The following is a 110,254-nucleotide window of genomic DNA, read 5'->3' on the forward strand; positions in this document are numbered from 1 at the left end:
AGTAAATAAGTACCCCAAGTTGGGAATAACTAAAGGAAAGAAAGGCAGGATTGTGACCAGAGAGTTGCTGGTTCATTCTCTGGACCAGCAGGACAACTCCAGGTGGGGAAAGTAAAAGAGCAGCGTGTCCCCTACTGGAGAGAGTGGAGCTGCTCAGCAGTCAGTGGTTTTACAGCAGCCTCCAAGAATGATTGTGTGTGTCAGTGTGAACAGAACGTTCCCCCTTTAAATACCTTATGAACAATGTGTCAAACATGTTATGTTGGCCCTGAATCATATGTTACATATTGCTTATTTAGAAGCTACAGATCTTTATTCGCACAGTCGAGAACAGGTGTTGTTCTTCTGGCCACTGAGGTTCAAAAATACAAACCGATTGTGTGCTGCAGTGAAAACTGAGTCCCATTTTCTTTTGTACTGTAGGCTACGTGATGATAGTTAGAGTTAATTTCCCAGGAAATGACTCTAAGAAACCATCAAATATATTGCTGTGCAAAATGGAATGGTTTAATTTGGATGTTTAAGTTTGCCAATTTGTCAGGAGGCCTGGGGGAGAAGATGAGAAGTATTTAATTACTATATACTGTTTTATTTTTTTACATTTTTAAAAAAGTTTTCAAGTGATTAAGGAATATTGTTGTTATGAAGATCTGAGGAGATGAATGTGAAAGTTTTCTTTATCTATTTATTTCAACTTTTTTGTAGTATTGTTTAAATGCATGTCGCTTTTATAAATCTGTGGCGTCCTGCAGCTAATATCGGCTGATCCAGTAAAACAATAATAAAAACTTCATTCATTCATTCTGCATGATTTTCTGGTGACACATAAGTCACGCCGTTGATTTCATTTTTTTAAATAATTATGCTAAAATTCCAAAAGTATTGGTTATTAGTCAAAATGAATGAGCCATTCAGTGATTGTCTATGGTGCACTTCAGGTCATTAATCTTGATGTCCCGGACTTAAGTCACAGCTCTCACATATCCATTTTTCTCATTCATGTGGTGTTGGATGTTGAAATTATTTTCCAAAAGTTAACTTCTCAGCTGTCTTCTCTCTCATCCTGTCATCTCAGCGTTTCACCACTTGAGGGTGCAAGAGGACCAATCAGAACATCACATTTTCCTCCTCTCTGTCATATATCACTTCATAGCATGTGGGAGAGAGGGCTGGCAGCTCTTCTTGAAGCTCAGCCGGTGGTCTGATGCTCCTCTGTGGCTAATTACCTCTCTGCCTGAAGTGCTGCATCATCTCTTCCTGCTGTCAGACACACTAACTCAAGGCTGCTAACTGGCAGGTACAGCTGAGTTTCCACAAAATGCTGGACTTACAGCACACACTGCTGCAGTCGCCAGGCAGTCTGGGGATTAGATCAGTGTGGTCACAACACTGTATCAAATTTCATGTTGTGGTTTCATTAATTTGATGCCAAAAAGAAGCAGTACATCACACAGAAGGGGGGAAGGTGTTTTCAGAAAAATTGGAATTGGCACACAGAAAAAGAGAGTTTATTACACTCTGATTTCACATATTAGCAATTAATCCCAGCATGCCAGCACACACTCACACACACACACACACACACACACACACACACACACACACACACACACACACACACAAACACAAACACAAACACACAAACACACACACACACACACACACACACACACACACACACACGCACACACACACACACACACACACACACACACACACACACACACACACACACACACACACACACACACACACACACACACACACACACACACACACACACACACACTGTCAGGTTTAATGTTTGCTGACAGCTGACGTTTACCCCCTTGTTGCTGTATTTCACCTCCTGGGAGAGCTAAAGATGTGTATATCTGTATATCTACACATGAATCAACACCTGAACAAATGGACGCGTTTCTAATGACTTCATTGAGCTGTAACTGCTTCAGAATCAACGGTTGGATTACAGACCAGGCAAAGCAGCTACACATGGGACCAAAAACTATATTTGGCATCACAAATTCACCCAGTTTTACAAAGAATAATGGTTCGTTAGCTGCTTCATTATGCATTTACATCAATTAAAGCAAACAGAAGGGACAAATTGCCTTTATTTTAATCCTCTCCAGAAGATCACAGCTACTGTATGAATCACAATTACAGCTATCATGCTCCTTTTCTTAAAAGTTCAGGTCAGAAGATCATATGTATCTCCAAAATGTAAAATTTCCATAAATTAAATTTATTAGATTAAGATCCCCATCCCATAAAGGAACATGTTCTTTTCAGTTTAAATTAAAATGAAAAGTAAGAAATCAACAAACTTGGAAAATAAAAAAATAAAAAAGTTTTAACATACTTTTATGCATCATCGCATTGTTAGCTTGCACATCAGCTGAATTCTCACGAGAATTGCTGGTTGTCAGGCGAAAATCCATTTTGTTGGGCAATCAATGCCTTTGTTTAGTTTAAAATAACTTTATTAATGTGTTTGTGTTCAGAGCAAAAGTGTCTGCGTCCTGTGAGGAGCTACAGTCGACGAAGACACAAGAGCATGCACCAGAAGCGTTTATACATCGTCTGCCACCTATGTTTTGAAAGTGTCTGCCCTTTCCCTGTCAGTTCCTGGGTCAGCTTAGTAGTGATGTTCCACTTTTTAAAAATCTATTTATGTTCTCGCTTTTGCTTATAAAACTTAGACAACCTGCCTTCTCACGGGGTGCATAGTGTAGGAATTCCTGTTAATAACAATAGTGTGTTTGAGCTCACCATACATAAGGTTTAACAATGGGACCTTATGTGATACCACCTGGGATCTTAACTCAACACAACATCCATGTACCATCAGTGGATGGCACGAGGGGCTTACCCCATCTGTGCAGAGCAGCAGGGGTGCCGGAGCTAGTCCCAGCTGGAGACTGACAGAACCATGTGGCCATGTTGGCACCTCTTCATCAAGGACATGGTGCAGACAGCGTTTGAGGGAGTAGCTGAACAAGGAAATAATGCAGCAAGAATGTTTGCTTACCCCCAAAATGATGTCCATTATTCATTAAACATAAACAATGAAGAAAAGTTTCATCAAAGCATGTGAAGTTGGTCTTTAATAGCCTGTTACTATGGATATAGAAAGTGTAAAAACCACCTAGTACTGTTCACGTCCTGCCCACTAATGACAAAATATTCATGCATTGCATTCACAGAAATACTGACCCTTATTTCTTATGTGTAATTGCTTGTCATAGCTTGCTGAGATTTGTGTGTAAATTATATTCCACACTGCACAGTAGTTATTTCATGTCTTTCATTCTATTCTCAGTGCATGTTATGCCTGTATCTTGGTTGCTTTTCCTTCCACCTTCTGTGGGAAATGAACTACAAACAAACTTCCGGCTCGGATCTTAATCACCTGCTAATATTATACACTATAGAGGTCGCGCTCAGGGGTTGAACTGTGTGGGTGAAATTAGCTTGTGAGTAGCTTGCATGTTCTCCCTGTGCTGGGATAGCTTGGATATATTCTCACAGGTCAGATGAGGTGTTTTTTTCTATACGTGAATACGTCTGTTTAGGTATGTGTTAGCCCTACAAAAGACAACTAGTTCAGAGTGTTTATGTGCTTATGCATGCTGGGATATAGGCTCCTAACCTGACTCCGCCGGATGGATTGATTCTCATAATTCGCATTTGCTCTGATCTGCGAGTAAAATACAATGGAACTCAAGATATCAGGATGGTCATGCGAGGCTAATTGGCTTCTGCCCTTCCAATGGGCCAGAACAGGAAAATATGCTGTATATGGATTAATCAGAACATCCTGTATGGGGTCATCTGTCGCCCGGAGGTTGCTGGTTTAATCCCCAGCTCTTCCTGCTCACATGGCGAGGTGTCTTTGAGCAAGACACTGAACACCAAATTGCTCCGGATGGCCAAGCCAGTGCCTTACAGTTTGTGTGGGGGTTAATAAGAGCCACATTGCAAAGAGCTTTGGCATAAAAATCCACATATCCATTTTATATTAATCCATGTCGTACGTGTTTAATTAAAATGGGGGTTGCGTATTTCATGATATATTTCCTCAGTTGCCTTTTTTTACTGCGTTATTATCCTCAAGCCTGTCTGCACGGTTGACAGAATTACGTTTATGATTTCAGTAGATCTGATTCTAAATCTGTTAGTAACTCTATCCTGTACAGTACCCTTGTGGAAGAATGATTGATGCTGAAAGCTGAAAGTAGAATAGAGGGGTGATTTTGTTACTGCTGTAAGTTTTACCTTGGTTTCCAAGACACCTGAGAAACCACTGTGGTAATAGTGTACATTACCTTCCGCTGGCCTAAGAGCGCAAATCACAAGTTTACAGAGAGTTTTAAGAGAGACTACAAGGTAAATGATTAGACCAAGGTCATTATTTATCAGTGGATACTTTGTGCTGATTAACTTGAGCTATAAATGCAATGGAATGTTGAATTAAACAAAAAAAATATGCCCTTAAAGAAATAGTAGCGCTCTTTGGAATTCCCCCAACTGAGATCAAGAGTTAAATCCTCATATATCAGCACTCAATCCCAAAATACAATGGAAAAAGTGAGTGCATAAGACATAAAACAGATAAATCCAGGACAGGCCTTCTCCGACTGTTCTCCGCTCTCAGAGGATTTTTGCCTGATGGGAGGTTAAAAAAAAAAACAGTCATCTGTAAATCCCCGCTGGAGTGTTACAGACAGGAGATCAGTGCGTCTGGCACAAAGGTGTGCCTCCTTGGGTCTGTATCTCCATTTATCACACAGCAGTGTCCTCACAGAACAAATATATTTTCTCCTTTCCCAAACAGGCTGAGTGGAAGAAAGAATGATAGGACTCTTTGGGAAAAAAAACTACATTAATAATGATCAAAACTGAAAAAAGAAAATAGCTTTTAAGTATCTTGCATGTCAAAGATAAATTTGTTGTGTGATGGGTTTTCATTAACACTTTATCCAAATGTGTGAAATTATGACTTCTGAGTATTATAATATTCAGTTATCTGTTGATATTAAGCTGAGTATTAAATCTGGACATTCAAATAAAAGGAACCTGCTTTTCTCATTTCTGGTTGAATGGCATTACTGATGTCCTCATTGAAATATTTCCAATGTTACAATTCAGTAAATATGTTTGACAGCATTAATCTTAAACCCCAAGCAGAGCTGTTTTAAGTCAATTGTCAAGACACTATAGAAAAGTTCAGTTTCGATTCAGAGCAAGCTTCAAGTCAAGTCACAACTCTCCAAACACACTGCAAGTCTTTCAGGTCTGTGAACGCTGACAATTAACATGAAAAAGCATTTGAACATCTTTCTAAAGCCGTGAGAATAGTGAGAACAAGTCCTTCCTATGCATAGCCTTAATAATGAAATAATCAAGCTGGTTTGGTTTTAATATTTAAGCCAGACAGACCTCAGGCGCTCATTTTTGTGACTCGTCTAGAAGTCCAAGCCTCGCTCATCGAGACCAAAGCTCTGCAGTAAACATCAAAATCTTCTTTTTTTGACACAGTGTAGCATACAGGAAGAAGCCCATCATACCATCTATGAGGCGGAGGTATCAGTTTCTCCATTTACAGCTCTGATAGACCAGAATGCAACATTGCTACTAAACTGATTTGCTATTCTACTGACAAGTTCAAAGTCTTATCTGCAGGTTAGGATGGAAATTGTCAACTGAAGGAGAACATATGTTGAGGGGGAGAGGACACATAAAAATGTTTTAATTTAGCAGTCTGCAATATAATTTGATGATACAGTAGGCTATTTAACAGTGACGCTTTTTCCTGTAATCTCTCACAATGCCCCTGTGTAATGTAAGCTAAAGGTAACACTAGCCCAGAGTTTATAGTGGTGTGTGGGCTGGATACTGTATACGCTCTTCTGAGACCTGTCTGTGAAGCCAATAATGATGTGAATGTGATTACTAAGCCCCTGTGCTTCAGGAACACACTAATGAAGTCTGGTTTGCTGTGCAGCATTAGAGCTGCCCCCACTGGCCCTGTCATGGTTTCCAACAGCGATGGCTGTTTGTTGATTGATTAGTGATGATGTAATTATAACCGTAATAACAATTCCTCAATGTCAATATGGTTATGTAAACAGGTCAGGTTGCAGTGATAGCTGCCTTGAAAGTGTACGATTTTGTGTCTAGATGTGTGGGGATCTGTTTGTGTTTTTTAGTTGCACAGGCTTCAGAGAAGGGTAATCTATATGGACTGCTGAGACAATTCTTTATTCTACCAGTGGTGTTTTCTTTCATGTCACGGTTTTAGTTCTTACTGTCCTTTGATTTAAAAGGAAGGTTGTAGATCTCTCCCTGTTAGTTGGGAAAATGCAGCAACTACCTCTCAAAAAGGCAACAGTGCAAACTAAGATATAAAAGGAAACATTGCACCAGTAAACCTGCCATACTCACTTTTACTTCAGTTGGTGGTTTTCTTAACTAGGAATGTTTGTGTCTTTACTTGCAATCACTTTCCAAAGGCAACATATCACGTGGCTGCACGGTGTTTTCTGTAATCATTTGACTGAAACGTTTACAAAAGTAACAACATAGTGTCTGCCCAACTATCTAAATCAATTATTGTTTTGAATGAAAGCAGGATACCGTACATCACCACTCTTTAAATGTTACAGTAAAGAGAGTTCCTCCCCATCTGGTGTCCCCTATGAGACCCTATTTTGTATGTCAAGAAACTTGCTCAGTGAAGTACATATCTTGTCTCGTCACCACCTTGCTTGCTAGCTATGTTCCGTGTGCACATGTCAAGTTGTTTATGTCTTTCATCCAGCAACTACTAGTCCTTCTACCCGCTGGGAAGCCAAAGAATGAACCACCTGTTGCTTGTGTGAGGAATGTTACACAGAGGCATCATAGCTTCAGCGAGACGTCACTTAACACGACTTTGGGAAGTGAAGTATTTTTAATAACATATTTTCAAAAGAGTTTTATTACAAACCGTGACTTTCTTGACTTGCAAATTAAGATTTTAAATTGACAAACATCATGTGTAATTCCTGGCACAATTCAAATAGAATAAAAAATGATTTGTCTCTTTCGCTGTTGACTATTGTACATTTTTTTTCTTCTCCTTTTTTACTTCACCTTGCTATACTGTTAGATGGGTCACTTTTGCTGCAGACATTATCATAATAGTTTATATATTTTCCTGTATTGTAAATAACTTTGTTATATTAGCTTGTACATGGTGGCCATAAAAACAGCAAGTAGCAGGACACATGCTGCATATCTAGGCCTTTCAGCAACAACTCTACTATGAATAGTTTTTAGGTCCAAGTATTTACAAATATCTTTTAAGATGTGTTCACTCTACCCCGTCCCCCTTAAATATCCAGCTCATACCAGATCCTCTGTAAAAAGTGACACCAAGTGAAGGCAGGCAGCTGTTAACTTTATAGTGTCCTCTTATTGAGGACCATTTCACGACCTCTAGATCACTTTCCCCTCCACTGGGTTTTTATGTCAACTGCAGCACTTTTTTTACAACTGCAAAAAGACATGTGACATGTCCACAACTTTTAAAGCTCATACTTGGCATGCAAGTTCATGGTCGCCTGGCCACAGGACTCGGGACAAGTTATTAATGCTTATTTTAAAGGAAGATAGACTGAAAACATGGTCAAAGTATTTTTTCATATATAACACAGCAACATGATTATTTCCAGTAGAAAGCATTGCATCTCAGGAATCCATGTGGGATGATACACAGTTATATAATGGCCATTCTCACTTCACTTCTTACTAACATCACCTGTCTTGATGGCTAGTTTTTGCATTAGCACTGCAGAAGAGTTTTTGTCCGACTTCCAAACCACTTTAAATGTGAGATTGTATCAATGGTAGATATTTTTAGTAGTTAAATGCGGCCTTTGTCTTAGCCAACAGTTACTTTTCAAAATGTACAGTGCATTATGTGAGAGTTTTAGTTAGGCTGAATTTATACAGTATCTTGGGCGTGGACCTAACTAAGACCTCACTAAGTGGACCCAAACCTGATATGATTTAGTAATAATCACCTTTATAAGATAAAAAGTAAACTTTATATCTATATATATTAATAAAACAACGTAAAACATCAATTTGATGGAGGATACAATTAACTCATAACTCATTTCCATATTGGTCCTCTCCAGTCAAAACCATGATAGCAACACAAACTTCTGTGGATGTGGCATATTAAACTCCTCTCTCGACTTTTCATTTCTTTAAGAGGTAAATCCATTTATGTAATTGTCCCTTTCTCTGCTTTCTCATCCCTCCCTTTTTCAATCAAACGTCTTAATACCTTACCCAGCAAGACAAATACCCAAACAGCATTCACTGCTTACTCCTCAGAGACATTCTAAAGTATATCTTCTCCCAATGTGAGGGGGGATGACGTGTTAAGGTTGAGGGATCACTTACAAACCCTCATTGTTATGACTTGTGATTGGCAGGGACGTCTCCAGAGACAGCTGCAGGAGGGCTAGTGTGTCATCAGCTGGCTGAGCGGCAGACAGGCTCTCTGGCATGTGAAAGATCCAACGACTCAGGAGAATCAGCTGCCTGAGGTCTTCCCTCATGCATGACCACCATACTGTACCGTAAACTACGTCACTCATGTCTGACTGAGAGGATTAAGGGTCATCTGCGATGCCTAATGGATAAGATGAGTATGTTTTACGCACAAACTTTCCTGAGGTCCCTCGATCAATAGAACTAAATGTGAGGACATTTGTTGCATTAACACCCATAAAAAAAGGTCCTGGGCTCATGATCAAATGGCAGGACTTCCATTAATACATGTCCTCTGGCAAACTGTCCGAGGCTGACATTCTGAGTATAATGCTTGTTTGCCATCAAACCCACAACAGCAAGGTTCAAAGACAGGCGAGTCACCTGGCTTTTGTTCAGATTTATGAATGCGAGTGCGTGACTTTTCGAATGCTATATGCATTCAGTGGACCCAGCTGTTGTGGAAGAAATAGCTCAAATGCATAAGCTACATAACTTCTTTAAAATAACATGTCATGTTTCAATGTAATAAATACACACATGAATAAGACAGTTATGAATCTTGATTCCCTTGCTGTACTGACGGTGAAAAGAGGTTATTGATATAGATGCTCTCATAAGAATCTGGATAAGATTGCAAACAAGTGTTCCTTGGTAAAGAGCACATGTAATGTAGCCTGAGAGTTTATCTCATCACTTCCATGACATCCATCCTCAGAAGATTGCAGAAAATAAAATCAAGCTCACCACCTGTTCCTCTGTAAAAATGTCAGTTCAGTATCAGTTACTTTACACTGGCTCATGCACATAAAAAAAACAGTTCACTACACAATCACTTTCATTTGATGCATTGCTTTTAGAACAAGTTTATTTTACTTACTTTGCAACCTGTGCCCAAATTATGTATGATTGATGACTTCTCCCATTAAAAAAGTTTTTACCAACAGGATATTGGACTTTGATAAATGGTCAGATGTCCACCATAAATCATCATTTAGAAAAAAAATGTTCTATGCATACATCACAGCTGCGTTCTGCTAACCCTGTATGGATGTGATATGATTGCTATGATTGTTGTATGCCCTGGCTCAGGTTTGTAAAACATTGACAAAAACATAAGAAGAATGAATGACATAGAACTTTCTTTTATTGTCTAGTTTGATAGTGGGTCATAACGGCAAAAGAACATAACTAAAATACTTTTTTTGGGGCTTAACTATTTGGTATCGGATCAGTGCATAGCGAGTACTCGTCGATCCTGATACCAGCATTTTAGACAGTATCGGAGGCATTTCTGATGTATCTGAATTGGAACAACTCCATTGACAAGGTAGGACAGAAACACAGACACTTTACTTGAATGATCTATGGTCCATAAGGTCAGCAGTTTTTTTTATCCTCACAGACCTAAATAAACCCTTGACCTCACAAAAATTTGGGATTTTACAACCGAATGGCTCAAGCGACTCCAGGTGGGCGGGTGTGACTGAGCTGCCAAGGTCACAAAGCCGGCAGCCAAGTGTTTGGGTCTCACTGTGGACTCTGACCAGTGTATGTTGTGGTCATTTCAGAGGAGGAAACGAATCATCTCAGTAGGGCCTTTGGGGAAGTTTGACCTATATCAGTCATATCTGGATAATAAGAGTGATCAATTTGTCTTTCTTTACACCTCAAGACCTCGGACTCATCTGTTGTTGGATTAACTCTGAAGGCCTTGTTGACAGGAGCACGGCTGCTTCGCCTGGTGTGTGTGTTTATCTGTCTCTCTATCTAACACAATTTAGAACTATCTATGTACAACTCTATTCCTGCCAGTGTCTTGTTCAAGTTGTTGGAAAAAGCAATGCTACTTAGGCTGTACATCATGAGGAATGTTCTAAAGAAAGAAATGGAGATAAAGGGTGAAATGTGACAAAATCCAAGAACCAAGTCAAAATCTCAAAAATCAAAAGTACTAAACAGGTCAAGTAAATGTTCTAAATCTTAATTGGGCTTTAATCAGTGTTGGAGGAAGTACTCAGATCATTTACCTGAGGAAAAGTAGCAATATTCCAACTGCTTCATAGACTGTTGGGTAGGTTAATCGTTAACAATGCCTCATATTTTTGAAACTGATATTTAAAGTAACTAGCTGTTAAATAAATGCAGTGAAGTAAAAGTACAATATCCATTCTGAAATGTGGTAGAGTGGAAGTATTAGGTAGTATAATGTTTAAATAAAGTTAAAGTGTCCATCTATCTATCTATTCATCCAAATATCTATCAATCTATCTATCTATCTATCTATCTATCTATCTATCTATCTATCCATCTATCTGTCCATCCGTCTATGTATCTATCCACCTCTCTTTCTACCTAGCTAGCTATTTATCTTATCTGCATGATACTAACGAGTCAAACCAAATGTGTTAGTCAGCCCTACAGAGGTCATGTACTTACTACAGTATTGACTACATAGAATTTACATATGACCTATCTTCCTGACCTACATGAGATGAATCACTACCAACTGAGGCGTTTTCCGCTGGAAAGTCATAAATATAGGCGCCTTGCAGCACACAGTAGGTAGTCACGAGAAGAAGTGATGGGATGGGTGAGGGATTTGCAGGAAGCAGCTGACAGGTTCCTTTTTTAGACAGTAACAGATATCTGGACGCCTCTTGTGAGAATGTGAAATGGTGAAGACTAATGCTTCTGTCACCACTAATGTTTTGTTCAGAGTAAAATAGATGGGAAAGCCTCAATACAGTAAGCAGCGCAAGACCTCAATCTATTGACCCTCCATGACACATGGTTGCCTGTCCCTGGTCTAAATTCACACCAATGATCCAGTAACTTTTAGGACACTGATGGAGTCTGATCCCCTATAATGTACATGTCAGAAATGTCTTTGGAATGACAGTGGTCAAACAGAAGCTGGAACTAGGGTGTGTGAGAGGAGTCTTGGGTTTCAGGCTTCAGGGATGGTGGGATGAATCACTTGGGGAAGTTCTGCAGGGGTTGGCGTGCTCAGGGGGAGGAGGTTTACTCCTCGGAGCGGTCAAGTACAATGTCATTCTGAGCGGAGAGTTGTGTTTGAGACAGACTGAAGGGAACAGAGTGGAGTGCACTGATAAAGCACAGGAGGCCTGACTGATGCCAAGGTGCTGCTGTGAGGCAGAAGCACAAATCTTGACTGCAGACCCAGAGCAAAACACTGAGATAAAACATGGGGGTGTACGATGAACAAGGGTAAGGTCCATCATCCTGATTAAAAGCCTCTGTGCTGGTACATTAAAGAGATGCAGAGTTAACTTTGAGGCATGTTTCACATCATTTTAATTATCGTCGTTTGTGTAATTGCTGCAATATAATTAGCATTAGAACGAAACAGTGTGAGATGATATTATGACTGTGAGGCGCTAGCACATATTTTTACAGCAATCAATCCTTTTTCAAGTTCATAGTTAATTTTAAATGAGATATTCAAAGTAAGATACTTTTATATTTATGTAAAAAACTTAACTTCTTTTCTTACTGTTTCAGATCAGTTTATATTCTGTATGTATGTATTTATATACATATTTAGTACTTCTCATTGCGCATATACATATCACACATTTATATTATTTAGTATTTTCTGTATGTGTATTTGAGCCCTATACTTTGACTTCTGCACTTTTCATTTTTTGTATGACTTTCTTCCGATACATATTTAATGAGGCTTGTTTGAAGGAGCTTCTCTGTAGCTGTTGTTCATATGAAACTAACGAACTTGAATGACCATTTAAAAAAATGTATAATTGTAAAAATTGTCTTCGAATTTGCTTAATGATAGCATTTGGTGAATTGTTCCTAAGTTGTGACCTTATATTCACTGTGAATTGTCCATGTCTATGTCATCACTGTATGTTTCAGGGCAGCCCTGGGGGAACCGGAGTCCCGCCATATGTTGATCAAACAGAGCAAAGGAGGGTCGCCCCACCGTCGCCTCCCATCACCCTCACTCTCCTTACGCAGACAGCTCAGCAAACTTCCCCCCAAAGACGTCTTCAGTGACATGATGTTTGTGGGTCAGTTGCTGCGAGTGGGGTTTTTAATTTAAAAGAGTACTGAACTTTTTATTTTCAAGTGCAGTTGAAGCAGTTCTAGTTCTGTGCTCTGGATGGAGGAAAAGAAAGGAGCAACAGTATCATGGGAGCAGATAATGACGAGAGGTTTTAAGTAGGCAGGGGAAGTCTGATAAAGATGTCACTTTGCTGCATTATGGCAACTGTACCTATAGGAGCCACAGTTTAGTATGCATGCATTGCCATGACACAGACCTTGATTGAAATGGGTAAAGTATCAAGGGGGCATTTAAAGCAACTTGAACTAAATTGTTTAAAATGAGTTGATGTTTGCTATAAATCGTAGCTGAACAGACCCTAAAGCTGAGGCAGCTAAATGGAATGTTTTCTGTAAAAAAAAAAAAAGTCCTATTTTTCATGTCCATATCTTTTTAAAAGGAGCAGGCAATGCTCATTAAATGAATACATCAGTGTGACCTTCTTACACTCCCTGTATGGATACCATGCTGTCTAGAGAGCACTGTGGCCAACCCTTTTACTGTAATTGCTCCAGTCTATTCAAGAGGCAGGTGCTAAAGAGGATCTTCTATTAATATTTAATGACTAGCCAACATATAATTATCTACCAACTTATTATCTACATAACAGTTAATAATGAAGGTTATTATAGGTTCCACCAAGAGCCTCTAGAACAACAGTACAGTTAATTCTCAGATCCATTTAGGCTGCATAGGCTGGCAGCATGAAACCGTGCATTGGAAAGATGCTATGCAAAGGCCGGTTTACATACTGTATCAATTAATTCATCCTCTAAAGCCTTGGTCATAATGTATGAGAAAGGGAGGGCTAATATGGGCTATTACATTAAAAGAACCATCAAAGGCAAAGCAAAGACCGTTAAAAACCTACTGACAGTTGACCTCAGTAAAACGACTGGAGATACACAAAAATACTCAACAGGTCATTTGAATTAAATGTTATGACCTTTGCGATCAGCAGATCTGGACCCAACTGAAGAAAAAAATATATATTCTGGGAAATTTTGCCAGTCAGCACTCGGATCAACACATCAAATGAAAGAATATATTTGGAAGAATGGTGTTCATCTTTCCAGCAGAAGAATTTGTCACCCATCTGTGCATTTGCCGTCTCATAAATTACTCATCATATTGAGTTCACTTTGGCAAGTTTTCACTTTCCTGGATTACACCTCTTTCTGCCAGAGATCACCATGGCAACCAGACAAAACAGCTCAATACTTTGGAATCCATGCCTACATGTCTTTACTGCTTCTTCTGCATACATAAAGAAATAACATAAGATAAGATACACCTTCATTAATCACCAGCGGGGAATTAGGACGTTGCTGCAGTACAGTACAGACAGCAGAAACTAATACAGTTGAGAATAGATAGTAAGCGTCATAGAATAGAATAAAAATAGAAACTATCTAAACTATACAAGAGTATTTGAAAGATAAAATTATGTGTGAAAATTGTAAGGTGAGTGGTGCTGATAAAGGGACAGTTGGTGTGGTTAAAAAAGTACACTAATACAGCATAATGTGCAGTTAAGTAGTGATATGTATAGAATGATATAATATATAGTATAGCAATATAACATCAAAAGTATAGGTATAGTGCCACAGTATAACATACAGTAGTATATAGTATAACTTGGTATAAGATAAATATATTACAAAACAAGTTAAAAAGTGAGATATCGAAAAAGTAAGATCATCTACTGCAACATTCTCATAAAATCATTACTGCTACGGATTTTTCAAGATGGACATTAGGGACATTTACTGTATATTGTGAGTTAAGGTCATTTTTTTTCTAGGAAAACAGCACCAGATGAAGAAATACATTTATTTCCTTTTAGGGTAGCATCATAAAGAAGAGAAGAAACAACATGTTTTGACAGAGAATTGAGATTAAAATGACAAATGTTTTGTGTTGGCAGTCGGGGGATGGACCAAGGACGACCCATCCTGTTTGGTAGAACAGTTCTGTCCTGAGTTCAACGAGTGGAGAACAGTAGCACGCATGGTCAACAATCGTGGCAGAGTGGCTGTGGGCTCACTGGATGGCATGATCTACGCAGTTGGTGGTGAAGATAACGTCCGATGTTATAGCAGTGCGGAAAGGTGAGAGAGAATCTGAAAATGTCTTTTACTAACAATTTGTGCATAATTGTCTTAATTAGGCAATTATTTCTTATCTCGAAATGTCAAACTTGAAATTCCCTCCCATGGTAATATCCCTTTAAGCTCCTTAAGGCGAAGGATTTCTCACTGTCAGAACCTCATATCATCATTAGAACACATTTGGTTTGTTTTGTCACTGGAATTCCACGTTCCAGTTAAATGCAAACATCCAACAACTGCTGACTTCACAAAAGGCCGAAGCTGAAAGAATTTCTTTTGGTTTCTTGTGTTTTGTGATTTAAGGTTACTCAAACTGACATTTCATTATACTTCACACTGGTTATCACAGTGGGGGAAAGTGAAAGCAAGTTGTAGCTGGGGTGACATTTAAGATACCAGTGGTATCTTAATAAGCAAAAGCTGTCTGGCTGTCTGGGTATTATACGTAGCACTACTCCAAGGTTGATCAGTGGAGGACGAAGACGTATAAATGTAATGTAGGTGTCATGTGGAGATATCAAAGAGCCATTAGTTATTGACTTGTGACCTTGGTGCTGAGTGTTGGCACTGCGAAAAGGTGTGACGGTGAATGTGCTATGGCATGACACCATATAGGGCAAGAGAAGACCAAAGGTTAAGTGAGCATACTGCAGCCTCTGTCCTACTGTTTATATAACATCTGTTAACCAGGAAATGGGTCTCGCTGAGGTTAAACATCTCTTCTTTGAGAGTCTTATAGCTGAGGTCGGTAATTTTCTATGAAGAATGTGTTTTTTATGTTTGCTGAAACTGTTATTGTGAAAAAGTAATGTAGCTCTACCTCCACCTTCTGTTCCTGTCTGCTCCCTATTCCCCCTCTGTCTGAGCCTGACCTACACCAACCACTTAGAACCGAGGAGTCTCTGACACACTGAGGATATAGTGACAGTTTTCAGCAAACATAAAAGAAAATGTTTGTTTTTTTCAAAAGAAAATTACCAACTTCAGCTTTAACCAGCACTATAGAACATAGATGACACAAAAGAAATAGGACAAATTTGTATGGCAAAAAAGACGTGGCTATGACCTGAATGTAACCTGAATGTAAAGGAATATCCACATGTAAAATGTTCCTAGCAACTGATTATTACAGACATGTTCAGTATGTCCTGAACAAAACATATTTTCATATTCCATTTTTTCATCATACCCAAGCCTAATTCCTAATGTTAATCTTAACCCCCAATATCACATGTACAGTATGTAGTTAATCCTCTCCCCTCCCCACCCCATCTAATTTTTCATAGTGAAAATTTGAGTATTAGAAACAAAGTCAGTTCATGGCTCAATCACTCTGAGGATTTGTGCGATCATGGGACTGGGCTGAGGGCCTCCCCCCACCCATGATGCAAAAAACAAGGCCAAAAAGACTTGGCTTCATCAAAAGTATTCCTTTAACTTAAGGTTTGCCATTTAACTATAATCAAATGTAAGCATTTTGATGCTTAAAGCAGTTATTTTGAAGTCAATACTTGGATGGGGAAGAGAAAGATCTGTATTTATTTGTTGTTATTTTCATCATTGAACAGCAGAGGTCAGCATTGAGACAGAAATTAGATGTACCTTTAGACATTGAACCACAAGCCATCTTTTTTTGTGAGCAAGTGGACACCCAGAATCCTCACTCTCTGTATTTTCCTCATCTTTTGATGTTGCCACGCTATTAATCCCTTATAGTGAAAAGAACCTCTCTCACACTCACACATACACATGTACTCTGCTCGCCTGTTACATGTTTCCTTCCATTTCCTCTGCTTCTACTCCTTCTACATCAATTGTAAAGGAGCTGGCTCTGTTCCCACTTCCCACAGACAGCCACTCCTCAACTGAATGCCAGCCAGTTGACCCCATAATCATCCCCAGTTGGCTGCAGACCAGACCTACTCCAGACTGATACACTGTTAATGGCCTGAACCAGTTCGCACTCATTTCGGTCACGAGAATGCATTTTATCTCTGAGGGGTGGTTACAGTGCTGAGATTTTTCTGGGGAATTGTTGACATCCCGCTCTAGCAAAAATATTTGCCAATTAGAAAGATGTGTTGTTTTTTGGGATGTGGGTTTTTCCACTAATGGCCTTAAAAAGAGAGAAAACTTTTTTTAATAGCTTTCCAGTGGAGATGAAACACTGGCAGATGTTTACACAACTTTCCCTTACTGTGAATGTGTTCCTTAAAAGCACATAATTGCGTACACAGAAAACAAAAATATATAAGTTTCTATGAAAGCTTGCGCCTGAGTTGGCTCTGCCGATTGTAATTACCAGCACTTTACTCAACACTTTGACATTACTGCTCCTTTACCCCCACCATGGCAGGTACAACCCAGACACGGACAGCTGGAGTACAGATGTAGCACCCTTGAGCAGCCCCCGCAGCGGAGTGTGTCTGGTGGAGATGGACGGATACCTGTACGCTATTGGAGGACACGATGGCATTGCTGCCATAAATACAGTGGAGAGGTACTGCAGCATAAATGCTACAAAAGGTCAACATCTTACCCTGAAATGAACTGAACCCTCTTAATACCACAAATGGCATTGTGTCCAAGGTATCTCATCAGCGTTAAGTGGGACTATTATTTAATATTTTCCCCATAAAATCTTGCAAAAAACATTTTCTCTCTTTCATTTTTCTTTGTAAGACAAAACTAGGCTGTGTCTTACATATATCCAGAATATTAATAATGATTTTCAATACCTGACATCTCACATTACATGGAAAGCAGTCGGAAGTGGCTGACTCAGAGGAAAGAACAAATATATGATTGAAGTGCAAAAACACGAATCACTGACGGACCATTTCTTAAATTGGTCTTGCTAATCTTTGTTCCCTTGCTCTAGGTATGACCCCAAAATGAACACCTGGAGCAAGCAGGCAGCAATGCTGACCAGACGCACCAGTGCAGTGGCTGCTGTGCTGGGGGGTCACTTGTATGTGATCGGAGGGAGTGATGGGGATGGGGCTCTGAACTCAGGTGAGAGTTGTGGTTACAAATAAAAGACCTCTTTGAAAAATGTCTTAATCTGCAATGATATAAAAACAGAAAATCCATCAAGCCCGCACATTTGAGAGGCTGCCTGGTATTTAAGCTGTGATTAATAACTTAAAGGATTGGATCTCAAAAATGGAAGGGATTATGTTTTTGACTAATTGATTAACTAACTAATGGTTTTGTCATTTTTTTTTAAATTCCCATACGAAAGCTTGATTTAAATTTGAATCACATACACTTATTTTTAACTTATTTTTTGTGTTAAAGAGATCAAAATCCATATCAGTTTAAGTGTATGCTATACTTCACACCTTTACCTTGGCATCAGACAGCCCTTTCCTTTGGCACTACATTTTTTCAACGTATGTGTATTCCTACACATAAGTGCAACTGTGGCGTGCACTACAGTATATTATTATGGAACAAATTACAAGAAAACATAAGTGAGTGATAACAGCCACGATGAAATGCCATTTTCTGTGGAGACAAGACCTTTATGAGAGAGGGCAAACGTCTGTGGAAACTAGAGGATAGCCTGCAAACATATTCTTATAAAGCGGAATAAAGTGGACATTTAAATTGAATTCTTAATTATTTTAGATGCGTGAAATCATTTAGCTGCTGGCCCCATACCCTGTTGCTTAGCTACCTTGTTGGTACTCTTGTCTGCTTCTCAAAACTGGCAGTGTGCTAACCGTCATCTTCTGTAGATAACACACTGACTATCGATTAGTACCTCATAAAACACCACTTAAAAATAGCCAAACTATCCCTTTAATGTGACTTGTTACAAACCATACAAAGTAACACAACTCTAAAAAGAATAATAAATGAAATACTAGGAAATGCTATTAACAAATAGTCAACTGTTATTTGGCCGAGGGCCAAGGCATTCTGTGGAAAGACTTGTTCCCACCACTATTTGAAAAAAGTCTCCGCTTTCTTTGACAGCTTTTTGACGTGTGGCAGGACTTAAGTCACATATATAGCTAGCTTGACCTTATATTCTCTGGAAGTAGCCCACATTCACATTAGCATACACACACACACACACTGGCACGCACACACACTGGCACGCACACACACACACACACACACACACACACACACACACACACACACACACACACACACACACACACACACACACACACACACACACACACACACACACACACACACACACACACACACACACACACACACACACACACACACACACACACACACACACACACACACACACACACATACACACATTCTTAAGCCCCCTGACCTAGCCAAAGATAACAGGGGTTATGTTGTGCTGCCACTTGTCACTATTTCAGTCTGTGAGAAGTGGATGTCTGTAAAATTCCCACAACCTATTTTGGTTCCCATCAATTTCACGGCCCTTGCTAAATGGCAGCAAATTAAATTATTTTTAAGAAAAAATAAATAATAGAAAATATATTCACGTCACGTCTCTAGCAGACATTTTCAGCTCTTTATGTACATCTAAAATTGCTTTAGATAAATGTACCTGACATTTTTGTATATAAATATAAACACTGCTTGCTGTAAGGTAGTGTTACTCATACAATGTGTGTATGCGTATTATATCTTCTCCTCTTATGACTCCTGACATCCTCTAAATGTCCCCCAGTGGAGCGATACAACCCTGTAGATGGTACATGGTCGATATGCGCCCACATGCTGAGTCCCAGGGAGAACGCCGGCTGCGCCGTGTACCTGGGACACATCTACGTGGCTGGGGGCAAAGACGAGCTCAACCTGGAGCTCTGCGCCGCGGAGAGGTTTGACCCAGACACCATGAGGTGGACTCCTGTCAAACGCATGAGGAGCAAGAGGGACAATGTGAGTAATGGATCACGAAGACACATCAGATGTCAGACAAGCCCTCTAATCTAAGGTCCAGTTTATTTGTATAGCCAAATCATAAAAACAGACAAGCTGGAAAGGAAAAACACTGGTTTTTATATCTGGCGTGCTGTGGAGGATTGGCAGTTATAAGGTTCAACATGTTCACCATCTTAGTTTAGCATGTTACCATTTGTCACTGAACACTGAACTAGATGAGGCTGATGGGAATGCCATTAGTTTTCCAAGTATTTGGCTATAAACGCTTTGAACTGTTGATGGCTTCGAAAGAAACATTAAGTTATTACAAGACATCCTGAGGGGTACATGAATGCCTGAACCAAATGTCATGGCAGTTCATTCAAGAGTTGACAAGAAATTTCACTCAAAACTGCAGTGCAAATGTCAATGTCATGGTGGCGGCACAGAGAAAGTCAGGCCATCACCAAATCGTGTCTAGACTTTTCACATAACATGTTGACCTGCTGGTGGCACCACATTAAAGTCAAGGGATCATCAAAAATAATGGCAATCCATACAAAAGCTGTTGATATCTTTTGGTCTGGAAAATAATGGCAGGCCAACTGACTAATATTACTTCCCATGAAGCCAGGCTGCAATCGAGGCTTGCGTATTATGTATGGCAAGATATTTGATGTTCTACAGTATACCGAAAAAATAGTCAAAAGGACATGTCAGATCTGTGTTATTTAAACGTATCTGTTAACGTCATTTTCTCTTGTGTTTTCTCAGATGTCCCTTGTAGTGTTCAATGGTGCCTTGATGGCTGTGGGAGGTTCTGATGGTGTCACCAATCTGAAAACAATAGAAGCTTACTGTCAAGAAACCAACACATGGAGGTAAGAGGAAGACTAATTCCAAGACATCCTTGATGCTGCTAAGGGCTTTGTGCTGTGATACAGTGACCAAGCCAAGAGAACACAATAATGTGCAGCGGAAAACAGGCCTTAAAGGTCCCATATTATGTTAATTTTCAGGTTCATCCTTGTATTTTGGGTTCTACTTAAACATGTTTGCATGCTTTAATGGTCAAAAAACACATTAATTTGCTCATACTGTCTGTCTGCCTATATCTGTATTCACCCCGTTCAGTTTTAGCGCCTGGCTCTTTAAGACGCCCTCAAAAAAAAAACCAGTCTGCTCTGATTGGTCAGTGCTTTCTTCTGCATCTGTGCTCTCAGTCTCTGCACTGTCGTTGCAGCCGGGAAATGAAAGTAACGGCACTGTTGCAGCACTTTTTTACTTTTATGTAGTATAGTTGTGACATCACAACCATACAGTAGTCCTGACTGCTCGCTTAAAGGGAAAGTCCAGCGAAATTGGATCCCACAGTCTTTTTCAGCATGAATTTACATCAATATAGTTCAACAGAACTGAACTTGGTAAACGACTTGTATGAACTGCCTCTCAATATGAACAGAGCCGACTGCTAAGGCTTGTAGCATTGAAAAACATTGTTTTTTTTTAAATAAACTCCAGGTACTATGTTGTTGGTGCTTTGTCATAAATGTAGGGACTGTTAGCATGCTACTGCAGAGGTTTGGTGTTATTTTGAGCAATATAAGGGGTTAAAAAAACCTCTTTTGGATGGTTCAGCGCTCCGCAACGAGCTACTGTGTTAGCCATCTCTGTCTGCTAGCGAATCTCCGGAATTTCTCTGTCAATACTTTCACAGTATTTATAAAGCACTTGGACCTGTTTTGAATTTAAAAAAAACATGGAAATCTGACTTGATACAATATGACATATAAAAATAGTTGACTCTCTCTGTGGGCAAAGTCATTCAAGACAAGACAGGCTAAAAAGTAAAATGATAAATAAGGAAAAATAAAACATGATCGTTATCCCGAGCAATTGCTCCCATTCATCAATATGTAAATGTAACATTGCATTAATTAATGTTACTGATTACAGCTCATCTTGCCATAATACTACAGTCGTCGAATAAATTTCAAGCTTAGGACAAAAATATTTTACATCAAGAAAGTCTGCTGCTTACAGCCAGACAAATAGATTCACTTTGTGATTCATGCGCCAAGCTCATGTAAGACTCCTATATGTTACGCCCTCGGGCAGCTTACTGAATCTGAGTGCTTCAATGTCTGAGTCTGACTGTTTCCCTCTCTATCTGTTTTTAGACACTTTGGAAGCATGAAGAGCAAGCATCCAGGCGGCAGAGTGGCTGTGCTGTGCTGAGACTCAACAATGCTCATATTATATGAACAGGACAGAGGTGTTAGAGAGAAATAGTCTAATGGAAGTACGCCAGGCTCCAGGACACATTATGATATGGTGCAAGTAAGGCAGCATAATGACTGAATAATTGAACAGTTCACTCCGAAATGAGACATCACTGCATTAGTCAAAGCTGGGAGCTGCTGTTACAAAATGACTGCACTCGTTTAATTAAAGCACATTATAGGACCCGAGTTAAAGTTATGGATCTTGTTATGTTTCTAGCTTACAAAAGAGACCTTTTTTAAAGATATGAATCAGCAGCAAATTCATTTCAGGGGGTATTTTCCCCCCTAAAGCAGATGTATTGAATATTTGGATTTGGATTTACTGATTGGATTCGGTACCACCATATTATTGGTCCAGCCATGACCATAATATATTGCAATGTTAAACATGACAAGGTGGTCTGGTGTTTCACAAAACAGCCCAGTACCACTTGTAAATATTTTGATTTGTGTACTGATAAATTATTGATGACAGAGTTGCAGGTATGAGCCAGAGAGATGGAGGTAAACATGGACATATTGCATGTGTTTGGTTAAAGAATGTACAGGATTTGTAAGTGACAAAATACTCAGTCTGGTGTGTATTTGAGTCTGATTAAACCTTGATGTGGATGTTTTGTAGGTGAGAAACTTAGGTGGCTGTCGGAAGTGGAGAAAGTGTACTAAATGTTTTCAAAGTAACATATGACCTGGTAAAATGGCATAAGGATGCAGACTAATTATGTTTTATGTTATGAGGCTTTCTGGTTTTCTCCAGTCATTTTTTTCTTTAAAATGATGTTCATCATGTCACTTTGTTTTGCATGCACATCTGCTTTTGTGAATAGCTGTGATCCTATCATATTTACAGTTACCCCTCAGCACTGACTGTCAACAAATGACTCCATTGCATTTATCAGAATTCAGCTTGTGTAAACATTCACCAACAGGCAGGGGCAAAAACCGAATGGGTTGTAAAATAAGAAAAATAAGCTGGATCAAGTTGTGGAAAAGAAATCTGTGGGAATCAAGATCCTGAGTGAGATAAGCGAGTGAGTGAAATCTGACTGCTGGCATGGGAAAGCATAAGTGGCTGTGTGGGCTTTAAAATGATGACGCTCAGAGCTCTTTCCCCTGGAGAATAATGGGCTGAAATGTGGAGAGGCTGAGCACAAGGAACGCACACAGAGCAACACGGCGATTCCGGAGACACACAAGCCAGCGGTGTCTCCTGCCAGTCCCTGGGCGCACATAACAGAATGAATATTTTTTTCAATTTGAGGGGGACGATTGTGAGGCAAATAGCAGAGGACAGAGCTGGTGCAGGTATGTTTTTTACAGAGGACAAATAGTAGATGTAGCCTAGTAAGAGATTGTGGATTTCTTGAAGTTGCCAAGATGCTGCATTGATGTTGGATATTTTGGAAATGATGATAAAATGAATAAATAACTTATAATGTGGGGACTGTTGTAGTTTAATTCCAATATAATGTTTTTGATAAACGTATATTCAAGTCATTTAAAGCCTTTTTAAGACAGATTCTGCATACTTGTTTTACTGACTAATGTGTACCTGTTATGACATTCACAAGCAGGCTACAGTAAAGTTGCACTTTCCACCTCTTACCACCATATGACTGTGACTGATGGGGACACAGTATACATGGATCAACACTAGCATTTCACACCATTTCACTGCTTACAAAACAGAAGGAGCAGTCTTATTTGTCTAGACTTGTAGCCACAGTCTTGCATCTTAACACAGACTTAATTTAGCAGATGGGATGGGAAAATGCATGACGATGCAAAATTACAGTATCTATTCTTAGGTTTGATTCATTTCACTAAAAGGCTTTTATGATGAGATTCCTGTCAGCATCAAAACATGTAATTTCCCTCAGTGCACACCAAATCATTGCAGAGTTCTCCGGTAGATGGCGAGGGAGCAATATAGGTGACTTGAGCGCCCCCCTGCTGCTCCCTACTGGGGGAGGAAAAGGATGCTGATGCTGACAGGAAAGCATGGAAAGCAGCAGGGAGTCCAGCCCGCATGATGTCCTGTTCACCACTGATACATGATACACGACAGCAACGGAGAAAGCCATAAAAAGCGGTACTTACTGCGATATAATTGCTTGTGAAGCATGAGGAGCTGAAAACGGGTACAAGATTTGCGAGCTAATTAAAAAAGAAGAAGGCAAGTGGAAAAAAATGGGGTTTTAATCGACAGAATAGGACTAAAAATAACAGTTAATCCTCCTTCCGCCGAGGAATGTAGTTCGTCTAGCAAATAAAGTTGTTGCTAAGCGACAGTGAAGTCTTTCGGCACTGGTAGTGGTTTTGGGGGCTCGCGCATTGATATTTAAATTAACTGTCAGGTGTGCGGTAAATTGCAACTGTTTTTAAAACCGTGTCAGCCAATCAGCACTGTGGGTCGGGCCTAGTTTTTCTCTGTAAAACATAAACCGATAGTACTGAAAGCTAGCTTGTCAAGCACCAGTGTTTGCGCTAAGGAGATCTACAGTGGACTGATTTGATTCAACGGAAAGCTAGAAGTAACTCCGTTGGACTCTTGTTGGCCCTTCAGTCGACTTCCCTCCCCCTTTATTATCGTTACCATTTACTAACGATGACAGAGCTTTCGCAGCCGTGGAGCGTTGATGGGAAACATCTTCTGTCACTCAGGCAACGCTGCATGAGCATGAGAGTATGGAGGTTATCTAAACCGAACCTGTGTTTACCATGATGGGACCTCGGTCAGACACGGGAACACAGCCAGGTAAACGAAGTTAGGAAGAGGTCAACCCATGTGTTTTTAGTTTAGTTTACTTCAGCTTAAATGTATCTGTCTATAGTTGTGTTTCTGGGTAATAGCAGTGCCTGACAGCTGTTCTAAAGGGATTTGGTTTGTGTGTAACTCTTTTGTGTACTCTTAACTTAATGTTATGGAAGTTCAATGATGCCACCAAGCTTGTACATTTTCTGTTGTTGTATCTTCTACTTACCTGTTTTGCAGTGGTGCTGAGGTGGAGTTAATTGTGACCTTCCTATTGGTTATCTAGCTTTTTGCTCTGTCACTCTGATAATTATGCTGGACCTAATTGCACATGTTTTTGGTTGGTTGATCAGCAGGAACACCCTTTCCACTTCATCAGGGACATTTTATTTTAGTCTTTCTTTCCTTTAATTGTACATTTTCAATTTATACATTAAGTCTCCTGTGTATTGCACATATTGTACAGTCTGTCCTCTATATTGCACGTTTTGAATCTCTTGTTTTGTATTTCTTTTGCACCATTTAGATTTTAGATTTTTTTATTGTATATATTACTTCTGTACTTTTTTCATCGTGGGTTGGAGATAAACGTAAACGATTCCTTTGTATGCAGAAATTGACAATAAAGCTGACTTTGATTTTGACAAGCATTATATCGAACTCTCATGACCATTTTGTCAGAGAGCAAAAGTGAATATATGTCTGTTTTACACATGAACGTAATTTGTTGTCACTGACAAACGTGTCTTTGGATATGATGACTAGGGTTTTAAAGAAACTGTATTTTTGTAAAACCATTAGAAATATTTCTAACATACTGTCTGTCTTAGGTTATGATATTTTGTATGGTCTCTGCATTGCAACTTCATGTACAGGAAGTGTGTCATCTACCATGGGCCTACTACTGTAATACTTATTTTAAGTAAGACTGCATATTTTTTCAGACCTTAACAGTGAGTGGATCTCCTTATTTATTTAGAGACTGATTTCACCTCTGTCCTGCATGCATTTTTCCTTGCTCCATCTGCTTTCTTTGGTACTTTCTTTCTGCGGTATTCTCTCCATTAAGAGGAGTCAGTCTGATACCGGGAGCAATTCTGTTCCCTATTGTTGTGGTCACTTTGCTTCAACCATTAAGTCATCCCTCAGAGGCTGCAGACTATGCATTTGTGAGGCTTATTTTACTCCCAAGATGGATTTGCAGTCATCAGCTTTTTTTTTTATTTCATCATGTCATTTGGTTCTCTTCAACCTGTTTTCCTAAAGCTTTTAACATATGCAGTGTCCTCCTTTATTTCCTGTTTTCCTCTCTCTAGTCCACTAATTTGTCATCTCTCTGCTCTCTTCTATCCTCTGTCTGCACTTCTGAGGGTCTGTGCTTTCACCGTTAATGAGGGAAACCATGTCACTGGGTGCTATTAGCCCACTTAAGGCAGCCCACGCAGTTTTATGATAACCACACACACACACACACACACACACACTACATAGCTCTGTATTATCCTTTATTGTTCCCTTTGTAGAGGCTTGAGAGGATAAATCAAAGCAATCTCAACAGGATACACCAATACATCATATGATCGGACATTTTAAAACCATCTAGTATGAAATATGATGGAAAATTTATTCACTCAAGAAGAAACACACAGGAATAAGGGCTGCATGATTATGGCTAAAATGATAATATAGATATCATGATTATTTACTACAATTATTTATTGATTTTACGGACAACATATTTTTCTTGCACTTTCACATTTAAATAATAAAACACTGCAGTCATTTCCATAGTATGGTACATTACCGCTAATGTATAAACCCTGGCATTAAAAATAAGAATTAAAATGAGGTTATTCTTCACCTGAATTCAGTTAATCTCTTAGAAGAAAAGTATACAATAGTACCCAAAAGGGACTAGTTATTCCTCTTCTGCTCCAGACATTCGATTGTCGTTTTTTAAGTCTATATTTTAAAAGGGTGATCGTGATTAATATTCAATGTAGTATGAAGCTCATCATATTCGGCCAACATACAACATACATGTTCTTTCCCTGTACTGCTTTGTGTGCAGAAAACTGATTTAACACAACCTTGATGAAGCAATCCCTTCTCACCACGGCTGCACACATTGAAGCCTACACCTGGGTGATTCCAAAAACGCATAGGTAGATAGCTAATTAACCCATCTGCAATGCTTCCACTTTTTACAGAATATACACTGTGAATAATAAAACGCTGTCAATCTGGCATGTGGGACAGTGAACGCATTAATATTAAACTGTACAGTTTGATTGTTGGTGTAATCCTGCTCTTTTTAAAGAGCAGCACATTCTCGAGCTCTTGCTGAACTCTGAGGAGAATAAAGCTGCAACACAGGCAGTGAATGTAATCATGTTACATCCTCGCTAAGTCTGAAAGAGGTGAATTTTTAATAAGTGAGTTTTCCCCCTGTCTAATTTCTCCCTCTCCTTGTCCTTTCTCTCTTCCTCTCCCTCTCTCATTCATCACTAATTTCCCCTACAAGAGGCAGCCATGAACCTTCCACGCCGGTCATCGAGCCCACCACGCCGATCATCGAGCCCACCACGCCGATCATCGAGCCCACCACGCCGATCATCGAGTTCCCATGGTGACAGGTAATTTCCCAAAGCACTTCATTCCCCGATATGTGACATTGAGTGATATTGTGGGAACACATACATACTTGCATGTAGCTAACTGCAACTCTATGCACTAGACACACATGCTCTTATGTGCAGTAAGTTTCTACTTTGATGATGGAAAACTGTCAGTTATTCTGTTTGAATAATACATGCGATTGTATATGTTCATTTTAATATTTTTAATAATACATGAAACATATGAAATAGGGCAGTTACATCAAATCAACTGTTTCAGACTTTTATGCATGCCTTGCTTTGACTCAGAGATTCTGGTTCACGTTGAGCATTTCTTTTACAATGAATTTATTTTAAAGACTCCCCTCCAATCCAATGTTAACATATCTATATGGTTTATTTCTATATGCTATAAGACACATCATGAGGGAAAAGAGCATTAAGTGCCATGGCTGAGCATTTCTGCCTTGAAACTGCGTCACACATCTCATACATCACATACATAAGGGACCAGTCAGCTCGTGGCTAGGGCATGCCACAGTGTATGGATGACAGCGTTGGTGGCTGGGGCTCGTGGCCAGATCCGGAATTTCTTAATGAGGAAGAGGAGAAACATTTTTCCATAGACAGAACAGCTTATGTCTGAGCCCCATATCTTGCATGAGCAGTGTGTGGTGGCCTCGCTGAAACTGCTTGCATGCTCATGTATTCACACATGCAGTTGCTGTTGCAGCGCTGCCTGCCTGTCTACAATGAGTCTTGCCTATGATAATGGCTATAAATAATAGACTGTTTTGTTTCATGATACGTGTCATTTATGTTTGTTTTAGGCAGAAAAGCTTGAGATTCTGTCCACCGAAACAAATGTTGAGTTAAAGTGAAATTCCGGCGTAAAATCCTCCCTGGGTCTTTTTCGGCAAATACACTCATCAAATAAGCCATCAGGACAATTTATTTTGTGCAACATCTACTAATGGAGATATCCGTTAACAGTCTCTAACAGCCAATTGCAGCTAACACTGATTAGCTCGGGGTGGCACAGTGACCGCTTTTTTTAACCACTAATACTGCTCAATATAACACCAAACCTCTGCAGTAGCATGAGAGTCCTTACACATAAAACGAAGCACCAACAACATAGTTAGTGTACCCAGAGTTTATTAAAAGAGTGTTTCGAAAGACTTACCCCAGCAGCTCCTCATGGTAGTCCATTCAAATTGATTACCAAATGCAATCCAAAAGGAAGGAGCCATTGATGCTTCTCTCTGTCTCAACCCATTTTCTCTGTCCGTCCTATATAATAAAGGCTTGCCAAAAAAATAATCTTTAAAAAAAAAGCTGTTTTAATGCGTTCACCGTGCTGCCCTGAGCTAATCAGTGTTAGTCGCATTTGGCTGTTAGCGACTGTAAGCGACTCTCCTGGATATCTCCATTAATAGTTGTTACACAAACTGTCTCGATGGCTTATTTGATTAGTGTATTTGCCGAAAAAGACCCTGGGATGATTTTACGCCGGAATTTTACTTTAACTATAAATATCTTTATTTTTAACGTTTCTGTGAAATATTCTACATACCGTATATACAGTTTGTTGTGTACCAGACGTGTGTCGCGATAGATGTTCCACAGTCTGCCATTACCAGACTATATTTCACAGCACTGTGGAGTATGATCTGGCTGTCTACGCTGGCTTATCTGGCTAATGGTCTAGCTTGTTTGTGTTTCTTTAAACAAATCATACTCATCTTGACAGTTCTAAGCCAACAGTGCCCTTGCAAAATAGATAGCAGAAGAGGCCTGACATCTTGCACATGAGAGGTTGCCACATATCAGGCTTTATCACAGAGCTGCACAACCGGTGATGTATAGAGATGACCCACAATGAAAACACGATCAGTTCAGTTGTTCTCCCTATGTTATCCTCAATGAATGCGTGCCTGTTCACTTGGAATCAGTATTAATGGTGATGAATTAGCCTTTTTTCTATGCTGTCGTTTTAATTGGAATCCGGGGATTTCAGTACAACATATAATTCCCCTGAACATTGATTGTCTTGTTTTCAGTCAGTCTGTTTATACAGTATGCAACCCTGTTACTGCTTGTAGAATTCCCAGAACGTTAAATCCTCTCCCCAGTAATGGACTTTTCCGTCATTGTATTATAACCGCTGTACATACAAACAGTCTCAGGCGTCTTATTGTTGTCTCTAACTTGGAAAAATTTTGCTGAAATGTCACCATTGTAATTTAACAGGTGCTAAAACTGGCATGTTGATGAGCAGGTTTTGCTCTCCTTCTCGTCCCAACAGGCCCTCCACTGAGACCCTTCAGAGGAACAACAGCAGCAACTCTGGCGTTATTCTGGACATCTCGGCTCTTAAGGTGGCAGAAGTGGACACAGAGGTGCCTCCTCTTCCACCTCGCTATCGCTTCAGGGACTTGCTGCTGGGGGACCAGACATTTCAGAATGATGACAGGTAGCATTAAAAACGCTGATTGTACTAGAGTATACGAAAGGCTGCTCAGAGATATTCCTTGCGGGGACTTTGTTTGTGTGTACGTGCATACATCTAATTTATGTTGAAATCTACGTGGATATTTGAAAAACTGCTTTCAACTTTTTGTTATATTTCATGCATTCCAGGAATGTTTTATGAACCCACATCCCTTAGAACTGCCTCATCTGCTTCTACCTGGGTTACTGTTCTTACTACATTTCTCATTATGACTTCTCATGACCCCCAGAGATGTGGCGTGACTTGTATTCAGCTGTTGGTTTTACGTGTAGGTGTCTAGAGCAAAGGAAATAGAAATGGAGTGAGGTCTTTGTAGTGATAAAAGTAGAGTCCTGCAACGCAGATCTTGTGGCTGAATTGCACTGTGGACTAGTTGGAGTACTGAAATATTTTTTTTTTCATCTCTGTGAATTGGCCTGTTTTTATGTCACATTAGTGAAGTTTAGAAAATAAATACAAGGTACAGTACATTACAAGTACTGTAGATTTGGTCTGACTGCTTTAGTAGAAATAAGATTTTAGTTTTAGACTGTGTTTTCCTCAGAGCACGAAATAGCCCGTCCCTTGGTCCTTGACTAGGGCTACAGTCACTTGAGCGCAGCAGTGTTTGGAAATCTCCTAAGTTTTTGATTATTGCTGCAGATGGAGAGGCAGACCAACAGACGCTGAATGCTGCCCTAGAGGGGACGCTGAGTACTGTGGAGCTCTCCATGGTGCTGGACTAAAACTATCTCTCTAAAGCAGGGGTGCCCAATCCTGCTCCTGGAGCAGGCGCTGCCCTGCATGTTTTAGGTTTCTCTCTGCTTAAACACACCTGATTCTAATGATGAGCTTGGGAGGGATCTTTCCCTAATGCAGGGTTTGGAAGCTGTAAAGGTCTTAATCATTTTTCAGTAGATTGTCCTCATTTTTTAAACACAGTGATATGTGGTTTTTACCTGTTGGAGAGAGGTACTTAAAAATAGAGCTAAGCAGGAGTTAGGCCCCTGACAGACAAAGTGCATTTCAGCAGCCTGGGACGGCTTTTTCTAATTGCTTTCAATAAGAGTGAAACGCTTCGCTCGCTGTGTTTTGCGTTGCATAGCCTCGAGTTGAAGAAACGTTAACCAAAAGCGTCTTCAGAAAAAAAGGAAGTGCGGTGCATCTTGTGTTTTCAACCCTGAAAAAGGCTGTTTAATTTTAAGGACCAAAATTTAGCACGGTTCTTTTTTTAAAAAAAATAAAATTGACAATGATAAAGTAAAAAGGCAGTAGTAGCCTAAACTGAAGTGGTCAGTCCACCCCACAAAGACTGAAGTTACCCCTAGTTTAATCTAGCCATGCACATACTCTAGCTGAAGTTTGATTTTCTTAGATATCCACCTCTGAAATGTCCACTTGCCGTCCATCCTGTTATTTTCCTTTACAAACCTGTAGAAATGATTAATCTGTAAGCATAATTCCTGTAACATAGAGAACTGACACTATTGTTACACCCTTCTTCTTGAACCTTGCGTAGTGTCTCACTCAGAGAATCCGGATTACATTAAGGAATAAACATTCTATTTAATTGATTGTGTAGCAGGCCCGGTCTGCAATGGCACTGTGGGGTTATCAGCGGTTGAATCCGACAGACATTGTCTATGTTATCTCTCAGCTCCAGGCTTTTGGTTTTCTGCAGCAGCAGCCATGTCTCAGAAATGAGTCGATTTCCTGCCATTGCTTTTGTGTTTTGCAATTAGCTTATTGATCTGCATCTTGTATGAATGGACAGTGAATATCATCACTTGTGAAATTTCATTTTTAACCAAATGTCAACATGGCATTCAGTTTTTCCACCATCCTCTCTTTCTCTTTACTCTCCCACTGCCTCCAAGGCTCCCCGCAGTATTGCTGTCAGTATGTTTTATATCAATGCAAGGCCTTTTGTGTACATATAACATTTATCTCAGTGACTTAGTATTTGACCATTTCCCCCCACACATTGGTCCGTGTGCCCTACCAAGGGATGCAGAAATATTGGTGTTCTACTACAGATGCTTTTGACTTTGTGTTTCTACCTGCATGCCAGTTTTATAAAATACTGTTGATGTAGCCGTTTGAAGCGAAAGATAAAGTAGCACTAACTCAGTATAGATTAACACTAAATATTATATATATATATATATGTATGTATATGTAATATAATATGTATATAATATAAATACATTCAACATACAGTAACATTGACCTTTTTACAGAATAATAGAAAACACAACCTCTTCCAGTAGGTCTGTGATCTACTGATCACTGGTCAATTGCAATGGGTAATTAGGGTTTGTTGCTGGGCTACCAAGACGTGTGTGTTTGCTGGGTCTTGTCACAGAGCCCTGCAGTAATTCAAAGATCCAGCCAAGACACAATAGCCTTTGTATCTTCAGAAGAAATAACAGCTGTAAACTACAGCTTTTCACACAAACCTCTGCACAATAAAAATACAAAAAAGGAAAATACCATTATTGATAGTGTCTTATGGCACTCTTCTGTAATTGCTAAGCCTGTGAATATTCTCATTTGTCCAGGTCATCGTTATCCCCAAATAAATTTAAGTCAAAAGCAACTGTACTTGGTTGTTTGTCTAGGAGGATGTTTCACCTCTCATCCAAGAGGCTTCATCAGTTCATGTACACATCTGACCAGGCTGGGACTGGTCCAAATGTCTGGTGTGGAGATCCAGTTATCTAACCTCTAGTGAGGGCGTTCACAAGGCCGATGATGTCGCTGGAACTCTTTGTGCTCAAAGTGCCAACAACAGTTGTTGGAGTGACAGTCGTTGGTGGGAAGTTGGTTTCGACTTTGTTAGTGCTGTACTGGGTTATCAAAGGAGTGGGCTTTCTCCTTGAGATGTAAGTGGACAGCGGAGTCCAGGCCTGAGGAGTTAGCTCTCCTGTGTTGGGTCATGCGTTAATGCAGTGGTTGTTTTGTTTCTCCAGTGTAGAGATCTTTGCATTCCTCATTGCATTGAACAGCATAAACCAGATTGCTTTTTTGGGTGTGTGGTGTTCTGTCCTTGGGATGTACTAGTCTCTGTCTGAGTGTGTTACTGGGTTTGAAATACACAGGGATGCAGTGTTTGTTGAAGACCCCAATGTGGAGGCTCCTGACATTCTCTATATTGACGTCACAGTCAAAGAAAGGCAAACTATTGTCCTTGACATATTCTCTGGTGAACTTGATGTTTCTGTCCACTAAGTTTATATGTTTGGTAAAATGTTGCACCTCTTTGGATTTAATTTTAACCCATGTCTCGTCCACATATCTGATCCAATGGCTCGGTGTTATTCCTTTGAAGAAGTTCAAAGCCTCGTCCTCTACCTCCTCCATGTATAGATTTGTCACAAATTGGAATACTGGTGAACCCATGGCACAGCCATTTTTTTGTCTGTAAAATCTTCTTTCAGATGAAACCATGGTAGCCTACGACGTGACTTCCTTGTTCATCTGTATTCCAACTGTAGGTACTTTGGGTTTAATTGGATCAATAGTGACTATCAAATGAAATATTTGATAAGGAAAATTAATAAAGAAAAATTACTAAAAATTAATAACTTCAATTTATTAAAAACGTCACACGGAGAACCAATCAAATATAGTGCCTTGACTCACGTTCAGATTATGAGATTGAGTATTCTCAATAAACTTACCGTTAATCAAGGAAATATTAGTTATCACCAATAATTATCAAAGATAATAATAAAAATGACTCTAGTTAAACCAGAGTTCCTCGGGGCACCACCGTCATAGACGGAGTGATAACTAATATTAAAGTCTCATAAAATACATTAAACTACTAATTAAGGGTTAAACACCGATAAATGTAATAGTTTAATTAGTTGAAGGATTTAAAAAGTTCTTTTCTTAGTAGAAGCTGGCTCATTCATCTTTGTGTAATATTAAATAATCAGACATATGGTAAACACAAACATTTATTAACAAATTAATAAATGCAACAAACAAAACACAATAAACTACCTAAAGCTAACAGCAAACGTATGTTTGTGTGTATGTGTGTGTGTGTGCGTGTGTGTGTGTGTGTGAGAGAGAGAGAGACAAAGAGAAGAGGTGGGGGCTCGAAGAAGGTGTGAACATTCTCTTTGTTACACAAAGGCCGGAAGCCTGATCTCTCAGTTCTTATGACAAAGTTACAATGGTATCTAGTCGTTCATAAAGTCCTATAACATGTAGTAATGCCCAGTTGGTGATTAATTACCAGCCCATGAGATGGGAGATGTTTTGCGTTGCTTGATGCCAGTGGCTGGGTGAAGAAAGGAAGCTCCGTGGTGAAGAGGTTCTTGTCTGATTGTGGCTCTTAGGCAAAAGAGGAAACAGATCGCTCTGTGCTGTGCTCAGTTGAGGATAACCGGTTGGTTAACCTTCGTGGTGATCCCACGCCATAGGCCAGGTCCAGGGCCGAGGGAACAGCTGGAAGCTGGTCTCCTGGAGTTGAGTGATCGCGTAGAGATGGAGAAGAGTAGGAGGATCATCCGGTAGAAAAGATCCAGTAGAAAGATTCAGTAGAAAGAGTCAGTAGAAAGAGAGCGAGAGATGGGGGGCTCCACTTTATATAGGCCCGGATGATGTCATCACCTGGGGGTCAATTCAGCCAATGAACAGTTTGGGTGCCTTGGAGGATTCACACCTGGGTGTGACCTGTTGTGGGGGTGAAGGCATTTTGAGGTCTTTGTTCCAACAGGCTGTGGGCCTACTGTAATCAAACTGACAGTTCGAGTTAAGCCAGAAAATGAACAATCATCTTTGGGCGCCGGTTGCACCTACATATCCCCCCGATGTCCTTGAGACTGCACCCGATGTGCGGTTTTAAGGGCATCTTTCACAGTCCATAGATGTACAGAGTTCATTTGTCAGTTCATTTAGTGTTTGCAACGTTTTGGGCAGTTATTTCACCAACTGGGAATTGGCTAAACACTACTAATATCTCGACTAGGCAAGAACAAAAGCTACAAAACAAAACCTAAACATGACAATGGCACTATACGAAATACATAATAAACATTGTTTCTCAGCTACTCTTCAGGTTAGTGAGAACAGAAGTGTTAGTTATGTAAATGACTTGGGGTGAGATACAGATGAGATGCAGCTGTCAGTTGCATGAGGACAGTTGTATGATTGGTGTGTCAATCCAAGATGTGTCCTAAACTAGTGTTTACCAGTGAGCTTATTACAAAATACAAGGAGTTGATCCAAAAGTATTTGCAAAGTTTGTACAAGGTGTTAAGTCCAATTACAATTTGGGTCTTATTGAGTTTGCTGTGGCTGCTAACAAATCAAGGTTTACCAATTTAACTGTAAGAAAAGTAAGGCTGCTGAGATTGCATTAATCTTACTATCAGTGCAGAAGGACTGTTACCTACAAAACCGAGAGGAGCGGACTCTGGAGCTCTGTTGTTTGAAGTTCTTCTTAACTCGTGGCTCAGGGCTGTAACGCTGCCTGTAGCCGTGTACAGAAAGACACTCAGAGGCGCTGTCACTGTCGGGTTCTGAACTGCGGTCAGAGATGCTGTGGTCATCATCTGAGCAGTGGTTTGGCAGGTCATTATGCTGGGCCAGGATCTCAGAATATGGCCTTCTACAGCTCCTGCTCTGGGCATGACTATCCCGTGGCAGCTGGCGGACATGGCGTTTACGCTCTGCGTCCCTATGCTGTGTTTTGTCCCCCCCTTTCGATCTGTTCTGAGGATGGGGTTCTGAGACAGAAGGTCTGTGTGACCTCACGGTGTTTGAGCTGCTGGAAGCAGATGTTGTTTCCCTTGCTTTGCAATTGACAACAGTTTCCCAAGCCACCTGTGCTATTTTCCTAACCTCGTTAAGAGAGAGGTTATCTTTTCTTGTCTCAAGAATAACGTGTGTACGTATACAAGGATGAAGATTCTGCAAGTACAGGGACTTAAAAGTTGGGTTCTCTTCTAAGCCTGGTGCATTCCTTCCTTGGAAGTATACGTGTCTCAAACGTCTAAAGTAGTCTCTGGGACTCTCTTGACGGGAATGTTTTATTTGACTAGCTGCAACCAAAGAAGCGATTTCGTCTGCAGTAGAAGCAAATTCTTCTGTCAGTGCATGACGGAGCTCATTGTAGTCATTTCTGACTCTGGCAGGTTGAGACTGTATAACTTTGCGGACAGCTTTTGAGCTGGTTTTCCACACAAGTTTAACTTTCTCTCTCTGTGTTGCATTGGGCAGGTCAATTAGATTTTGATCTAATTCCCTAAAATGGTCCTCAATGTTATGATCGCAGTTGTCTGGATCAAACACATCCATATCTTTAGCTAGAAGCTCAAGCTCTTCAAGGCGGGGACGTTGTGAGGTCACCGTTTGTGAAGGCAAGACTATGCTAGCTCTGTCATCACTCTCAAAGTGATGCTGTGAGGAGGTAGAGCAGGACTGAACTTCCTTGGTCTGCTCTGGAGAGGGCGTTAATCTCTCATTGAGGGAGGAATTTGAATTTGAAAAGCCAGAATCAGCAAGGCTGAACGACTTTGGTGGGGCAAGAGCTTCACATCTAAGCTCTAACAATTCCTTTTTGTGGGAGAAGAGCCGTGACTCTGCTGAGTGCAAATCTTCTAAATAACGCAGGACTTTGTGATTTGCTATCTGAACTTCACTAATGAGATTAGCATTTTGAGCTTTAAGGGATTCTATCTCCTTTTCTAATGCTATTTTGCTCTGACAGACAATGTTAATTTGCCGGTGGAAGTTCAGGAGCAAACATCTCACCACAGACCCTTTTGATGTGTCGCTGAGAAGGGAGTCTATTTCTTTCCTGCACTCACTTAAGTTCAATGTGTTAATGAACTCAGGGTAGCCAGGTTTAAGGCTCTGTGCTAGGGAAGAAATGAAATTCTCTACACTTGGGTTCTCCATTGTGTTAAAATGGAAGGTGAGATTAAACTTGTTGTCTAGTACAACAATGCAATTGTTTTGGCTCTGGTGTTGCTTGGCAGACACCTTGTGATGTAAATTGGGTAGTACACTAGCCTAAAACAACAGTTCCTCTGATCTACACTTTGTGGGTAGCTTGCTTCCTGCGCGGGGAGGGGCAACTACAGCACCATGTGGTTCTGGGACCAGAATTTACACTAACTGAGATGCAGGGCAGTCAGTCAGGGAATAATATCTATAAAGTACTACTCAAGCTGAGACACATGGAAGAAACAGCTGGGTATGTAACTTTATTTCACAGGGCTGGTAGCACACTGTGGCTCTATCTATCTCCACTCAGGTTGAAATGCAAGGCAGTTCCAACAGTTCACGCTCTCTGGTTCATAGGGCCGGGGGCACGCTATGAGTTAAGGGGAAGGAGCACTTAATTTAGCAACAATTTCTGACAAGACTCATTAGATTGCATTGAATATGTGATATTCCAATGCTAAACCAAACTTCAATAGCTAGCAGCAATAGCAAAATCTTAAGGGTAACTATCAGGCTTACAGAGGTTATCAATATTCTCAAATCGCTTTAGCTAAATTTGGAGAATTAATCCAATAACACCACCTTGTACTTGTTTGTAAGTACAGCTGGATGTCTACTCCTGTGGAAGACAAGTGGGGTTAAATGGAAAGACTTTTGGAAAATTTTGGACGAAAAATCCAAAAATTGTAAAATGTCCAAAAATATGACGAATATTAATATCACACAATTATGAATTATTGCCAAGCCAACATAACTAACCCTCTCACGGGGCACCAATGTAGGTACTTTGGGTTTAATTGGATCAATAGTGACTATCAAATGAAATATTTGATAAGGAAAATTAATAAAGAAAAATTACTAAAAATTAATAACTTCAATTTATTAAAAACGTCACACGGAGAACCAATCAAATATAGTGCCTTGACTCACGTTCAGATTATGAGATTGAGTATTCTCAATAAACTTACCGTTAATCAAGGAAATATTAGTTATCACCAATAATTATCAAAGATAATAATAAAAATGACTCTAGTTAAACCAGAGTTCCTCGGGGCACCACCGTCATAGACGGAGTGATAACTAATATTAAAGTCTCATAAAATACATTAAACTACTAATTAAGGGTTAAACACCGATAAATGTAATAGTTTAATTAGTTGAAGGATTTAAAAAGTTCTTTTCTTAGTAGAAGCTGGCTCATTCATCTTTGTGTAATATTAAATAATCAGACATATGGTAAACACAAACATTTATTAACAAATTAATAAATGCAACAAACAAAACACAATAAACTACCTAAAGCTAACAGCAAACGTATGTTTGTGTGTATGTGTGTGTGTGTGCGTGTGTGTGTGTGTGTGAGAGAGAGAGAGACAAAGAGAAGAGGTGGGGGCTCGAAGAAGGTGTGAACATTCTCTTTGTTACACAAAGGCCGGAAGCCTGATCTCTCAGTTCTTATGACAAAGTTACAATGGTATCTAGTCGTTCATAAAGTCCTATAACATGTAGTAATGCCCAGTTGGTGATTAATTACCAGCCCATGAGATGGGAGATGTTTTGCGTTGCTTGATGCCAGTGGCTGGGTGAAGAAAGGAAGCTCCGTGGTGAAGAGGTTCTTGTCTGATTGTGGCTCTTAGGCAAAAGAGGAAACAGATCGCTCTGTGCTGTGCTCAGTTGAGGATAACCGGTTGGTTAACCTTCGTGGTGATCCCACGCCATAGGCCAGGTCCAGGGCCGAGGGAACAGCTGGAAGCTGGTCTCCTGGAGTTGAGTGATCGCGTAGAGATGGAGAAGAGTAGGAGGATCATCCGGTAGAAAAGATCCAGTAGAAAGATTCAGTAGAAAGAGTCAGTAGAAAGAGAGCGAGAGATGGGGGGCTCCACTTTATATAGGCCCGGATGATGTCATCACCTGGGGGTCAATTCAGCCAATGAACAGTTTGGGTGCCTTGGAGGATTCACACCTGGGTGTGACCTGTTGTGGGGGTGAAGGCATTTTGAGGTCTTTGTTCCAACAGGCTGTGGGCCTACTGTAATCAAACTGACAGTTCGAGTTAAGCCAGAAAATGAACAATCATCTTTGGGCGCCGGTTGCACCTACACAACCATGGAGGCTTTTGCCACAGTAAGAGAGCGGCTCATACAGGACAATTCCTTACACAATCAAACAAATCTCAAACCAGACTACATTTGCCAACTTCTGGATTTATGCCTGAACACCACATATTTCCAGTTTAATGGCATTAGTGGTTGAGAAAAAAAAGAAAACAACAACAACTTCTTTAGGCCTGGACTCTGCTGTCCACTTACATCTCAAGGAGAACGCCCACTCCTTTTGAGGACAAAAATGTCCACATCCTGGACGGAGAGGACAGATGGTTTGAAAGAGGAGTAAAAGAAGCCATCTATGTAAAAGTAGAGAAACCATCACTAAACATAGGAGGTCTGAGACATCACTTATTTACAATTTACATTGCCACCCTTTCATCCTTTCCTTTCATTCAACAATCTAACATCAAAGAACAACTGTTCACAAAAGCCTCCTGTGGCTCGTTATGACCCAGTACAGCACTAACGAAGTCGAAACCAACTTCCCATCAACGACTGTCACTCCAGCGACTGTTGTTGGCACTTGGAGCACAAAGGTTCCAGTGACATCATCGGCCTTGTGAACGCCCTCACCAGAGATTAGATAACTGGATCTCCACACCAGACATTTGGACCAGTCCCAGCCTGGTCAGATGCGAACACGAACTGATGAAGCCTCTTGGAGGTGAAGGAGAGGTGAAACGTCTCCCTAGACAAACAACCAAGTCCAGTTGCTTTTGACTTAAATTTCTTTGGGGATCTGTAATTGCTAGTTTCCGAGCTCTGGAGTGGAAACGGAAGCAGTGGATGTCACTGGGCTTTGGCGACTCTCTGTTTCTTGGTTGATGATCTATTGCATGCTTATGGTTTGTGATGTTGATTATTTCCTGTGCTGATGCCTTGTGGAGTGTAAAGCCTCAAAACAAATTATCCCCAGAGGCAGAGTCCGTGCCGCCCTCTCTTGCTGCCCTGAAGGCCTATTGCATGACTTTCCTTGCATCTGTCATAGTGGGCTATAAGAGTAAAAGGCAGTGGGTGGAATGACCCCAACAGCAATAACGCTCTAATAACATTGTTAGAGGGGAGTCCTGTTAAGCAGCAACAAGAGCAGCCAGATGCTAAAATAAAAGCAGTTTTACTAGTTATCCATAACAAATATGATTTAAAATTGACTATAAAATCGTGCCCTCTAATACCACTGTCCATTGCATTAAAAAAATACTATACTCTATATATATATATATATACACACACACACACATATATATTACAAATATATATATATATATATATATATATATATATATATATATATATATATATATATATATATATATATATATATATATATAATATTACAAAAAGCCCAAAATATATACATGTCCAATTCCGATGGCTCAGTTAGAATAAAACGGCCAACATTAATATGCATTGCATTTTTATACAAAGAGTGCGGCCACAGCATGGCTTGGAACAGTGCTTTTGCTGACACATCATTGATGTTCTCAGTTGAAATGTTAAAAAAAAGCACAATTGCCTCCAGGAAACATGTCCTATGCAGTGACAGGTGTGTGGCTCGCAGAGCAGCCCCCTCCCTGCAGCACAACAGTGCCAGGCAGCAGCAAACCTAGGCCGTGAGGAGTCAGAAATGCTAATAATGTAGCCAAAGAAGAGCTGCCTTTTACTAAATGCGAGACCGACATCATCGACACAATTATTTATTGTTTAATCAATTGAGGTTATTGCGTGTGTTTTTTTTTTTTCTTTTATTGCTGTTTGCAATTAATAACGTACAGTAATGTGTGAATATCTTACCAATGTGTACGGGGCACTGACAAAAAATGTCACGCTTGAATATATTATTGTGGCACCAAAGACGCAGTAGAAAATTTGGGTCCACCACTGCAGCCAATGTAAAAAAAATAGTCTGGAGCACCTGCCCTCATTGACCATGTTTCTTTGTGTTTTTATGTTTTATAAGTATCTCAATGCGTGTCACTCCATCAGTATTAAGGCAATAATTCCTTCTGTGCTGTTAGAGTCTGTGGTGTGAATGTGGGTGTGCAGCATGATTGTGAGTGCTGGTGGGGATGGAGGGGGGGGGTCTCCCTCCTGAGCTGTCATTATCTCCAGGGTTGGTTGTAAGAGGTCCGTAATTATGGCATGGCTGTGTGGGTGCTCAAGAGAAGCAATCACACTGAAGTCATGAAGTCTGACATGCGACTTGTGTGTTTGAGTATTGTCTGTGCAGGTGTTGGTGTATGTGCTCTGAGTATAGACACACTGCTGTGTGCCCCTGAGTGTCTTATTATACAGTACATCTGAGTGTGTGTGTGTACGTGGATTTATTTCCAGGACTGCGAGCCAGCGCGGGGCAAAGTTAGAAATAGAAACAAGCCACCGAACACTTTTCACAAGCTGACAGGGTTGAAACAGAGCAGGAAGAAAATTGGTTACATCTATCCTTCCTAATGCATGCCTAATTCTGTTTGGGTTTTTCTCATCTAATCAAGACAGGATGCTGATGGGAGTAATGTCGACAGAATGAGGAGTGATAATTGGTCACTGAATCAGCTACTAACACCTCCTCGTGATTCAAATAGTTGTACTTGGAATGGTGGTGACCCAGTACTGACGCATGCTCTGCTGTCGAGCAACAGCTAGTCCCAGACAAGGATCATTCACTCATACTGCCGTGTAAGTGTTTCATCTCTAATATGACAACTTTATAGCGGCACAAAGAGGCCTTGTTTTTAGCTTGGTAATCATCTATTTCTGAGTTGGACTGATTCTGAAACATTTCAGAGTTGTTGATGTTCTGAAGCTACAGGGTTTCCAAAGACATTTTGAGTTAATCAAAAATGTCATGTTTTGTTTTGAGGAGAGGTGTTGCATGTCTTGGAGGCCTCCTTTTTCATAGCTTTTTTTTCTGTCCAAACACATAACAGAACCAAACTCCAACTGGAATATAAAGAGACAACAATTGTACACTGTTACTGGCAGCAGCTGTTTTGTTTGTGCTGATTCCGTGGCAGAAGCAACTGCTGGGATTTGATGCTTGAATGATTTCCATCCGAGTTTAGGAGGCTGATGATAAGATGGAGAACAAAGACAAAGAGGGAGATGAGGAGCAGAAGGAACACAAATTCCCAGAGGAAAGAAAAGCAGAAGATGACAGAGTACATGACCGAAGCAGGAAGAGAAAAGAGGCGGAGTGATGAGTGACACTGATAAGAAGATGGAGATGATGAGGATGATTATGTCCAATAAGTCACGGAGGACTGAATGCTCGCAGGCTTGAAATGCAGGCCCTCATAACAGATCCCTGCTCATTTTAAATATAGAATAATAGTTTGGTTTTGCTGTAGCTTACTTCATGTAAAATGGTGGATACATTGTTTTGAGAGTCACAACCTCCACAAAATGACATTTTTCCTTATCAGAATTTTATTGTTTCAGTCCAATAACGTTTGGAAAGTCAGTAAATTATTTTATACCCATTTAAGTTAACCTAGGGCTAAACCGGAAGTTAACGGTCTCAGTCCGCAAGACCACAGGCGAGTCACAAGCATTTTTCACTTGTCTATCTAACAGATGCAGTCTCTTTTTAATTCATTCATCTGTCTGCACCAATAAATAACCTAATTTTCACTTTAAGTCTATTTTTTTGACAATAGGCATGTAAACCTGACATCCATGGCCAATAGAAAGACTGAATAAATGTGTTGATTTACATTCTGCCACGTGGGTAGTGCAGAGTGTGCTAAGGCAGGAGCCAGAGAGCAGAACAGTTTAATCCCATAGAGTCTATGGCATAGACTCTCTCTTCACTTTTTCCCAGCAGCTGGGAACAAAGACACATGAACACTGAGGAGCTGCAGTGTTTTTAAACAGGCAAACTGTAACCTACACTATAGATATACTGTCAATTTCACTGTCTGCCATTGTCTGCCCTGCTGCTGGATGCTTTGAAATTTTTGGACAGGTCTGATTGGTGTTGGATAAACACTTTCAGCCCGCGAGCGTGAGGTTGACGTGACGGAGTCAAATGAAGGCAATGTCAGACTGAAGATGGAAACAAAATGTAATTGACAGTTCTATCTGATATCAGGCAAATATTGTGCACCATATAATGTCGTAATCATTTAGCATATAGTCTCCCAACATCCTCTCACTAAAAAGTCTAATGTACTTGAACGGCTGAATGTTGTTACTGGTGACGTGCACGGTTCCGCTTAGCAACTAGAGCTCGTAATTTAGACCATAGGTGGCATTAGTCACCACCATCAGCACAGAGTGAGTGGGCGCCAATTGAGGGCCGCTAGACTTGTTTTATCAGCAGCAGGGTGGCCGTGTGTCTGTGACATACTGTCGGTTTGGGAGTTACTGTTGTTATCACGGTGAGGCAGAGGCCCCAAACATGTTGTCCACTCATCTTTTTTGTGACATTGTATGGAGGTAAGTTTCTCTAAGGATTTGTGCAGCCAGTGTACTGGAATGTGAACAAGTAAACAGTGAAAATGAGAGAGAGCTGAGGCAATGCATTCCCGAAAAGCTCAATTTGAACAATTTCTGCTCAGAATTATTCCCCTTATCACAGTTGAGGTATTAGTGAAAGTAGCACAGCATGCTTAATCTGAAAGGAATGAGCCTGCATCTCCCGTGAAGCGTTTTATTAATGTTCATATGAATCCACATCACAGTGGCTGAGCGCACAGTCTCTGAAGGGCGTCTCAAATGAGACGGACAATTAACAGAAGGCTGCAAAGAGAGAATTATTGGAGGTGTGCACAGAGAAAAATATGATGCATGTTCCCTTTCAGAATGTGTTCCTCTTCTGAGCTGTTGTATCTTTGTACTTGGAAATCCCTGGTTTATTTGCCACTTAGCCCCCGTGCTTTATCTTGCCAACTCAATTGCATCGGTGGAGTGGACTTGTCAGACTTCAATAGACAGCTGTAATGAGGTCGTCAGCACACTAGAGGTTTCCAGAGTTGTGGGTGCGTGTTGAGACCTACAGCATAACATAGAGGATTATCCAGGAGTCAGATAACACCCTCCATCAATTCAGAGAAAGGCAATCAAATATGCAATGTCTAAATACTGAAGCTGCATTTGAATTGAAAAACATCTCCTTGGTTTTGAAATTGGTTACACAATTTTTACATTGATTATTATCTGCTTAATTACAAACAAATGATCAAATGAATCTCTCTTATTTGTGATTTTATCTGCCACTTATTTTTGAATGATGTTTGCCTGGCCAAGATTGTAAGGAAAATGTTTCATAATCAGTTCACGGCTGTGATTCACTGATCACAGATCTGCAGCATTGTTTATATTCAGTGACTTTTCTGAGCACTTAGTACAATAAAGTGGGAAAATTATCCTATCAGGTATCGTTATTTATAATACAAGAAGTATTGCATCAAAGTTTAAAATGCTATTATGGTGACAGCCTTACTGTCTGTTTACTGAACACTATCTAGCAATGGAACCTACTTATTTGAATACAAGTCATTCCTGCTTTCAATATACTAATAGAAGCTATAAATACATTGCAATTTAAAATGTACATGTCAGGGAATTTTAAGACATTGATATAGAGTATTACAGTACCGTAGTACATTGAATTCTAGTAAGCTGCAACTGTTGTTGGCTAATTGCTCTTGTACTGTTACAGTAATGTACCTTCTTGTCAATACAAGAATGAGTCAAATAATAAAATGTGTTGGCAGAAAAACATTGAAATTTATCCAAGTGAACATCCCTGATTTGTGAAAGAAATCCTCACCTTACTTTTTTGGACATATTTTATAGCATAGACTCTAAGCTAAATTGAACATGCTTACATGGCTCCTTGTAGTCACGTCTTCTGTTCATCCTAAATTTGTGCACACACAGAGAATATTATCACAAGAAAATAGACTACCTAAACAAATTCCACCTATCCATAATGAGTGGGCCTTACACGTGCATCTCCAAGTCCATTGATCTCAAAGACCGTCTGTTGGCAGCTCGTCACATACAGAGGCTTCTGGCCTGTCAGGTGTGACACTGTGACTATTACTTGTAGGCGGGGAATTACAGGTTAAAAGAAAATTGCAATTAATCGCAATTCATTTATTTTAATCAAGTAATTTCTTTTCGTCAATTAGTCGATACTCGTCTATTTTTAAGGCGCTTTCATGGCGTAGCGACCGCGCTCTCAGTCAAACAAAATTCAACTCAGCTTTTATACAGCTCCTAAGGTCCTGTTTTTATGTAGTGTTCTTTTTTCCAAGCGCTCCGGCTTCTTTGTGCAGACGATTTCAGTTGAAAATATCTGAACTTTTCAGAATAACTCTGGTGTCATTATGAGCACTCCTGTTCAGGGAAATATCACAACAAAGACAGAAAAGCCCATTTGTGGGAGCACACCAATTGTTGCTGGTAAGTGTTAGTTTTTATCACCCTACGGCTAGCCACCAGACAAACATCGATGTCATTGTCATAGAAACAAAACCCACCAGCAGGGCTTCAGCCACTGCCAGAGGCTCTCTACCGCAAACATTCAAACAAACTAAACAACTATTCAAACAGTTGAGGTACAACAATTAATACCGGACATACTTGGTTGTGATTAATAACTACAGAAGTGATTAAAAGTTGTTGCTTCCATCATTTTATACAATTTTGCAACTGTTATATCTACATCTATGTACATGAGCTGACAAATAAAACCTGATTGTCCCATTTTATGCAAATGAGGACGACACCCCTGCTGCATTCTGGCACAGCGTCATGCTGGGAGCGCTTGTTTTATTCATGAAACTGTTGAACATGGCCTGTTTGACTTTAATGTGGCCCGATAAAAAGTGCTTGCATATTTTCATAGAAATTCCAAAGGGAAATGGTAATTGTATCGTAAAACTCCAAAAAGCAGTGTGTGTGTAGGCATATTCTTCAGTATGAGCAAACGCTACACATGTTTCTACACAACCTTAAGTAGTATTTCTTCACAATTCAAAAGGGTCTCTCTCATCTTTTCAGGGCACATAAAGAAGATTGAAAAAAATGATTTAATGGTCCCACAGACAATTTGAAGATTCTTTCTTTTTTCAGTTTACACAAGTGAACATCCCTCCTTCATTTTTGGAAGAGAATATAAGGTTATGACCAGTAAATGGGTAGATGAACCTATTTGCACGAAACAGCCTTTGGCGTTGTGATGTGCGTGTGTAAACTCCTGTGTGTAAACCTGCCAGTGGCATTGGCTAGACTATCTCCTCCTCCCTGGCTATGCTGTGCACAGGCAGACAGCTCGCCCACAGCAGTGCCAGCTCACTGCCTTAATATGTTTTGATAGAGGAAGCATTATCGCAGCTCTCTACGCCCATCTGCAGCTCAGAGTGTGAAGCTGAGGCTAACCCAATGATGATGCAGCATTAGAAGGAGACCTGGTTGCTCTCCAATACTTTCTTGAATTATCTGGCTCATCGACGGCTTTGGTGTGCTCTCACAGGCGAATGTAGCTCACAAATTAAAGTCATAAAGAAAATGTAGCACTTTTGCATGTTCTCGACATCAAACCTATGCAAATTCCATCAATGAGAATTGTAAATAAATTGTTGTTCCCTCTTATGTAATGCATGTTTTATCCAGTAATATGATCGCATATTTAGAGCAATGCCCTCAACTGCATTATTCTACAACTTCAAATGTGACAGCAATGGCACTTTGTCACAGCATGGTGTCTCAGTTTCCGTTTTTTTCTGTTCTCCTTTTATCTCAGTAGCTGGAAGTTACTCATCTTGCAGAATTTGATTCAAGTTAATGTGCCAAAAACTTCTGAGTGGAATGCTATACCCAGTTCTCAGCTAATAGGCTTCGCTGCTGCTTTCTTTCCGTCATTTACATCTCTGCATTTTGCTGTCCTGTCAAAATCCAGCTAAACCTAAAATAATATATGTAAATATCCAGTGTGAATCTGAAACCACTCAGTTGGCTAATCATGTGGAAGTAATTACAGAGCTGTGCTATATTTTAGAAATAAGCTGCATCCTGTAAGCACATGCCCAATAGGCCTATAAAATCATAATAAGGAGCTGGAGATGAGAAATATTAACAGATCTTGAACTGCTATTATATTTTGTATTCATTTCTGGCAAAAAGGAGTATGTATTAACAAGACAACAATATCATACAGATTTTGTTTTCTACGTTTATTTTTTGCATCATCGGAGCATAATTTGTCTTATTTTCCTCTGTTCCCAAACAGAGGAAAATAAGACAAATTATGGTACCAGCAGTTTTTGTGATGTACCTGAAGCATGTAAAGGGGTTGAGCAGCTTGTTCGAGGGTGCCACATTAGTACAACCTCACAGGAGATAAAAACCCAGGGCCATACTGCCATCTGTGTCATTAGATATACTTAGTGTATACAGTACATTACTCAGGCACTGGCCAATCTCTGTGTCCTGTAGTACCGTGTGTTTTTGCCATGCTAATGTTTTCAGATCAAGCTCAATCTGCAGTTCTCTACTTCACCACAGTGTGTCTCTGTGCTCAAATTTTTGCTTCTACACCTGTTTTTTCTACTGATGATCTTGTCAGCATCCTTTTCTCTTGCATGTGTTATCTGTCTTCCTCTGTCCATTCATTTTTATTTAATTTTTTTACTTTTTTGCACTGAAAAGAAACCAGTCCACCAACCCATGCAGGACGAAAACAGAATACTTTTTGCACATGATTAAATTATGCCACATTTCTCATTGTATTGCATTTAATGAACAATGAAAATAGACAGATCAGTTTCTAAGAACTTGATAATAGAGCTGGGCGATATATTAATATTATATCCTGTTACAAGACTGGATAACGTCTTGTTGGTTTTGGATATTATAATATGACCTAGGCCTATATGTTGTATTTTTCCTGGTTTTAAAGGTTGCAGTACAGTAAAGTGATGCCATCGGAAGTTACCAGACCAGTTTGTCATTTGCCTTTACCCATGTACCCACACACTCATAACACCCACATAACTGATGATTATTTATGTATAAATATTTTGTAAAAGCACCAATAGAGAACTAGTGGTTGACCAACATGGGTTTTTCATTGCCGATATTGTGAGAGCAGTGCAGCCAATAAACAATATATAATGCCAACATCATGTTGTTCTTGTGTTTTCATCAAGTAAAATACAACAATTGATTAAGTCAACAATTAGCTAGATGTAAATACGCTGCCATGGTAGCCACGCTGCTGACAGCGGTTGGTCTGTTGGCCCAGATCGTTACTAATGGTTATGCTGCGTTCACTTATAATCTGAGTCAAGCTTGTAGTAAGGGCAAAAGTGTAATAGGAACATGTGTGTGTTTGTGTATGGATTTAAGAGGGTAACATATAGAGGGTGGATTGGAAGTAGAACAGTAAATTTATTTTAATAGAGTTCACAATAGAGCAGGAAACACACATGGTGACCAAGAATGTGACACGATGGAGGGCTGTGAAAGAACAGGTTCACCTGCAATTATCATCTTACCACCAAAGAGGCTGCTCGAAGCAACGTATCCCAAATGTTACAGAGTTAAACTTTAAGAAACCTAAATGAACATTAATTTAACACAGTTATTGTTTGCATTGTCTCTGTTTAGTCTGTGTTCAGTTGTAGGTGATAACTTGAGCAGAGTTTTGAAAAACCTGACAAATGTTGTTTTCAGACAGTTGTGGTGGTGCTACAGGTGTTTTTGTGTAGTGCTCATGTTAGCTGTGGTGTACGGCACCCACACCCATAAAGGAGGCTAAACCCCTGCACCCCCCGCTGTCCAAAAAGTCACTGCCTCCGCCTGTCAACATACAGTCTGTGCTTAGAAGCGTTGTGACAACCGCCACTCGCTCATCTCATAGAAAATTGTATTAAATACATCGACCCACACCTGTGTCTTCTCCTGCTGCATATGTGTTTTGAACATTAACAACTGTATCTACCACCGAGATGCTCCACTGGAACAGTCAGGTTCAAGAAGCTCACTCAATTATTTAGGAAAAAGGGGACTTTTTTTTTTTTTTGCTTTTGGTGGGGGGTTAATCTCCCAAAATGTTCCTATCTCTGGCATTTAATATGCAGCCCTCTCTTCACAGGCCCACCTCTATAAACCCATGGCTACTATCAACAGATAATTGAATGTGTATCCCGAGGGCTGAGCTCAAAATGCCATGTGCAGTGGATGTGGATTGTATTATGTGTTTCCTTAATGCATTACTAATGAGTGTTCATCTCATGTGGCTGTTCCGGCTACATTAGAAATAAACTGCCTCCTCAGTAGGCCTGTAGATGATGGTCATCAAAAGGAGATGAGGAATATGAACCAGATCCGTACAAAGAGCTGCTCTGAATTCATGTCTGGCACACAATGTTCTAAGCTCGCAATTTATACAAACTGAAGGGAGAATTATAAGTCAGATCTCATCCATGCATTGTCTCTTGTCTTGTAAACATGACTCGCCCCTCCTCATAAGTTAAGTACAGGATATATCAGGCACTGCCCATAATTAACAGCGTCACCTAACACTTGAGAGCTGTTGTTCACGATCCAATCTGTTTGACGTTCTTCATGATTTGCATGTTTCATTAAGGTGCTCCAGTTTCTTCCACCTTCCAAAGAGATGCAAGTCAGATGGATTAGAAAATAAATTACCAGGATACAGTACACCATTGCTTGTGTTATGATAAAGAAATGCAAAACCTAATAAACAGATATTAAAAAAAAGAGATTAAATGAGCCATGGCTAATGAATGCTGCCAGTTGAATTGACTGTGTTTGTGATAGTCTGGCAGTCTGTACAGGGTGTTTTCTCACCTTATGCTTAATGTATGCTGTGCAATGCTCCAGCTCTCTTTAACAGTGAATCAGTAAAATCAAATGGACACTTTATTTGGCTTTCTAATGTCAAAAGGTTCCAGCAGAGGAGGTTGAGGCACCTGGACGAAGCGCTCCCATTCTCTGCAGCTTTTACATCTGCCATGTACAGTAGAGAGCCTCAACGCCTTCTCTTTTTGGGTATGGGACAAACTGTGGAGGGTGACACCCTGGGGTCCAAGCTTTGCAGGGAAGCAGTGTGCAACCCTCCAGCAGCTCTGTGAGCAGAGGACTGGAAAGAAAGGCATATAAAGATAGAGGCATTCACAGAATTAATAGAAGGCATTGTTTTTCTTTTAATAATCTTGGCTTGTAAAGTCGTGTTTTGTACTGTGGTGCCTATCCAGCTGTTAAGTCGTGACGTAACACCCTTTTAAAATATGATTTCTGGGTCCAAGCCACTCCAAGCCTTGTATTATGCCGCAGTGCCATGTTCCCTGTTGTTTGAACGGATCTGAGTTTTAAAAAAAAAACAACATAATTGTCATCTTACCTCTTTCTTATCGATTAAAAAGGTGTCTAACTGATGAAAGAGGTAATCGTAATTGTTCACATGTACGTCCGTTGTTGTCTGTGTTGTTTCACCGGAGCGTTTGGACCCAGAAATCGTATTTTGAAACGGTGTTACGTCAGACTGAACAGTCGGATACAGTGACCCAGGCAAAATTAATTTTCCTTGGGGGACAATAAAGAACATCTTTCTGTTTGACGATTCTGTGTTTGCTCTTGTGGCCTGCAGGCTGTAACAAAAAAAAATAAAAACAATAAAATAAAATATTTAAGTCACATTTCCAAACTATCACCTGCATTTAACATGGTGACTTTAACTGATGAAATGTTTGTTTCATTGTGCCTCTGCTTTTGAACTGCTGCAAATTTCATTCACTGTATAGTTCTAAAGTATAGCAGGTTGTTTAGACAACTGGTGCTCATTAAGGGTTTACAAAGAAGGCTGCACCATATGGCTGATGGATAATAATCATAATCATTTCAGTATCTGTGTTCCACAGTATTCCCCATCATTTCAGTTACATGTGAGGAGAGATGTGACATGTTCCTAAAAAAGCCTATTAACTCTCTGGCTTGTTGAAAGTGACTGACGGATACTATAATACAAGCCTCATGTAGGTTGTGCTCCAGGTGTCACGTGTGTTTCCGTGGAAACAGGCATGATCATACCATGGAGTGTTTATTTAGGCCACCTGCTCATTTGTCTGTGGCGTCTGATTATTCTGGTGATTCGTGTGTAGTCAAAACGGAAACAATAAGTTTAGATGCGCTCAGTAATGATTTCTCGGTGGCGAGGAGGGCTTGATTGACCTAATTCGATCTTGATGAATCTAGACCTTAAATGTAAAAATGAAGACCGTGCAGGCGATGCACCGACCACGTTGGGTAAAGACCTGTGCATCAATCGCGGATCCTCACATTTGACCATCTTATTTATGTAACCAGTTAGGGAGGCCGTGGGTTTAAGCCGTGTGGTTGACGTTACATCGTGACGACATGTGAATCTCACAGACGCACGGGGACCTCACATCTCCATCAGGGATGGAGGAGCGCTCGATAACCAGAAGACAAGCTGATGCTCCTCTCACTGTGGCTCAGGAACCCGTGATGCGGCAGGGAGGGAGACGCTCTCCCTCCGCCTTCGTGCAGCATTAGTGAGACGGGGATGCGGTTTTCCAGAGTGTGAACCAATTCTGACACCAGGAGGAGGAAACATATTTGCCGCTCTCTGCTGGAGGTAACGGGAGGCAGAGTGCCATGGCGGGCGCTAAGCTGACACCCTCTCCCTCGGAGATCGACCCAGACGTAAAGACCGAGGCGCAGAAACCCCCAGAGCCCACCTGGGTCAACCCCTCCAGCCCTCTCCGGACCATGGGCTCTTTCGGGAGCGATGCCGGTCAAAGGTAGCCGCCGCAGATCCGCACCAGAGTTTCCGCATGCAGCTCGTTTGCACACATGCAGCATCCGCGAAATAGCATGAGGCTGCGAGCGCATGTTGCATAAAGTCTTCCTATAATAAGTTAGCGCGTGATTATCCTTGGGAAGAAGTTGCGACGTTTACCATTAGCATTAAATCTGTGTAACCCGTTAATTGATATTACCCAGGAATTTGTAATCGTTACGGGTGGTAGGTCCCCCCCTTGGAGTTAAACATAAAGCCATCCAATGCGCCTCATCATGAGTCAGTTTCATGACAGACAGATGAATGATAGCAAACACTTAACCGTCAATCATTTTCCTCTCAGCATCACTGAGCTTGATTTAATAGCTGCATCGTACAGCCTATAGTGATTACACAATTCAGTGGATGCTCCATTCCCATTACACTTTTATGAATCTGGATTTGTTTTTTATTGGGTGGGAAAATCTTATTATGCCTGTGCATCCAAAGTTATTTTTGACATAATGCAACCAGATTGATAGATGAAATAAAAATGCAAACCACAGGAGATGCTGTGGACACATACCTTCAGAAAGACTACATGTGTCTGCATCACAACAGAATCTGCATGCAGGCTTCCTCCATCAGGACACTCTCCTACCATTTGGTAGACAAATTAGATTGTGGTTTGTGTGAGAAGGGCTGAACCAGTAACAGCTGAGGGAGACTATGTTTTTCCCCCCTCTCAGTAAGATTAAAGAACTGCTGCCGTTAAAGCTCAGATGGCACTTTTATCTGTAGGCTATATGAGGCTGGTTTGGCTGAAAACAAGAAATATTGTGCTTGTTTGGCAGTGTTTCAGAGACCACTGCACAGCCAATATGCTGGTGGTGCAGTGTGTTCTGCCTCTCAGTATTTACAGCATTAGAGCTCACATTTTTCTTTTCAATATTTGTTGGAGGGCATTGACATTTTTTTGCTTCTTTTTGTGATCAGAAATGAGGGATCTGTTCACTTAAACATGGAACATTAACAATAATGCATTGGCTGATTACAAAAGCAACATTTATTCTATAGATAAAGTCAGTGTCAAAAAGATAATTTTATGTTTAAATCAAGTACATTTTCACTTAAATCATATCCACAAAGCTCTACTTGGTGGTGTCTCTTTAAATGATGATAAAATCATCGCCCTCCCTCACTATACTTTCTCATCAATAATGGAGACCCATTGAGAAATTTTCAGGGTTGCATGTCCACCACAAATACTCATTAGCACTTTTCAATGTTTGATAGTCAACTGACGCCAAACAATCTTCCAGTAAGCTGAAGCAGACAGAAGCCTCTGCAAAGCTTTCCCCTGGGGAAAATATCTCTTGCGTAGCTGCTATATTTTAGGCGACAGACCCAGAAGGATGTCATGTTGTGTTGCAGAGTTGGCAGTGTTATCCCACACCCAGAGAATGCAGATGGATTGGCCTTAAAGATGTGTCCGGTCTACATACAGTTTGAGATGACTCTGGTTAATGACCATCACTCTATTTATCTTTATTTATGTTTTATAATTACCTTCTTTAGGAAATATATTGTTGTGATGTTAATGGCACAGTCTGAAAGAAATTGTGCGCTCTTACCAATACATGATTTCACCCAATTTGCACTATATCTTTCATCTCCAGCACCTTAGGTAGGAAAAGATGGCACTTCTTAAATGTTTTTCATTCTTCTAAATGTCCTGATGTTTTTAATCATGAATTATCATTACAGCCCGACCAATATGGGCTTTATAAGGCAGGACGACTTCACAGATTACCGATATGGTGCCCTATATGGTAAAAGATCAGAGGGATGCTTTATTAAATTACTTAAATGCTATTCAATAATATTATGATACATTATATATATAAAGTGTATTATGTTTTCAATTAATTCTCAATGAACATTGAAAATATAGAATACATAAAAATAAAATAAATAGCTACATAGTACTATTTGTTAAATATCAGTCAATCGCTGACCATTTAAGTAAAAATTAATATAACGCTATTTCAAAACCAACCAAAGCCTAGTTTTCTGCATTATATGTTTTGTAAAAAAAAAAGACTTTAATATTGATACTGACATTAATTAAAATGATCATGATGAAGCTGACAAAGACAGCAGTATCGAGCATGACTTATGAAAAGTAGAAGAGATTGGCAGCCAGCCGGTTTTTGAGAAGTCGAACAATATTAATGAGTGACTATATTGCAATACTAGGGGTGTCCCGATTAAAACTTTTCATAGTCGAATCTGATTCGTCACGTCTTTCCTATAGTCGACTTATCGTCAAGTCAGTTTTGTTTTGTTTGTTTTGCTCATGAAAAACGCTCTGATCCGGGGTTGGGAGCCATGGACATGAAGTAGACAGCAGCGGGGGCACATGAGTCCAGCGCTGCGGGGGCATATGAGTCCAGCGCTGCGCAGTCACGCGTGTCGGGCAGAGGGTTACTGAGAGATGTGATTTCTGATAGGAGCATCTTATTAAAAGTATTTGTTGTTATAATATAAACGTGTTTTCTTTTCTTTCTTTGACAATAGCTGATGGTATATTTAGAACTGTAGTTTAATTTTCATTTCATTTTCACATTTTGCACGATTTGACAGTCGAATCAGGCTCCTCGGAGCGAATTGCAACACCAGACTCTATGATAAGGGGTTCTTATGAAGTTAACTCTAGTCTCTCTCTTATACACAATATTCTCAAATGGCTGAGGCTATAAAACCTAATGCATCGGTTGGCCAGTTGCCCTGGGCAACCAGAGTTGGACCACTGTCAACCACTTAGAATGGTTAGGCTGCCACTCTTGGCAACACATTCCTGTATCTTAAATAAATAGATTAATGTTTTCCTTTAATGGTCTTCCTGTTGCTTTACTTTACTCTTTCACAAATGACACAACTTTTTCAACATTTCATTTCCCCTGCCCCTGTCTGACCCTTGCTGACTGACAGAATGTTGTCAGGAATCAGATAGCTTTATTGGTTGTGAAATGTGATCAGCGTGGGATTTGTGTCCTGCTGGCTCAAGAATGAAAGGATGTCGAGGGAGCAGTGAGAAAATCAATAATCTGTGCCATTGTGCGACACAGTTTGTAAAGAATGTATCTATTTCTGCATAATTTATAGCACCTGGGCATCCCCTTGACTTTTATCTTTATAGGATTCAGTATTAAATACTGTAGCAGTAAATAGAGTTGATGAGATTTGGAGGATCCAGAACAGAAGGATTGACCATCTTTTAAACACAAGATGTGGTCGCAACAGATAAGCACACGCAGATTTATTTTGGCTTCATCCAGCTTCGCCACCACATTGCATCTCCGTGAAAAATCTGTTTGGAAAATGGGCATTTTGTTAGTTCTGTTTTACTGCCATGAATCTAAATTTCAGAGCTCAACGAAAGCTGTTACTCATATACTGATTAAGGCTACACCAGTATATTATACCGGATGATTTGAGTACTTCACTGGATATAGGCCAGCAGAGTAGCGACTTGATAAAAAGCAGGACTTTTGACTGACTGATATGCAGCATACAGAAGCCTCTGTACCATTTGCTGATGTTTCAGCACTATTGAGCTTCCTGCAGAGCGTACATGTCTGTCAGTCTAAAGAACTTCTGCTTTTTATCAAGTTGTAATCATTTTTGCACTTTCTGTTTTTTATTATGAAGTTGTGTGCAATTGGCAACACCTCCTCAATGTCAAAGCTACCCAGAAGACTTTGATATTTGCCATTCATGTTGTCCACTGTTGGATTGATGCTTGGACGGATTGATGAATTAAATCATTCTTTTTTTTTTAGCTTCCTGTTCATGCATTTTACATTTAATTGACAGTTAAACAGGAAAATCTAGGACACAGAGGGAGATATCATGTAACAAAGGCCCTTTGCAGTATATGGAGCCAAGCTTTAATTGCTCGACAAGGGTTAGACAATAAGCCAGTGGATCAAGCAAGTGTCCATCAGTACTGACGAAAAAGATGCGGAAACTGTAACTTGACTCCATTCAAACTTTACATACATTTCTCTCTTTGTAAGTTGAGCTTCCACAGATTTCATGAAAACCTTTAACTCAGGTTAATTCAAAGTAAATGCAAAGGAAATGACATTGCTTATGGCCACTGTCGTGCCCATATAAAAAGAACATCGATGAGAATAGATAAAATGCATATGCATCTGCGCCTACAGTTAGAGGCACTGATATAATAACTTAACATAGATCAACATTACAGGATAATAAGTTAACATTTAAACACACACACATATATACACCTAGATAAGTTTTACAAAAGTGCGTTAAATGTGCTCATTGTGCTGCCTAACAGCTTGTCGTATAAAAGAGAGAGCATACCGTTTATTGCGTGTCACCGGTGGTCTTAGCCGACCACTGTGAACCATAACCTTGTTACCCAGACAAGTATGGAGAGGGTGACCAGAGTCTTGTATAATCTTAGTTGTCATTTTCTCCAACAATCATAGTATACTCTATCCAACCTAATTGTCAGCCCAGCCGTTTTTTCCTCCCTTTTTATTCAATTTATCAATCCTGTTCTTCTCGGTGACTCCCTCCCCATCCCACAACAATTACAGACGGAGCAAACATTTTCATTACCTCAGAACTCACATTAAAAGCCTGCAACTTCCTCATACAGTACAGGTCTGGACTCAGTTGGACCAACAGTGATGAAATATGGTCAGTCCATGTCAACTTATCATTAAAAACAACACCTAGGTATTTGTACGTGTTTGATCTTTCTACTGTTGCCCCCTTAATTTTACATTTCTTCCATGCAAAGCTGACTTTTGTCTAATTCAGGGTTCACTCTTCCTCCACTCACTCACACCTTTTTGTTTTCCCACTGTTATTATTGGCACTTTTCTCACAGTAACACAGAATAATATGCCATTAAAAAACATGTTTGCATTTTTTCAGTTTTTCACCTGATTACTTTTTTACGTTCTTCGAATTCATCCCTGCTCAATTAAATGCTTGTACATTTTATAATCAATTTATTACACAGGGTGCTAAAGTATTTGTCCTCAGCCCTTTTGTCTTCATGTTTATTTATAGTGCTCTGCTTTCACAGAATAATTATGCTCTCATTTTGATTTGAGTATCCAAGGTTCAATGAGGGGTTTAAATGTGGGCCCTCGGGTAAATTACATGTTGTCTGCCATTATTGTTCATAAGAACAAAGTCTCTCAGCTGTTGACTTGAAAGTTGTAGTTTGAAAATAACGAGTGCTGTGGTTGCTATGGATGTCCCTAAATAAAAAAAAATCTTTAAAACGACATTAGATATCAGGAGGTACATCTAAAAGCATGCAAGGGTTCTTTAATTAAAGCTCTGTGTGTATGTGTGTGTGTGTGTGTGTGTGTGTGTGTGTGTGTGTGTATGTGTGTGTGCGTGTGCACGTCTATGCGTGCGTGCGTGTGCGGCCAAACCATTAATCACACCTATTGGCTTACTTGCCTTGTCCTGCTTCTTCAGTGTGTTAGTTAACAGAAACTCCATTACAGTGCCTGAAGATTGTGACAGTGTGGGATAATGCGAGCGAAGCTACGAATCTCAACGAGTCCGAAGCTACGAGTCCACAGCTGAAGCTAAAGGGGAGCCAAATAAACAAAAAACAGTCAGTTCTAGATGTCTAGAAAAAGCTCACTACAGGGGCTATGCAAAGTACAGAGTAGTGCCAGCATAGACTTTCGTAATCTGAGTTTGTGAGGAAAGCGAGGAACGGTGTCCAGAGGCCAATCCCCATTTTGCAAGGTATTACATTTTGTAGCTTAGCTTCAATATGCTTATTTGTCCAAAGAGATTGTAGCTTAAAGTTTGCATGAATAGAACGATTGCGTGGGCACGTAGTAAGATTCTGTGTAGTTAATTTAATAGATTTGATGTCATCTGAAAAAGACGAACGTTAGCGTGCTTGCTACTCACTGACCCACTGACTGACTGCTGTTTGCAGTGCACAAAGGTCCCTCTATGCACAGGTGTTAAATAACATAGTTGAGTACAGGGAAAGCCAAGTTTTCATAGAAATGTTTGGAGGATAAGGAGTTGGAATTGTGTCTGAGGCCTGTCTCTGGGAATAACTGTGAGGCAAAATACCAAAGAAGTTCACCTGTGGAAAAGACAAAACAGTTCAATTTGGTTGAGCCTATTATTTTAAAAAGACATATTAATTGCGTCAAATGGCTGCGATGATGTCTGAAGGGAGCCTAAATCAAGCCACTAAAATAGACAGAATAGGTAGACATCCATGTTCAAAGTGGCGATAAGGTCTTAAAATGGATGGAATGGATCCATCCCCACATTTCTGGAAATTTTATTGAGAAATGGAAGAAAATGAGATATGTTCAATGCAGAGAAGTAAAAAACACAGATTTGTGGTATTTGTACACAGATGAGGGCAAAAAAGTGGGCAGGAGGTGTCCTGCTATATGAAAAAAAGGATGATGCTGTATCTGCCAAGTCCATTATATTCTATAAAACTTGTACCATGGCATAGGCAAAAAATAAAATCTCATTTTAGATCATGATCCATATTTTTCCAGTCACTTTTACGTCATTCTATTTTTTCCTTTTAAAGTGTGCTCATAGTCATTTCCACACCGGGTCAGGTCACTTTTAAAGCAAGAGTTACTGTAGCTTGTAAAGGGGCGCAAAGTTACAAATGCACTGTCGCTATGGTTACTTGCAGTTTCATATACCTGTAGACGGATTTAGAACTGAGGTTATAAGGTTTTGCCAGACAGAAATAGGTGCTTTCTGTAAGAATGGTATAATAGAGTACATACAGTAGGTGTTGGAGATTTTCTTGTCTACTAGAGTATGCACAAATCAGTACTATAACATAGATTATGGCCAGAATAATTAATCTACAGTAGTAGTATTTTTGTTCTTGTTCTAGGTGATCGTATTACTGCTGTTAGATTTCCTTATTAAAAGTAGGGAAAGGTGTAGCACACACCATATGCATTTCTCTTTCTTCGGCTGAAACGTCATCTTAAAAAAGATTAATTAATATGAAGTTAGAATGTGCTATACTTTCTTAGAGTTTCAAGTCTGCTTACAGTGATCAGCACCTTACTACAACCCTTGGTGGACTTTAGTTTTCTACATATGTTTACCTTCTTAACCAGGTGTTAAGTAACTGGAACTGACTAGTCATATTTTTGGAGAGGAGAACTTGAGCTGTCTCTGGCATGTGAGAAACACTATTGGAACTGTAGTATATGAGGAAGCTCCCTGATGCAGGTAAACAGATTGAAAACTACAAATCCCATTTGCCCTTGAAAGTGCTGCAGAGATGGTGTATGTGTGTAAGGCCCTCCCACTTTACATCAGTCAGTCCTTGAGGCAGTTTTCAGTGAGTGTAAATGAATGCATACTTTGAAAGTGCAGGTCATTTTGTCCTTGTTGTCTCAGTAGCTCAGCTCATACTTGTGATTCCAGATCTGCTGTTAAGAGGTGAGAATCTATTAGCTTCTTTGTTGTATGCATTTTTATCGGGAAAGACATGAAGGGCATCATGATGCTAACTGCATTCATGTTGGGATTCTTTCATTTCTTTGGTTCATGATGAAGAAACTGAAAAGGGAATAGAGTCAGTGTATTGAGCCTATTGGTTGTAAGCTAATGGAGGCACATGGAGTCTCTGTTTGTCTCAGCGTATAGGGCTAAAGCTTTTAGAAGCCAGATAGCATCTTTATTGCTCATTAAAATGTGGTCAAATAGCCACCAAATGGACAGTGAGTTCACAGCAGAGGGATTGATCTTGCTCTTGTGATGTACAGTATCTGTGATAAGCGAAGATTGCTCTTTTACTTCTGAACTCAGTTTATTATTATGAAAACTGTAAATTGAACCAGTTAAATAGCAGGAAAACAAGTGTTTTGCCACATATGTTCATATGTTGCATCAGTGTGTTGGATATCCTTCAATGCAGTTGAATTTTGCTGTTAATAGAAAAATTCTAAAATGCCTGGCAATCCACCTTTTCTAAAACCTCTTTCTCATATGCACTTAATGTCTAAGATTAAGTGGAATTGATTGCATCTTGAATTGAATCTTTCAAGCTTTAAAAAATGTAAAACTCTTAAATGCAATATGATTGATAGCTAAAACCTCCATAGAAATGATTGTCAGTTCATCCATTCGTCACTTACAGACAAGAACCACATGTGAATGACTCGTTTCAGGTAATGATTGTTTTCCTAAGATTTGCTTTTGAACTTCTTTACTTTTATGAACGTAACTATGTACAAAGTTGCAGCTGAATGAACACTGTGGACAATAGTATTTTCTCAAAATCCCACCAGAAGCTATTGCACTGTCGTGAAATCCCACAGCTGACTATTTCATTGGTTCCTGGGGACTGTAATAATTGACTGTGTCCTGTGGTTGAGATGGCAAAAGGTTCTTGATTCATTATTGGAATGGTACAGGTTCTCTCTTGTGCTCTACTACTTCCTGGGTTTAATGGATATCCCATTAGTAGTTTTTAAAAGGCGATGATGACGTGCCTTGTTTTGCGGAAAAACTTTCTAACTGAACAGCCTGAACTACCAGATAATGACCTTATTTACAACAGGGATTCCTTCAGCTTTTCTTCTTTACACTTTTGACCAGCAGACAGGCTTTGATCACTTACAAGCTGCAAAGGAACATCGACCTATATTATATTTTTATCCATCCACTTCTGCTGAAAGTCATATTTTTAGATGTGCTTTGGACTGGACCTTGAAGCATCTTACTCACTCAACTTACAGTATATGTACATGTGTTTTTAAATGGCAAGAACGTTAGAAAATGAATGTGTGCACAGTTAACAAAAAACAACTATACTACACTGTACATAAAATACTACAATTCAATCCTCCTCATTAATTCGTTTCCAAAGGAAGTCGTAGCGATAAAAAAAAAGTAAATTTGTTCTGCATTAAATCATATTTCATCAATATCAATTTAACCTTTGACCCCTTGTCCATGTGTTAGTCATTAAAATCAATGTCTGTGTATGAAAAAGAAGAGTGCAACACTAAGGGAAAGTGATGCACTCTTCTTTTTCTCCGTGTTCAACTCAACTTGACCACAAGTGTGTGTCTCCACTTATCCCCTGTGGTTTGCATTAAGTGTCCCCTCTGTTCTTAAGTCAGCTGAAGCATTGTTTTTGATTAACTTAATGTGAAGTGTTTGCCTTGCATGTGCTCTGTTGAGGATTAACAGGGAAATAAACATTCTTTTTGATTTGCCTCTATCTCATTCATTTGTCGTTTCTTATGAAACTTTATGATAGAAACAGACGACTGGGACATTCATTTTTGTCTCAACAGAAGCACATGGAAAAATTAGCTTTCTTCATTACGAAAATATCACTGTTGTTTGGCGAGTAGCCTGCAGCTAACATTAGCTCATCAGACTGCAGCTGTACTGTCGGAGTAAGAGATGACAGAGAAACCAGCTTCTCTGAAGTCACTGTTGTGGCAACATTTTGCCTTCCCCATGAGTTATGTAAACAAACAACAAACAGTAAAGCACGTGGACTCGGACGGGACTTCACAATGCATTCAGGTGCACCTCGGAGAAACATAAACTGTTGTTGTAAAGTACCCTTCTGCCATCTAGAAGTGACATTTTCCATACCAGCACTGTGTGCAGCATCGTGTATTGTTTTGTTATACCAGTAATGTACTGAAGTTTAAAATTCTGGTATTTATATACAACTTTAATCTGATATCAAGGAACTGACATGGTATCAGATCCTATCTGATCCCATCTTGCTGCACAAACTCTGTTCAGATTCTTCTACGAGGTTATAAAATGGTTCCATTCTGACTCACAAGATGCAAGTGAATGCACATAAATTGCAGTTGCATCCTTAGTGGTATCCTTTCCTTGCTCTTTCCTTCCCTTTCCTGCTTTCTCAACCCCACTCACTCCTAACCTATGCCTATCTGTGTCCATATGTGCTGCGTCCAGGTATCAAGAGGAGTACAGTATGGACTCAACCAATGCCCAGTAAGTCCCTGGCAGCATCATGCTTGCATGGCATGGATTGTGACTGCAATGGTAACTGTACACAGGACTGATTTGCGTTCACCAAAGTACATACGTAGCAGTGTTCAGTTTGGATTTTGCATAGACTGGATGTGGACATAATGCCTTGGAGGTAATATTATCATTAAATGTTATCTGTTAAGGTTGCAATGACTGTTGTAGTAATGGTGTAGAATGCTGAGAAAAAAAACATTCATTTATCGCTACCTTTTCAACAATTGTTGTGGCAAAGACTCAAAGGAAACATTTAGCTCAATGCAGATTTTTGTCACATTCGATCACACCACAATAAATGGTGAAAAGGCAGCTTGTGTGTGTTATTCAGGTGTATTATCCTTCCCTTGACTGAATGTGCACACCCATCTTCACTCTGTCACTAGTGTCAATGTAAGATCTTGGCTTAAAGCATTACAAGCATTGTTAGTGAGGAGAGTCTCCAGACAAACTAGAATCTGCTGGTTATATTGGTGAAATAGGGGATGGGATAGGAAATATCAAATGTATGTGCTGTACTCACTGTGTACTGTGCATGCTGCTGAGTCAATGATCTTACAAAAGTTTATAAGAGTATCAGGACTTTACTTCATCCAAGCAACCGAGATGTGGTGGTAGAAAGGGCAAAGCATGGCCACATCATCGATGACAGTGGAAAGCTATTTTTTTGTTTGTGCACCTAATGATTAAAATTCAGAATGTTTTAGTTAACTATGTGGCTAATGTGTGTTTCATCTTATTGGTGGTCCACTGCTGCCAATTAGGTCTGTGTTACTTGATTTGTTGCCTGAGAAATTGGGAAGGCCCTAGGTGCTCTGGACAAAATGGACCTGCCAGGCTTACAAGTGTGCAAGTGCAATGGGTCTAGCCATCGGGTAGGAACAATAAGGCATCTCTTCCTTTCTCAAAGGACATTTTAAACGTTTGGATTCCGGGCATACAGTGATCTTGGCTGCTAATGAAGCCACAAAATCCCAGTTGTGTATTGAGCTAATGCAAGAAAAACAACAACGGCTGACTGTGATAGGCTGAGACATCTGTTAATCAAGCAAACATGCCCCTCTTGATGTATTCAATACATGTTGGCAGTTCTGCATGTCAGTAGCCGGCCTACAGCAGAGTGTAGTGTTTGCTTGGGCTGTGCTACTTTTGAAAAGTGAATTGTGATCCTGGGGGATGTGCTAAGTCGAGAGCTACAGTTTAAGCATGTGCTGACATGCAAAAATTGCCTTCATCACTCTTATCATGTTTTGTAGTGATCCTATTTGTGGAATTGCAGGCTGACAGAGTATAATGCATTTTGTGCTATCTTGTTAAAGTTCACAGACACTGACAAACACATATTCAGCTAACATTACCCAACCCGAGCACAATATACCTGATATGACATTGAAGTACTTCCTGTGGTTGCAAAAAACAAGTTAAAGCTCTGCTATAACATCACAGGAAATGTCGAGTTTCAGTTTCAGATTGTTCCAGAGCACGTTCATCATTGCACATTATGGAAACCACAATGTCTGTTAATGTATCAGTTCATCAGAATCAAAGAGCAACAGATGCTGTGCATGTTAAGCAACAGCACATTATAAAATCCAGAATTTCATCTTGGAGCTCTCTTAGTAGTAATCGAACCGTCTCAGCTAGTTCCTCTAATAAAGACATTTCCGAGTAGCTACACTCGGTAGCAGGTTTTCTAACAAAATGCTTTCTGGGATGCATTCAGCATCAGAATGGAATATGACCTGTACTATAGTGAAAACTGAAAGGTATCTAAAGATTGATTTATTTCGCTTACAGTGGGAAATAAATGTTGCTTTCATTTCTGAAGGCTTTATTTGACACTACATGACCTTGACCTTGTCTTTTCAAATAGAATGCTATCATTGCTGTCTTCATAGTATTTGTACAGATTTCTTCACTTCTTCTCACTGTCATACCATGTGAAAAGAGAAGAACCATTTTCTCGGCAGTTCATTGAAAAGTACCGTCAATTGAGCAGTTTAGACCATTTCACAGATAAGTGGTGCTCCCTTATGGAGGTTACAAACTAGATCACGATCAAATGTTAAAGTCTCTTTTTGTTTGGCAAACTAGTTGGTCATGTTCCTCTACAGAGAAAGTTGGAATGAATTTTTTTCCTAAAGCATCCGAATAACACAACATTATTCCTATGTAGCATCTTTCTTGTCCGTCTTGTTCATTTTGTTGACATTTTCAGCATAACACGCTGATAAAGGTTTATTTCTGCCTTTGTCAATCGGATATACACAACTTTATCATGCATTTATTGTAATATTTGTAGTTAGTTTCTTAACAAAATCTTTAAATTGACTATTACTGCATTTTAATTTGGTTATGAAACAATTTCCACGTTCAAATGAGAGTTGCTGCCATCATCATTTACTCAAGACCTTTAAATTTGCCACCTTCACCAATGGGAACTGAATGTAACTATTTGACAATTCTGTCTGATATCAGGCAAATATGCTTTGTCATTTTCCAGTACAAGAAAATACCTACTTGGGTTTTAAAGCTTCTTGATTTGATCTAATCTCATTCCATTTCTCAGACAGAGTAAATCTAACTAAATCTTGCTTAGTAAGCAGAACCCAAAGATGCTTTTGTTCTGTCTGACAGCCTCATATGTGCAGGCCTTGAGATCTAAGTACTTTTTACAGTGCTTAATTTGATTTGGATATGGCATAGAAATTCAGATTCTTTCACAGAACTGTCCAACAATCGTGTAGAGTTGGTATGATCGACTTGTGTAGAGCAACAGCATACTCTGGGTATGGACCGTTACTGTCTCTGAGCTTTTGAAGAATGTCTCTTTTCAAATGGATTTGCCTTTCTCGGGCACTGTCTAGTAGTGATCGACCGATACATCAGCCAGCTGATATTATCGGCCTGAAAGTGGAAACACAAATGCCAAATGCATGCTCTGTATGTGTTTTGCTTGAAACTATAGCTAAGCTAGTTTGTGTGTCCAAATGTAAACTTGAATGCCGAATGCCTCGTCTATAAAACTGCTGACATTGTGTCTCTATGTATTTCAAGAACGGGCCCCTGCGGAGAGGCTACGTCCATTTTTTTATGAAGTCTGTGGGTTTCCCGCAGCACTTTTAGGCAGCCACCTAAGCAACACACGCCTGCCACCTTAACTAATGTCTTCATTCCGAACCCTGACCAACGCCAGATATTCCTGTAATTTCACTGTAATGTCAGCTGTTGATATTGACAAGTCGGAATGTCTTAGAAATGGATAAACACGTTTTTTTCCTATACATTTTACACAATAAAAGACCCTTGTTGTTTTATTATTCAAATGCTTTTATTGTGAAGCAGCAAAATCAGGAAACGGGGTTTCACCTGCAGTCACATAACATGTGAACTAAAACAGCCAGTGAAGCTGAACTAGTTATTATTCTTTTTTTTTTAAGATAATTTTTTGCCGTTTTCATGCCTTTAATTGAAAGTGACAGGAAACGGGGAGAGAGAGGGGGTGACATGCAGCAAAGGGCCACAGGTGGGAATCGAACCTGGGCTGCTGCTTTGAGGACTTTAGCCTCACCCCTTTACTTGTTCTACCTCACCTGCTGTTAATATTTGTTAATTATTGTTTATTTGCTACCTCACCTTTTTTAAGTTAAATAAATGGTTTTTGAGGGAGCAAAAGTAGAATCGGCTAAAAATATTGGCTTAAGAAAATCGGCAGTCCGTATTGGCCAAGGCTGATGGAAAAAAAATTGTCCCTATCAGAAACATTTCGGTCGATCCCTACTGTCTAGTGTGTTATCTAACCATTCTTCACCATTCAGTCAACAAGAAGATCAATTTGTTGTTGCACTTCATAAAATGTAGTCATCCATAAAGTGAGCAGCACTCTCTATTAATACTACATATCTCTGCCAGAACTCCTTGACAGACCTTGAAAGACACGTGACAACTGCCTTGAATCAGCATCTTTGACGTGCTGATTCAAGACTAGACTATTATAAATTCTGCTGCTGTGCACTTACACTAGCACTTGGTTTGGAACAAAATGCTTCAGGGTTTTCACGGTCCTTGAACACATCATGTGCACATACAGAATGGCTAGAACACTGCACAAGTCCCATGCTAAAACTGTATACAGCAGCTTACAGAGTGAGTGGAACAGTATCCGTAGAAACAATCTAGTGAGAGGCACTGTCAAATGGTTAGATTAATTATGCCCAGTTATGTCATCACTTCAGTCACAACACATCGCCAGGTAGAGACAAACATGTTGCCACTGTTGGCTAGCTAATGTTCCCTCAGATGCACTGACGCAAATTGGATTGGTTTTTGAAACGAAAAAGTCATGTGGGAGACAACCCTGCACTAGTAAAACCTCCAAAGCATGTGCTGAGGAAACCCTGAATATATTAAAATTGGATTCATAATGACAGGCACTGATGCTGAGATGAAAGCACAGTTAGCTGAATATGGTGAAATCCTGCCAAATAAGGCATTAAAACCATCAAAGCTCCAAAGACACTTAAACACAAAGCAACCTGAATGTGTCATAAATAATTTTTCCTAAGGAAAGGGGACGGGCTTCAGGCAAAACAGAAAGTCATCAAAGCATTAAAAACGTATTCAAAGGCCAGCTAGCTATATGAAAGCTGGCTATATATCTGCTGCTTGTGTAGCCCGTCTCCCTTGCTGTCTTCAGGGAGCAGTAATTATATATGCCTGCTCTTTCAAATTGATCTTCACAGCACACACCCAGTTCCAATTGAGGTGATTAACCTCCCTGTAGCTGATTATAGCAGAAACTGTTACATTTCCCTCTTGAGATTCCTGTATTCAGTATCCATTTAAAAATGTACTTTCACAGTTGCAATAGCCCATGTCTTGCATGAATCACATTCAACCATTTTTACACTGTAATAATAATAAAGCTATTGAACAAGTACCTTCACCATGGGAAGTCTTAGATGCAGCTCGAAGGAACAGCCTTTGAATATTCAGAACCAAGTGTGATATTTTTAGAATCCATGCAGGTTTTATATTGGGCACATGTCTGAGGGTGGAGCATGGGATGTTTTTTATTTTCTATTTAAACCTATATTCAGGCCGTGATTCTGCATTTTCTCTTGTAAACAGTATGTGCGCGGATTTTGTGCCCCAAACCCTGGATCTTATGGTAAACCGTGATACAATGTGCCGTTTAACTCTGACTGGTCAGATAACTGGGCTGATGATTGCTAATACAAGATCTATGGTAAATGATTGTTCCTTTATCAAAGTCACCATCTCAGGTTTGATTTGTTGCAACTTCCTCCCAGAGTTCCCATGATCATTTTAGCCCCAGGTTATGTTGCATTATAGGGCTAACTGATGATATCCTGCTGTTCACCTATGCTTGGCCCTAGCACTCTGACAATTATTCCATATGGCACAGAGCATCTGTTCAACAATATATGTTTTTTTTCCCATCACTAGAATTAATGCAGGCTCTGTTCTTTCAGCCAAATCTTCCGGAGGTCATCAATCTCTTTGATGTTTATGTACTGAGTCTACAAAAAAAATGTCACTGTGTGTTTCATGCAAGGATGCATTTTACATTACATTTTAATCCAATCACTGACGATGGTCATGGTGCACTTTGTGTATTTGTGTGTCACTTTAACACTGTAAGCTTGATCACAGGATGTTTCCACCAGACTCAATCTTTCTGTGTGCCCCTTTAACACCAGCCTCTTTCTCTCAGGTTTGTTCCTCAGCACTGTCATTGTGATCATTTACTTGTTACGCTGTCACATATTCTGAATGGCTGTTATATGCTTACGGCTCTACATACCATGTACAGGTGTTAGTTAAGGAGGTTGTTACTATGTGCAAACATCCCTGGCTTACTGTATGCTTTGCCTGCCATCTTTAAACTTTAGAGAAGTAAAGGTAGTGTCTCTTCCTAAGGTTAAGAAGTACCAGCCCTTTGTAGATCAGCGTCTTGGATATTCACACTGCTCGTGTTTATATATGCCAAGTCTGGCTAATTTCCATAGATTGGTGGTTTGCAGACTTCAGAGATGCCAAAGAAAAAAGCACAAGTACTTAAAAGGTATTGCTGTGGAGCTGCAGTAACTGGCATTCATGTGTGGAAGAAGTGCTATTTGTAGCCTCCAAGCTACTTAGAAACATGACAAAAGGTGCTATGCTTGTTTATTGTGAGAACTGAAATAAAAGTAAAGGGTCAATAACAAAAAAATACTAACACTGATAGGGACACAGTTTAGTTTTTTGGTTCTTGGCACTTGGAAAATTTGAATTCAAATGACAATGGCATTATAATGTGGACTACTAAGGCTGTCCATAATTAAAGACATTCTTAGTTGACAGATCTGTAAAACTGAGTTTCTCCATAAAGGAGGCAAAAGTATCACTTTAAGTCTTGTGTTTACAATATATGTGCTCATACGTTTTTTCAGGATGAAAAAAGCATTATAACCTAAAGACATCTTAGTCGACTAAGACCAAAACATCCCATAAGAGGGGGCAGCCCTACAGACTTTGGTGTTCATATCCATAAGTGTAGGAATCATAGCCATTTTAATTTATAGCCCCTCCTATTTGAATTATCTTAAACAAACCACAAAAGCAAAGGAGCTAAAGCAATAAAAATGCTACAATTGCAGCACTACACGGTTCATCCAGGGTAAAGGTCAGCCATTAACCTCATAATCATTTGAAATCAAATGTGACTGTACTCCAGGTGTCTCACCTTATGTTCAGATAAGCATTTAAAATATAATACAAAGAGGGGATAGGTTTGGTAGGCTTTTGTTTGTTGTCAAGCCAATGTCAACACAATTCTTAAGTAAAATAACACAATAACAATTGTGACAGCAAGTTTATTTTAGAGCCACATTTAAGGTTTAGCTGTGTTCACATTTCCTGTATGAAGTCTAATTGCAGGTGCCTCTTGACAAGCTGGGTAAACCAGAGGCCTGTCTAGCTGTTGTCCATGTCTGTTCTGACAGCTGTGTCATTGGAGACAACACACATTATCGATTGCCTGATTCGCCACCATGAGCCTTTATGACTGTTTTACTGCTTCAGGGGTGATAGAGCAATCGGAACACTTGGTTTATGTGGTTTAGAAATGGCTGTGTGTCTGGATAGGAAGGAGTCATGGGGATGGGAGTGTGTGGTGTGGTGCCTATAGGCAAGAAGATGTCAGTGTGTGTATGTGTGTAGCTACGGCTAATTCTTTATGCTGGAGACACATATAACACACAGAAACGTCAGCGAACGTTTCCTTCCTCGGAAGCTGTCTCCATGGTGATAAAGCCAGAAAATTGGTGCATATCTCATGTTCTTTCTTCCACCTACTCTCTTTATCTACACATACATAGCTCTCGTGGGACTGAGCTGCTGTAATTGCCCTCCTGCTCTCTCCTCTCTTGTCCTTTTGCACCCTGTACTCATCTTGTCAGACAAGGTAGAAGGCTCTTTGGGTCCCTTCTGGAACCGCAAGACCATTATTACTTCCCCTCCATGCTCATTAGTGGCAACAAGCTCTCTGTATTACAGGGGCTGTTAATAGGCCTGTTTGAAAACCTGCATTCATCTAACCTACAGTAGCTACATCATCATTTGTGCTTAAGCGGTCGTTTGGTCAAGCCCCCAAGCCTATTAAAGTCCATTATGACTGCCCATACTGTTAATAGCTTCAGATTTGCAATTGTATTTGACACAAGTGAGACAACAGGCTCTTTGATTTCAAATAGTGTTGTTTTTAATGAGAGAAAATTGTCAATTATTAATGGACACTTTTTGGTTAATGCTCAATATAAACCTGACTGTCTGTTCAATGTTTTCACTTGTTTGTGAAGAAAATTGTCTTGGCACAGGAGATACAGACCATTTCAGGTTATGGCGGGGTGGTTAGTGTGTGAATAAAAAGTATTTAAACCGCCTGGTTGCCTATTAAATGCACAAAGTGATTAACTGGATTAATAACTCAGTAGAGCAATTAAAAAAAACCTTACCTCACCTTATACTCCATATGTGTCGTGTCTTTACAGAATACGTTTGAGTCACTGGTGCATAATTTAGAGAATGTAAGTGTATGAGAGAATAGGCCTTCATTTATGTAATAGTCTATATAATTTAACAAGTAGCAGTACTGTACATTAAGATTCAAGCGCACATGTATTTGTGGCTGATTGTGTTGCACTGTGAAGCAGAACTGTATATAAAGACTGACGGTAAATGGAGGATATTGGAATTAGTCAGGAGGGAGACTTTCCACAAAGAAAGGTGGATTTTTCTGGAAAGCTTCCCCAAACAATTAACATTTTTTAAATTAAGTTATTATTTTCTTTTTAATTTGCCAGGATTTGATAGAGATAGCTGTGCAATAGCAGGATGCAAAATGCAAGATGCTGGGCATCAAACCTTGATACTTTTTGTGTATTGACTGAAATATATTGTTTGCGTCAAGTATTTAAACGTCATGTATTGAAAGTTGGTATTGAATGCTCGATCAGATTAAAGGTCTTTGATTTTGTTCTTTGATTAGATATATTCTGGTCCAAATCACAAGTTTCACGCATGCAAAGTTCTTGTATGTGTGATTGTTACAAAGTTGATGACGTATGTTTTGGTTATTGTCAAAAAAACCTGTGAAAAGATCCAAATTAAACAACGTGTCATTGTTTTGCTGAAGATGTGCGCACTGTAATTTTTAGGAAGCGCTATCCACACAGGAATAAACATCAAAGTTTTGAGGACTATTTTCAGGGGTGGATACCGAAGCATTGAGACTTAACAATGGGTTTTGTTGCGAAACATGTTTATTCTCCATAAACCAAGTATATCATTTTGCTATCAGTACTGGTATTGTCTTGATCTGTAGCCTGAATGAAAAGACAATTACATATATGTAATTACACTACAATAATCGGAAAATATTGTCACATTTATTGTAATTGACTGTGATTTCGACAAGCAATCCACTGCTTTGTCATTATTATTATGTTGTACCATAAAAAAACAACAGCTTGGTCTATTGTCTGGTCATTTAAGTGTGTGTATATGTTGACAGGAGGTGCCATGTGCATGCTCACCTGTGTATATTTACGCTAACATGGTGTCACTGCTCCCAACAGGGTGCAGGTGGAGTTCTATGTAAATGAAAACACCTTCAAGGAGAGGCTGAAGCTTTTCTTCATCAAAAACCAAAGGTCAAGTAAGTACAGCCATCAGAGATCATCACACCTTTCTCCTCTTTTCCCATAATGGTGGAGACATTCTGCTGCTAGATTTGCTCAGAGCTTAATGAACAAATAAAAGCATAATGTTGGAAATTACCGTCATATCCAATTCGTGTCTCAACAGGGTTTCATTATTACAGTAGCTGCTTCATTTTAACACACCGTATATTTACACTGTGGCCCAGCAAGGACAGAGTACGGCTCATTTGTTGAGAAACGAAACGGCGCTGCAGTGTTTTTCTCAACAGGAGATAAGACCGGGGATGCCACATCTCTAAAATAGACATCGGTGCAGCTCAGCGGTTTTGGTGCATTTTGTCTGGAAGCCACTCATTTGCATCTAGTTGTAAAAATATACACTATGGGAACTCTGTGTCTCGGGTAGAACATGTCGGTTTAACATATCCTCGGCTGCTGTCCTTCCCTCCACTTGTCACTGTCAATGAGCCACCACAGTCTTTGACATAAAACAAATGTATTTAATAAAAATGTCACACTTGGCTGCAGGGGTCCGTTGCTCTATACCACTGCACGGCTGTTTTGTTTATCCAGCTTCAGATCATTTTAACTTCAATGTCCGCTTCATCTGAAGAGGTCATTTCACGAGAGATTAGGGAGCTGCTGAGGCTCATTGGAAATGGATTATACAACTAGCACCACCCTCTGCCTAGGTAGCATGTCTGCAGTTTTCTGTTTCTGTTCTGCATATGTGTGTGTGAGCTTACCAGTACGTGTGAGCGCTAACATATTAAATTGTTATTCCATCAACAGTATTATCACACTTTTCTTTTTCTCTGCATTCCCCTCTGTTATCTATCTTGCTGTGGTATTATTTTTGGAGGATTTGAAAGCTATGTGTCAGAGAAAATCCGTTGTGACAGGGTGCCAGAGCAGCAGAGAACTACATTAGTCATGCTTCAAGGCTTCGACAGATTTAGCCTCTTTAGGCCTTTCACTAAAGGCATTTATTTACCTAAACAACTGGTGTTGAAGCGGTATCAACTTTCTACTGAGGAGAAATCTGTCTTTAGCTGTCATGAGCATTGGACTCACAATGACAGAGGTGGTCATAGCACAGAAGGGTCTGAACATTAGATGGTTAAAAAGTGTAAGGGGCACACAGTAGCTCACCTACAGCTCTTTGCTGCATGTCAACCCCTTTCTGTCTCCCCCATTCCCTGTCAGCCTTCAGCTATACCTAAAAATAAAAGGCATTAAAAGCCTGGTATCGCAGAAGCAAATCCTAACTCACCTTAGGAATCAGTAATCCTGAAGGAATCTTCTCTTCCTTCATCACTTATATCAGGTTAGGAAATCCTAAATACTCAATCCAAATCCAAATCAACTTTCATGTCTGTTACCTAGCAACCAGCTCTACTTTTCTAACCTCGCTGAACTAATCAATTTTGTATGCATTTGTCAGTTCCTCCACAACCGTCAACAACATGTTTCCGGGTCGGCCTCTCCAAAGCATGTCACAGTTGCACAGCTAACTGCAGGATTGTGTTTTATCAACAAACACAATGTATCGATAGCATCTGCCATAAGCCCCTGAGTTAGTTGGTTGTGTAAAAGCAATAAAGAGCAGCCATATGAGTTAACCAAACTAGCTAACACTACCTGCTAGAAAAGTGAAAGTTAGGACAGCTCAACTGTAATTAGAAGTTAGAAGAATTGATTGAAGATGTTTAGGATACTTTGTTTAATGCACTTTTTCTTTCTTAAGTTAGGATAGGTACATTGATTTGTTATGGTTATGATTAACAGTTGACACAGAATCTGCAAGTTCTGACGTTTCTCTAAAATTCAGAGACCTAAACAAACTCACTTTCAAGTGATCATCACTTACAAATCAAGTAATGTGTGTTTGTCTATCCACAGGCCTGAGAATCCGCCTATTCAACTTTTCGCTGAAGATTCTCACTTGTGCCCTCTACATACTGAGAGTGACCCTGGATGACCCCGTGGTCAATGACAACCCATGGTGAGGGTCACACTTGGCGGTTGTCAGTTGTTGCTTTTTATTATAGGATTTGCTGCGGTCTTTTTGTCAACATATTTCATGCTTCATAAAAGTTGTGTGAAATTTATTCCTTCAGAGAAGGATGTTACTGTCCAAAAAACATTTCTGTAGATGCTGCTTTTATCACTTTTATTGCCATTTATAATTTTTTTCCCTCTCATTATTTACTAAACCAACCAGATAACTTGCCATGTGTCGAGAGCAGAGACTTATTTATATGCAAATGTTGCTTTTAACTCTTTGAATATATCTGAGGGTTTTTTCTAATTGACTACATTTGAGTCAATTTGTGTGGTTTTGATAAGATTAAGATTGCCTGGTAAAAAGTTGAGGAAGTGATTTTATTCATTTTTGTGTGTTTAGGTTTCTCCCTCTGTGCAGTCATGTGGAAGTAGTCAATTTTTTTGTATTGTACTCATTGCCAGCAGCGTTTTAGAGACCCTCTGGGTTTGTTCTTTGTGGCAACATACCAACTGATGGAAATGAATCCCAGTGGGTATGTTTTCGCTCCCATTCACACACACATTCATGATCTTTGTACTTTCTCCGCAGCACGATAAATCAGCACAACAATACAACAGACTCCGCAGGAATCGACTGGTATGATTCAGTCAAAATAGCATGTAATTTAAATCTGTGTTGTAGTTATATGGAGGTGCACCAAAGTGCAAGGATAAGTTTCATCTGTTTTTTGGCAGGTTGTTGATTTTCTGGGTTACCAGGAGGGATCCTTTATGGCAGATACAGGTGAGATTAATAACCATCCAGTGGAAGGGCAAATAAACCAAATTCCACTGCATGAACTGAATGTTAATGCAAGACACAAAAGCAGCACCATTTATTGAATAAACGTGTTACAGAACACAGTAGTTCAGTCAAGGTTGACTAGCCAGAAGAGATGAGTTTGCAGTTGCTTGGTTTCTTAGTCTCCCTCTACCCTCTGCTTCAGGTGACCGTGGCCTTAATCAGTTTCTTGGAGACCATGCTTATCACATATCTCAGCTACAAGGTAAGGAACTTGGTCCACAGTGCACAGTTTCTCTCTTTAACCAAGCTGATGTCTTACAGCTGTCTGATCAAAGTCCAGCGCTGTTTGTTCACCCTTGGGATTCGACAGATTTCAGTGTCCAGTCCAAGTGCCAGGGCCAAGGCACCTATCAAAGTTTTTTTACAACTAATTTTAGACGACACAAACGCTATCTCAGAAACAAGTTACATAAAGCAGTTTGCAGGGCTGAAGTGCTGTTTTTTGTTTCATTTATGCGAGTCCTTTAAATGTGCACATTGGTTCTCAGTTGAGATGCATTTAGAGGGAGGAGTGTGAAAGTGGTGACACATTATGTATTTTGTGGAAAAAATGTTTCCACACATTGAAAGGGTCAGTTTTTGTATGAGATTCCTCCGCTGCTAATGATGAGGGATACGCAGAGGGAGTTTTGCCCCTTCATATACAGCAATGTAGAGTCTGTTAATGAGGAGAACATACTAAAAACACCTTCCGATGTAATGCTGTCTAGTACATCACAGAAAAACAGCCTGAGATATGTTCCTGCAAAATCTCTTTGATACAGCGTAAACAGCAATTATAAATCTCTAGCTTTACAAGTTATTAAATAGTTGTGGGTTGGATTGCGTAACATAACATTCTGTTTACTGGTTTCTTACTTTATTAAGACATTTAGACATTAAAGAAAAGCTCAACCACTTTGCATATGAATACAATAAATTGTTTTGGGATTTAGAGATATGGGGATCAAATATGTACTGTAGTAGACACTAGTTGTTTTAACAACACTAACACCGTAGGTCAAACCTGCATCCAGACAGAGTCCTCAAAGTACTGCCAGTCTCAAAAGAAACTTGTGTTTGCTTGGAAATATTAGCTTTAGATAAGCTGCTCTGGGACTGGTAGTATCTCTTAGATATTTTGCTCTGTAGGTTTCAGCTCCATGCTTGGTGATCCTCTAAATTTTAGTCTGGTTTGATCCATTTATCTCTTTTTTAGTCTCACAGAAAACTGTTTAGCGACTGCATATATTTTATGAGGAGTAAATTGCCTTCTTTTCAGTCGGTGATAAAATGCAGCCTTGTGAAAGGTTTTGGTGTCTCAAACTTAATTTCTTTACTTAGTCTTTAAATTGCATCATAATCAAAAGAAGCCACCACACTACTACAACTTGTAAACTTTGCTGTGCTCTCAATATGTGATTAGCATTCAGTCCCACTCGCTGATTATGCAATTAGCTGCAGACATATTTTTGCTTTATGTGTGTACTTTACTATCTGTCCTTCTGACAATGAAGCCTACATCTTTTCACCGTGTGCATATTGAGTTTTTTCCAAGTGATAATGCAGTTGGTTTTGCAGGATTTAGAAGTGTAGGCTGTATTAACTGGTACTGCATGGATTAACTAGATCGTTTTAACTTACAGGATCATGGACACACATTGATTTGATTGATAGATTTCAATGTGAAATGTCATTAGGTTGCCTTGCTGTCTCACTTTGTCCCCTGGTGCAATTAAATATTTATCTTTTTCCTTTTTTAAACAGATTGCACTTGCAGTTTGAGGGCCACGTAGCTGCGTGTAGAAAGCCTGTGTAAAAATAGGATGTGCACAGCTACCCTGCTCTGTGTAGCTCTGCTATAATGAAAATAATTTTGCATTTGTATATAAACTGGTAATAATCAGTTACATGCTCCACAAACAAGCTTTTGCTTTGAATGCCTCTAGAACAAAAAGAGGTCAACAAGGACTGTTGTTTCCTGACCCAACATTAATTACTGAACTCCCCATTCCAGCTCTGATGAGCTCAGATCAATACTGAAATTCTTTAAACCAAGGAAGCATGTTGCATTGCATTTCTCCTTTAGAGTAACAAGGTCTTAGAACTCAAAACATACAAGACTGTTGGCCTCTTGCCTGTTGTTGTTTTTCATGTCTCAGCTCACTGCCTCCAGTGGGCGTTATAACTGGAAATACAGTTCTCTCTAAAACAACCTGCGCTCTCACTGGTTCAATTATTTCCCATCAATTTGTTTTCTAGGGGAACATTTGGGAGCAGATCTTCCAGATATCCTTCATATTGGAGATGATAAATTCTGTGCCATTTCTAATAACGGTGAGTAATTAATTTAATCATCTGAGCGGTAGAAACATAAAAATGTATTAGCACAGGCTCAAGGTCATTTTGGTATTGTGTTGCTCTGTTCAATCCAATAATCTAATCTTAATGTCCCAATGCTGTGTGTTCTTCCTTGTATTGAGGAAAATGATTTTTCGTATAATGTCTCAGTTGTGTTGACTGATTATTATTTTACTGATTTATTTCTGTCTTCTGTCTTTCTCTCCTTTCTTCCTTAAGATTGCCTGGCCTCCTTTCAGAAACATATTTGTCCCTGTATTTCTTAACTGCTGGCTAGCCAAAGGTGCCCTGGAGAACATGATCGTAAGTATTTCAATAATGTGTTTATTGTACTTTACAAGCTGTAGCTATATTACATAAATGAGCACACTCAGAACACATTTTTGTTTTGTTTTATTACCACCGAGGGTTTTGAATGTACATCATCCATCCTGTGGAAGCCATATTGGAGCCCCCCAGAGTACCACTGGCTATAGGGGCTGAGTGGGTTTATACAATTAAGCTGTCTGAAGAGAATTCAGTTAAGCAGGGGAATATACTTCTTGCTGGTTAGCTGACACTGCACCAGCCAATTTATCTTTTAGAAGCTAGTGATAGCATTAGTTTACACAACATTGTTAACATTAAGGCTTTTTACTTTGATGAATTAGGATGCTGGCTAATTAAAATCCCTACACCAACCATTTGCTCAAGTTAGCTGAGCTGAAAAAACAACTAAAGATACAGGACATTTTTCGCAGGTGCCTAAAGGACTAAATGGATGTCTATACCTAGTCTGTAAAGTGTCCTGAGATAACTTTTGGTATGATTTGGCACTATAAATAAAATTGAATTGAATTGGATTGAATTAAATTTTGGATTTTAGTTTAAACCCACATCCCTTAGACTACTGCATGTTTTCCTGGTTGTATCTTGTATGGATGCTTACAGAGCTAGCTATGACTCACACTCTTTCATATAATCTTCATTATCCCACCGGTAGCTCAGGGTTACAGGCACTCAATATACTGTAGTCCTACATTGTAAATACTGCACATTTTAAATATAATGCAGGCAAAAAAACAGGTCAAAACACTGCAATGCAGCATAGAAACACTGAAGGCATCAAAATAACCGGTGCACAGAATTCTGGTGAATTTCCACAGATGCAAAGAGACTGAAACTTAAATTTCAAAGAAATTAGATGATATCCAACTGGTGTAGTGTGTCCTCTCAATGGGATTCAGATGAGGCCATGACAGAGAAAGAGCGCCATGCCAAAGCGGTAGTTAGGCAGATGGTAGAAGCTGAGGCCAAGCAGACCAGCACATGGAGAGAAAGCAGGGCTAGTTTGGAGAGGCGGTGGCAGGCAGAACACGCTACCAAGGTTCAACTGAAAGTGAGGTGCGAGATTCTGCATTTCAAGACGGAGTAGGACAAACCACAGTACAGTATAGGGATGGGGACTGATAAAATTCTATTGATACCGATGCTGGTATCGATTCTGGTTATCGGTGCAATTCTTCATAGATTCACTTATTGATTCACGATCAATTCCTGTGTGAAAAAATAGTCAGCCTACACAGGTTTTTCAGCATCAAAGCAACAGTTTTAAGATCTCTAAACCACAGTCTAACCACAGTGTAGATGAAGTGAGAGAATATTTTTACGGTATTCGTTTTTATTTAGGTTATTACGTTTTCAAGTTAACAGCCTGCATGGAGCTAATGTTATTATAACACCACACTTTGTACCGATTCTTCCTCTCTGCCCCTCTACAGCTTCATGGTTTTTGAAGGTTTTTTTTTTGTGTGTGTGTGTGTGTGTGTGTCTCTCTCTGGGACCTGCTGGTCTTTAATGTAGGGAGGTGACACACATGAATTTGACATCATTGTTTTGCAATGCCTAACTGCTTGAAAAACAAACAGGAATTAATAGGCTCTGAGGCATACAATTTCAGTTCCAGTTCCAGTTTGTTACGGTTTCTCAACTGTAACCGTTTCTCGATTCTCATCCCTAATATAATACTTCAAATCTTCCACTAAACACAGAAGAGTGAAGATGGATATAGATCAAGTGTAAAAAAAAAAAATTTTTAAATGTATGGCACATTATTTTTTTATACAGACCATCGTCTGGGTGGAGGCAAAGTTAGTAAATATAAAGACTTTTTCTAGTTTTGTTTTACATGTGTTCTGATGTGGTTTTTATGGAGAACTTACAAATGTTGTATTGGTAAATTACATGTAAATAGAAAATGCATTTAAATTGACAGTCACTGGTATGGATATGGTATAAAAAAAATATTTTTATCTAGTAATCTCTGTTCATCTGTCCAGAATGACTTCCACCGTGCTATCCAGAGGACTCACTCTGCCATGTTCAACCAGGTGTTCATCCTCATCTGCACCTTACTGTGTCTGGTTTTCACGGGGTGAGTGAACCTCTGTTCCCTTGAATCCTAGACATGCATCTCTGACCTGTTGAGGCTTTCAGGCTTGTTTACTCACCCTCACTGCAGAAATGGGTTTCTTGAGCTGTGCACCGCACAATCCAGAAAAGATCATCTCAAGCACAGTTGGTAGAGTGCATGTCTTGGACTAGAGATTGTAGTTCTTGTAAGCAGGTGTACTTTGCTGTTATTGACGCAGTGGGACCAAAGGTGCACAATTTTTCTGGCAAGATAACATTTGACTGAAGGATACTATGAAAAGCAAAGAAATGTAAACAATAGGCGTAATTAATGTTATTTAAGCCATTTAGCTACTGCTGCTGGCAAGAGCAAATAGTAAATATAATACTATCTGGAAAATGTAAATGCAGGTTAATGCAAATAATACTATTTGTAGACCCTGACATTTGTCATCTTGAGCAGCAGCGAAACATGTTCAAAACCCATCGAGTGTTAACTGAGGGAGAAACACACAAAATGCCACTCTTATTCTTTCATCATTCTTCCTTTCTTAGACTTAATTTATTTCCACCTTTATAACCCCAAAGGATTACTGTATAATCAAAGCTGTTTCTTAAGATGACCTTTTTGTGCCTTAGCCAGCATCCAGCATCCACCTTTTCAACTCCACTCTGTCCAGTTAGACATCCTTATTATCCCCAGGGTTTCATTAAATCTCCAATTTATCAATGAAAACAATACATATGAATTAGCAGGAGCAGGAAGGAGGAGGTGGAACTGACAGAGCAATCAATTGTGTCACTTTAAGTGACAAACTGATCATGAGCCTGAGCTGTATTCACTCTACTGCTCTTTGATCTTTGGAAAATTGAGTTTGATACCCAGTCCACCAGGCTGAAACATATTGTAGTAAAGTTTAATTAATTAGTTTAATTATCTTTAGCCGTAGGAGACATGTCTGAGCAGCACCATCAAGTTTAATTCCTCGTCTTTCTGCAGAGCTTGTGGGATCCAGCATCTAGAGAGAGCCGGGAAGCACCTGACCCTTTTTGACTCATTCTATTTCTGCATCGTCACCTTCTCCACTGTGGGCTACGGAGATGTCACGCCACAAATCTGGCCCTCCAAGCTGCTGGTAGTCATTCTCATCTGTGTTGCCCTGGTGGTGCTCCCACTGCAGGTAATTACTGGGAAAAACACAAGGTTAGTTTATACTACAAAGTGTAGCGAGGGCTTCCACAAACCTCGTATTAGGTACTGTCTTATCATCATGAATGTCTGTGGTATTCTGCTTCTAGTGACGACCTTTGTGGAGCTATCATCAAATATCAAATGACATTTTCTCACAGCTGTCGCAGGCTGCAGCAGATAAAGATGTAATAAAGTCTGTGACATTTTTATCTGATGAAGAAGTTTGCAAATCTAACTCAGAATTCAGATCATGCTGGCTCACACTGGCTGCATGAAAAATCTACCTAGTTTACTGCGGTATTTCTTTTTGAAGATCACAAACATGTTCATCACTTCAAATGTTCTGGGTAAGAAATTAGATGAACTCCCGCTGCTGGCAAACTATTGCATCAGCAGTTTTCACTTCAGTGCTTTCCCCGTCCAGACAGCAAACCTCCCTCTCTTTTATTATTAATCTCGTCCTTGTTGCATTTGACATCTCATCCATGTTGCTGTCATTGTGTCAGTTTGAAGAACTGGCATACCTGTGGATGGAGAGCCAGAAGTTAGGAGGGAACTACAGCCGCCACCGAGCGCAGACAGAGAAGCATGTGGTGTTGTGTGTCAGCTCGCTGAAGATCGACCTGCTGATGGATTTCCTCAACGAGTTCTACGCTCACCCCAGACTACAGGTACGAAAACAAAACATGGATTTTTTTTTTTCAGAAAGTTAAGTATGCTGTCAGTATAAATACCCCACATGAAAAATCAGTGCTGCTTTTTTCCATTAGCATAGGCATGGCTATGTTACACACAGTACGACAACATATTTATGTTTGAGTGTACACATTTTGTTCCAATTTATAACATAACAAGGCAGGGTAAATGGGTGAAGAATATATATTTTCTGTAATTATTGCTACTTCTTTAGTAGCAGTCCAGCTCTAAAAAGCTCTATTTAAAATACACTTCCCAAGTCACACACTTAACTTCAACATTCTGTATGCGTACACATCCCTTTGTTTCGCAGGACTACTATGTGGTGATCCTGTGTCCAACAGAGATAGACATTCAGGTTCGCCGTATCCTCCAAATCCCTCTGTGGTCCCAGAGGGTCATCTACCTTCAAGGATCTGCCCTGAAAGACCAGGACCTGATGAGGGCCAAGTGAGTGCATTCAGACAAACACAAAGGCATACAAACAAACACAATACATGCATGTTGGTGCTTCCACGTCATCTCTGATTCCAAACTTCTGCACCGAAAAGTGAATTGATATGAATGGCTCCTGTTTTGACGGTCGGCTGGTGTAGCCTGGTTTTAGACCTCACTGAATTGCTGGGCACATGTGTCATTTAATGCGTTTTATTTAAACAAAATGGTATTTAAATGTGATTATCAGGCTCTTTGAAACCAGGGCCCTGTGTTAACGTAGTCATTCACTGAACGTGTAGGTCTTGTCCTTGAAAGGTTTGAGTAGGTTCTAGCATATAATCTATATTTTATTCACTTTGGGTTCTCGATAGGAATCTCTGAATTACATAAATGTAAAGTCTTCCACTGGAAAATCAGACCCCTGAAATCAGAGGATGAAGTACTTACAAGTCCACTTGGCTGCCCTCTGCTTGCATGTCAGTGTAATGGGATTTCACTCTACACTGATCATCTGCTCACATCAACGGCCGTACGATAGGCAGCAATAGAAACAGTGATTGATCTCATTGGGATGTGTTTGACCTGTTCATTTTATTTCTGTCCCCACAAAATATTGCAGCACCTGTTTTCCATTCACTGTTCTAATGTCGCTTCTGGGGGAAATTGCTGCTTGCTGGCAGAACTTTTGCTGCCTTTAATGAGATACCATTGAAACGGGGGCTAAGTACTTATCACTAGCACATGGAAGTGTGAAACCAAAATCATAAATTTATCCAGGCAGTGAGCCCCAGTTTAATGTGCAGAGTGTTGCAGGTGAAAAGATGCTATGGCAATTTCACATACTGATATATAATAGATAACACCACCCAACCAGATAAACCTCAGCGACGCATCAGCCCTGCTATTCTGATTGCTGATTGCTCTGCGGGATTTTCTGTCACAAATGAATGATCTCTGCACTTTGTGCGTCGCTGGCGCTGCGCTCTAACGTCAAATGACGACAGATCGTTTCCATGCTAGGATGGGGCTGCTAACGTTTTGTCACAGGATATTGGCACTCATCAATGCGTAGCTTTTCTGTTAAGCATTAATCTCTGTAAATAATGAATTTTACAGCACAGTCACTAACCTGTGAACCTGCTTGTTTGTGGGGGGTTTTGTGCCCGTCTCTCTCTGTCTATGCTCAGGATGGACGATGCCGAGGCCTGCTTCATCCTCAGCAGCAGGAACGAGGTCGACCGAACTGCTGCTGTGAGTCACATCAACAGGAATAAGTTGTGAATTTCATTCTCAGTACAAACCCTCTCATGATAACAATAATTTAAATGGAGCAATTTCCTCTTCACTCTCTGCTTCCTTTATAAATTAGCCGAGAGAGTTTGAGATGATGTTGTGATTCTGTTGGTTCAGATTTAATTTTCAAGTGAGTTGAATGGATGAATAAAATAAAGCTATTTATTATCCCACAGGATCATCAGACTATTTTGAGGGCTTGGGCTGCGAAAGATTTTGCTCCAAATTGCCCGCTCTACGTCCAAATTCTCAAACCAGAAAATAAATTTCACGTTAAGTTTGCAGGTAAGTCCAGGACAACTAGCCACCTACTGCAACACAGTTATATACACACAAATGTCTGAGTCTAACAAACCATATTATTGTAATTTATCCTTTCAATCAGATCATGTAGTATGCGAAGAGGAGTTTAAGTATGCCATGTTGGCGCTGAACTGTGTGTGTCCTGCCACATCTACCTTAGTCACGCTCCTGGTTCACACCTCCAGAGGACAGTGAGTACACCCTGCTATTTAACATTTACCACATTTAATATTGGCATTTATGGATTTTAAGTGATAGCTAATGCATCCTGTCAGAATGTCCTTTTATCACTGTGTGAGTTATCGTTTAACCTTGCACCTTTTCTCCAAAGTCATATACACGGCGTATTGCACTTGAGGTGATTTGAAAGTTGAAATTGAGTATGAAATAAAAGAAACTGGTGAATATTAATATCTATATTAATATTAATTAATTGGGTTAGTTAATTAATTGATTCATTAATTATTAATTGGGTGAATATTGACATGGACAGGAAATATGCATATTTACTTTTGCTGCTGAGAGTGGGATAAGAAGATCAATACCACTCTAATATCTGTCCATTTAGACATGAAGCAATGGTTAGCTTAGCTTAGCATAAGGACTACAAACAGAGAGCTATTTAACAAATTATTTGCCTACCAACTGGTCTTTGAACGGATTAAACTACTATGTGATAAGTCGTGAGGTTTAGAGATGCTGTTTAGCCTGTTTCCAGTCTTTGTGCTAAGCTAACTGGCTCCAGCTTCTTGTCTACCAGACAAACTTGAAAGTAGTGTCAATATTTTCAACCAATGGCGGAAAGAAAACTAAAAAACAAACTCTCAAAACGTTTAACTATTTCTTTACCAGCAAAAACTGCAATTTGAGTTTACAGTGTTCTTGAAAAGTGAGCTGAACTCGCTAGTGACCCAAGATAACTTTGTTTAGCTTGATAGCAAGAGAGCTTGACATCGTCGTTCTCTTGTAACTTTTGTACATTACTTATCCAAAACTGACGTCGTACTCTGGCCCTGTCCACTAACATTGTTTATGCTTACAGAGCAGCTTGACCTCCAAGAAAAACTTTTATTAAGTAAACTTTTCAAAGCTCTGAGTTCCCCGTTAATGTTTAATATCCATTTGTGTCATTATTCATGTGGACAAATTCAACCCCACTTGATGGTTAATATTAGAGAAAGATGACTGAAGCTCCTGCAGCAGAGTTTTTACAGGTACACAGACGGTACCTGGTTTTTGTCTCTGTAGACTACTGTGCTGTCACCGCTGCAGAGACATGTCAATGTCAAGTCAGTAAACATCACCCTGGTTCTTGTTTGGAAATAAATCTGGCTGGGTTTTTCTTATTCTGTGCAAGGGGACCACTATATCTTCACTGGTGTTCACAGAAGAGACATCCATTTTAATTTCCATTATGAGAACTTGAACTGGCTTGGGCTGTGAAGGTGACATGACTAGGAATATACGTCTGTTTGGCAGGTGTTAATCTAAGCGTTATCACATTGATTAAAAGTTATGAAGGACATAAACAGACTACATAAAAAAATGATCTCATAGCCTTTTCTTCATAATTGTGAGTGAATTTAGGTGGCTGGGGAGAGAATATAGGGTTGTGACAGGTCGTGAAAAGTCAGACAGATTTGTCAGTCTGTGGGGAAAAAGAGCTGCTGAGTCCGATATTATTTAAAGGTGCTTTTCTTTATGAAATGTAATTACATTTAAGGCATTATATTATAGTCTGACATTTAGCTCAACCAACAATATATATCCACTACAAGTATTTGGTTTTGCCTCTGACAGGCTCAGATGGTTATAATTATAACTGTCTGACTACATTATGGAAAGTTGCCATTATACCGCTATGCTTTGTGTGTAGCTACTGATGCAGGTCAACATAGTAACTTTAGCTAATAGCTTTATCTTATCTTTGCTCTGTCCAGAGCAAGTGTTTCCACTCATGGAACAGTTGTTCTCTGGTAGGATGTCTTCTCAACTTTGGCTGACAGTATTCATCCCAGTCTGCAGACCTGATAGTCTGCAAGGTTCAGTGTATCCAGAGTGTTAGGATCCATTTGAGGCAGAACTACGATAACGTTTGTCTGTCAAAGCTGCACCACGTAGTAGCTCCACATATTGTCTTTCAGATGGAGCGGCCAGTTAGAGCAGTCGCCCCATGTAAAGAGGATGAAGGTCCTCGAGGCAGCGGCCGCCGGTTCGACTCCGACCTGCAGCCCTTTGCTGCATGTCTCCCCCTCTCTCGCACCCCATTTCCTGTCCATCCTATCTAATAAAGGGCTTTAAAAATGCCAAAAAAATAATCTTAAAAAAACAAAACTACAGTTTTTTACAAAAAAAACTACAAAGCTACCTCCAGCAACATCCCGCAAGATTTTAGAACGAGACTTCACTATCTTTCCATAATACAGTCACACATTTAAAATATCAATATGAACCTGTCAGTGGAACCAGGCTGCAGCACTTGCAGTCAATTCTGAACCAATTAAAAAAAATGTAAAAGAAGAAAATACGGTCTGGTTTGAAAAATACCAAAAATGGTCCGTACCAATGGTCCATTGAAGTCAGAAGGTGTATGTTGCTGTCATTAAAGCCGATCTCTTCTGACCATGTTTTTTTCAGGGAGGGGCAGCTGTCTCCAGAGCAGTGGCAGAGGATGTACGGACGCTGCTCTGGAAACGAGGTCTACCACATCCGCCTGTGTGACAGCAAATTTTTTGGGGAGTATGATGGAAAGAGCTTCACTTACGCCTCCTTCCACGCCCACAAGAAGTTAGTAAAACATCCACCAGCTTAATCTTGACACAAGAAAGATTTTGAACTGAGGTCCATTTTAAACTTTGTGTACCGTCCCTTACCTTCCAGATACGGTGTGTGTTTGATCGGAGTGAAGAGGGAGGACAATAAGAGCATCCTCCTGAACCCTGGCCCCCGCCACATCATGGCTGCCCCTGACACCTGCTACTACATCAACATCACCAAGGAGGAGAACTCTGCCTTCAACTTCAAACAGGAGGAGAAGCACAACAAGGGCCTGACAGTCACCAGCCTCTACGACGCCCCCTCCAGGCTGCCAGTGCACAGCATCATCGCCAGCATGGGTGAGACTTAGAGCCGGAGGCAGAAAGAAAGATCAGTTCAGAAGTTGGTAACAAAAGGAAGAGTATTGTTATGGTGTGAATATAAATATTCAGGTGGCAGACAGTTTAACATGTATTTGGTTGAAAGGGTTTCCATGTACAAAGAGAAACCGGAGTCTTTGTTGTGGTTGTTTCACTCTAACCTGCGCTCACACTGAACATTTCTGAGTGGTGGCTGCCTTGGTGATGCTGTATGCTTTTGCTGACTGTTATGCATGACTTTTTTTCTTCCATGTGTTTTTACTTTCTTGGCTGACATTATTGTGTTGTGCTTTTTCTTTGACCTGTGAAAGTTGATCAGGCCACTGCATATGGTAAGTTTGTGCATGATGCCTCACTATTTTCACACTTATTTACATAGTCCTGTAACTTAAGGAGTACAAAGTTTACAATTGATAGTATGTTAAATAAAAAATAAAAAGTAAAAATAAAAAATCACATTTCCGCATATGTCAGGTATATGTACATAACATATGTATCTGAGATACCTGATATACTGTATGTATTGTGCATATATCATACATCATATAGCCAGTATGATGTATTTTAGCGACATATTTTTTGACAAACACACCATGTCAATTCTGTTCGTGTGCCATTTGTTGATGCTCAAGATTACAATTACATGATTCAGAAAGCAAAATACATTTTCTCCTCAAGGTCGAACTACTGAGCTGAAGAAGCTAAAGAAGGTGATAGGATTGCGAGTGGCAAAGATGCTGACCAAGCTAAACATGGGCCTTATTACTTTACGTATACGCAAAAAGAAAGGCTTTTCCAGCACAAGAATGTTTTCTGAGAATATAGCAAGACATTTATACTAAAACGCTCTCCGTTGACTTTACAACACATTACAGTAAAAGTGCTGCCTGTGCTCTTTCTTAATTGCCGTGTAGTTTGCTGCTCCTTTAATAACCTTGTGTAATTTTTAAGGCACTGTAGCGATAGATCTCCAGAACCCCGATCCTCCCGAGGAAAGCGGCAAGCTGACCTTGCCAACGGAGAATGGCTCCGGAAGCCGCAGGCCGAGCATCGCACCTGTCCTAGAGATCGCCGACTCCACCGCCATTCTGCCCTGCGACCTCCTCAGTGACCAATCAGAGGATGAGACGAACCAGTCAGACGAGGAGGGCTCTGTAGGGTCAGAGTAAGTGACGTTGTTGAACAAAGAGGCATGATTTGTCTTGGTTTACAGCAGTTAAAAAGTGACATTTTAGTGCTCTGCCCTTGATTGATGTTACCTGTCCTCCTCTCCTTCATGTCGCAGTGGTTGCAGGAGGAGAGATGGATGGGTTTAAAATAGGTGTGTAATCTGTGTTTCATGATGCTGTTAGGTTTTGACATGACGGTGATGAATGTGTATGTCATGACAGGAAGGGTCAGCAGTTTCCCCCTTGAGGGAAGCTCATGCTGTGTGTCCGTACATATGTCTTCACCTCATGAGTCACCATGTAAGCAAGTCAGAGGATCAGCTTGTCTCAGCAGCTTTGTTCTTCTCTTCTCTCTGTGTAGGGCTTCATTGGACGGAGATAAACTTAGGGTAGAGTGTTTGTGCCTCAAAGTCTGTACCTCAGCACATACAATTCTTTTTGAACAGTAACTGTTACTAGGTCTCATAAAGTTGGACATATCTTGGCCTAACCTCTGAGCCTCTATTACTTAGCCCCATGACACTTGAGTAGAGACAGACACAGTAGTTGGGGAGATAAAGGCAACTAAATTGTCTGCAGGAAACACACGAGAGCTGCTCAAGGTCCCACAGTGCCATCATGTGGTGATCAGGTTGTAGATGCATCTACGCAAGAGCAAAGTCAGAATGTGTTTTATTGGCAAACTAGAGGGCCCTGTGAAAATGATTAGGGAAATTGCAGCTGGCACTTTACAAATCAGGGGACACAGTACCAAATTGACACAAAACGAGACATAATTGGAATAAGCAGACTAAAAAAACATTGTCATTGTGGATGTAGTTGGTATTGAGCAGGAATGAGTGAGTGAAAATAGCTACCCCCTTTACACCATGCCTAAGTTAATTTTCCAATTGAAATAACACCAAAAATAACAATGTCAATATTAAATTACCACTATTATGACTATGCAACAGTAGAGAGGAAGAAAACTATTACTGGTGGATACCTGATAAAGCTAGTTTCTTCAGAATATGTCAGTCAAGGTTTTTGTTATTGAAGTTTGAAAGCGGCATTTCTCGTTTCTTTTTCTTCAGTTTTGTGAAGGGCTACCCTCCCAACTCGCCCTACATCGGCAGCTCTCCGACTCTGTGCCACCTTCTGCCACAGAAGGCTCCGTTCTGCTGCCTTCGCCTCGACAAGGTGAATTCACACGCAGGAAAATACTGAAACCACAAAAAACAAAAAATATCTTCTGTGATGTACAACTTAGACCTGACTCCTGACTTCCTCTTGAATTGTCTTCATCCAGGGCTGCACACATAGCAGCTTTGAGGATGCCAAGGCGTACGGCTTCAAGAATAAGCTGATTATAGTGTCTGCAGAGACGGCGGGAAACGGTCTCTACAACTTCATTGTTCCTCTGCGCGCCTACTATCGACCCCGGAAGGAGCTCAACCCCATCGTGCTGCTGCTGGACTACCCGTAAGACGTTTATCTTTTAACTCAAGAGTAATTATTTGTTGTTTTATGTAGAGGCCTCTAACACAATAAAGATGAGAGTGTATACTGTTCAGACAGGAGACAAATATAACTGTACATGAATGTTGATAAAGATTTAGTGGTAGAAGAACTTGTTTTTATTGTCTTGTGTATTTTACTTTGACATAAATAAAAATCATCTGCTTCTTTAAAAACAAGCACAAAGCATTAGCCGCAAATGATTTGGTCATTAAAACTTGAAGTACATGAGTCAATGTAGCCTCACAACAAAATAATAACATTAATAAGAGCAGTTCTTCATGCAGAAAACTGAATTGAAGTTCAAAATATGTAAAGAAATGGAACTACGTTAGTGTATTTTTTAGTTTGTTTGTGGGCAAACATGTAGGCTTGAGAGATTTAAAAAAAAAATGCACCAGTGCTTTATATTTTTGCAATTTAAAACCATCAAATTGCCTTCGGTAGAGCACAACTGGAACTTTGGGTTAGCTTTGCTCCACGATAAAGAAAGAAATAGCTTTTGTATTATTCATAAACAGCCGTTCTCTCTGCATAAGAAAACCTATTTGTGTGTTGGGGTGTGAAGACTTTTGTGTGTCCACACTGTTTCATTAACTTCCGTAAAATCTCTACGGTCGCTGAAACCAATAAACTACACAGACAGAGAGCCAAGAAAGCTCTGGCTAAGTGACACCCTCTGGGGTTTCCATAGCAACAAGTGAAATTCTCCCATTGAATTTAGGAATTAACACATTAACACCCTCTCGTTGCCGAATAAACCATCAACAGATTCAGTCCAGACGACATCTGCCCCTTCCTGATCAACACACACAGATTTCAGGAAATCACAGCAACAAAGTCATAATGTGTCACTGGAGTTTCACAGCGATAATTAGTGTGTGAGGCTCCTTCACAATGTTCTCTCTTTCCTCCATAGGCCAGACAATCATTTCTTAGAGGCCATCTGCTGCTTCCCAATGGTTTACTTCATGGCTGGCACGATCGATAAGTATGTGTTTGGATTATTAAATACCTGCTCAGTCGATTGACTCATTTAATGACCATGTTCATGTTGGTGCTAGATTCTCCATTTTTAATACAACTTACTCCTCAGTGGAGTCTGATTAAGGTAAAGCTTCACCATAAAAACACCATAGCTCCTGGTGATTTGCATTTCAAGATCCATTTTGCAGAATTTCTTATTCCCACATACAGAATCTGTTTAAATGTAGTCAGTTCTGGGGTCAGGCTATAATATTCCCAGCACAGCCACAGGTGATTGGTTGAGATATTAATTATGTATTGTCTCTGAGGGTATAACAGAAAGGGCTGCTGCTCTCTAGACTCAAGTTCTGCATTATATACACTTGTGGATTGGGTCGCACCAGCTGTTTGTAAATCCATCGCTAAATCTCTGTGTAAAGTACTTACCTAAGTTCTTGACCACTAGCTTATTTCTCTAAATTAGGCTGCACCTTTCGATCTTAAGAGAGTTAAGTTAGGAAGACTTAAGGAATGTGTGATTTCTTTGCCAGGAAACGTTGGTTGTGCTGGCCAATTAAATGCAATCAGCTATGCAAACAGGGAGTCACTGTTGCTCACAAAGTTGTAACAATTTCCAAAAATAACAGTTTGAGGGGGAAAGTGCAAGGCCTAAATTGATTCCCCATAGGGCCTAAGCATCAGGGAATTTTAAAAAACCTCTACTTTTAAGACGTTTTTTTATTCCGATACAGTGGGGCGGCTGGGTTGAAAACTTAACTGTAGTCGTATTTCAGCATTTAGCACTCACTTGTTGTGTTAAAAGCCCATAGGGCCCTAAAAATGTTGGGCCCTACCGGATCTGTGTTATGGTCTTTTTTAAATCCTCAATTTCCCAATTCTCTCCATGATTCTGTTATCACAGAAACTATAGAGGCCTGTCTTAATGTTGCCATGAGTTTGTGGCTGGCCCAAACAGGCCTTACCTTGCACAGCAATTGAAGTCTTGCGGTAACATGAGATCACACGAGAATCAGGGGTTCACATCACACGGGAAAAAAACATCTGACGGGCCCCACCAGAAGAAAATTACATTTACCACTGGGACTGACAACTTTTCTGGGGGAAGCCCTGAAACTGTATATTAAAGTTAACTGTCAGTCATTTATAAATATTTTCCATGTGTGCAGATAAAGTCATACCTACATTTACAGAGTTATGCTAAGGTAAACAGTACCATCTGGTTATTTCGTGATATCATAATTGACCATATATTGTGTAATTTTGTTAAAATGGATGAAATCAAGTATATTATCTATGTCACTCAGTCTAAACAATTCAGATATTAGCACCAACAACCTCAGTTAGCTCAGTTAACTAGTTTTTGTGCTGCAACTTGTTTAGTTTTTAAATTTAGTGATGCATGAATCTCCACCTAGTAAACACTTTATGTAGTTATAACTTGGCTAAGCTGGTGATCCTAATTCTAGGAAATGTAGGAAATTGTATGTAAGTAGATGAATCAGGTTTGTGAAAAGTGGGCACAAGAATAATTAATAGAATACACTGAGTTTTGCAGAAACATGTTGTTACGCCATTGTTGTTATATTTCCTGTCATGTCATGTAAACGCTTGTTTTGTGAATGGACCAGCTTGGACAATCTTCTACAATGTGGTATAATCTACGCTGACAACTTAGTGGTTGTGGACAAGGAGAGCACCATGAGCGCCGAGGAGGACTACATGGCGGACGCAAAGACCATTGTCAACGTCCAGACTATGTTCAGGTACCGCAGAGAGCTTTTTACTTTGTAGAAACATATACAACAGTTATCTTTGTCTGTTTATATCTGAGCTGGGCCTTCCAAGTTTTGGATTAAATGGGCACCAGACTCCTCTTGATTAACTCATCTGTTATCAGTAAGATGCTGGAAAGTAAATGGTTGTTTTTCACCAAAATGGTGAATGAGTTCATCTCCAGTCGCCAAAAATACTCTTTTATTTAACAAGCAAAATAAAGCATTTATCACTGCCACACAGGCTCTTCCCCTCAGCACAAAGCATCTCATCTCTCCACTAACATTCCTATTTCTCTTTGACTCAGGTTGTTCCCCAGTCTCAGCATCATCACTGAGCTCACGCACCCGTCCAACATGAGGTTCATGCAGTTCAGAGCCAAGGACTGCTACTCACTCGCTCTCTCCAAACTCGAGAAGGTGAGCTGTCGAGAAGGGAGGTGTTAATGTTAAACAAACAAATCAGCGCTGGATTATAGGGCATCATCTTTAGCAGTGTAATGTTTAAAATGAAGCTTGAGGGAATGGTTTGTTTTCCCTCTGACCCTAAACTCTTACTGTGAGATGAAACATGTCACAAAATCTCTCTTGAATATAAATGAACAGAAACAAAGTCTGAGTCTTAAATCTTGATTATTATGTTTTGCATATTTAGTTTTCAGAAGGGAGCAAAATGGATTTGTTAATATAATATAATACAAGTAGAGCGTCAACAACCGTAACAGGATTTATTATTTTGTACAATTTTAGTGGTTTTTCACGTGTGTTTATGTGATATTTCGGTCTTTTCCCAAGCACTAATATAGCATAAAACAGAAAAAGACACAGGAGAATTCTCGATCATAGGCATTTTCTTTTCCTGATCTTTTTCTACAGTGAAAACTTTCACCTTCCTTCACAGTGTTTTGAAAACTTGTCTCTCAGCCTTTTTTCACCTCTGAAATCTTAAAACTCAGCTGTTTCATTTTCCACAAGTCTTCTTGGAGATGGAGCAAAACAGCAACCATATGGGCAAATTTGAGATTTCAATAACTTTTTTTGTGTCGGTTTCTATCTTCAGATCGAGCGTGATAAGGGCTCCAACTTGGCCTTCATGTTCCGGCTGCCGTTTGCTGCAGGCAGAGTGTTCAGCATCAGCATGTTGGATACACTGCTTTACCAGGTGGGAGAACAAAGACTGACAGGGGTTGAACCTGGGGTTCATTCAAGATTCAAGATTCAAGAAGCTTTATTTATCCCGAGGGAAATTATTGTGCAACAGTTTCATACAAAGGCGGAAAAGGATCAGAGTAACAATAAGCATAAAAACATAAATCAAATCAAAATAAAGCTAACGTCAGATAAATCAGATAAATCAAGCAATGAACCAAGTGTGACAGAGTGCAACAGACGTTGTGGTTAAGCGTAGGTATATACAATATACAACAATACGCAGCGTGCAGTTTAGCAGCAGATTGAAATAAAATAAGTACAAACTAGATAAGTGAGAAGGAGCGATAAGTTATAAGTGTTAAAAATGTTAAAAATGTAGCAGCATGTCCTACAGAACTAAGTGACAGTGTGGCACAGTGGAGTGCAGCAGCATGTCCTACAGAGCTAAGTGACAAATGTGGCACAGTGGAGTGTAGCAGCATTTCGTACTTCAGTCAGTTACAGTAAACCACAGTGAAATGTAGCAGCATGTCCTAAAGCACAGTAAGTGTATCAGCAGATAGTTACAGTAAACCATTAATAAATAAATAAAGTGATGTAGTGGTGATATAAGTGACAGTGTCGAATAGCAGCATTACTTACTGAAGTAAGTGACAGTACAACTGAATAAAGTACAACTGAATAAAGTGATGCAGTGATGGTAAATAGTGACAAAGTGACATTTTCAGGATACAGTGTCTCCACTGTTCCTTACCTGACTGGGGGGAGATGAATTATAAAGTTTGATGGCCGCCGGAAGAAAAGACTTCCTCCGGCGTACAGTATTACACCGGGGGAGAATGAGTCTATGGCTGAATGTGCTTCTGCTGGAGGTCAGCAGCTGGTGGAGAGGGTGAGAGTTATTGTCCAGGATGCTGTGCAGTTTAGACAGCATCCTCCTCTCAGACACCGCCACCAAAGAGTCCAGTGTGACCCCCAGGACGGAGCCAGCCTTCCTGATGATCTTACTGATCCTCTTTGCGTCTGCTGCCCTCAGTCTGCTGCCCCAGCACACAACAGCAAAGAAGATGGCACTGGCTACCACTGACTGGTAGAACATCCTCAGCATGGTGTTACAAACATTGAATGACCGGAGCCTCCTCAGGAAATAGAGGCGACTCTGGCCCTTCTTGTAAACAGCCTCAGTGTTCTTGGAAAAGTCCAGTTTGTTGTCCAGGTGTACTCCAAGATATTTGTAATCCTCGACAACATCCACAGTCAGTCCGTTGATGGAATATGTCAAGATAAAGATATAAAGTATACAGGTATATTTGATGACAGCTCAGTCAGGATTTTCTAGTAATGTTCAATAGCTTTTAAATTAAACATGTTTCATGAAAAGCCTCTAAGGAACATTTCACAACATTAAAGGTTTTTAAAATTAACAAATAAAATAAGCCCCAATGGGTCCACATAAATGAGAAATCCAAAATAACTCCTAGCTTGCCAACACTATATTCCTCTGCAGTCATTCATTCTTTCATCATTCCTTCTTTACTGTTTTATGACAAGCAGAAGGAAACTCACTTTTTTGTTCTAGTTTTTGATGCATTGCCATCAAAAGTCCTTTTTTAAGACCCATTTCGGATTATTAGAATAGAAATCAGCCTCTTAATTATATTTGGCAGGTTACGTCATAAACTGAACGCTGGAAATCCCAAATAATTCCTAGCCTGCGATGAACAACATTTATCCAAGTAAGCTGTGTGGCAGCATCTGATTGTTTTTTTAAATAACTAAAAAGGCTTGATTTGCCCAATATGTTAGGAAGCATATATACATGCGTCTCTGGCTGTGCTTGTTTACAATAGTTCACATCTCTGTCTTTGCAGTCGTTTGTTAAGGACTATATGATCGCTATAGCGAGGCTTCTTCTCGGTCTGGACACCACGCCTGGCTCTGGGTACCTGTGTGCTGTAAGTAGGAATGTTCATACCAGTCAGCATTCATAAGTTTGAGTAGATGAGTCTGTGCTTGTATCTACTCGACTCTCATTTTCCGTGCTCAGATGAAGATCACAGAGGAGGACCTGTGGATCAGGACTTACGGCAGACTCTTCCAGAAGCTCTGTTCCTCCAGCGCTGAGATCCCCATCGGGATCTACCGCACGGAGTCGCACATGTTCTCAACCTCAGAGGCAAGTTCAGCTGAGACGTCACTTTAGCTGAGGCACGACTGCAGCTTTAGCCTCCTTCCAGTATTCATTCTTCATTCCTCATCCTTTCTCACCTTCTGTCTTTTTCATGTGACTTTTTTTGCTTTTCATTGTTTCTGCTTTCATTTCTCTCCTCCTAAAATGTCTTTCCTTTCTTCCTTTTCACGTTTCAATCTCCCATTTATATTTCTTTTCTAAATTCAAATTTTTTTCTTCATTCATTCTTCTTCTCTTCTGTTTTTTAATCTCTGCAATAAGCTGCTTCCAATGCTCCACAACTTATTCTTCTTGTTCTTTTCATCATCGTTTGCTCTTTTATGCATTCCTCTATTTGATTTATGCCAAGCAGGAGAAGGAAATTAACTGTGTTTTCCTACAGTTTATGATGTATTTACCTTGATTCTTTCATTAGCCACTGTGTTTATTAAAATAATAATATAGAAAGTGGCTAGTATAAGAGACAAACTCACAAGCCTGAATTAGAAATGTATTGCTGGCTTGTATTAATTTCCCATCATTTAAGTGTGAATAATAAAATAGTAAATACACCATATTTACTATTTATTATTTGATTGATTTAGTTTGCTTTGGATGCCCCCATCTTTTATTGCTTCTCTTTTTGTTTGGATGTGTGTTTGTCCATCTCCGGTTTCAGTGCAAGGACAGTTATGCACAGGTAAGATCCAGACGTGTTTGTTTTTAATTTGGATATTTCAATCACCCTTCTTGCCTAAAGCACATTAAGATGAAAAATACCATAGTGGTATTTTTACGGCATTCATCAATATGTAAAGTTGATAACATCACATCTTGATAATGCAGGCACCGGAGAATTACACTTACAAAAGATGGAAGTTTACTTTATTGTGAAGCAGACAGATATTTCTTAAAAAAGAAAAAAGTGGAACAATAATAAGGATGACACAGTGAAGCCTTCACAAACACATTCACACATTGTATCCAGCATTACCACTGCCGTCCTGCTTCCCCAGTCTCAGGTGTCCATCAACACGCAGCACGGTGAGGAGCACCGTGAGCGCGGAGAGACCTGGAAGGAGAAGACGGCCCACAGAAACTCCACCACGAGCGACCAATCGGAGCACCCGCTGCTGAGGAAGAAGAGCATGCAGTGGGCACGGCGGCTGAGCAGGAAGAGCACCAAACCGTCCAGCAGAGCAGAGCGTATCTCGCAGCAGAGACTCAACCTGTACCGACGCTCCGAGCGTCAGGAGCTGTCTGAGCTGGTCAAGAATCGCATGAAGCACCTGGGCCTGCCCACCGTGGGATACGGTGAGTGGAACAGCTGACAACGAGATGAGATGTAGAGAAGTGACAGGAAATATTTGTTACCATATAGAAGTTGACAGTCTATTCAAGTGTAATAGTTTACAATGTATTACTTATTGTATAGCAATACTAAAGACAGTTGGCATATAAGTGGTTATTCACAGTTCTGTATGATTATTTTACTTTAATTTACAATGAATTAATTATCATAATGTGCCTGAAAATGTATAATAATGCGAAGGATGTTTGAGACTTTTAACATTTATTTAAGGTTACAGCGGCAGAAGGCAGAAATAATGTCATTGGTTGAGTTAAACTTCAGTGGGTAGAGCTGAAGAATCTCAGCTTTAAGGTAAAAAAAAAAAGTTCCAAAAAAAGAAAAGAGCTCCAAAAGAGGAAAGATAACTAGAATAAATGTGACAGTTGTACTTTCTGTATTTGTGATCATAATCATGGAAGATCAGCAGGCTTAGTACCAACGTTACATGTGCAGCTGCAGGCTAGAACTTCAGTCTGGGTCAGTTGGCTAATCTACATCAATTATTCTGGCTGGAGTGTATTTTAGCAACAAGTATGTGTATATATAACATTTTGTAGATCCCACAATGAATCAATAATAATAATGAATCAATAATAGAAGTATCAGCAGCCCTAATGACATGATCTCTCAGGAAAATTGTTGTTTTGCGACTGCCCCACAGATGTTTCAGTTTTTACTATTTTAAGTATATCATGGATGTGTGACCTATCTTTTTCACTGTGCCTCACTTGGATGATGGGTGGTGCAGAAGGCTCCATTTCCATGTATGCAGTGGTTATGCAAGTATCCATGTTAGCTCTGCCTGGGGCCGAATTCATCAATGCAAAAAGGGCCTAAACTCGTCATAGCAAAGCATCAGCTCTGAACGTTTTACTCTACAGAAAATCAGAGTTCAGGGGATTCTTTTGCTCCACCCACTCTCAACCAATTACATTGTTTCAGATGTGACAGCAGCTGCGTTTGAAAAACTCCAATCTGTGTTTCACTCAGTTTTGTCTCATCTTACTACCTACATCATTAAGATGTGGTGCTGTGGGTCTTGATAGATCACATCATTAACATAGCACTACGTCATCATCCACCTTCAGAAAACTTAATTTTCTCACATCACTTTCATACTCATTAAACTTTCCCATGTGCCATCTCACATACACACCACTTCAGTCATGATCATACCAACATGTGGATGTGGACACGTCATGCATGGAGATGCAGGAGCACCAAACCTTGTCCCAATTGCATTTGATCACAGACTGCAATTGCCTGCACTCTTTATCTGCTCACTTCTGTTTTTATTTGTTTTAGTTCTTCTCTCCCCCTCAGCTTCATGCTTCAAAAACAAAAGCAGAATCATGCTCCAGATGTGTTGCACTTGCAAAATATTTATGTAACGTGTCAATTGAATACGTTTCAGGAAGAACCCCAAAAGCTCCAGGTCATCTTATGAACCATGAATGTCAGTGAGGATTACTGCAAAAGGATCATAACATGAATGATGAATAATTTGGAAGTGATTCTGTGCAAACAACTAATGCATGGCTTCTTTGCATCGCTCTCACCTTTTTAAGAGTTCTTTTTGAAACTGCAAAATGCATTCGCTGCCTGCCTGATTTTATTCTTTTTCTTGTTTTCCCCCCTCTTCCTGTTCTTCTCCTCCTCTCTCTGATTCTCCTGTCTTCCCTCCTTTGGCTTGTAGAGGATGTTTCTAATCTCACTGCGAGCGATGTCATGAATCGAGTAAATCTAGGATATTTGCAAGGTAATTGTGTGTGCTGTTTATAACTCATTTACAACAATGTGAGTGGTTACAGTCCATCTTGTGGAGAAAGAAAGTTGTCCTTTCAGCATCCACTGAAGTTTAGTGCACTGAATGTATCCACAGAACGAGATATTCCAAGTTGTTTGTTTTCAACATTGTTTGATCTTTTCTGGTTGATTATTAAATTTGTAGTTAATTATAAATGAACAAATTAGGCCATTGAAGTTAACAGTGAATATCGTTGCTTAGAGTTGCAGGACATTTCAGAGCACCCGTATACAGAGGGGACCAGGCCGTCAGGTTAGCCGGTTGATCACAGTACTGCAACTCTACTGCATGAGTGTGTGTGTGTGTGTGTGTGTGTGTGTGTGTGTGTGTGTGTGTGTGTGTGTGTGTGTGTGTGTGTGTGTGTGTGTGTGTGTGTGTGTGTGTGTGTGTGTGTGTGTGTGTGTGTGTGTGTGTGTGTGTGTGTGTGTGTGTGTGTGTGTGTGTGTGTGTGTGTGTGTGTGTGTGTGTGTGTGTGTGTGTGTCTGTGTGTGTGTGTGTGTGTGTGTGTGTGTGTGTGTGTGTGTCACTCTGAATGAGTGGTAGATCAGCAGCCAATCTCTCACTTTCCTGCTCTACCATCTCTTTCTACCTGGTCTTTTCTGCATTGTGTTCCCGTGAGGTGACGTCCCAAATGGCTAGAATACTGCAGGGCATCGGAGTATGGCTTAAAAAGAAGAGTGGAGCGGAACGCATTATGTCTGTGGATGGAAGGTTAGATGCAGAATCTAAAGTTAGACATTAGATGTATAAATATTAATGTGTGTAGCAGAGTTGTCCTGATGTAGAAAATAAAGAAATAGTCTGTTATTTTCATGTATCAGGAACTCCTCACAGTGTATTGACACACTTATACCACGGCCACTTAAACACAGGCAAAAAGACGTGTTTACATTGTTGATTTCTTGCTTGTTTGTAGTTAGTTTGATGCACAAGTTTGGTCTGTTTTGCTAATTAGACTTAACTAATATATAATATTGCTTGTGCACTGATTTAGAGTGGTGGTTCACCTGTCAGGAGACGTTTTTCTCACTGTGGCTCTGCTCTCCAGCACATTGGACTTGAAGTGAAACATTGATGTCATAGTGTTGACTTTCAGCTTGGATTTTAATAATCTACATCGTCTGGAAACGGTGTTTTTGCTGAAGTTTAGAAATGATTGAAACTTCTATAAATACAAACTTGACCAAACTTAGTGACAAAAAGAGACCAACCTCAAAACTGACGATTTAAGAATATATATCCTTTATGTATATCATTACTAGTTCTGAATAACACTAAGCATATTAAATATAGTATTCATTTCTTATATTAAATATTCCAATTAACATATTTTAAACATGACAAAGAGTAGGAGGAATTGCATAGTATGAGGTTCACAGTATAGGAATGGTTCTTATAGTTATACATTTGTACATACATTATCTTAAGTTTGTGCTTGTTTGAGGAGATTTTTACCTTCAGTTACACAATTGGATGAAGCTCAAAGCAAAACTATGTAGAACTGGGCGATAATTCAATTTGACCATTTATGATGATATGTGTTTTAATGGAATCCTATCATGAGGAAATCATATCAAGATATCGTGATACACAATCATGGTCGTCTAAATTAATAATACCAAGAACATACCAACTCAAATTAATCAGAGAATGTGAAGTGAAATATTTTAAGGGAATATAAACACCCAATCATTCTGCTTATGGGAATATTATTGTCTTAATCTGATTACTCTGAATTTGAGTGCATGCACGTGAACATATCAGTGGTACCATGTGGTTATTTCCTATAGACTATTTATTAATTGAATGAAACATGCTTTATAGCGATATATTTTGTTATCATGATATGAAATGATTTTGGCCATATTTAGGGCCCAGCCCTAAGTCTATCAGCCACAACAATAAAAAAAAAACACCACTGATTGAATATGTGTATGTGACCATGGTATAATCCCTGTTTAATACACTGAGTAGTCCACAATAACATTGTCCTTAACGTCACTCACATAAACCCTGCAAACATTTACTGAGTTTTATAGAATATAATATATATAATCCAGCAGCAGGTCGACCTCTTCCACTCTCACACTCACAATGTGTTCTGCTTCAATCTCAGTTTGGTTCCAGTCGCTCTGCCTTTGGTCCAGTCTTGACGGATGCTGGAGCATGTCTCTCTGTGTTTGTGGGTGTGTCACTTGGGGCGGGGGATTGTGGGGGCTGAGTGTCGTCCGTTGGCATGGCAACCTGCCGCCTTGGTCCGGTGTGGAATGCGATGGAGATCACTTTGTTGCGTAGCTGCGGACGCTGTCTGCATGTTGGCTCCGTTCTGAAGCTGCGCATGGGGTGCTGTTTCAGTCAACAGGCAGCATGGGCCTCCCCTTGTTCCACAAAGTGCCCTGTCAGTAACGGTTAGCCCTTCTCTCTCTTCCACCCCGCCTGGCTTTATAAAGGGCCACAAGCAGGTGGGTTGTCATGGAGACAAATGTGCCCTCCTTTACCTTCCTCCGTTCATCAATTAACGCAAGTAGGAGCCGCCGTCAGAGAGCACTCAACACACATACAGACAGACATAAATAACACACACTGACACACACACACACGCAGTGATATGACTCATCAGGGGAATCAATGTTTACTTCCTCTTATTGATTTTTGATAAGACCTACATAGTGCCACACGGTTTCCATGGTTAGCTTAACTATACTATGAAAGCAATGAAAGAATATTGTTACAACTGTTAATATTTACTGTTTATATAATAAACATTAAATGCAGAAACAGTTTACAGCTTACTATTCAAAGGATGCTCAAAGTTTTGAATTAGGTAATTTATCAATTTATTACAAGGGGGACACGTAAGGCGAGAGGTGTTACCTTTTATTGTTTGCCAATATTTCCATGTTAAAGGGCTTTTTAAATGTCATAAGTCATAGTATACTGTAGTATGTAATGTAAAATTTTATAAATAAGTCATAGTATAGTATGCCGTTAAAAATATGATTAAAATAAGTCATACTATAGTATGTCATCAAAAGGCAATAAGTCATAATATGTTGTGAAAAATGTAATTAAAAAACTATGTCACCAAAAAGGTAATAGTAGAGTCAGATTCTTTGAAACTTCTAAATATCAATATCAGTATCCAATTCAAAAACCCAGTATTGGTCGTGCTATGATCAAAATATGACTTGAATCCAATTTTAAAATAATTTTAAAACAGCATAGTCGTCTTGACTTCTAATACTCTATTGTGTAGGTTACTGCAATTAAAAGTAGTTAAATAGTAATTGTTAACAGTTGTAACAAGCATCTTCTTCCATTAAAGAGTGTCCCCCGTACTTGCCCTGAGACTGTTCGTTGGTTACTTTGCCTTCATCCTCACTGAAAGGTTGAAAACGAGGGAGTCTCATATTTTCAGAGGTTAGAGGGCTCATTTCCCGGCTGATGTACTGTGTAATGGAGCAGGATGAGGGAGGGCTCCGGAGCAGCTCTGAAGGTCTCTTCTGTCTCTTTTTTCCAGATGAGATGAACGACCACCAAAACACGCTGTCCTACGTCCTCATCAATCCTCCTCCTGACACCATGCTGGAGCTCAATGACGTTGTGTAAGAATCCCACTTTTTTCTCTTACATCCAGTAGCAGGTTATATGCAGCAATCCTCGATTAAATACCTTTTAAGACCTTTTCCATGAATTTTAAGACCCCATCATGTCAGTTTGTGATAACTGTGTGACCACTGTATTAGTGCAACATAACTGACACAGATTGGGTTGGAACAAAGCACATGGCAATGAATAGAGTGCCTGATCCAAGGCAAAATTTAATAGAGTAATATCAGTAATACAGGTGAGCTAGACACACAATGTCGTATAGTATAAACAGTGTTTCCCCTACCATTATATTAGGGGGGCGCTGCGTGTAGTGTAGTATGTCATGAATTTTGTCTTTACAGGTACATAATCCGGTCCGACCCGCTGGCACATATGCCAGAGGACGCACAGGTGGGGCAGGCCCGCAGCACCAGGCACCAGCAGGACTTTGGCACAGAGACGAGAGACGAGACCCACCTCTGAAACCCCCTTCGGTCCTCTACCCTGACACCTTAACCTCTAGGTCCCGCCCGGCCTGACAGAGCATGTCTGTCTCACACAGATGAAGGCTTGTCTCGGGCCAAGAACAACAGTCCATCGTGTATGTGTGTGTGCATTATGCGTCTCTCAGCCTCAGATGAGAAATAATCGACATTTGAAACGATGTCCCTGAGAGACCTGCTGTTTCCCACTGAGCTGCTATAGGAGGATGCATGAAGAGTGCCTCATCATCGACCCTCGACTCCCCCTCACACCTTCTGTACTAACACACGTCACCCCCGCACCAGGCACAGGACACGGCTCCCTCCTGCCAACCAAAGGACTGAGGGATTTGATGGATGTTGTGAGAGGAAAGGAGGTTCTTGTGCACCTGTACAGGATTTCAAATCATCATTTCACTCAGGGGTGAAGTTGCCCTCGTGCCACTTCTCGGGCCGACTTCTATGCTCGTTTCTGCCTAAACCCACAAAAAAAAAAAGAATCTCAGGGCAACTGCACCCTCCGTTACATCTTACCAATGCTATGAATTTCTGACAATTCAAGCATTTACCATCAGATTACAGTACATGAGCACTATTCTTAATTTATTACAAATGTCTGTTTTGGTTTTTGCTTGTTTATAATCATTTTCTTTGGGAGCACAAACTTTTTTACAAGTCATCTGTGAATATACACACTGTAGTGGCTCTTTTATTGGCCATATTAGAATTGTGAGCAGTTCTCTTTTTGTTGTGTTGTTTTGGACACTGATTTTTGTTGTGGTTATAGTTAAAGACTAAATATTATTAATTTATTATCACCATTTTAAGTGTCCCAAATCATGTCTGCTAATACAGTATGTGCCATCATTTTGTTTACTCGATTGCTTTGTAAATATCTGAAAAATGTGTGCCATTTTGCATTTGTTTCGTGACGTCAGGGTTATTATTTTTTATTCTAGAGCCGGACCGATTTATTAGTTTGGACGATATTATCAGCGTATTGAAAGTTATCAGAGATGCGTTAGGCTGAAGGCTGATTTACTACAAAGATAAAGTGGTCATGACGCATTTCAAGTTTGCTCACAACACGTTCTACTTCATTTCATGTCTATTTAGAGTCTTATTTTCGTAGCTGAACTTGATTCTAAACATGTTTGTTTTTGGGTGTTTCTAGCTTTTATTTATACTTGTAATGCTTTTGACTCATTTATCTATTCAAATGTAAAATGCCTCACTGAGTACATATCCTGGTCAAAGCTCTTTAATAACCAGATTTAAAGAAGTAGTTTGACATTTTGGGGAAGACACTTATTTACTATTTTCTAGAGTTAGATGAGAAGCTTGACACCACTCATATCTATATGATTGATCTAAAGCTATAGCCAGCAGGCTATTAGCATAGCTTAGCTTAAAGGCTAAGCTAATCGCGGGGATTAAACAGCTAGAAGCACATCTAAAGCGCGCTACTGTGATGTTATAACTCGTGTTTAATCTGTACAAAAACATGTAACGACAAGTTTTTGTGCAGATTAATCGAGATATTAAGTGTCAGTGAGCTTAAAAGCAAACCAGGCTAGATGTCCCTCGTCTTCCGGTGTTAATGCTAAGCTAAGCTAACAGTCTCCTGACTGTAGCTTCAAACATGGCCGACAGACGTGAGAGTGGTATCAATATTCTCATCTAACACAAAGAAGGCAAATGAGTGTATATCCAAATAAATAATAATAAACTATTTCTTTAAGGTATACTGAAGTTTGACTGATATATCATTATCAAATTGGATTTAAATCAATTATCAGTATTGGCCCTCAGCATCAGTCAGGCGTTAATGTTTTTGGTTTTTATTAATTTACTCTCGTTAACTTTAATGCATTTGAAGTTGATGGTAAATATTAATTCATATTGAGATCCTCCAGTTTCATAACTCTTTAAGGAGTTGCAGTTTAACTGGTAGCAGAATCGTTTTGCACAGACAGTGAGCGGCACAGTCGAGTCGATTTCTACCCTCTAATCCGTTTCTTCATCTATTTGGAACGAGCTGGAGCTGAAACGTGAAGTGCTCTCCCCTCCAAATTGTACAGACCACACCTTGTGTAAAAGGCAGTGACAGTATATAATCTTGATTCAAGTATTGTTTGTTTTGTTTCATCACTGTAAATGGTAACTTTATATATCGTTTGGGGTTTCACTTTGAGTCTCTTCTGTGTGATGAAAGTGAAAGAGGACTTGAACTATTTTTGCACTAAGCTCTGCGGGGACGTGTGGAGCGTGACAGCATGACCCTTTAATCTGAATCTGTACAACACGGCGAACAGTATTCAACCATTCCTGTGAAGCAAGTCCAACGTGCACGTGTACATGTCGACCTGTTTAGTTGTTTTGATTTATCTTGCAGATTTTTGAAAAGTGTATTTTGGCAAGTGCCATTCTTATTTATCTAAAGAAATATGAAGTGATACAAGTGTAATGATGATGACGTAATCTCAGATGGGTTTCTCTTCTTCGATCTGCCTTTTTTTTTTTTTTATTATTTTGAGGAATCAACCTAACCTTTATTTATGTTTAACTGTGTATATTTTGCAAAGAGTCCCCATTGAAACGTACCGTTGTCGATTTTGCTCAGCGGCCCCTCAGAAGTGTCAGTTTACAGGGCAGGAGAGGAGTGAAAGCGTGAGCGACCACGATGGAAGATAACGATGGCTGTGCCGATCCATTCATTTAACGTCTTCCTCGGTCCTCACTCCTCACAAGTCTCAACACTCCACAAAGAGTTCACTCCAGACCTCCTACTGTCCATACTTACAAATACTACAAGGGGCATGTAAACACTACAGTAAACAGCATGTTTTGATATACAAGCTTGCCAAGAACAATACATTTTGTGGGATGTCCCATAGCTAGAGAAACCCATAATCAAGTTGGAGCCATCATTTGATACTGTGTATTTATATGAATGGAACATGCATGTTGTGTCCAGGTGTTATCAAAAGCCTACGTATTATGTTTACCTCCACTTTATGTTTTTAAGTCATCAAAAAGGGGTTGATCCATTTTGTACTATTTCTTATGAGGAGCGAGTGTACTTCTCAACGTATAAAATATGAACAAATAAATGCTGCATGCAGCCAGATACGATGAATAAAAAGACCTTTTTATTTGAGCTCACATCGTCAAATGACAACATGATGCATTTGGGGACAATCACATGTAGGTACATCTGTAATTTCATTAGGTAAGGGTGCTATTTCTTATTAAGTACTGACTTTATCACAGTATCACAAAGATTACATTTAAACTGCAGCAGCAGGTATAGTTAATTCTTTCCTTAAAGGTGTAGTTGGACATTTTAGGCATTACACTTATTTGCTTTCTTGCTGAGACTTTGATGAGGAGATTAATACTCTGAGGTGTTGTTAGAGTAGCTTTGAAGACTAAAGTTTCATCTTGACAATAATGCCAAAAATGAGGAAAAAAAGTACAGTAGAATGAAATTATTTTGTATAAAAACATCCGAAATTCTGCATAAGAACAGTGACAAAAAAGTCAAAGTATAATATGTCATTAAAACGTTTGCTTTAAAAATATTACCAAAGACTCAGAGTTACACCTATTTCTCGATATGTCATGAGAAAGTTTTTTTAAAAGTCATAGTATAATATAACAAATCATCCTTTGTTAAATGTGTCTTGTGTGAGTCCCCCGTCCTTACTGCAGTGTCATACAAAATCACTCGAGTGTCCCTTGGACAGACATGAGCGTGGGATCGATCTCATCCAACTCTCCCCAAGAAAGCAAATAAGCCTGTGTCCCAAAATGTCAAACTATTCCTTTAAGTGTCGACCTTGTCTTCCACAAAGATCAAAAACAAAATAATTTTACTTAAAGAGTGACAGAATAAAACTACAACATTTGATGTGTGACGTGTACATAACTTTCTAAACTCCTTGGGTACCTCTGTCCTGACACCGCTGCTTGTTGGCATGTATCTTCTTCCACCTTGCTCTGGTCCAGCGGCCGTTGTTCTGCGTGACTTCGTGCAGCAGGTCCATGAAGGCGTACTCGTTGCCGGACAGCAGTGTTTCGTCATCCGGCGAGGCCCCACCAGAGGGAGCCTTTGAGCCGCTGCTTCTGTTCTCTCCCCTCTGTCTGCTCGTCACGGCTCGCTTTGGTTCATCTCTCGGGTCTGCTGTGTTCTTGTGGGCAGGATTTTCTGCAGATTTCAGGTCTTGATGTTTTTCCTGATTCTCGGTCACCTCCTCTAGCCTTGTGTCGGTGTGGGTGTGAGCCTCACTGAGAGAAGTGGTCTTGTCATTTGGTGTAGAGAACGGAGAGTGTTTCAGCTGCGTGTGAGCTACAGTCATTTTTAAAGGATGTTGGTTTGGAGCAGTTTGTGATTCTTCCGTCTTCTCAGACTCCTTTTCCTTTTTGTCCCGGTCAGATCTGAAGGGACGCTCCTCTTTCTTCTTCTTCTTTACCTCACCTGGAAACTCTGGTGTCCAAACAGTGAAGATCTCAGACCCCTCCTCCTCCTCCTCTCTTTTACATCTTGCCTGCCACTGAACTGCGGTCGGAGGCCAGGTGGAGATCCTCCCCATAACTTTTCCCATCTGTGATCTTTGACCTGCACTGTCACTGGACTGTTGGTGGAAATAACCAGTGTCAGGTTTATTCTGATTTGTACCAATGCTCAGATACGGTACAGTGTCAGTGTTGGCAGAAACATGGTGGGTGTTTTCATCAGCATTGGATTGTTTAGCATTTTTTATTTCTGTGTGATTTCCTCTGTCTACTTCACTTTCACCTCCCGGCTTCTTCTTTTCTTCGACCTGGTTTTCTGTGTCTTTCGGCTGAGCCTCCGTCTCAGTTTGTAAAGTCACCTGATCTTTCACAGACGCACAAATAGGAGACATAAAGAGAACAGCATTAGCTGACTTCGCTCTGACTCCAGTGAAGGATCTCCTCCGGTCCCACTGATTGTTTTCTCTTTTCTGAGAGTGTTCTGGAAGCGTAGCACTGAGGCTCGATCTGCCGTCTTCTTTCAACTCATTTTCTTCTGGAGGTCCAGGCATCACGACTTTGCTGTTGCGTTTCCTCCTGTGCAGCACTGCCAGGAAACACACCACAAACAGGAGCAAAGACAGGACCACTGCAGAGGAACATGTGAGAAGGAAAACCCATTTTAAAGCGTTTGATCACATTTTTCAGCACAAATAGAAACCTGCATAGGAGAAACATACCTATCAAAACAACGAGTGTACAGACAATACTGGTATGTGATGATGGTCGGGGTGTCACACAAGTTTCTGAAAGGAACAGAAACATGAAGAATAAATTATATAAATGTTTAAATATCAAACAGCAAGAAGAACCAATCATACCAGTGGGTGTTGTATACGTGGGCCAGTCAGAAGGTTTAGGTTGGACAGAGATCTCCATCCCTGATGGAGGTGATGGAGGTGATGGAGGCGATGTCACATAAGTCGCTAAAGGAAACAACAGACAAAGCAAAGAGATAGAAACAGGTTTTCTACACCGTTTCCACGGTAAAACTCAACCACTTTTCGAACAACATACATCTGTGGTAAATTACACATTTATACACAGTTTATACATTATGTCGCCTAATGCACTGCATCACATTAAATCAGATCTTATTGTGCTATAAACAATCAGAATTAGGTTTTGTCAGTTTTCTGCAGAAGGGTGACAAATTAAAGAACAACTTATTTTGACCTATATAACCTGTATTTCCAACGGTAAAAAGCTGCACAAGCTGCACAGTCTTCTAAATGTGTTATTGAAATAAAAGTGTTTAGCATTTGTTTTATCTGAAGCCGGGTTATAGACACATCAGACTACTACGGACAATACTGCTGAATAAAGGTGTCATTTCTAGACAAAATAATACATTTAACCGCCCGGTCTCCCGTTCCTTTGAGCCACATGGTTGGAACAAAAGTCATCATAAAGGCCATGAAATAAGGCTAAAACCTCTAGGGACTAGATCTCTTTTTGGCAAACTACCACTTCCAAGGCCAGGCTTTATAAAAAATAATGCTGTAATTTAAGTCAGAAGTCATAATAAAATTTAAAAAAATCATCATAATTTGGGGGAGGAAGTAAAATTATAAGTAAGTATAAATAAAAAGTGTAATTATTTTGTATGACATTATGAAATGATGAATATAGCTACTACAACTTTACTATCAACACCTCAGTTTCAGTTTTAGTTTTGACTGGATGGCATTTGTGGGAGCAATAAAATGTTTTGCATAAAATCCAAAATGGTGGACAGGACTGGAGAATGTGTTGAGGCAGAAATGAGCAGGAGCTTCACCTACACATTTGTCTAGAATGAAGATCTACAGTTCAGAGATTGTGATTGAGACTAACTTGTTCTATAAATGACCACATGGAGGTGCTGTCCACAAATAAAAACTCCTGCACTTTCCAATACATTTAATTGAAATCCGTTGGGTACTTATATGCAATATCCTGCTAAGTCCCAGGTTATTTATTTTAAAAATACATCGGTGAAATTAGTTGCCAGTATTCGAGTTAATGCGCCACGTGACAAATAAAACAGATTTTAAGAATTAACATGAAATATTTTGAGAAAAAAAAAGTAGTCTCAGGATTATTATTCCAGTGAACAGGTGAGATTAGTCCGTCAGTTTTTACGGGGATGGGAAAGGTTTCCACACACGTGCCTTATGATCGTGGTAATCATGTTCTTCTGACCACTCAGAGCTCTTTACAGTACACACTATATTGGCACACTCCCTCTGCTCATCAGGATAAGGGGCGATTTGGGGTTCGAGATCTTGCCCAAGGACACTCACTACATGTTGACTGGAGGAGCCAGGGATTAGTGCACAACCCGCTCTATCTCCTTGGCCACAGCCGCCCCAGAGATTTACGATATTAAAGTTAAATCCTTACCATACCTCTTATGATTTTTTCCTTAGAATTACACACCTTTTCTCAGATTTTGTCCCTAATTATCTCTCATAGTAGGTCTAATTCTATCAAAACTAACCAAATGTACCATTCCTTAAAGAAGGTGATGGGACCGTTGTGAGGATATCAGTGGGTTTGGGTTGCACACATTATAGGGCTGGCTGTGGCTCACTGGTAGAGTGGGTCATCCTCCATTCATCTCCCAGCTCCCCCCGTCCACATGTCGAAGAGTCCTTGGGCAAGACTTTGAACCCCGAATTGCTCCCCGTGCTGTGAATAGGTTTATGATTGTGGTGTGAATGGTTAGGTTACATGGTATGTAGATGTCCACCATCTGTGTGAATGGGTGAATGTGACAAGTAGTGTGGAAGCGCCTCGAGTAGTCAGAAGACTAGAAAGGCGCTATATGAGTAAAAGTCCTTTACCAGAAGTCTTTGTCTGTGATGGTGGTCGCGATGGAAGCGTTCCTAGAGAGAACAACAGAGACACTGAGCACGGATGTAATTAAATAATATTAAAGAATTAAAGAAAGAGAAACTGGGATGAGAAGCACATACCAGTGTGTGAAGACATTATGGGTGCATCAGTGGGTTTGGGTCGGACAGAGGTTTGTGTCTCTGATGGTGGTCCTGATGGAGGTGGGGAACAACAGAGGTACTCAAATTAGATATATAGATAAAAAGTAGGCAAATATCATAAATAATTTTATTGGTGAAAAACTTCAAATATTAAAAAGGAAAGTGAGAAGATGTACCAGACGTGAATGCAGGGACTGCTGTGAGGGTATCTGTGGGTTTAGAGTGAACAGTTGACGTTATGCACACCGACACGTCCCATGCCGGTCGACCCCTCAGAGATGGAGGACTCTCACAGGTCACCGCCATCTGTCTGTCCAGCAGAGATCTGCTTTGGAGATCTGAGAAGAGAAGCAGCTTCAGGTTTCCACAACGCCTTGTGGTTATTAGTCTACATTATAAATTTAACAAACCTTTCAGGAAATCGACAAAGTCTTCAGCGCCACAGGAACAGTCCCAGGGGTTTCCATCTAATCTGATCCTGGTGGACCGGAGAGAACTGAAGACCTGAGGTGAGAGCCGGGTCATCCTGTTCTCAGACAAGTCCACCTCAGTCAACACAGTGAAGGAGCTAAAAGTATTTGGATCAATTGTTCTGATCCTGTTCTTACTCAGACTGAGCTTTGCGAGGTGAGTGAGCCCGTTAAGCGAGGACTCATTCAGAACTTCAATTTGGTTTTCTGCGACGCTGAGTTCTCTGAGAATATCAAGCCGACTGAACCAGTTTGGGTTAATCTCAGTCAGCGAGTTCTGGTTTAAACTGAGATCTGTGAGGTTCTGGAAAGAACTGAAGGCCCCTTCAGCAATTGCTGTGACACCAGCGTTGTCGATCCTGAGCCTGGTTACAGAGGAGAGGTTGTCGCTGCGCAACACAGTGGAGTTTATCTCCCCAACGTCCCTCAGAAACATCACCAGAGATGAAAAACCAGGACTGAAAGCTAACAGAAGAGGATTATCATTACATCGGGGCGCATGGAGATTGAAATTAATGAAGTCAACAGCAGTTTTGACATGAAATCAGCTGAATTGTTGCATGCTCTCTCACTTTGTTTAATTACACTTACATTGATTCTGTTGGAGAAAATTGAACAATGCAGATACAAGATGAATGAGTGCATTAAAGGGATCCTCAACATGTCACTGTATTTGAAAGCCAG

At 39.9% G+C, this 110,254-nt stretch overlaps 2 protein-coding genes across 4 annotated transcripts; both read left to right on the forward strand.

The window, feature by feature from the left end:
- The first annotated feature begins 10,092 nt into the window (after positions 1-10,092).
- LOC310945650 (uncharacterized protein) lies at positions 10,093-23,137 on the forward strand. Of its 3 annotated transcripts, none has more exons than XM_083911806.1 (8): positions 10,093-10,291; positions 12,450-12,599; positions 14,562-14,745; positions 17,102-17,245; positions 17,627-17,760; positions 19,424-19,635; positions 20,392-20,498; positions 21,798-23,137. In XM_083911806.1, the coding sequence occupies exons 2-8, from the start codon at positions 12,476-12,478 to the stop codon at positions 21,853-21,855; spliced, it is 963 nt and encodes a 320-aa protein (XP_083767932.1). In that variant the 5' UTR covers positions 10,093-10,291; positions 12,450-12,475; the 3' UTR covers positions 21,856-23,137. The 3 variants fall into 3 exon arrangements, with proteins under 3 accessions (XP_083767932.1, XP_083767931.1, XP_083767930.1); XM_083911805.1 differs by having other exon boundaries at positions 12,445-12,599; positions 21,798-23,136; XM_083911804.1 differs by lacking the exon at positions 10,093-10,291 and adding an exon at positions 11,622-11,778 and having other exon boundaries at positions 12,445-12,599.
- Positions 23,090-101,602, forward strand: kcnt1b (potassium sodium-activated channel subfamily T member 1b). The gene is made up of 30 exons (XM_083911803.1): positions 23,090-23,207; positions 27,182-27,293; positions 29,584-29,751; positions 70,860-70,939; positions 72,846-72,948; positions 73,686-73,734; positions 73,937-73,996; positions 76,036-76,110; positions 76,354-76,437; positions 78,453-78,547; positions 79,526-79,706; positions 80,224-80,388; positions 80,727-80,863; positions 82,039-82,102; positions 82,321-82,429; positions 82,530-82,638; positions 85,085-85,234; positions 85,328-85,563; positions 86,536-86,749; positions 87,827-87,932; positions 88,042-88,214; positions 89,170-89,241; positions 90,866-91,000; positions 91,318-91,429; positions 92,070-92,171; positions 94,033-94,116; positions 94,209-94,337; positions 95,348-95,645; positions 101,010-101,094; positions 101,443-101,602. Exons 1-30 carry the CDS (start codon positions 23,141-23,143, stop codon positions 101,561-101,563), a joined length of 3,675 nt encoding a protein of 1,224 aa, XP_083767929.1. The 5' UTR covers positions 23,090-23,140; the 3' UTR covers positions 101,564-101,602.
- The last annotated feature ends 8,652 nt before the right edge of the window (positions 101,603-110,254 follow it).

Source organism: Echiichthys vipera, assembly GCF_963691815.1.
Source record: "Echiichthys vipera genome assembly, chromosome: 4".
NCBI lineage: Eukaryota > Metazoa > Chordata > Actinopteri > Perciformes > Trachinidae > Echiichthys > Echiichthys vipera.

Coding starts and splice junctions, on each gene's coding strand:
- kcnt1b (XM_083911803.1), top strand. CDS start 23,141: ATGAATATTTTTTTCAATTTGAGGGGGACGATTGTGAGGCAAATAGCA. Junction 82,103..82,320: donor AGGTCGACCGAACTGCTGCT/GTGAGTCACATC, acceptor ATTATCCCACAG/GATCATCAGACTATTTTGAG. Junction 91,430..92,069: donor CTCTCTCCAAACTCGAGAAG/GTGAGCTGTCGA, acceptor TTCTATCTTCAG/ATCGAGCGTGATAAGGGCTC.
- LOC310945650 (XM_083911804.1), top strand. CDS start 11,756: ATGGGGGTGTACGATGAACAAGG. Junction 14,746..17,101: donor TGTTATAGCAGTGCGGAAAG/GTGAGAGAGAAT, acceptor CCACCATGGCAG/GTACAACCCAGACACGGACA. Junction 20,499..21,797: donor CAAGAAACCAACACATGGAG/GTAAGAGGAAGA, acceptor ATCTGTTTTTAG/ACACTTTGGAAGCATGAAGA.